Genomic DNA, 144,179 nt, shown 5'->3' on the forward strand with positions numbered 1-144,179 from the left:
ACCGACTGCAGGTGTGAGTGAAATCATGTAAATGCAGCTCCTTATTTGCTCCTCATGCTCCTCTGTTGTTTCATTCATTATGTGTGTGTGTCCTTTGTTCATTTTTTAATTTAATTTATTATTTTCAGATTAAACATGACTGGGCCCAAACGAACTTGGCAGCAAGTCAAGATCAAATACAAGAACATCCTGCAGAACGGTAAGTGCCCTGACAAATATTATGCATGTACATACTTTGTACCCAGAGGGTGCCTGCTCACATATTGTCTGTACTTGTAGCAATTAAAAAAAAAACACCCACAAGCAAGGCACGGGTGGTGGGTCACCACTAGCTGACCTAACCCCAGCAAAGGACATTCACAACATTCGTTGTTCACATGCATTCCAACCCAGGATGCTGTGGAAACAGTGAGACAGCAGTTGTTACAAGACAACACTTTGCAGAACTTTGCCCCTTAACCCGGAGCAAATATGCCATTTACTGGAACTCTGCCTAAAAACCACCTATTTTCAATTTAGGGGAAGGTTTTACAGGCAAAAACATGGCGTGCGATGGGCTCACCAGTATCCCCCATTGTGGCTAATCTGTACATGGAGAACATGGAAAGAACGGCTCTGAACTCTTTCAAAGGAACAACACCAAGTCATTGGTACAGATATGTGGATGACACTTGGGTAAAAATCCAAAGCCAAGAAGTGCAAGCCTTCACCGAGCACATTAACTCAGTGGACAAGAACATCAAATTCACTCAAGAGGATGTCAAGGACATGAGTTTGCCTTTTTTGGACTGTGATGTCCACATTGGAGAGAACAGGCGCCTCCATATTGGGGTTTACAGAAAACCCACTCACACAGACCAGTACCTCCTTTTTGACTCACATCACCCACTGGAACACAAACTAGGTGTTATCAGAACTGTCCAACACAGAGCTGATACTGTTCCTACCAGCCAACAGGCCAGAGACAAGGAACACAAACACCTGAGGGGGGCCCTCAAAACCTGTGGTTACCCCAGCTGGTCTTTTGTGAAAAGTTCAGCTGCTTCCAGAAAGAACACGGTGACGGAGGAGGAAAAGAGGGACAGACGGCATAACATCGTCATTCCATATGTGTCTGGTGTATCAGAGAAAAATCAGGCGAATCTTCAACAAACACAACATCCCGGTACATTTCAAACCTGGGAACACTCTCAGACAAAGGCTGGTGCACCCCAAAGACCGAACACCTCACACTCAGAAAAACAATCTGGTGTATGCAGTCCAGTGCAGTGAGGAATGCACAGACTTGTATATTGGGGAAACCAAACAGCCACTGAGCAGACGCATGGCACAACACAGAAGGGCAAACTCTTCAGGGCTGGACTCAGCTGTTTACCTACATCTCAAGGAGGAAGCACACTCCTTTGAGGATAAAAATGTGCATATTCTGGACAGAGAAGACAGATGGTTTGAAAGAGGAGTAAGAGAAGCCATCTATGTCAAGGTTGAAAAACCATCTCTGAACAGAGGTGGGGGGGGGGTGTCTGAGACACCACCTATCTCCCACATATAATGCTGTCCATTCATCTATCCCAAAGAGATTCAAAGATTTAGCCTCTGAAAATAAACAACAAAGCCATTCACACATGGCTCGAGGAGGCTCCAAAGACAAGAATGGGACACTAACGAGGCAGACGACTGTCGTTGACACCCAAGGGTTGCACCCTACCCCGCCTTAATGGGGGATTGTTGCACCCTACCCCGCCTTAATGGGGGATCGTTTGCCTCACAATAGAGTGATACCATCCTTGGTTTTGGGGGTTGGCCTCACTCAGAGGATAATTACTTGAACCTAACACCATTGCATTGGACTAGAGCTGTCCTATCTAGTCTGGTGTGCATGAACTGATGAAGCCTGCTCGGATGAGAGGCGAAACGTCTTCTAAGACAAACTGACGAGGTCCAGTTGCGAACGATTGAATGCCCCAAAGCTCTCATTCTGTAATTATTATTTCATCACTTCACTTATTGTTCAGTCTTCTGTTTTATTGTGTTTTTGTCCTCGTTGAGCTGTGTGTCTTTTTTCTATGCAAGTACATTGAGTGTAATGTTTAAACAGCAGTCAGATTGCTTGTACATACACAAATACTTGACCAGCATAGCGGATTCTGATTCAGATGCTTCCAGATGTGTTGGTGTTGGGGTGGTAGCTGAGAGACACTTCAATGGGTCAGTTTTAGTCTAAATAATAATACTCGACTGTTCAGTTTGGTTAGAGTATTCTGGAGTAAGGTAGGATTATTATCTATATCTATGCTCTTCTTCACTGCATTGAAACACAGCATCAACACAAAATAGTTTTGCACTATTTTTGCAGATAGTATAAGAACATAGCACAGCACTGATGATCTAATAATCAGGAATCATTTATTGTCATTACACAAGTTTCCAAGTGCAACGAAATTCCGTTCAGTTACACCGTCCCAGAGGACACAATGGCACAAAAGACAGTACAAATAATTGACATGGGAAGACAGGGACAGGAGAACCACGATGCAGCCAGCAGGGCGGCGCCTCGCTTACTTAGATGAAAAACAAATGAAAACAGGAGGGGAGGGAGAGAAAAAAAAAAAAGCTAATCTCAGACTGTGCCCATTGGGGGGGGGGGGCACAGTGTGGGCTTGGTAAAAAAAAAACACCTCAGCACAAGCAACATTTAAGACATCATAACAAGACTGTAACACCTGCACATGTGGGTGGGGGAAGGAAGTTCGGGGGGGGGGGGGGGGTCACAGCACAGTCGCCCGGGGGAGGGCTACAGCTCCTACAGGGCGCCGTCCTCAACCCTTGGCCTACTATGCCGCGCGGGGGAAGGAGGGGGGTGAGGAGCCAAAGAAGGCGTTGAATTGAGGGTAAGGGTGAATGTCCCAGAAGGAGGTGGGGGGTCGGAGCATCTTGTCTGCAGAAACATCCAGGAGAGTGGAGAGATAAGCGTCCTTGAGAAGGCTGTTTATGTCTGGGAGCCAATGGAGATAACAATTGTTTTAGGACGGGCCGACCTGGAATTTTTCTGTCTGCCCTTGAGTCTCTCTGGTCTCACGGTGGCTTGCTCCAAAATGTCCGAATCAGTGGCCAGATTCAGCCGAGCCGAGCCGACAGCTTCTCCGAGTTGTTATCCGACCGGCGAAGGAGCTCAGGAATCGCATCCAGTTTGCGATTGAGCTCACAAATCGCTTGAGTCTGAGTGCAGGCAGCCCTGCACATTCCCTCGATCAAGACAAGCAGCTTGCCAATTTCCACCAGCGTCTTCCTTATTATGCAGTAGATCAGGTATCCGCCAAAGCCAAACAGCAGAAAGCCTAAGATCATAAATCCAATTGTGTATGCATCTTCAACATCCTCAACGGAAAGAACCGACAGACACACGATCCTCCACTTCTCCCAGGAGTCCAACGTGTAGCCGGCTGCGAACGTTCCGTCAGGGCAGGCGGGTTCTCCTTTACCCAACTTCATTGTGGAGAAAATATGGTCAATTGCATTGAGAGACCAGCTGACCAGATCCATCATTTTTTGGATTTGGAGGAGAATGCAGAGAGAGGCTCCGAGATAGTTAGACAGAGACAGAGACAGCACAGGACAAAGAGCAGTAGCAGGGTAGATAAGGGCAGGGACGGAGCAAAAGAAAAAGCGTCCGCCTTCTTCGAGAGCCAGGGAAGACAATGTTAGCATAGCTAATAACAATAAAAGTTGCAGTGGATGTCTGGCAGGTGAGCTCAGTAGTCCAGGCTCAGCCGCTCTCCATTCAGACCCACAAGACGAGAAAGCACAAAGACTCCGGGGGAGAAGCCAAGTTAGTAACATGCTTGATAGGACAGGAACGCATACAGATGGAGAGGGAGGGAAGAACAGAGGTTTGGGTGTCATTGGAAGTCCCTCGGTAGCCGAATCCTATTGCAGCATAACTAGGGGCTGGTCCAAGGCAAGCCTGAGCCAGCCCTAAAACACAGGCAGACACTTTCTGGCTGCAGAGACTTGAGAGCTGCAGCAGACAGATAATCCATCACATCTGTCACAGTTACAGTTTAGTTTTGTGTGAAATCAGAGGACAATTAGTCCGAGAGACAACGAGGGCATGTTTACTGACAAATTAAATGCAGGTTTCAGGTGTCTTCATGCTCATTTACATGTTAATGAGCTTAAACTATTGGCTGCACAGAAGGAAGGAACAGTTCATTGAGAAATGGGTTTGTTTAAATGTTGGCAGGAAGTGTCAGTGCTCTATGATGACAGTTTTAATACAAGTTCAGTTACAACACATGAAGAAGAATAAATCAAACTTTATTCATTAAGCACTTTTCAAAACCTGTGTTACAAAGTAAATCAAGCAACTACTGAACTTTTTCATCATCAATTAATCTGCAGATTATTTTCTCAGTAAGTTGTTTGCTCTATTAAATGTTAGAAAATAGTTACAAAATTATTAAAATCACGACTTCCTTCAGACCAACAGTCCAAAACCTAAAGATTTCCATTATGACCAAAAGTCCATATAAAAACAACAAAAATACACTCAGTGGCCACTTTATTAGGAACACATGAACAGTCTGAAGCAATCCAGTACAGCTGTTGTGTCATTAAGTTAAGTCATTAAGACACCGTCACAGGTTTTCATTTAAATATGAGTTTTTAGCTCCGAGGTCACAGTTAGTGGTGCTGTTGTACTGGACTGCATCACATCCAGATGTGTGTCTTATATTCCAGTGTTTTTTAACCGCTGTCGCGAGATATTGTAAGGTGTGCCGTGGGAAATTATCAATTTGTGTGCCTGGGCGGTCTAGCGCCTGGCAGAGTAATCATGTAGTAGCAACCTACTCTTCCATACCAGTAGGTGGCAGCAGCAGGTAGCTAATTGCCTTGTCCTTGGACAAGACAAGCGAATTAGTGACGCATGGATGCAGCGGCAGGTGGCGTTGACGGTGGTATTGTGGATAGCAGGACGACGGTGAAAGTGATGGATAAGTTTTTGAAGAGGAAAAATGCTGACTCTGAACTGGACCCTGGACAAAATCCAGACCCAGATGAAGGCCCTAGTATGAGTGGAGGTCAAAAGAAAGCAAAGACGGTGACGTCCAGCAAAGTTTCTGGCGTGAGGCAATACAACGAAAGCTATCTTTCATTTGGATTTACTTGCAACGGCACCAACTCCGTTGTGCTTGGTATGTGGTGAAAAGCTCTCCAATAGTGCTATGGTCCCAAGTAAGCTTAAACGCCATCTCCAAACGAAACACCCTTCACTTCAAAACAAAAATGTGGAGTATTTTGTTCGCCTGCGTGAACACACGGAGAAACAGGCAACTGTCATGAGAAAAACTGCAAAGGTAAACGAGAGAGCCCTTAAAGCTTACTACCATGTCGCTGAACTTGTGGCTAAATCAAAAAAGTCCCACACTGTGGCAGAGCAATTAAAATGAGATGCTCGGACCCGAAGCGGGTCCAGGTTTCACACTGAGTGAGTATAAATATGAAAGATTATAAAATACTTTTTTCTTTGTGTTTGATTCCTATTTTTAATTCAAGATGTTATAATATAACGTCATTCTTCAATATTAAACAAAAAGCTAATATTAACAACATAACACTTATATTGTTTATATAAGCTTTTTTTCACATTTTCAGCTGGTGGTGTGCCGTGGGATTTTTTCAATGAAAGAAACGTGCCATGGCTCAAAAAAGGTTGAAAAACACTGTTATATTCTGCCCCCTCATGTTTGGGAATAGGGAGGACAAAATATTAGAAACACCTCTCAATATAATGGGAATAATTTTCAACAATGTGACCAAAAACTGAACACATACATGTCAGCATCTTGAACAAAGACTTTATTTCAGAGCAGGACTGGACTGCAAGAGACTGCAAAGGTACCTAATAAAGTGGCCACTAAGTGCACAGTACAGTATGTGTTGAAATAGGGTCTGAAATCAGTTTTGTTTCAGGAGTCTCATGAATTACTGACAACAGCAGCATTTTGACTCAGAATTGTGCAATGATGTGATTTGTTGACGCACTAAAAAACCAACCGAGACCTGCTCGTCTGGGAGGAACCGTTCCTGCAGCGCTCAGTTCACTTGTGCTTCCTGCGTTTGGGGACTTATCAGGTAGTTTGTTTGTTCCGGTCAGCAGACTTTGTCTCCAGAAAAGGATTTGAATGATACTGGTGGCCTTTGTTGCTCCCATAGCGCCCCCATCAGGTCAACACATTTTATTGCAAAACAAAAAAATCAGTTGTCCTGATTAAAGCACAGATTGAGAAAACAGAAGCTCTGATTACTGATCAACTATCTGAAATATTACTCTTTGCCAGATGTTTTACCTGTGAATAAATGTATGTTTCTAACATCTTGTCTGGGATCAGCTGTGAGGTTTGTGCACCTCCACGTCAACATGATCACAGTCTGAGATCCAAACTGTCTGAGCAGGAAAACAATTCACAGATCTGAAAACTCTCGAGTTCACTCACTGAAACACCTGAAAACTCCTGCTGACGTTTACATAAAACAAATCTCCTCATAAAATCGAGCAGGTTGATGTGTCGGCTTCTGTCGAAAGCTCCTGAATCAACTCATTCATTTGTTTTTCATGTTTTTGCTGCAGATTCTTCTCTTCCTCTTCAGTTTTCACCTGCTTCATTTCTTCTTCATGTTTCGTCAGTAAGTCGTTGAGTTTTGTCAGATTTTCTTTCTTTTTGGTCACACATTTCACTAAGTCACATATTTCTCTTTGATGTTTTTTCTTTGTTTCTTCTTCTGTGTGGGCTGAAAGTGCCTTTAAGATGTCATATTGTTTCTCTTTGTCTTTTATTTCTGTCTCATGTTTTTCTTTCTGAGCTGAAAGTTTCTCTTTGAATTCATTACACTCTTCAGCTTTCTTTCTGGCTTCTTCTTCATGTGTCTTCTGCAGATTCTCTATTTTTTTCTTATATTTCTCCTCGATGTCTTTTTTCTCTTTTTCCTCTTGTTGTCTTCTGATTCTGTCCTCTTCTTTTCTTTTCTTTTCATCATTTTCTCTTTCTCGCTCGTACTCTTCTTGCAGCTTTTCAAGTCTTTTTCGTTCCTCCTCTCGTCTCTTTTCCTCTTCTTGGTATCGTCTCTTCCACTCTTCTTTTTGTTTATTCTCCCACTCCTCTCGTTCTTTTATCATCTCTTCTCTGCTTTCCTGCAGCTTTCTTTCTTCAACTTTTTGTTTCCACTCCTCTCTTTCACTTTCTTCCTGTTGTTTTCTCTTCCTGTTCTCTTCTTTTCTCATTTTCCGTTCTTTCTTTCTCTCCTCACGTTCTTTCCTAATGTTTTCCTTCATTTCCTGAAGTTGTTTCTCTCTCTGTTTTCTCTCCTTTTCCATTTCTGCTCTCTGTTCTTTTATTCTTCTGTTCATTTCTTCCATTTCTTCCTCATGTTTTCTTTGAAGCTCCTCTCTCTCTCTCCTCATCTCTTCTTCCTTCTCCTTCAGGATCTTCTCCACTTCTTTCTTTATTGCTGCTTCGGCCTCTTGCAGCATCTCATTAGTGAAGCAGCTTCCTCCATTTTTCTTCACCATGGTGTTAATCTTGGTCATCAGCTCACTCACTTGTGTGCGGTCGTGTTCATCACGGTTGTTAAACACATGGTATCTTCCTCCACAGTCAGCGATCAGCTTCTTGAATGAAGCATCACATTTCTCTTTAATGTAATCTTCAACAGATATCCCATCATGCTGCAGTGAATCTCCTCCAGTTAAAAGAATGATGGTGAACTTTTCAGCGTTCTTTCCAAAACCTTCCTTGATGAGTTTCAGTGCTTCCTTCTCCTCATCTGTTAATCTGCCGATGTGTAACACCAACAGGAAGACGTGAGGTCCTGGAGCCAGAAGACTGATGCATTTCACCATCTCCTCATGAACCTCTTCATGGGACAAAGTTGTATCAAACAGACCAGGAGTGTCGACCACAACGACCTGACGACCGTCCACTTCAGTCTGTGCTTTCTGACATTGTTTGGTGACTGATGTTTGGCTCGATTCAGCTTTAAACTGTTTTCTTCCTAGAATGGTGTTTCCTGAAGAGCTCTTTCCACAGCCAGTCTTTCCTATCAGCACCACCCTGAGACACTGTGGGCTCAGTTCACCATCATCACCTGTGAAATACAAAGACCAGAAGTTACTTCAGGACAGAGAAAAAAGATGGTTTCTCTTTATCATTTACAATACTTACAGCTGACGAAGCCTTTTGTTTCCCTCAGTTCAGCTTGTAGTGTGGTGATCTTTTCTATTTGAGCAGATGCAAATGTTTCTGTTGTGTAGCTGCATTTGTCTTTGCAGGGTCTCATCTTTTCCAAACTATCCAGCAGCTCTGGGATCTGCTCTTTGTCCTTGATGTTGAGAACAACATATCTTCCTCCACAGCTCCGACAGACATCCTGAATGTCTTTGTTTCCTCTGACAAAGTTAACAACATCTGGAGCTGTAGGATCTGACTCCACAGTGAACAGAATCATGGTGAAGTCATTGACTCGAGAGCTGAAAGTGTTCTGGATGATCTTCAACTCTCCCTTGTCTTCATCAGTGAGGGGACCCACAGGTAGGACCAGGATGAAGGCATGGATGCCCTCAGGTTCACAGAGGGAGACACACCTGAATGCTTCCTCCATCACTGCCTCCTGAGGTTTTCCAGACAAGGCAGGCAGCTCCAGCAGGGAAAGCCGACGTCCACACACCTCTCCCTGATGTTTAACACACTCTGATGAGTCGCAGACTGAATGAAACGCTGTCCGACCTAAAATGGCCTCGGCTGCTGAAGTCTTCCCTGCTCCTGTCCTCCCACACAGAACCAGGTTTAAAGCTGGTCTGGTGGTCTCTTCTTTGAAGGTGAGGAAGCTTCCTTTGTTTTCATACACAATGTTCTCAATCTTCTCCATTAACAGTGTGTGGTTGTTGTCTTCAGCCATGTTGTAGCATCTTCCTCCACAGTCTTTAAGGAGTCGTCTAACAGCTGCTTCATTCCTCTCATCTGTCTCGACGACCATCGAGTGTTTAAAAGCATCTCGATCAAACAGACTCAGGATGAACTTCAGTGTTTGTCTGTTCTTCTCTGTGACCTTAGTGAACTTAGAAGGTTTCACTAACAGCAGAAGAACATTTGGTCCAGGAGGACAAAGAGCCACACAGCTCTTCATCTCTTCTCTGACTGCCTCCTCAGACAGACTGAAGATGTTTGGACTTTTCACCACTGTGACAGGATTTCCTCTCCACTCTCCACTGGCAGCCACACAATATCTGGTTGGGGAAGTTTTCTGGTGATGAAAAGCTTTGTTCCTGATGATGAAGTTACCAAGTTTTGTCTGTTTGTCCTCACTTTTTCCCAGCAGCACAATCCTGATTCCAGATGCTGTAGAAAGATAAAACGACATAAACTGTGAGTCTGAAATCTCTGCACTGCTGACATGAAGAGATCTTCACTCATCTCCACACTTGGCCAATGTTCTGGTTCAATTCATTGTGTCAACAGATTTAAAATGTAATTTATCATCATCATATCATTCACAATTAACTAAATGATGTTCATATTCAGCTGTTTCACATCATAAAAGACATTTCAGAGAAGAAGTTTTGACAGTCAGAAACATGAAGTTGAAATGACTGCATGGCAGCGATCAGTGTCATCACACATCACAAGAAATGAAGCTGTGGTGAACGTTCACTTAGGAAGACTGTTCTTCTGTAGGATCAGGGCTGGACTTTATCTTTCATTCCATCCTTAGTTCATCCTCCAGGACAGTCAACACCCTACAGTCAACACCCTGATCACCACCATACTGTCTCTGGCTAACTCCATCAAGCTGTCCTCGCAGGCCTTTAATCCTGCAGCATCATCAGCTTCTCTCATCGCTGCCATCTTCACGTGCTTGTTCCATAAATGGTGGGCATAACTCCAAACAATGAACTTCAATACAACACAGCAACACAGGGCGCCAGCGAGCCGCAATGGAGTGAGACGCGCTTTTGTGAGCTCCTGCAGAATCTCCATTATTATCATATATTACAAGACATCTGCGCTCAAAACCATAAATTAAATGTGATAACTGTGTAATTAAAACTATCCGGCGACGTCAGTGGGCTGCAGAACCGACGTGGATGGCAGCAAATCTCCGAAAATACAAATACGAAGGTCGGTCCAACACAAGGCCTAAAACCTCATCGGCTAACAGTCCAGACAAATCCGACCTGACCTCACTTGCACCTGAAGTAAGTACAGGCATGGACACCGCAACGATCAAAGCTGACATTCTTTCTTCACTGAGAAAAGATATAGCGACTGTTATCAGAGAAGAATTGAAGAGTGCGCTAGCAGAGGATTTTGAATCGTTGAAGAAGGAAATAAAAGACTTAAAAACTGAGATAGCTAACAACACAACCGCTATGCGTACAGAAGTGGAGCATGTAAAAGCTAATGTGAAGGCTGTTGAGCTCGGGCTATCAGAGTGGTCTGATGAAGTTGTATCGATGCAAACCACTGTAACAGACCTCAGGAAGCAAGTTGAAGGACTAAAAGAAAAGTGTGAGGACATGGAGGGCAGGATGAGGAGAGGAAACATCCGGATCACTGGTGTAGCTGAAGAGCCGGGTTCGAGCTCTCCAACCGCGGTCTCTAAACTCCTCAAAGAAGTGCTACACCTGGACAGAGAGATATTAATCCAACGGTCACACAGCCTGACACAAAGAAGACCCGTAGACAAGCCGGGTGTAATTATTGCGAAGCTACACAATGAGGGAGATGCCATGGATATTCTGAGGAAAGCCAGAGACCGGGGCGGCCAACTCCACTACAACGGAAACCAGATCGCTATCTTCCCGGACTACACTGCCAAGGTCGCCAGAGACAGGGCGGTGTTTACGCCCGCCAGAAAGATGCTTCGTGGGAAACCGGGCGTCCGCTACGGTTTGCTGTATCCGGCCAGGCTCCGCATCACCAACAACAACGATGAGCGGGAGTTTGTGGATGTTACCAAGGCAATGGACTATATAAAGAAACACATCCTCCTAGCTGATGGACCGGAGTACTGAGCGACAGCATCCTTAATAGGTATTAGTTCTGAATTTGAAAAAGGGGAAAACAAAAAACAAACCCTTTTGCATGCTATGTCTATGAGCCGGAGTTCACCGCCTAGCCTCCTGGAGGTGTAGTGGGACTAAGTAGGCGAAACACTGTTGAAGGGAGGTTTCCACCTGATGACCCCCAGAGACGTGTTAGGAATCACTGCTCTTTGGCACGTAAAGAGGCAGATTAGGGCTCCAAGGTTCTTCACTGAGAATGAATCCTCTTTTTGAGCACAAGTATCTTGTGTTTAAATTAACTCACAACTAGCTTGGCTAGTGACTGTTGTGAATAGAGCAGCTGACAACAAGGGAAAGACCATGTGACTGCTTGGAAAGACAGCTGACAGGAGGGAAAAGACCCCACAGGTGCTGGTATGGGCTAGCAACCCATTCAAGATTCAAGATTCAAGATTCAAGAGTCTTTATTGTCATTGCACATGTCAATGAAATTTTCATTGCAACCCCCATGTTAGATGGTAAGAAAGATAAGACTAGAAAGACTGAATAAAATTAAGATAACTACAATAAAATAAAATAAACCAACATGCAATAAAAAAAAAATATTCGTGAAGCAATTAAAAATATAACAGAATGAAAAAATACTTAATAATATAATAGCAATATATAGCAATAAAATATACTAAACAATAAACAATAAAATATGGAAGTGAAATGTGCAAACAGAATAAAATATACAAGCAGAATAAAATATAAAATATACACAGCGAAATGTACCGACAGAATAAAATATGCCAATGAAACTGAAATGTGCTGATATACTAAAATGTATATAATTATAGTATATGTGTGTACACAAAAGTCAAGTACACAGAAGGTGCAGGTGGAGGTAGAGGTGTAGGTGTAGGTGTAAAGTGCGGTGTGCAGTGTTCACAGTTCACACAGTCTCTCACTGCAGTGAGGGGCTGCTGGGGGTGATAGCTCTAACAGCTCTGGGGAAGAAGCTGTCCCTCAGTCTGTTAGTGGTGGTGCGGATGTTCCTGTACCGCTTTCCTGATGGAAGCGGTACAAACGGTCTGTGGCCCGGGTGGCTGGGGTCCGTGGCGATGGATCTCGCCCTCTTTCTGACCCGACCTTCATATATAGAGTCTAGGTCAGGGAGGGGGCAGCCCACGATGCCCTGTGCAGTTTTAACCACCCGTGCCAGTTGTTTCCTCTCCTGTGCCGTGCAGCTGCCATACAACACTGTCACACTGAGGCAGAGGATGCTTTCAATTGTGGCCCTGTAGAAGTTAACGAGCAACCGAGAGGAGAGTCCAGCCCGTTTCAGCTTCCTGAGGAAGAAGAGCCTTTGTTGTGCCTTCTTCACCAGGCGGGAGGTGTTCATGGACCAGAAGAGGTCAGATGTGATGTGGAGGCCCAGGAACCTGATGTTGTCCACACGCTCCACCACTTCTCCGTCCATTAGGAGGGGGGCGTGATCCGTCTTCCTGGACCTCCTGAAGTCCACAATGACCTCCTTGGTTTTCCCTGAGTTCAGCACCAGGTTGTTGGCTGAATACCACTGGGTGAGCTGGTGTATCTCCTCTCTGTAGTGGGTCTCGTTGTTATCTGAGATGAGACCCACTACTGTAGTGTCGTCCGCAAACTTCACGACTGTGTTGGTGGGGTGGATGGCAGCACAGTCGTGAGTAATCAGGGTGAAGAGGGCTGGGCTGAGCACACAACCCTGTGGCGTGCCCATGCTGAGGACCAGAGGGGATGATGTGATGTTCCCTATTCTCACCACCTGAGGCCTGTTGGTGAGAAAGTCTCTGATCCAGTGGCACAGAGATGCAGGCAGACCCACCGTGTGTAGCTTCAGCGCCAGCTTGTCTGGGATGACGGTGTTAAAAGCTGAGCTAAAGTCTACAAATAGCATCCTGACGTAGGTGTTGGGCTGCTGCAGGTGGGTCAGGGCTGTGTGCAGGGTGATGGAGACAGCATCCTCTGTGGACCGATTCCCTCTGTAAGCAAACTGAAGGCTGTCTAGGTCCGAGGGGATGAAGTCTCTGATGTACCTGAGAATAATCCGCTCAAAGCACTTCATGATTACCGGGGTCAGTGCAACAGGCCGGTAGTCATTCAGGCAGGTGATGGATGTCTTCTTCGGTACCGGAATGATGGTGGAGGACTTGAGGCACTCAGGAACCGTGGACAGCTGCAGGGACAGGTTGAAAATGTCCAGGAACACTCCTGCTAGCTGGTCAGCGCATGTCCTCAAAGTCTTGCCTGACACCTTATCCGGTCCTGCAGCTCTGCGGGTGTTGATCCTCCTCAGGGTGGATGACACCTGGTGCTGCTGCAGGACGAGGGGCTGGTGCTGCTCCTCCAGCCGGGGTAGGTGTGTGACTTCTCTGCTGCCTGATGTGTCGAAGCGGGCAAAGAAGCTGTTCAAGGTGTCAGGCAGGGCGGGGTCGTGGCTGGTGAGCTGAGTGTTCGGCTTGTAGTCCGTTATGGTTCTGATGCCTCTCCACATGTTCTGTTGGTTGTTGTTCTTGAAGTGATCTTCAATTTTGTTTTTGTACTGGAGCTTGGCCTGCTTGATTCCTTTCTTCAGCTCTGCTCGAGCCCTGCTATAAGCCAGCCTGTCTCCAGATCTGTAGGCAGTATCCCGGGCTTTCAGCAGGGACCGCACTGTGCTGTCCAGCCATGGTTTCTGGTTGGGAAACACTGTGATGGTCTTAACAGGGAGGACAGCATCAGTGCAGAACTGAACATAAGACAATACAGATGATGTGTACTCCTCAAGGTCTGCCTCTTCTCTGAACACAGTCCAGTCTGTCAGTTCGAAGCAGTCCTGAAGTGCAGAGGAGGCCTCCTCAGTCCATATCTGTACTGTCCTGGTGGTCGGCTTTGTTCTGCAGGCCAGAGGCTTGTAGGCAGGAATGAGTTTCACGGAGATGTGGTCTGACATGCCCAGGTGTGGAGCTGCTACAGCCTTGTAAGCATGGCATGTAACCCATGGCAGCAGTGGCAAGACTTAGACTTGCTACAACCAGACTTAGCTACAACCAATATAAGGAAAATACCCCAAGAGTCAGCAAGAGCAGGGGTGGAAGATGACTCACAGGTGGATTGCATGGTAACGAACAGGATAACGGATATGACTATGCCTTGGATACATGACTCAGTGAGGGATGGGGGCACGGACCCATCTCTTAGGGCCAGAGGTAGCAGTACTCAGGTGACAGTGAAGGCAACTAAGGAGAGCAAAAGTTGTGCAGCAGAGGATAGGAAGCTTCAAGTTTGCCCATGTGGCTGGCAGAAAATAACATCAATCCCAGGCCTTAGAACTCATCAGGGAAGGAGGAAGTGTATAGTGGTGGAAGGGCAGAGTGGCCGCATCGACCAGTGTTTCTTGAGAAGTCAGTCGAATCAGTCGGATGAAGTCCAGCGACAGGTAGAAAACCACAGTTCAGTAACACTATCCCTGGAGAGGAGGAGGTACGGAGAGGGGATGCAGTTGGTGTTGAGGTCAACAGGCCAGCCAAGGAGAGAAGCATGGAGCAGAAAGCTAGAGTTAGGTGGCCGAGGGCTAATGATAGCAAAGAGTGGGAGGCAGTTGATAGAGATTTATCAGTCATATTAAGCAGGCTTAGAGGTGATGTAGTGGAGAAATTGGATAAAATTGAAGATGTGATCTACTCCAATGGTCTAGAGAGATTTGGGGTGCTTGCCAAAAGGAAAGGCGAGAGGGTGCAGGTCGGCAAGTCTAGGCGGCAAAGAGAAATAGAGAAGTTAGTAAAGGAAAGGAGGCAGTTAAGAAAGCAGTGGAGGAAGGCGTCAGAAGAAGAAAGGGAGGGAATTAAGGTGTTGCAGGAGGAACTGAGAAGGAGGTTAGCAGTACTCAGAAGGGCAGAACACCTTAGGGAGAAGAGAAAGAAGAAGGAACGTGCAAGGTCAGCATTTTTTAGGAACCCCTTTAATTTTGTGAAAGGCTTGTTTAATCAAGAAAAAGGAGGGCAACTTAAGGCAACGAAATCAGAGATTGAACAGTATTTGAAGTCAACGTATTCAGATTCAAAGGAGAATAGGAACATAGGTCTTCCACCTAACATGCCACTATTAGGGGAAGTGGAGCAGGAGATGGATGTGAGCCCACCTAGGTGGAGAGAAGTTGTGGAGGTGGTTAGGCGTGCAAAGGCTTCTTCGGCCCCAGGGCCTAATGGAACTCCCTACCGTGTCTATAAGAGTGCACCTGGCATCTTAAGGACACTATGGAGATACCTGAGAATAGTTTGGGAGAAACAAAGTATTCCAAGAGCATGGCGCAGGGCAGGAGGTGTCTTCATCCCTAAGGAGAAGGAGTCATCGGACCTTAGCCAGTTTCGGATTATTTCTCTCCTAAATGTTGAGGGAAAGATTTTCTTTAGTATCGTAGCACAGACGCTGGCTAATTACTTAGAAAGGAATGGTATGATAGATACGACAGTGCAAAAAGCAGGGATACCAGGATTTGCGGGATGCTTAGAGCATACTAGCATGATTTGGCATCAGATTCAGACAGCTAAGAGGGAGAAAAGAGACTTGAATGTTGTATTTTTAGATCTGGCTAATGCGTTTGGGTCAGTACCAAATAGCCTTATTTGGAGTTCCTTTGACTACTTTAAAGTGCCGGAGATAGTTGTTAACTTGGTGAAAGCATATTTCCAAGACATCAGACTGTGTGCAAGTATCGCAGAGCTCACAACAGGCTGGCAAAGATTGGAGGCTGGTATTATGGCAGGATGTACAGTTTCCCCGCTAGCTTTCACAATGGCTATGGAGGTAATTATTAGGGCTTCCAAGTGGGTCGTAGGTGGGTAGAGACGGCAGAATGGAATGCGTCTTCCACCAATTAGGACTTACATGGATGATATGACACTGCTAACTTTCAATATACAGAGGGAAAGTGATAGGAAGTTTGCTATAGATGGTGAGGAAGTCCCAACAATTAGGGAGAAATCAGTCAAGAGTCTAGGACGGTGGTTTAATGTGGACCTGAATGATGTTGAACAGGTTGTGCAATTTAGAAAGGATGTTGCAGAAGGGCTGGAGAGAATAGATAAATCAGGGCTCCCAGGAAAACTGAGGTTGTGGTGCTTGCAGTTTGGCTTGTATCCTAGGTTAATGTGGCCAATGTCAGTATATGAAGTCCCATTATCTGTAGCAGAGAGAATGGAAAGGCTAGTTAGCTCTTATATTAGAAAATGGTTGGGTGCTCCCAGGTGCTTAAGCAATGTAGCTTTGTATGGGAAAGGAATGCTTCAGCTGCCAGTATCCAGTCTAACAGAGGAGTTTAAATGCACGAAGGTTAGGACAGAACTTTTATTATCTGGGACTAAGGACATGTTAGTTAGCAATGTGGTTCCGAATCCTTCTGGGGGGAGGAAATGGAACCCAAGGGCTGCAGTGCAGGAGGCAGAGGCAGCTCTTAGGCATGCAGAAATAGTAGGAAATGTTCAATTTGGCCGGGGAGGCTTGGGGCTTGGCCCAGGCAAACCAGTGTGGAATAAAGCAGGTCTAAAGGAGAAAAGAAAGCTTGTAGTGGAACAGGTGCGTAGGCAGGAGGAGTTGTAAAAGTGGGCAAAAGCAGTTGGTCAAGCCAAACAGGGACAATGGTTGACTTGGGAAGGTGTTGAGAAGAGGAAACTTAGTTGGAGGGACCTGTGGAATATGGAGGAAGGCCGTATTAAATTTCTGATAGGGGCGACATACGATGTGTTGCCAACCCCGCAGAACCTAAGTCTCTGGGTACAGGGCGACCAATCGTGCCCACTCTGCTCAGGTACAGCAAGTTTAAAGCACATTTTGTCAGGTTGTAGAATTAGCTTATCACAAGGCCGGTATACATGGCGGCATAATCAGGTGCTGAGAAGCTTAGCCGCAGGCATTGAAGAGAGAAGGAAGCAGGTGAATTCTGGAAGTTCTAGAAAGGAGAGGTTAGGTGTGCAGTTTGTTCGAGAGGGGGAAAAAAATAGAGCTGCTAAGTCAGGGAGAAGGCAGGTAGGTGGCTGCCTGGTAGGGGCTGATGATTGGCAAATGCAGGTCGACTTGGGAGAAAAGCTAGTTGTGCCCCAGGAAATAGTTTATAGTAATCTGAGGCCGGACATTGTCTTATGGTCCATGAGTAAAAAGACTGTGTATTTTATTGAGCTAACAGTCCCTTGGGAAAATTCAGTTTAGGCAGCTTATGAAAGGAAGAAGACTAGTTATGCAAATTTAAAGACAGAATCTGAGCAGAGGGGATAGAAGACCAGGGTTTGTGCGGTTGAAGTGGGGTGTAGAGGTTTTGTTGCAGGGTCAGCTGTTTCACTGTTGAGGGAGCTGGGAGTGCATGGGCGAAATTTAAGGAAGACAGTGAGGGAGATGTCAGATGAGGCTGCTAGGTCTAGTCAGTGGTCTGAACAAGACACCTCTTCTCTGCTCTGCTTTCCCCGCCCCATCTTCTCGCTCTCCCAATAGGAAGAGAACCAGGAAGAGGAAGTTTAGATAAGGTCCCCTACCTTATCTAAAGGTGTGGCCAACTAGAGTCTCTCTTTGGGACCATGCGGCCTGTTCAGGTGAGTTTGCGTTGTAAGATACAGAGTTGGCTTGTTTTTTGATCTTTTTGGTTGTTTTCCTGTTTTGTTTGCTTCTTGAAGGAAATGTTAGAAGAGGCTGTTAAATCTAGTCTGTGGCTTAGGCCTCCACCTTCAGCACCCTCTAAATTTTTCTACCCCCTACCCGAAAAAGGGTCTGTATCTAATCCCTACTTTCATCTTTGACTCTACCTCTTTACTTTCTACCCCCTACCCGAACCAGGGTTTGTATTCCCACCCCGCTTCTATTGGTGCAGTTGGTGAGAGGCAGGGGTAGATGATGGTAGTGTGGCAATCGGCAGTTACATGTGGCATCTAGGCCTGTGGTAGCATTGTAGCAGCTAACAATAGCTAAAGCGGTGGTAGTATGATAGTATCTTAGCAGTTAGTACTGGTAGCTAGCAGTTAACAGTATAGGTGAATCTAGCTGTATTGTCTTCTTCTGTTCCTCTTAGCAGGTAGCGGTTAGCACTTAACATTAGCTAAATGGTAGCATCGGAACTGTGTTGTCTTCTTCTGTTCTTCTTAGGGGTTAGCATTAGCATTAGCAATAGTTAAATGGTAGCATCGGTAATGGCCACTACCTGGAGCATCTCTGGGTCAGTTGAACGTGGCAGTGCTGTTTGGATTGTGTAGGAGCAGTGTGAACTGGCACTGGGGGGGGGGGGGGGGGGGGGGGTGACTCTGGGACGCCGGAGTTCACCGCCTAGCCTCCTGGAGGTGTCGTGGGACTAAGTAGGCGAAACACTGTTGAAGGGAGGTATCCACCTGATGACCCCCAGAGACGTGTTAGGAATCACTGCTCTTTGGCAGGTATAGAGGCAGATAGAGCTCCAAGGTTCTTCACTGAGAATGAATCCTCTGTTTGGCTTCTGTCCAAACCAAAGCGAACTTGGTTCTTTAAGGACTGTTCGCACAGCTGCATGTTGGAGATGCAGCCTGGAACTGTGCCCCACAGGACCAACCAGAAACTTGGCTATGGTAGTTCTATGTTCAGTTCTGTTTGGGACGATCCCCTTGTTCCCCAGGGATCTAGCAAGAATAAGAGCAATAGTTAAAGTTTTTATTTCCATAATCTTTCAGGATACGAAACCTTTGTTAAAACCAAAAGACTATAAAGCATATGCTGCTGTTTACTTCCTAATTCTTAGTTATTCTACATGTACCATACAGTCTTTATATATACACCTACCGTATTGTTTGCCTTATTTCATTTTCCCCAACTTTTTAATCTGCTTATTTCATATTATTTTGCGTCTTCTCTCTTGTCCATCAAATCTGACACTGCTTTTAAGATATGGGAGCAATTAAGCTGATAAGTTATAATGTCAGGGGTCTTCATAGTCCAATCAAGAGAAAGAAAATTTTTAATCAGTTAAAAAGAAACGGCTGCCAGATCGCATTTTTGCAAGAAACTCACCTCTCAGATATAGAACATGAGAAATTAAAGAAGTCCTGGGCAGACAAAGGACTCATCACATCCATCGGGCAGGAAAAGAGGTGTCTCTATTTTGATACATAGACAGGTCAATTTTACATTAACCAAAATTCATAAAGACTCTGCAGGGAGATTTATAATGGTGAATGGATTGATTTAGTGGAAGTTTGCCTTATGAATATATATGCTCCAAATGAGGATGAGCCTAGCTTTATTCGTACGGTCTCCTCCATAATACTACAGCATAGTTCTGGTATTTTATTGCTAGGAGGAGACTTCAATTGTGTCATGTCCCCATCATGCATTTCAATCTGGAACCATGGCCCCCTCATGGAGAGACGCTATAATAGTGGTTATCCACAAGGAGGGCAAAGATCCCACCAAATGTCAGTCATATAGGCCGATCTCGCTACTGAATACAGATGTACGGATCTTAACAGCTATCCTCGCGAGACGTGTCAATAAAATTATTACGGAAATTATTCATCCCGATCAGACAGGATTCATAAAGGGAAGATACTATGGGGACAATGTGAGAAGGTTGATAAATTTAATGACACATCCTAAAGTTAAAGAAGAGGAGTCAATGATACTATCCTTAGACGCTATGAAAGCATTTGATCGAGTATTCTGGCGATACTTAATTCAAACTCTGAAACGATTCCAATTTGGCCCAAACTTCAATAAATGGATACAAACTTTATATTTGGACCCACAATCCGCAGCTAAGGTGAACGGGTTTCTCTCAGATTGCTTCACCTTCACCTTCACCCCAAGAACGTGGATGTAGACAAGGCTGTTCACTATCTCCCTTATTATTTGATATCAGTATTGAACCACTAGCACAGTTGATTAGGGATGATTATAATGTAAAGGGGATTACGATAAATGGAGAAAAACATAAAATATCAATGTATGCAGATCATGTACTGTTGTATCTTACAAAACCTATAACAACAATAACATATTTAAAGGATCTTATTTTCACATATGGATGCTTCTCGGGCTATAAATTAAATGTGGATAAAACAATGGCCATGGATATTGGTGGCAACATTTCAGATGCAACCAAAGTGCATAGTGGGTTTATATGGCCAGCAGATGGAATTAAATATCTATAACAATATAACAACATAACAATTGCACGATCTCAATTACAAAAGTCACATCCAAAACATCAGTAAGGACTTGGATCGATGGTCAATATTGCCTCTGTCTCTATTGAGAGTGTCCGTATGAATGTACTGCCTAAATTACTGTATCTGTTTCAAATGTTACCTATTGACATTCCCAACACAACAACACAGAGTGTTACCCCTCCTGGCACAGTGGTCAAAAACTATTTTGCTCCTCCGTCCAGCAACACCTGTCACCTGGATGAAGGTTCCTACTAATGTAGCACATTAACCCCCCAGCATAGTGACCCCTACTGGCCCAATTAGTGTCTTACATTTGCTTTTCTTGGAATGGCTCCTACAATAATAAACACTGCATTTGGAATAGTGAATCATGCTTTTCACTGATTGGCCACAGGAAGTGAAAATGTCATTTTGGTTATTTTGGACTTCAGGTCAGAGTCGTTAAGATCAACCTCCTTCTTTGCAACCAAAGAACATTTTCTTTCTCGCTGTCCTCAATGATTGATTGATCTGTTATTTCTGCTCAAGGTGACCTCTGCATTACAATCTGGTATCCTGATCATTAACTTTACTCAGATCTTGTCAACAACATACACACTTTGATCACTGCAGGCTACACACATTCTCTAATGGCATATTATGCTGCTGGTAATTATTACATTTCATTGCATCTGTCTGTTGCTCCTGCACTCTGCCAATTGATTTGTTGTTTTTGTATTTCTGTAGTGAAGAACTGTGAGATGAGTTTGGGTTCGTTCTGGAGACACATGATGAACACTGTGAAGAATTTACTTACTGTCAGTTTGAGGGTTTTTCTCTGAGCGTGAGAATATCGCAGTGAGTGTTTTAACTCCATGACACCCTGTAAAAAGATGACATCATTAATTTGCAGCTTCATGCTCTACTCTCATCAAAGAGGATTTGTTTGAACAGTTTTCGTTGTCAGGACTGTTTCTGCACTTACCAGCAGCTTGAACAGCAGCCACGAGAGAAGTCCATGTTTCTGCTTGTTGTGGGCTTTGATGATCAGCTGCTAAAGTAGATGCTGTGTCTGCAAATGCTTCATAGCTGACATGTTCTCCATTGTTCTCCTTTATGATTTGACCCAAACGTGTTAACAGCTCTGGAAGGTCAACATTCTTCTGCCACAGAAACCTGAAGCGACACTGTCTAATCATGTCCTTTAATGGAGGATGTTGCTGATACTTTTCCATCAAACCTGGACTCTCCTCTCTGGGTGTTGATATCAGCACCAGTGATTGATCAAATGATTGATCACTGAAGAGTTGAAGGAAGCTGCAGAGCCTCTGTTTGTGTTGCTCTGTGAAGTCTTCAGGCTGCAGAACCAGCAGGAACACATGAGGTCCAGGATCAGAGAGTCTCACACAGTTTTCTATCAGCTCTGTCAGTTTGTGTTGAGAGATGTTTGGATGCAGCAGATCAGGTGTGTTGATGAGAACTATTTCTTTGTCCTTTAACTGTCCTCTGACTCTCAGACAGCGGTCTGGTTCTCCCTCAGTGTTGAACACAGTCTGTCCCAGTATGAAGTTCCCCACTGAACTCCTCTGAGACCAGCTGTTCCCCAGCAGAACAACCCTCAGCTCAGACACTGTGAAAGACAAAGATTTAGAAAAGGCAACTAAACACTGACTTGCATTGATTCATTTATAGTTTCATTGCTGTTTGACTTCAGGTTTAGTTGCTTACTGACAGACTGAACCTACAAAATACTGTAAACTCAGATATTCTGAAATAGCAGGATAACACAGTTCAGTTTGACTCACTGTCAGGTGGCAGGAAAGGAAAGCTGCTGCTGCGCTTCAGTGGAGGCCGATCTGTGAATGTAAGAACACATCATTCATTTAATTATTTATATGATCACATGTAATCTACAGTAGATCTTCTTATGACAGGAACACTGTTGTCTAGAACTCTGGACCAGATCTGAAACAAACACATGGAGAACCTGCCAGAACCAAACATCCACCAGAAAGAGACCCAATCTGAAAGTGACAGTCACACCCGGTCCTGGATAAGTAGACCCAGTCCAGGATGTGGTGGACCTGAACAGACCCAAACAGAGAGACGACACCAACACTGGCAGCAGCGTGACGATCCACCAACAAGCAGCCGAGATGGAAACGAGCAGCAACACGTCAGATTCAAAAACACATCCTGCAGCCACGATGATGATGATGATGACACACCGTGTGATGAGAGTGAGTCCACTTGGATCCACTAAGGTATCTGACATATTGACACACAGTCCTGAGACCTGCTGCAGTACAACCAGACTGAATCCAGCTCGACTCAAGTCACGTTGGTCGGACATATAATCAGGTGATCTGAACTGGTCTCCTTCTCCTTTCTGTACTTTTTCATGTCATCATAATGTTTCAGGGCGGTTATTATCACAGTTATAATCACACATCACACACTTTAGTTTTAGTGTAACACTGCAGGTGACACACCTGCTCATGACAAAAACCACTGAGTCATTCACCTCAGGTGTTCACAGAAAGAGAGTTAATGGTGGAGAAAAGTTCAGCAGCAGATAATTCAAACAACACAGCAGCTCGAGTTGTGAATCCACCAAACTTTTAGGTTTTGTCAAGACAACGAGACAGATCAATTAAACAACAATGAGAACAATTACAATCAATAATATTAACAATTAAAGCTCAGAATCATCTCGGCTGTATTTATGAGGTGATTTGAAAATTTTAAAGAGAAATCCAAGTATGTGAGACACAATAAGAGAAAGCAGATCTTCTTCAGTCTGTCTGAATGTTCGGCCCCTGCAGGCTGAACCATGGCTGAGTGGGCTACCAACACTCCAAGACAGAAGGCTGTTTGAACTAAAAACCATTCATGGATCAATAATAATGCTAAACCCAAAGCATGATTCTGAATGTGACAAACATACTGTCCAATAAAATAGCAATGTGACGTAAAGCTGATGGAGCTGTGACTGTAGTCCAGCTGTGAGCTGATCTCTGCTCAGTCTGTCTGAGTGTTTCAGAGTTTAATTCAGGCTTCACAGACCGGACTGAAGGTCTGAGGACAAAGTGCTTTTCTTACATGCATCACATGTGGACACAGAAAGAGGACAGTCCTTTATGAGTGGACTCACCTGATGCTGCAGTCGCCATAATGTCACAGTGCTGGAACCGTCAGACAACTGAAGAGCATCTGCTGCATGAAGAGCCTGGAGGAGGAAGAGCAGAATGTAAATGATCTTCACTCACACAACAAAATTACATTAGATTAGACTAATGTAAGACTTTATTGTTCTCACAATGGAGAAATTCACTCTTACAGAAGCTCTGCAGAACACACAAGGGCAGGCGGGGGGGTGCAAACAGCAAATGGAGGTGCAAGTAAGAACAATAGGAACAATAAGGCGCAAAATAAGAACAATAAGGGTGATAATAAGAACAATAGGAAGAACAAGAACAAGGTGAAAATAAGAACAAACGGAGCAAAAAAAATTACAACTGTAGAACAGTAAAGGTGCAAATAAATATAAAAATAAAAATGCTTATTTCAGAGCAAACTGGAGAGTCGACGTCACTTCAATGACCCCAGCTGGGATTCAAACTGACAACCGACCCTCTGCTTATGGTCGAGAGCACGAAGGCCTGCGAGAACATTTCCTGAAACTTAGGATTTATTTTGTAACTTGGAAATCTGTAGAATTCTATCATTTGTAATTTGCCTCATTTGTTCCTGGATCTCACAGAGGAGATCTACAGATTCCTGAATAAATAAAGATGATCTAACTGATCTAACTGATCACTGACATGTGTTACCTCTAAAGAGAATAAACGGGCCGTCAGTCTGACGCTGATGTTTGTGGTTTTGTAGCTTCTCTTCCTCTTTTCTCTTCAGCTCTGACTCTAAAATGGCGTCGTGTGAAGTCGATGTTAAAGTGATAAACTGAACCTTTCTGAGCCGCAAACACAGACACAACTTATTCCAGAGAAATTCCTCTAATGAAACACAAATGTCTGGACTTGAGAAGGAAATCTCGATGTCAGCAGTTTCCGTCTCCAGCATGTGAAGGCGTGCATTTACCTGAAGTCCGTGATGTGTGTCACACTGTTGTTAGTCAAGTTAATTTAATAATAGAAAGCTATGAAGCGGGAACACACCTGACTGCTTACTGTGATGTCCACCTTCAGCTGAGAAATAATCACTTGTATTGATCTACAGTACTGGTAGATTATTGCACTTTATTTATTTGGTGTTATTTACCTTCAGTTTAGCTGAAGTCGGTCTGGATCTGCCGCGCTGTGAAAGACGACAGAAGTGAAAGTAAAGCTGTTTCAGGAAACTCTCTGAGGTCTTCAGTCACCTCCTCCTCATTTCCCCTCAGTTCAAACTGTGAGTCGCTTTACGGTCTGAAGGGGGCGTCGTAGTGTGGGAGCGCTGACACTTCATTTCATTTCATGTGATACCTTTTCAATGTTACAATCCAGATAAGATTAAATATGCAGCAGATTAAATAATAAAGATTCCATTGGAGGACCCACCTGTCAATCAGCGTCTGTCACCTGTAGCTCTCAAAGGTTCCAAACGAACCGGACTGTCCACCTGTCTGACAGGTTTCCAGCAGGACAGACAGCAGCAGCCACTGTGTTTGCTGCTACACGTAATGTGTATTGATCACTACGAGTCAGCTGCATTTCCATTGCCCCTAGAAATGCGCAAATCCTAAATATCACAATAAAAAAACGGTAATGGAAACACCTAAATTTCGAAAATCCTATTAAATATCGCAAAAACATTTTTACACTCTCATGAGGTGGTTTTTCAGACGTGTCGATATTTAGATTCAATTCAAGATTCAAGATTCAAGAGTCTTTATTGTCATTGCACATGTCAATGAAATTTTCATTGCAACGCCCATGTTAGATGGTAAGAAAGATAAGACTAGAAAGAGTGAATAAAATTAAGATAACTACAATAAAGTAAAATAAACCAACATGCAATAAAAAAAATATTCGTGAAGCAATTAAAAATATAACAGAATGAAAATATACTTAGGCAATAAAATATACTAAACAATAAACAATAAAATATGGAAGTGAAATGTGCAAACAGAATAAAATATACAAGCAGAATAAAATATAAAATAAATTAGGTTTATCGCAAAAGTGTAATGGAAACACTTTTTTCGCATTTACACGTCTCCGAGGTCAGCGGACTCCCCGTTTCGGGCCGGCCGCATGCAGTCAGATATAACGTCTTGTTATTTTTGTATTGTATGAATTATAATTGTTTAATTATTGTTTTCTGGATCTCAATAAGTAGCAGACAAAAACTCTACAGCTGTTCCAGCTGTTAAAGACAATCTGACAGCTGTGATCTCGTCCTGTGTCACTTTGTAAAATCTAATCATTCCGTTTTCATTAACAGTGAGATGAACTTTAAAGACACACGTGCGCACAGATGTACAGCACGGTGTGTAGCAAACCCACTTTGTGTTTTGTGCTTGTTGTTTCTCGTTTTGTCCACCAGAGGGCAGCTTGCACTGTTTATAAATTCATTTGAGAGAAACAAATTGTATTTTGACATGATTCCTTTCTAAATATATTTCATGATTAGAGTTTTGCTAAAAAAATGTAATTTCATCTATATGTATGTGTGTATTTTGCTCATTTAAGAGCTAAAAGGGTTCATCTTAAGAGTGCAAGATTTTATTTTGAAGGCGCTATGTCGTACTTCCGGTTTAATAGTGTCACCGGGAAAATTCAGCCATGAACAAGGTATGAACGATTTGACGATAAAATTATAAAGTTGGCTGTAAAGTAAACAAGGGTAAACACACGTGAAGCAGCAAAACAGAAACGTGACGGAAACAACGTATATTTTAGCAACCCCCCGAAGAGGCACAAGGTTGGTGTGTGATTGTAATTATATTTTTTGACAATGTGTATGTGTAGGAAATTTACGCTAGCTTGTTGCTCATATGTTTAGCGATCTTACGTTATGTTGCTGAGTATTCAGTTATGCTTGCACTGTGATTGTTTACCAGTTATTATATAGGAAACGGTATTAGAGATGTGATTTGTTGTTTTCTTTGTTTTCTTACAAGTTCTCACGTTGGTTTATTGTGGAATTTGAAGAAAGAATAAACTAAAAACCATCAGTCGAGTCTCTTACCATCTTTCGGAGGGTATGCTACAGTGAGAACTTCACCCAGCGAGGGACCAGTGACAACTTGTATGCAACATCAGCTGTCTGTGAGCTATACAATCGTCAAGACACCTAGCAGCGCTGCAGCATCGTCATGGGACGGTAAAGAAGACAACTACAGTCAAAATGGATGCCTTAAAGGAACGGATAAATAAACTAAAGGCAGAAATTGAGGAAAATAGAGGATTATTAAATCAAGGAGATGAAGAAGGCTTGTTGTCAAGGCAGGAATTAAAGGCGCTAACTGAGACTAAAAGAAAACAATTAGTTGAGCTGGAACATGAAATGGAGGACACTGAGGAATTAAAGACATTACGTCATTCATCACGCAAAAGTGTACCTACAGAGAAATTCCTTGCCTACCAAAACGAAGAACAGAGTAAAAAGAGAAAGAGGCTGCTTAGTCTTTATGAACAATGGAAACTTCAAATCAGATCAACCAAAGAAAGTTTAAAGAAAACCACGTCAGATATGGAACTGGCTAAAATGGCAGACAACATTGAAAATGGAAAGGATAACATAATGAGAGTTTACCACGAAATAAGACAAGACACAACACCATCTACGGATCTAAGACGCAAAATAGATGCTTGTGATGCTGTCACCAGAGACATTATGAAAATAATAAATGAACGCTTATCTGGAATAGATGATGACTATGATGCAGAGCGTGAAAGGCAGAAACTCCGTGAGCTACAGGCTCATGACTATGCCCATTCCATATATGGCACTGCTTCTCAGTCAACTAGCAGTCATTCTTCTGAATCAGTCATGGCTGCAAAAAGAGCTGAAGCAGCCGCAGAGCTTGCTGCAAAGGAGACTCAATGTAAACTAATGGAGGAAGAAAGAAAGCAGAAAGAAAAAATAAGGATGATGGAGTTTGAGTTAGAACGTTTACAAGCAGAAAGAGACATACAGGTGGCACGTGTCAGACTAGAGAGCTACGACAGAAAAATCAATCAGGAAGTCAACAGTCAGCCCTTACAACGACTAGACAGTCAACACATCAGACAAGACCCTGTTATTCCCTCTGTGCATGACCAAAGCCCTTTCATTGCCCCACCAAATCCTTCCAATGACATCTCCTCTCTAGCCCAAGCGATACAAGACAGCATAACCATCAACAGACTCCCCATGCTAATGCCCACTGTGTTTAGTGGCGACCCTATCCACTACATTGAATGGAGAGCTTCATTCATGTCATTGATAGACAGGAAAGGTATTTCGCCAGCTGACAAACTTTATTATCTAAAGAAATATGTCAGCGGCCCTGCCCACAAATGTATTGAAGGCACCTTTTACCAAGACGATGATGAAGCATACAAAGATGCATGGAATAAGCTCAACCAGCGCTTCGGGCAGCCATTCGTCATCCAAAGGGCCTTCCGAGACAAGCTGTCAAAATGGCCAAAGGTGCAAAACAAAGACGCTGAAGGATTAAGGGCTTTCTCTGATTTCCTAAATGCCTGTCTCCAAGCCATGCCTCACGTAAAAGGTTTGGAAATCTTGAATGATTGTGAAGAGAACCAAAAGCTGACACAGAAAGTCCCAGATTGGCTAGCAGCACGCTGGAACGCCAGGTCTCAATAGCCCTCATGGAAGGTGAAGACTTTCCCACTTTCGAAGTTTTTGCCACATTTGTGTCAGTTGAAGCGGAGATAGCATGTAACCCAATCACGTCCCTGCATGCTCTGCACTCATCTAACTCATCCCATGTCAAAAGAAGCACAAGTGAAACTAAGGGAAACAGAGTAAGTGTCTTCAGCACTCAAACAAACGCAAATACTGAAAATTCGAGGTCAAATGCTGGAAAAGAAAGGCCTCCCTGCATGTGGTGCAAAGACGACAAGCATCAACTACCCAAGTGTACAAGTTTCAAGGAAAATTCCCTCAATGAACGACGAGAGTTCATAAAAGACAATAAGCTGTGTTATGGATGTGTCAAACCTGGTCACAGTGCCAAAGAATGTCGTCACCGTCACACTTGTGAGCTGTGTAAAGGAAGGCATCCCACCTGTCTACATGATGAAAACTACAAAAGATATGAGGAAAAGGACAGACCTGTAGTCATGGACAGAAAGAAATCTACAGCTAATGTGATTGCAGCTTCAAACTGTGCAAATGAAATCGTGACTGCTAGCCCACTCTGTGTCACTAAAGAAGATCAGCCATGCAACACATCCATGATCGTACCTGTGTGGGTCTCCTCTGCTATGCAGCCATCCAAGGAGCAGCTAGTCTATGCACTGCTAGACACCCAAAGTGACAGCACCTTCATTGAGAGAGAAGTAAGTGATGAATTGCAACCAGTCACTTTTCCTGTACAACTGAGGCTTACTACTATGTTGGGAAAGAGCACGATTATGAAAAGTGAGAGAGTAGAGGGACTCCGCGTCAGAGGCTATAGTTCAAGTGTTTACATCGACCTTCCTCCTTCTTACACAAAAGACTGCATTCCCCTGAATCGTGATCACATACCTACCCATCAAACAGCGAAACAATGGCCTCACCTAGCAGCAATCGCAGATCAGATGCCACCTCTCCTCAGCTGTGATGTGGGACTCCTCATCGGGTACAACTGTCCCAGAGCAATAAAACCCAGACAAATGATTGATGGAATGGACAACGAGCCCTATGCCGTCCTCACAGACTTGGGGTGGAGTATTGTGGGCTGCTCCACACCTGGCCTCAATGAAAGTCAATCCAGTCTATGTCACAGAGTTGCACTAAAAGAACTCCCTCCAGTAACGCCAATGGATGTGATAAGTGTACTGGAGTCAGACTTCAAGGACACTAAAGGAGATGACAAAATTGTCTCACAAGAGGATCTCATGTTCTTGAGCAAACTCAAAGATGGAATAAAGAAAAATGCCTTGGGTCACTACGAAATGCCTCTTCCTTTTAAAGAACGGCCATCTTTACCTGACAACAAAAGGCTCGCTGAAATCAGGCTCAACCATTCACAGCGAAAGTTCAGCAAAGATGAGAAATACAAAAGAGATTACACAACGTACATGAAGGAAATCATACAGAGAGGTGACGTAGAAGAGGTGCCGACAGATGGAGCTGAAGGTGAGCGGTGGTATATTCCACATCACGGCATATATCACCCTCAGAAGCCTGACAGACTGCGTGTTGTGTTCGACTGCTCTGCAAAATACTGTGGCACTAGCCTAAACGAACATCTACTCCCAGGGCCAGACATGATTAATAACCTGACAGGCATCCTCATACGGTTCAGACAGCATCCCATCGCTTTTCTATGTGATATAGAGAAAATGTTTCACCAGTTTCACGTCCAAGAGGAAGACCGCAACTACCTCCGGTTCCTCTGGTGGAAAGATGGAGATACCACCACACAACCTCAAGAGTACCGCATGAAAGTACGTCTTTTCGGGGCGGTGTCATCGCCTGGGTGTGCGAACTATGGACTCCAATATTTAGCAAAAGAGCACAGCCACTCACACCCAGCAGGTGCACAGTTTTTTGCAAAAGACTTTTATGTGGACGACGGGGTAACAAGTACCGACACTGTGGAAAAGGCCATTCAGTTGGCAAAGGAAGCAAGGGAGATATGCATTAAAGGGGGTCTCCGTCTCCACAAATTTGTGTCAAATAACCATGCTGTGTTGCAGAGTCTTCCCCCATCAGAATGTGCAGCAGAGGCAAAGACAAGGGATTTGACATTCAGGACACACTGGAGCGAGCTTTAGGAATCCAATGGAGTGTAAAGGAGGACTGCTTCAGATTCAACAGCACCTTAAAGGACCAACCAGCCACACGTAGAGGCATATTATCAACTGTTGCTTCCATATATGATCCTCTCGGTTTTCTCGCACCATATGTCCTCAACGGGAAGAGAATCCTTCAAGAAATGTGCAACCAAGGCACTGGCTGGGATGAACCCCTGCCAGAAAGACTCAGACCACGGTGGGAGAGTTGGAAACATGACTTCATCAACTTGCAAAAGGTAAAAATAGCGCGCTGTTACTTACCTGCCAACTTTGGGGAGGTTGTTGAAACTGAGTTACACCACTTCTCAGATGCGAGCACCAGCGGATACGGCCAATGTTCTTATCTGAGAGTCAAGAACAAGAAAGGAGAGATTCACTGCTCACTGGTGATAGGAAAGGCTCGTGTTTCCCCCACGAAAGTGACTACAATACCACGGCTCGAATTAACTGCAGCAGTGATTTCCGTCTCCATCAGCAACATGCTCAGAGAAGAATTGAGAATTGTTGATGTGAAAGAATACTTTTGGACTGATTCAAAGGTGGTGTTAGGCTACATAAATAATGATGCTCGGAGATTTCACACCTTTGTAGCCAACCGAGTCCAGAAAATCCGCCACTCCACTAATCCCCAGCAGTGGTGCTACGTTCCTACGGATGAAAATCCAGCAGATGGAGCATCTCGAGGTAAAACTGTGAATGACCTACTTGCATCCAACTGGTTCACCGGCCCCATGTTCCTCTGGCAAAGGGAGATACCCAGAGTAAATGATGCAGTACCAGACCTCTCCATCAGGGATCCAGAAGTCAAAAGGGCACAAACCCTGCAAACAAAGACCACAGAAATAAAGAGTCTTGTCGACCGTCTGTCCAAGTTCTCATCATGGTCCCGAGCTACCAGAGCTGTAGCTCGTCTGCTTCGGAGAGCAAAAGGGGTGACATCACAGACCCTTTCCACAGTGAGCGAAAGAGAAAGTGCCGAGCATGTCATCATCAGAGATCTGCAAAGACAAACGTATGAAGAGGAAATCAAGTTGTTGAGCAAATGTAATCAACTACAGCATCACAACAAATTACACCACCTTGATGTTTTTCTCGACGCAGATGGTCTCGTTAAGGTGGGAGGACGACTCTGCCACTCGTCACTCACTGACTCTTTCAAGCATCCAATTGTCATTCCTAAAGAGCACCATGTGACAAAGTTAATAATCGCTCACAACCATGAAAGGACAAAACATCAGGGAAAAGGATTCACAATCAATGAAATCAGAGGCAGCGGATATTGGATTCCAGGAATGAATAGAGCAGTGGCATCATACATCCATCAGTGTGTAACTTGTCGTAAACTCAGAAGAGCTGCAGAGTGTCAAAGAATGAGTGACTTACCTGTTGAACGTGTCGAGCCCTCCCCTCCTTTCACATACTGTGGAATGGACTGCTTTGGCCCTTTCACGACTACACAGGGAAGGAAGCAGCATAGGCGATACGGTCTGCTCTTTACTTGCTTTTGCTCACGAGCCATTCACATCGAGATGTTAGAAGATATGTCCACTGACACCTTCATCAACGCCCTGCGATGCTTTATTGCTCTTCGAGGTGCAGTTCGACAAATTCATTGTGACCAGGGCACTAATTTTGTCGGTGCTAAGAATGAATTCAAAACAGCATTGCAAGAGCTTGACACACAGAGACTGAACACATTCCTGTCACAAAAACAGTGTGACTTCATCATGAATGCAGTGCCAGTCACACTGGAGGCGTGTGGGAGCGCCAGATTAAGACTGTCAGAAGTGTCCTGAGCTCTACTCTGTCTCTTTCTCAAGGCAGGCTTAGTGATGCTTCATTAAGGACTGTATTGTACGAAGCTATGGCTATAGTCAACAGTCGACCCCTCACTGTTGATAACTTGAACTGCCCTGACAGCCTTGAGCCACTCACCCCGAATCACCTGATTAACATGAAGTCCAGTGCAGCACTCCCTCCACCAGGCACATTCTCTAAAGAGGACTTATATGGAGCAAAAAGATGGCGTTGTGTGCAGTTTCTTGCAGACCAGTTCTGGAGCAGGTGGAAACAAGAATACCTGCACAATATCGCCACCAGACAGCGGTGGCACACGCCAAAGAGAAATTTAATGGTGGGTGATTTAGTGATGGACAAAGATGAACTGTTACCCAGAAGTGAATGGAGACTCGCAAGAGTCATAGAGACTGTCAGTGGTAAGGATGGACTTGTGAGGAGGGTGAAAATCTCTGTAGGAGATAAGAGTCTGAACAAGAAAGGTGAGCGTTTTGCCAAACCTTCTATTTTAGAACGCCCAGTGCAGAACTTAGTTCTGCTGTTTGAAGCTTCTTAAACTGTGGCTACATAAAGACAATGACACTCTTACTGAGAAAATTATTCTTTGTTCACATCATTTAATGTGAAGCACTCATAATTTTGGTGGGAGTGTAGCAAGCCCACTTTGTGTTTTGTGCTTGTTGTTTCTCGTTTTGTCCACCAGAGGGCAGCTTGCACTGTTTATAAATTCATTTGAGAGAAACAAATTGTATTTTGACATGATTCCTTTCTAAATATATTTCATGATTAGAGTTTTGCTAAAAAATGTAATTTCATCTATATGTATGTGTGTATTTTGCTCATTTAAGAGCTAAAAGGGTTCATCTTAAGAGTGCAAGATTTTATTTTGAAGGCGCTATGTCGTACTTCCGGTTTAATAGTGTCGCCGGGAAAATTCAGCCATGAACAAGGTATGAACGATTTGACGATAAAATTATAAAGTTGGCTGTAAAGTAAACAAGGGTAAACACACGTGAAGCAGCAAAACAGAAACGTGACGGAAACAACGTATATTTTAGCAACCCCCCGAAGAGGCACAAGGTTGGTGTGTGATTGTAATTATATTTTTTGACAATGTGTATGTGTAGGAAATTTACGCTAGCTTGTTGTTAGTTATGCTTGCACTGTGATTGTTTACCAGTTATTATATAGGAAATGGTATTAGAGATGTGATTTGTTGTTTTCTTTGTTTTCTTACAAGTTCTCACGTTGGTTTATTGTGGAATTTGAAGAAAGAATAAACACTAAAAACCATCAGTCGAGTCTCTTACCATCTTTCGGAGGGTATGCTACACGGTGTTTGCCATTGTGATGAGTGTGTGCACCTCAGCTATGTGGGAGACATTAACTTTAATATTTACACATTGCTGATAGAAAATATGTTGAAAGGACACTTCAGTAATTCACAGTCCTGTATTCTGCGAGCTGACGCTGTCAGAGCGAGCCTCTAGTAATAACAAAGTGATAAATAATAGGCCATTAAAATCAGTGATCACTCTTAAGTCAACAGATCATTTCTTTATTTCATCTTCAGCATTTGTGCATTAGAGTATGCCCAATCCTACAAGCCCAGGAGCATGCATGTGCTTTTTAATCATAAGGCTTTGTGTTTTACCGACGCACAGCACGCACACACATCTCGCGGGACGTCCGAGAATTTACGAGAATTTCGGCTGGTTCGCAAAACACAATGGAAACACCTGCAAGTCGCATTAGAATTTTGCCGAAATTTCAGAAATATCGCTGTTATTTTGCGAACAACTGCAGTGTCTTGGCTCGTCGTCTCGGCTGCTATTCCCCCAAACACTGCACAGGAGTCGACTCCTTGGAGCAGTCAGGATTTATCTGAGACAACAGAAAATAATTACAGCCACAGCTCAGCAGGGAGTTGTTCAGCTTTCCATTCAACCGCTTTGTGGGATTGTCATTCTGATAAATAGTGATTGTATAGTGAGATTGTTTTTACAGAAAAAGGTGCAACAAAAATATAAATAAATAAAATGTTGTATGTAATAATTAATTGCCACAAACAATAATTTCAGTCCCTCACATTACATTTCCATTAACATTTTTCACAACTCTAAAGCTCAATTTTATTAGTATGACACAGTAACTTTTCTTCTAGTGGTACTAGTTCTTTTATACAGTAAAAATTTCATTTTGCTTGTATAATATGTACATATATATATATAGTCTACTTTTTATTTTGTATTTCTTTTTTGAAATCTCTGTTGCTATTTTTCTTCCATCTGCTACTACATGGTGCTGTAATGCCCAAATTAGTTTTATCTTATCTCTTCTCTCTCTTATCTTAACATAGGTTTTACTGCCACACTGTGGCGAGAACTAGATACAGCACTGGCAACACAATCAACATTATCTGTCATATTTAACTAGCGACTACATAGTTTACAACACTCAACAATTAAACATATGAACATACCTGAGACAACAGGAAATAAATAGAGCCACAGCTCAGCAGGGAGTTGGTCAACTTTCCATTCAACGACAAAGCAAAGTTCTGGATTAGTACTTCCGGTTACTTATCAACTAGCTAAAATGCTTCCCGCTTCCACACATACAGTAAAAGATTGATGTAACCACGCATTCTATTATTCTATTTTTTCGCGTAAGTATCAACGATTAATTTCCGATTATTTTTACACATTACATAAGAATTAAGTTACTTTTATTCATTAACTTACTTATGAATGGACCAGAGACCAACTTTCCCGCTTTGTGGGATTGTCCTTCTCATAGACGTAAATACGTTTATCTGTCCGTTCTGATATGGATCCCCCACAATGCACCCGTTATAACATTTCCGGTTAGATTTGACCTTACCAAAATAAAATACACAGACTTCACATTAGGAAAATAAAATACACAGTAGAGCTATGGCTGGCAGTCCCAAGTTTAACATGAATTTAACTTAGCTATTTATTTCACTATGTTACAACTGCACAAACATTCAACACAGCGTTTGTTTCTTTCAAACTGAATGAAAATCAGAGTTTTTATCAACATACAGCACGTGTCTGAGTACATGTTTATCATCATATCTTTAGCTCTTAAATACTCGAAATCTAAAATTCAGCTGTGTTTATTTTTGGATAGAAGAGCGGCTGCTCAGGTATTCCTACCAGTCAGAGACTAAAGGGGCGCTGAACACAGAAATCAGCTGCTGCGGGACTTTTATCCATCAGTTCAAAATAATAGAAACCAAACTCTGTCTCCAGCTACGTCTCTCTCAGGTCTGGGATATCCCGTCACTTCTCCACATTTGGCATGATTTCTCTGAATAACTGTAAAGAAATAAGTTTTCCTGCCTGCCGGCCTGAGCACAGTGAGAGGCGGTTGCTAGGCAACGTACGTGTTTACGCTCAGAGCGGCTGCGCAGTGAGAGCGGCGACAGACGAGAGTGGGCTCATTTTAAATCAATAAAATAATCAATAAAATATGTTTTAATCACTATTTTGTGTCACATTGTTGAATGCTTTAGTAGTAAGCCGTGTTCTAAGCAGGATAATGTACAGTGAACAGGTTCCTATGGTCTGTGCTCACTATACATAAAACCTTACATACACTAACAGTGAACTTTGTGGAGGAAAATGAAAACATGCTCTGCAGTGAAAGAGTGAAATGACAGCTGAGCTCAGAATGGTCACCTCACAAAAGTGACATGAAGTAAAGACGAGAAAACATCTTCGAAAATGTGTCAAAGTCTGCAAATAAATGTTTAAAGATACATCAGCAAACGTTCCAAAGCTCTGTCCTGCTGTATCCAATCAGCAGTCTGCTCATAGTCTGACAGGCCAATACACTCAGTGGCCACTTTATTAGGAACACATGAACAGTCTGAATCCAGTACAGCTGTTGTGTCATTAAGTGTCATGATGCTCATCATGTCACAGGTTTTCATTTAAATATGAGTTTTTAGCTCGAAGGTCACAGTTAGTGGTACTGTTGTACTGGACTGCATCACATCCAGATGTGTGTCTAATATTCTGCCCCCTCATGTTTGGGAATAGGGAGGACAAAATATTAGAAACACCTCTCAATATAATGGGAACAGCACAGTAATAAACATATAACTGAAATTACAGATTTTCAACTTCAACTTTCAAAACTGTGTGTGTCAGTGTCAGTCAGGTACTTCTTTAAAGGAGCGTGGGGGTGTCAGAAGCATGAAAACACTCTCATTCTGTCATTATTATTTCATCACCACTTCATTTACTGTTCAGTCTTCTGTTTTATTGTCTTTTTGTCCTCGTTGAGCTGTGTGTCTATTTTTCTATGCAAGTACATTGAGTGTAATGTTTAAACTGCAGTCAGATTGCTTGTATGTGCACAAATACTTGACCAGCAAAGCGGATTCTGATTCAGATGTTTCCAGATGTGTTGGTGTCGGGGTGGTAGCTGAGAGACACTTCAATGGGTCAGTTTTGGTCTGTAGTTTTTGGAATTTACTCATTACATCGTCCTAAAAAGACTGAGAGGCTACAGTCCTGCTAGCAGCTCTGTGAGGTTATCGACACAGCAGTGCTTCGAGCTAAATGCTAACGGCTAAAAACTTGATGTCTAACAATGCAGGCCTGCTTTGTCTGTGAATGACAAATCGAACAATTGCAGTGATTCAGTTTCTCAATCAACATTTCTTGAGTTTAGATCCAGTTTCTTGATAAATGTTGTCGAGAAGTCCTTCCGGCAGGTCACATGCATCATTTCAGTTCGTTATTACGTTGTGTTCACATAAATCACAGTCTTTTGCTATTTTATAGTGTTACCACCTGGCTCAGGGGTGACAATAATAAGGGGAGCAACACACAGTCAATACCAGTTCTGATCACTATTTATTTAACAAAAGTGTCCATCAAAATGGTATAAATATGGAGTGTGTAAAATGGAGCATAATCAGTTGTGTCAGCGGTGTGTGGATGGGTGAGAATGTGTGTGGCAAATGTTGAATTCTGCAGCAAACCAAACAGAGATGGCTACACAGGCTGGTGCAGGCCTCGCAGTGGGTGAGTGAGAGAGTGGGCAATCAGAAAGGCAGGCTTTTATGCTTTCTGAAAGGCCACACCCAGATTAAAGCAGGTGACACTCCTCAGCTCCACCCCTGAACAGCTCTCAGAGGCTGCAAACAAAAAGAGAGTGAGGCACAAACAAAGGAGTGGGAGGAGTTGTCACAATAGTATATACATCTGTGTGAGTTTATGAATATTTAATTGGTATATTTGTTGTTAGTATTTGGATAGGATGCAAGAAGCTGGTTGTCTAAGCACTATGTGACATCTACATCTCCATGACAACCAATCTGTTGAGGAAGATCATGTGGTTCAATCTAAGGATCCAGGACAGACGCTAAATCGACCTTGTGAGTAGATTACTTTGCCTTCTTCTGTTTTCAGCGTCAGTAATGGAATCTGAATCTCAGCCATGTGACTGTGTGTGTTTGTGTGAGGTGTCAGTCAGTACACAGGACTCAGGGATTCCTGTCAGTGTATTTTTTCAGAAAGGCTGCAAGTGGGACACATATGCTGTAGCTTTACAGACAAGTAATCTGGTATTTCTGGGTGCAGCGTGTGTGTGTGTGTGTGTGCATACAGATATACTATAGAAATATGTAACTTACATTATAAATACACAGTTTTGTGCAAAAGAACCCATACTAACTTATCCTGAAATAATGATTAACAGATACTGGTACTAGAAGGAATTTTATAAATGATGTTAAGAGGAATAGGAATCATGATGTATGTTCTCACTGCAGTGAGGAGCAGTCGTCCAGCTGCAGCTCATTGAACAGGAATCACCTGTCAGCAAGAACAAACCTACTCATAGAGACAGGGCGCCCTCTGGTGGTCGAATAACAATAGACTCTAAATATTTTGATATATGATATATTGATCATATTGAAATTACTTACAGTCGATATGACACGGAGACAAAGCAAGCATTCTTAAAGCTTTCAGTTCAAATATCTGTTCGTGATGAATGTGTTCAACAGACTGCTGAATGATGCTAAATGATCCATCTGCTAACACGATAACGATCAGGAGTTCAGATGATGATACACTTGTTTTCGTATTTTCTTTTCAGCTCTTCTACTTGTTGTTCATGCTTTTTCTTCAACTCCCCCATTTGTTTTTTCAGCTCTTTTTCTTTGTGACTTGAGAGGTTTTGTAACAGATTGTACTCGTTGACATGCTTCCCCTCTGCGTCTTTTATTTGTGTCTCATGCTTTTGCTTCAGTTCCTGTATTTCCTCCATGTGTTTCTCTACCAATGCTTCAAAGTCCTCCGTGTATTTCTTTTTAAAATCATTGAATTCTTCGGCTTGTTTTCTGGCCTCCTCTTCGTAGCTCTTCTTCATTTCCTCTATTTCTTTCTTATACTTTTCCTCTAATTCTTTTCTCTCCTTTTCCACCTCTTCTATTCTGATTTGATCTTCTTTTCTTTTGTTTTCATGTTTTTCTTTTTCCTGCTCATATTCTTCTTGGAGCTTTTTAAGTCTTGTTTGCTCCTTCTGACGTTTCTGTTCGTCCTCTTGATATCGTTTCTCCCACCACTCTTGTCTTTCCTTCTCCCATTCTTCTCGTTTCTTTCTCATCTCTTCTCTACTCTGCTCCAGCTGTCTGTCAATAGTTTCCTTTTCCTTCGACTCTGACTTTATTTTTTCCTCCAGAACTTTATGTTTTTGTTCCCACTCTTGTTGCTGAAGTTCTTCCTGCCTCTTCCTTTCCTTGTCTTCCTCCTTTCTCTTCTCCTGTTCTTTCCTTCTCTGGTCACGCTCCTTCTCCATGTTTTCCTCCAGTTCTTGAAGATGTTTTGCTTTCAGTTTTCTCTCCTGTTCTATTTCAGCTTTCTGTTGATCCATTCGTCTCTTCACTGCTTCGATTTCCTCCTCATGTTTTCTTTGAAGCTCCTCCTTCTGTCTCTGCATTTCTTCCTCTTTCTCCTTCAGGATCCTGTCCACTTCCTTCTGTATCGCTGCCTCGGCCTCTTGGAACATCTCTGAGGTGTAGCAGCTGACGCCATTTTCCTCCATCATTCTGTTGATCTTGGTCAGCAGCTCTCTAACTTGTGTGCGGTTTGTGAGGTCTTTGTTATTGAAGACCTGGTATCTTCCTCCACAGTCATTCACCAGTTTTTTTAAAAAGTCATCACAGTCTTCTAGGTAACTCTCAAATGACTGACCGTCCAGTTCATCTCCTCTTGTGAATATGACGATGATGAAATGTTGTGAATTCTTGCCAAAATATTTCTTGATCAGTTCTACAGCTTCCTTCTCCTCCTGTGTGCAGCGACCGATCTGCATCACGAGTAAGAACACATGAGGTCCAGGAGACAACAAGCTGATGCATTTCACAAGTTCCTGTTGAATGTTCTCATTGGACAGAGTCGTGTCAAACAGGCCAGGGGTGTCGACCACAGCAACAGGCCGACCTTCAATCTCTCCTGTTGCTTTCTCACAAAACTTGGTCACAGACTTTGAGCTGACACTAGATTCAAAACGCTTTTTGCCCAAAATTGTGTTTCCAGTTGCACTCTTCCCACTGCCAGTCTTCCCGATCAGCACCATCCTGAGACGCTCTCTGCTCTGACCTTCATCATCACCTCTCATCACAGTCCTCCGTTTCACATCCTGCAGTTCAGCTTTAAGTCTTGCATTAGTGTTCTCCTGATCTACAACCTTCTCCATCTGAGCCTTGGTGAACGTGTCCTTTGTGAAGCATTTGGATCCTTCAGCTGTCATCTTTTCCACAGCTTCCAGCAGCTCTGGGATCTGCTGCTTGATGTTGAGAACAACATATCTTCCTCCACAGCTCCGACAGAGATCCTGAATGTCTTTGTTTCCTCTGACAAAGTTCACAACATCTGGAGCTGTAGGATCTGACTCCACAGTGAACAGAATCATGGTGAAGTCATTGACTCGAGAGCTGAAAGTGTTCTGGATGATCTTCAACTCTCCCTTGTCTTCATCAGTGAGGGGACCCACAGGTAGGACCAGGATGAAGGCATGGACGCCCTCAGGTTCACAGAGGGAGACACACCTGAATGCTTCCTCCATCACTGCCTCCTGAGGTTTTCCAGACAAGGCAGGCAGCTCCAGCAGGGAAAGCCGACGTCCACACACCTCTCCCTGATGTTTAACACACTCTGATGAGTCGCAGACTGAATGAAACGCTGTCCGACCTAAAATGGCCTCGGCTGCTGAAGTCTTCCCTGCTCCTGTCCTCCCACACAGAACCAGGTTTAAAGCTGGTCTGGTGGTCTCTTCAGTGAAGGTGAGGAAGCTTCCTTTGTTTTCATACACAATGTTCTCAATCTTCTCCATTAACAGTGTGTGGTTGTTGTCTTCAGCCATGTTGTAGCGTCTTCCTCCACAGTCTTTAAGGAGTCGTCTAACAGCTGCTTCATTCCCCTCATCTGTCTCGACGACCATCGAGTGTTTAAAAGCATCTCGATCAAACAGACTCAGGATGAACTTCAGTGTTTGTCTGTTCTTCTCTGTGAAATCAGAAGGTTTCACTAACAGCAGAAGAACATTTGGTCCAGGAGGACAAAGAGTCACACAGCTCTTCATATCTTCTCTGACTGCCTCCACAGACAGACTGAAGATATCTGCAGTTTTCACCACTGTGACAGGATTTCCTCTCCACTCTTCACTGGCAGACACACATTGTCTGGTTGGGAAAATTCTCTGGCGATGAAAAGCTTCGCTCCCGATGATGAAGTTACCAAGTTTTGTCTGTTTGTCCTCACTTTTTCCCAGCAGCACAATCCTGATTCCAGATGCTGTAGAAAGATAAAACGACATAAACTGTGAGTCTGAAATGTCTGCACTGCTGACATGAAGAGATCTTCACTCATCTCCACACTTGGCCAATGTTTTGGTTCAATTCATGGTGTCAACAGATTTAAAATGTATCATCATATTATTCACAATTAATCAAACTGTATATGCGTGTTGAGAGCCAATCATCCTGCTGCTGTCTTTTTAAAACTGATTCTCTCTGCCTTAGTTCATCCTCCAGGACAGTCCACTACAGTCAACACCCTGATCACCACCATACAGTCTCTGGCTAACTCCATCAAGCTGTCCTCGCAGGCTTCAGTCCTGCAGCATCACCAGCTTCCCTCATCGCTGCCGAGCCTCGTGGCAGCCTGCCTTCATGTTCAACTGTGTTTTACATCTAAGCTGCTCATCACTCTCTGGCCTCCAGGCTACAGACTCTCACAGGTGGAAAGCAACAATATCCACTCATCAGGTCAAAGAATCTTCCATGGGGAGATTCGTTTAGGACAACCCTGAGTTGTAGATGGTTTCTCTACGCTACTATATTTATGTACCTTTTTGCTGTTGTTTGGTGATTAACTTTAGAAGTTTTTAGCTGGAAGCCTGTTTGCTGTTTCGTAGCAAAGCATTCAAAGATGATTGGGGCTGAGAGAAAACATGATAATTGTAGCAGCTAAGTCTAAACGTAAAGCCACTGAGGGGCTGCATGAACGGCTAATGCATATAAAAAAAAAGATATTAAAAAGAGACAAAAACGTCACAAACAACCATGGAAAAATGCTGAAATTTGTCAGCTAAAAAGAAACTGTCGGAAAGCTGAGAGACGATGGAGGAACAGCAAACTATGCTAACTTAGAGATTTTTTAAAATCAAGTTTTAATCTACAACAATGCAGTCAGGAAAGAGAGACAAGCCCATTTCTCAAAAAATATTTCAGAGAACCAAAACAATCCCAAAGTTCTTTTTTCTGTAATTGACTCTCTTTTAAATCCATCATCTGGCCTCCGTCTTCACAACAACAACACAGCTCAAAGATGTGAAGAATTTGCTTCCTTTTTTAAAGAAAAAATCATTTCTATCAGAGCTAACATTACAAACCCCACATCACTTTTTTCCCATCTGTGAGCCAATATCTATAATGTCTTCTTTTAACACCGTGTCTGATGAAGACGTCCAAAAAGTAATTGACAGTATGAAATCTACCACCTGCATTTTAGACCCTATCCCAACCACTCTTTTTAAATCTTGTCATCATAGCCTCTTCTCGGACACTATATTTATTATTAACTCCTCACTTAAGTCAGACATCATCCCCAAACACTTTTAAAACTTCCTTGGTAAAACCCCTTCTTAAGAAATTCAACCTAGATCACTCAGAGCTGAATAATTACAGACCCATTTCAAAGCTTCCTTTCCTCAGTAAACTATTGGAGAAAATTGTACTCAACCAATTACTCTGACTAATAACATTTTAGAAAAATTCCAATCTGGTTATCGAGCCAACAGCACAGAAACAGCCTTACTGAAAGTCGTAAATGACTTGAGAGTTACAGTGGACTCAAACAATGTGGCTGTACTTACCTTAGCACAGCGTTTGGCACAGTTGACCATAAAATTTTAATTGACAGACTTGGGAATTGGGTGGGTCTCTCCAATTGTGTTTTAGCTTGGTTTCAATCTTATTTAAGTGATAGACAGTTTTTTGTCAGCCTGGGTGATCATCTATCAGAGACTCACAGCACTCAACATGGTATTCCTCAAGGTAGCATTCTTGGCCCAAGTCTGTTTCCATTATACATGCTCCCACTAGGAAATATAATCAATCACCACCAGGTCAACTACCATTTTTATGCTGATGATGCTCAATTGTATATCTCTATCTCACCGACTGACCCCACAGCACTGCATCGTCTCACTGCCTGTCTCTCTGACATCAATGTGTGGATGAGCAAAAACTTTTAAAAACTAAGTGAAGAAAAAAATGACATTCTTTTAATAGGACCCATAGCAGCAAGAGAAAAATTGCACTCAATGCTTGGTGGTTTTAGCAGTCATATCAAAACTCAAGTTATAAATTTAGGAGTGATTTTAGACTCAGATTTAAATTTTCATTTTCATTTTAACAAGGTCATTAAAACATCTTTTTTCACCTTAGAAATATTGCAAAAGTCAGACCTTTTTTAACTCAGAAAGATGCAGAAATGCTTATTCATGCTTTTATCACTAGCCGTTTGGATTACTGTAACTCTCTTTTTACTGGTTTGCCAATTAAGTCCACAAGAAAACTACAGTTAGTCCAGAACGCTGCAGCCAGAGTCCTGACAAAAGAATCATATCACCCCACTCCTTAAAACACTACACTGGCTCCCTGTTTCCTTCAGAATAGATTTCTGAATAGAAGTTCTTTTATTTGTTTACAAAGCTTTAAATAACCTCGCTCCTCCGTACATAACAGATTCTCTGTCATGTTATGTACCAGCCAGAACACTGAGGTCCTCTTTTGAAAGTTCCTCATATGCTCCACAAAAGTACAGGTGAAGCTGCCTTCTGATTTTATGGCCCTAAACTGTGGAACACATTACCTTTTGACATCAGAATGGCGAGCTCTCTCTGTATTTTTAAAAGGAAATTGAAGACCTATCTTTTTAATCTGACTTTTAATTTGGAATAATGTTATAACCCAGGCTGACAAAACACTGTTGTTTGTTTGCCCTAGTCTATTTCAACTTTTTTTCTAACTGTTTTATTCTTGTATTGTTTTATTACCATTTTATCATTTTGCTTTTATTGCCATTTTATTGTTTTATTGCCATTTTATTGTTTTGTTTCTTTCTTGATGTCTTTTGAAGCACTTTGGGCTGCATGATTGCATGAAAGGTGCTATATAAATAAAAGTTGAGTTGAGTTGAGTTAATGACGATAGTTGATGCGCTTGCTGTAATGCTGCTCTGCTGAAAATAGAAGTTGGACCAATAAGCATATTAAACCAGGACTACAAACTTTTTACTTCAATTATTTCCAAGAGATTAGAAACTATTCTCCCAGATATCATTAACCTGGATCAGACAGGCTTTATTAGACAGAGACAGACGAGAGACAATATTAGATCATATAAAACAAAACAATATAGAGGCTGTAGTATTAGGATTAGATGCCGAAAAGGCCTTCGACTCGGTAGACTGGTCTTTTTTGTACAAGCTCTTCCATGGATACAACTTCCATGAAAAATGTGTTAAAACATTGTAGCATAAACTTATTATCGGCTTATTATCAGTTACCCATAAGCCTCAGGTATTAACTTTTAACTACATGCCAAGTCAGACTATTCAAGAGACATTTAAGATAAAATGGCACTCAGAGGTGATAAGATATCTTGGTGTGAATATTCCACAAAACACTGATAAAATTTTGCCTTTGAACTATGATCCTTTAATCAATTTTTCCATCCATTTTCTTCTGCTTATCCAGGGCCAGGTCGCGGGGGCAGCAGTCTAAGCAGGGAAGCCCAGACTTCCCTCTCCCCAGACACATCCTCCAGCTCTTCCGGGGGGACCCCGAGGCGTTCCCAGGCCAGCCGAACCACATAGTCCCTTCAGCGTGTCCTGGGTCTTCCCCAGGGCCTCTTCCCGGTGGGACATGCCCAGAACACCCTCCCAGGAAGGCGTCCAGGAAGCATCCGGTAAAGATGCCCAAGCCACCTCAGCTGGCTCCTCTTGACGTGGAGGAGCACGGGCTCTACTCTGAGCTCCTCCCGGGTGACAGAGCTCCTCACCCTATCTCTAAGGGAGTGCCCCACCACCCTACGGAGGAAACTCTCAGCCGCTTGTATCCGAGATCTTGTTCTTTCGGTCATGACCCAAAGTTCATGACCAAAGGTGAGGGCAGGAACGTAGATTGACTGGTAAATCGAGAGCTTTGCCTTTCGGCTCAGCTCCTTCTTCACCACGACGGACCAATACAACGACTGCATAACTGCTGCCGCCGCACCGATCCGCCTGTCAATCTCATGCTCCATCCTTCCCTCACTCATGAACAAGACCCCAAGATACTTGAACTCCTCCACTTGAGGCAGGAGCTTTCTTCCAACCCAGAGGGGACAAGCCACCCTTTTCCGGTCGAGAACCATGGCCTTGGACTTGAAGGTGCTGATTCTCATACCAGCCGCTTCGCACTCTGCTGCAAACCGCCCCAACACATGCTGGAGGTCCTGTTCGAAGAAGCCAACAGGACAACATCATCTGCAAAAAGCAGAGATGAGATCCTGTGGTCCCCAAACCAGACTCCCTCCGGCCCTTGGCTGCACCTAGAAATTCTGTCCATAAAAATAATGAACAGAACCGGGGACAAAGGGCAGCACTGCCAGAGTCCAACATGCACTGGGAACAAGCCTGACTTACTGCCGGCAATGCAAACCAAGCTCCTGCTCCGGTCTTACAGAGACCGGACAGCCCGTAGCAAATGGCCCGGACTCCATACTCCCGAAGCACCTCCCACAGAATGCCACGAGGGACACGGTTGAATGCCTTCTCCAAGTCCACAAAACACATGTGGACTGGTTAGGCAAACTCCCACGAACCCTCGAGCACCCTGCGGAGGGTGTAGAGCTGGTCCAGTGTTCCACGACCAGGACAAAAACCGCATTGTTCCTCCTGAATCCGAGGTTCGACTATCGGCCGAATTCTCCTCTCCAGTACCCTGGAATAGACTTTACCAGGGGGGCTGAGAAGTGTGATCCCCCTGTAGTTGGAGCACACCCTCCGGTCCCCCTTCTTGAATAGAGGGACCACCACCCCGGTCTGCCAGTCCAGGGGCACTGTCCTCAACTGCCACGCGATGTTGCAGAGGCGTGTCAATGGGATTGAGAAGATCCTCAAAGTACTCTTTCCACCTCCCGACAATATCCCCAGTCGAAGTCAACAGCTCTCCACCTCCACTGTAAACAGTGTTGGCAGGGTACTGCTTCCCCCTTCTGAGGCGCCGGACGGTTTGCCAGAATATCCTTGTGGCTGACCGATAATCCTCCTCCATGGCCTCCCCGAACTTTTCCGATACCCGAGTTTTTGCTTCAACAACTGCCCGTGCCATAGCTTGGCCTGCCGGTACCGGTCAGCTGCCTCAGGAGTCCCACGAACCAACCACGCTCAATAGGACTCCTTCTTCAGCTTGACGGCATCCCTTACTTCCGGTGTCCACCACCAGGGTTGGGGATTGCCGCCACAACAGGCACCAGAGACCTTACGGCCACAGCACCGAACAGCTGCGTCAACAATGGAGGTGGAGAACATGGTCCATTTGGACTCAATGTCTCCAACCTCCCTCGGGATTTGGTCAAAGCTCTCCCAGAGGTGCGAGTTGAAAACCCCTCTGACAGAGGGTTCCCGCCAGACGTTCCCAACAGACCCTCACTACCCGTTTGGGCCTGTCAAGTCTGTCCAGCTTTTTCCTCTGACCTCTGGCCTAGAGTGTCCTGGTGCCACGCGCACTGATGGACACTCTTATGCTTGAACATGGTGTTCGTTATGGACAAACTGTGACTAGCACAGAAGTCCAATAACAGAACACCGCTTGGGTTCAGATCGGGGAGGCCGTTCCTCCCAATCACGCCCCTCCAGGTTACACTGTCGCTACCCACGTGAGCGTTGAAGTCCCCCAGTAGAACGACAGAGCCCCCAGTCGAAGCACTTTCCAGCACCCCTCCCACAGACTCCAAGAAGAGTGGGTACTCTACACTGTTGTTCGGCCTGTAGGCACCTGTCCCAAACCCGAAGTCGGAGGGCAGCAACCCTCTCGTTCACAGAGGAAAACTCCAACAAATGGCGGCTAAGGTGGGGAGCTATAAGCAAGCCCACACCAGCCCGCCGCCTCTCACCGCGGGCAACTCCAGAGTAGAAGAGAGTCCAGCCTCTCTCAAGGAGTTGGGTTCTAGAACCCAGACTGTGCGTGGAGGTGAGCCCGACTATCTCTAGCCGGTACCGCTCAACCTCCAGCACTAGCTCGGGCTCCTTCCCCCCCAGCGAGGTGACATTCCATGTCCCCATTGCCAGATTCTGAGTCCAGGGATTGGGCAGTCACCCACGACTGCTACCCAAATCCCCCCGCATCGGCCCCTTCTGATCCCTCCTGCAGGTGATGGGCCTACTCGAGGGCGGGCCCACGTCGCTCCTTCGGGCTTTGCCCGGCCGGGCCCCGTGGGCGAAGGCCCGGCCACCAGGTACGCCAATAACGCCAATCCGGGCGACGTACTGGTCCTTGTTCTCTTTTCTTTCATAGGGGCTGTGGAACCGCTCTTAGTCTGACCCATCATCTAGGACCTGTTTACCTCGGGAGACCCTACCAGGGGCAATAAGCCCCAGACAACATAGCTCCTAGGATCATTTGAGTACTCAAACCCCTCCACCACAATAAGGTGGCGGTTCAAGGAGGGGGATCCTTTAATCTCAAAAATTAAATAAGATCTATCTAGATGGAGTCTGCTACCTTATTTAACGATAGCACAAAAAGTAGAGGCCATCAAAATTAATATATTGCCAAGGCTTTTATACCTATTTCAGACCTTACCAACAGAAATTTCAGCCAGACAATTCCAAGAAGTAGGCAAAATAGTCTCAAGATTTATATGGCAGGGAGGGAAACCTCGAATAAGATTTAAGACTCTCCAGTTATCAAAGGACAAAGGTGGACTTTCCCTCCCAAATTTGAGAAACTACTATAGAGCTGCGCAGATAAAAACCCTGGTGGATATACGTAACCCATCTTACATTGCAAAATGGAAAGAGATAGAATAATAATAATAATAATAACAAATATCCAGTGATATTCCATTACAAGCTATAATAGGAGACAGCTCATTAGACAAACAGGTAAAAGAACGTAATCCTTGGATAAAAACATCATTAAAAATTTGGTTTCAGATGACCAGAGAACATCATTTCAATTATTAACATGGATATTTTATGAATCAAACTTCTTACCTAATAAAATGCACACAACTTTTAAAAGATGGTCAGAATAAAACTACTATAAACTAATAAAACTGAATGAACAACAACGGAAGGGTACCTCAGCCCTATCCTGGAGGGAATTTGGGTTTAAAACCCCGGCACAAAATACATTCTTAAATAAATAACACTGCATGTTGGAGGTCTTGTGGGGAAGAAAAGCAAATCACTATGATGTCTTTTGGCATTGCCCGTTGCTTCTGAACTACTGGACAGAAATTAAAAATAATATGGAGAAGGTGCTTAAAGTGCAAATTCCCTTTAACTTTGTAACACTATTCCTAGACTCTGTTCTGGGTTTCCCAAATAAATATATGTTCAGTATCTTGTCGATTGCCAGTAAGAAAGCCCTCACAAGAAAATGGATGTCAACAGATGTACCCACGATTAAGGATTGGATAGCAGTAATTCATAGCATTTTCGTCATGGAAAAGCTTACTTTTGCTCTACGGTTAGAACAAGAGAGGTTTAATAATTGCTGGACATCCTGGAGAAAACATGTAATCACAGTTACATCTGACTTTACATGGTCATAAGGTTAGAACTGCCCCTCCCCCCTCTGTAACTATGGAGCTACTCAGTTGTTATTTGTACACAGTTCATTTGTAAGAGTTTCATTTATTTGCCTTGAGAGCACATATTTGCAGCTGGATCCCTCTCTTAACCTCTCTGTACTTGTAATTTTCACTTATATTATATTTTCAATTTACAAAAAGAGAAGAAAAAAAACTAACAAAAAAAAAACAAAACAAAACAACAACACTGTTGTTAAAATACAGTATGCACTGAGAGAACATAATTAATCTGACTTAAAAAGTGGTATTTAAGACCAGCATTTTGTTCTTATTTCTTTATGACTTATTCAGTTATTTATTGGTACTTATTTCTTTAGTAGGTAATAGAGCTCTTAGTGTGTAGAGATACCTGCGAACCTCTGCATACCAGGGAATGTGAATCTGAAGGTCTGTAAATAAATATGTAAACAGGTAATTACGCAAATATATGGGCATGTTAATGTGCTTAGGTAGGCAGACATGGGCCATTCCTCATACTATTTTCTTTTCTTTTTATTTTTTTCCCCTCTCTCTCATTAATTATTTATTTATTTAAGAAGTGTTTCAATTAACTTAAATACAACACAACAAACACAGCGTTACCCCTCCTGGCACTATTTTGCTCCTCCGTCCTGCAACACCTGTTACCTGGATGAAGGTTCCCACCTATATAGCACAATAATAAGATAATAAGATTAGCATGGCCCCTGCGCAAGGATGACACGCAAATTTGTGAAGCGTTCCTCTTTTTTTTTGGGGGGGGGGGGGGGGGGGGGGCGTGGCCTAGAGGTTGGAGAAGCGGCTTGTGATCAGAAGGTCGCCAGAAAAATTTGGGTGTGGTAGAGTATTCCCTCCCCCTCCATTAGCTGGCTGATGTGCCCTTGAGCAAGGCACCTAACCCCCCAATATGCTGCCTGGGCACTGGAATGCAGCCCACTGCTCCTGTGTGTTTCACTGCATGTTACATGGTGCATGTGTGTGTTTCTTGAACAGTGATGAGTGAAATGCAGAGAGTAATTTCCCAGTCTTGGGATTAGTAAAGTAAATAAATTAAAAAAAATTACCCCCCAGCAAAGTGACCCCTACTGGCCCAGTTAGTGTCTTACATTTGCTTTTCTTGGAATGGCTCCTACAATAATAAACACTGCATTAAGAATAGTGAATCGTGCTTTTCACTGATTGGCCACAGGATGTGAAAATGTCATTTTGGTTATTTTGGACTTCAGGTCAGAGTCGTTAAGATCAACCTCCTTCTTTGCAACCAAAGAACATTTTCTTTCTCGCTGTCCTCTTTGATTGATTGATCTGTTATTTCTGCTCAAGGTGACCTCTGCATTACAATCTGGTATCCTGATCATTAACTTTAATCAGATCTTGTCAACAACATACACACTTTGATCACTGCGGGCTACACACATTCTCTAATGGCATGTTATGCTGCTGATAATTATTACATTTCATTGTCTGTCTCAATTGATCTGGTTTTGGGTTTTTTTTCTGTAATTGTGAGATGAGTTTGGGTTCATTCTGGAGATACTTGATGAACACTGATGAATTTACTTACTGTCAGTTTGAGGGTTTCTCCCTGAGAGTGAGACTTTCTCAGTGAGTGTTTTAACTCCGTGACACCCTGTAAAAAGATGACATCATTAATTTGCAGCTTCATGCTCTAATCTCATCAAAGAGGATTTGTTTGAACAGAGTTTTCCTTGTCAGGACTGTTTCTGCACTTACCAGCAGCTTTAACAGCAGCCACGAGAGAAGTCTGTCTTTCTGCTTGTTGTGGGCTTTGATGATCAGCTGCTAAAGTAGATGCTGTGTCTGCAAATGCTTCATAGCTGACGTGTTCACAATTGTTCTCCTTTACGATTTGACCCAAACGTGTTAACAGCTCTGGAAGGTCAACATTCTTCTGCCACAGAAACCTGTAGCCACACTGTCTGATCATGTCCTTTAATGGAGGATGCTGCTGATACTTTTCCATCAAACCTGGACTCTCCTCTCTGGGTGTTGATATCAGCACCAGTGATTGATCAAGTGATTGATCACTGAAGAGTTGAAGGAAGCTGCAGAGCCTCTGTTTGTGTTGCTCAGTGAAGTCTTCAGGCTGCAGAACCAGCAGGAACACATGAGGTCCAGGATCAGAGAGTCTCACACAGTTTTCTATCAGCTCTGTCAGTTTGTGTTGAGAGATGTTTGGATGCAGCAGATCAGGTGTGTTGATGAGAACTATTTTTTTGTCCTTTAACTGTCCTCCAACTCTCAGACAGCGGTCTGGTTCTCCCTCAGTGTCGAACACAGTCTCTTCCAGTATGAAGTTCCCCACTGAACTCCTCTGAGACCAGCTGTTCCCCAGCAGAACAACCCTCAGCTCAGACACTGTGAAAGACAAAGATTTAGAAAAAGGCAACTAAACACTGACTTGCATTGATTCATTTATAGTTTCATTGCTGTTTGACTTCAGGTTTAGTTGCTTACTGACAGACTGAACCTACAAAATACTGTAAACTCAGATATTCTGAAATAGCAGGATAACACAGTTCAGTTTGACTCACTGTCAGGTGGCAGGAAAGGAAAGCTGCTGCTGCGCTTCAGTGGAGGCCGATCTGTGAATGTAAGAACACAGCATTCATTTACTTATTTATATGACCTGCTGCAGTACAACCAGACTGAATGCAACTGTGATCCAGCTCGACTCGAGTCACGTTGGTCGGACATATAATCAGGTGGTCTGAACTGGTCTCCTTCTCCTTTCTGTACTTTTTCATGTCATCATAATGTTTCAGGGCGGTTATTATCACAGTTATAATCACACATCACACACTTTAGTTTTAGTGTAACACTGCAGGTGACACACCTGCTCATGACAAAAACCACTGAGTCATTCACCTCAGGTGTTCACAGAAAGAGAGCTAATGGTGGAGAAAAGTTCAGCAGCAGATAATTCAAACAACACAGCAGCTCCAGTTGTGACTCCACCAAACTTTTAGGTTTTGTCGCCACCAAGTGGATTTCTGTTGGCCCTGCAGCCTTTGGCAAAAAACATTCATTCATTTTTCTCTGTATTTGATTTAAATGGCCAGAAACACATTGAACCATCATTTAAAACAGCGCCGAGGTCAAACTATGAGAGCAGAAAACAACTAAAATCATCAAAGGAAGCTAGAAGGTAGAAATAAAGGAAGAAAACATGACTGAAACAAGGAGAAATGAACAATGTTTAAAGGTAAAGGTGCAGGAAGAGACAACGAGACAGATCAATTAAACAACAATGAGAACAATTACAATCAATAAAATTAACAATTAAAGCTCAGAATCGTCTCGGCTGTATTAATGAGGTGATTTGAAAATTTTAAAGAGAAATCCAAATATGTGAGACATAATAAGAGAAAGCAGATCTTCTTCAGTCTGTCTGAATGTTTGGCCCCTGCAGGCTGAACCATGGCTGAGTGGGCTACCAACACTCCAAGACAGCACGCTGACAGATGGGTAAAAACCTTCAGAAATACATAGAAAACTACATCATAACTAAAAATCTGCCAGTTAGTGAAGGAAAGGAGAGAGAACATACAGGATATTGATCAGCTGTTTCATTTTAGAATGAAACAAGTCTTAGTGTTACTTCAAAGGCAGGATTTCTGTTTGAACTAAAAACCATTCATGGATCAATAATAATGCTAAACCCAAAGCATGATTCTGTATGTGACAAACATAATGTCCAATAAAATAGCAATGTGACGTAAAGCTGATGGAGCAGTGACTGTAGTCCAGCTGTGAGCTGATCTCTGCTCAGTCTGTCTGATCGGTCTCTGAACTACAGCTGATTGTGGTTCTCCTGTTCAGTGTTTAAGTGTTTCAGAGTTTAATTCAGGCTTCACAGACCGGACTGAAGGTCTGAGGACAAAGTGCTTTTCTTACATGCATCACATGTGGACACAGAAAGAGGACAGTCCTTTATGAGTGGACTCACCTGATGCTGCAGTCGCCATAATGTCACAGTGCTGGAACCGTCAGACAACTGAAGAGCATCTGCTGCATGAAGAGCCTGGAGGAGGAAGAGCAGAATGTAAATGATCTTCACTCACACAACAAAATTACATTAGATTAGATTAGACTAATGTAAGACTTTATTGATCTCACAATGGAGAAATTCACTCTTACAGAAGCTCTGCAGAACACACAAGGGCGGGGGGGGGGGGGTGTGCAAACAGCAAATGGAGGTGCAAGTAAGAACAATAGGAACAATAAGGCGCAAAATAAGAACAATAAGGGTGATAATAAGAACAATAGGAAGAACAAGAACAAGGTGAAAATAAGAACAAACGGAGCAAAAAAAATTACAACTGTAGAACAATAAAGGTGCAAATAAATATAAAAATAAAAATGCTTATTTCAGAGCAAACTGGAGAGTCGACGTCACTTCAACGTCTCAGCGGGGATTCAAACTGACAACCGACCCTCTGCTTATGGTCGAGAGCACGAAGGCCTGCGAGAACATTTCCTGAAATTTAGGATTTATTTTGTAACTTCGAAATCTGTAGAACTCTATCATTTGTAATTTGCCTCATTTGTTCCTGGATCTCACAGAGGAGATCTACAGATTCCTGAATAAATAAAGATGATCTAATTGATCTAACTGATCACTGACATGTGTTACCTCTAAAGAGAATAAACGGGCCGTCAGTCTGACGCTGATGTTTGTGGTTTTGCAGCTTCTCTTCCTCTTTTCTCTTCAGCTCTGACTCTAAAATGGCATCGTGTGAAGTCGATGTTAAAGTGATAAACTGAACCTTTCTGAGCCGCAAACACAGACACAACTTATTCCAGAGAAATTCCTCTAATGAAACACAAATGTCTGGACTTGAGAAGGAAATCTCGATGTCAGCAGTTTCCGTCTCCAACATGTGAAGGCGTGCATTTATCTGAAGTCCGTGATGTGCGTCACACTGTTGTTAGTCAAGTTAATTTAATAATAGAAAGCTATGAAGCGGGAACACACCTGACTGCTTACTGTGATGTCCACCTTCAGCTGAGAAATAATCACTTGTATTGATCTACAGTACTGATAGATTATTGCACTTTATTTATTTGGTGTTATTTACCTTCAGTTTAGCTGAAGTCGGTCTGGATCTGCCGCGCTGTGAAAGACGACAGAAGTGAAAGTAAATCTGTTTCAGGAAACTCTCTGAGGTCTTCAGTCACCTCCTCCTCATTTCCCCTCAGTTCAAACTGTGAGTCGCTTTACGGTCTGATGGGGGCGTCGTAGTGTGGGAGCGCTGACACTTCATTTCATTTCATGTGATACCTTTTCAATGTTACAATCCAGATTAGATTAAATATGCAGCAGATGAAATAATAAAGATTCCATTGGAGGACCCACCTGTCAATCAGCGTCTGTCACCTGTAGCTCTCAAAGGTTCCAAACGAACCGGACCGTCCACCTGTCTGACAGGTTTCCAGCAGGACAGACAGCAGCAGCCACTGTGTTTGCTGCTACACGTAATGTGTATTGATCACTACGAGTCAGCTGCGTTTCCATTGCCCCTAGAAATGCGCAAATCCTAAATATCACAATAAAAAACGGTAATGGAAACACCTAAATTTCGAAAATCCTCTTAAATATCGCAAAAACATTTTTACGCTCTCATGAGGTGGTTTTTCAGACGTGTCGATATTTAGGTGTATCGCAAAAGTGTAATGGAAACACTTTTTTCGCATTTACACGTCTCCGAGGTCAGCGGACTCCCCGTTTCGGGCCGGCCGCATGCAGTCAGATATAACGTCTTGTTATTTTTGTATTGTATGAATTATAATTGTTTAATTATTGTTTTCTGGATCTCAATAAGTAGCAAACAAAAACTCTACAGCTGTTCCAGCTGTCATGCTGGCTGATCTGTTAAAGACAATCTGACAGCTGTGATCTCGTCCTGTGTCACTTTGTAAAATCTAATCATTCCGTTTTCATTAACAGTGAGATGAACTTTAAAGACACACGTGCGCACAGATGTACAGCACGGTGTGTAGCAAACCCACTTTGTGTTTTGTGCTTGTTGTTTCTCGTTTTGTCCACCAGAGGGCAGCTTGCACTGTTTATAAATTCATTTGAGAGAAACAAATTGTATTTTGACGATTCCTTTCTAAATATATTTCATGATTAGAGTTTTGCTAAAAAATGTAATTTCATCTATATGTATGTGTGTATTTTGCTCATTTAAGAGCTAAAAGGGTTCATCTTAAGAGTGCAAGATTTTATTTTGAAGGCGCTATGTCGTACTTCCGGTTTAATAGTGTCGCCGGGAAAATTCAGCCATGAACAAGGTATGAACGATTTGACGATAAAATTATAAAGTTGGCTGTAAAGTAAACAAGGGTAAACACACGTGAAGCAGCAAAACAGAAACGTGACGGAAACAACGTATATTTTAGCAACCCCCCGAAGAGGCACAAGGTTGGTGTGTGATTGTAATTATATTTTTTGACAATGTGTATGTGTAGGAAATTTACGCTAGCTTGTTGCTCATATGTTTAGCGATCTTACGTTATGTTGCTGAGTATTCAGTTATGCTTGCACTGTGATTGTTTACCAGTTATTATATAGGAAATGGTATTAGAGATGTGATTTGTTGTTTTCTTTGTTTTCTTACAAGTTCTCACGTTGGTTTATTGTGGAATTTGAAGAAAGAATAAACACTAAAAACCATCAGTCGAGTCTCTTACCATCTTTCGGAGGGTATGCTACAGTGAGAACTTCACCCAGCGAGGGACCAGTGACAACTTGTATGTAACATCAGCTGTCTGTGAGCTATACAATCGTCAAGACACAGCGCTGCAGCATCGTCATGGGACGGTAAAGAAGACAACTACAGTCAAAATGGATGCCTTAAAGGAACGGATAAATAAACTAAAGGCAGAAATTGAGGAAAATAGAGGATTATTAAATCAAGGAGATGAAGAAGGCTTGTTGTCAAGGCAGGAATTAAAGGCGCTAACTGAGACTAAAAGAAAACAATTAGTTGAGCTGGAACATGAAATGGAGGACACTGAGGAATTAAAGACATTACGTCATTCATCACGCAAAAGTGTACCTACAGAGAAATTCCTTGCCTACCAAAACGAAGAACAGAGTAAAAAGAGAAAGAGGCTGCTTAGTCTTTATGAACAATGGAAACTTCAAATCAGATCAACCAAAGAAAGTTTAAAGAAAACCACGTCAGATATGGAACTGGCTAAAATGGCAGACAACATTGAAAATGGAAAGGATAACATAATGAGAGTTTACCACGAAATAAGACAAGACACAACACCATCTACGGATCTAAGACGCAAAATAGATGCTTGTGATGCTGTCACCAGAGACATTATGAAAATAATAAATGAACGCTTATCTGGAATAGATGATGACTATGATGCAGAGCGTGAAAGGCAGAAACTCCGTGAGCTACAGGCTCATGACTATGCCCATTCCATATATGGCACTGCTTCTCAGTCAACTAGCAGTCATTCTTCTGAATCAGTCATGGCTGCAAAAAGAGCTGAAGCAGCCGCAGAGCTTGCTGCAAAGGAGACTCAATGTAAACTAATGGAGGAAGAAAGAAAGCAGAAAGAAAAAATAAGGATGATGGAGTTTGAGTTAGAACGTTTACAAGCAGAAAGAGACATACAGGTGGCACGTGTCAGACTAGAGAGCTACGACAGAAAAATTAATCAGGAAGTCGACAGTCAGCCCTTACAGCGACTATACAGTCAACACATCAGACAAGACCCTGTTATTCCGTCTGTGCATGACCAAAGCCCTTTCATTGCCCCACCAAATCCTTCCAATGACATCTCCTCTCTAGCCCAAGCATAACCATTAACAGACTCCCCATGCCAATGCCCACTGTGTTTAGTGGCGACCCTATCCACTACATTGAATGGAGAGCTTCATTCATGTCATTGATAGACAGGAAAGGTATTTCGCCAGCTGACAAACTTTATTATCTAAAGAAATATGTCAGCGGCCCTGCCCACAAATGTATTGAAGGCACCTTTTACCGAGACGATGATGAAGCATACAAAGATGCATGGAATAAGCTCAACCAGCGCTTCGGGCAGCCATTCGTCATCCAAAGGGCCTTCCGAGACAAGCTGTCAAAATGGCCAAAGGTGCAAAACAAAGACGCTGAAGGATTAAGGGCTTTCTCTGATTTCCTAAATGCCTGTCTCCAAGCCATGCCTCACGTAAAAGGTTTGGAAATCTTGAATGATTGTGAAGAGAACCAAAAGCTGACACAGAAAGTCCCAGATTGGCTAGCAGCACGCTGGAACCACCAGGTCTCAATAGCCCTCATGGAAGGTGAAGACTTTCCCACTTTCGAAGTTTTTGCCACATTTGTGTCAGTTGAAGCGGAGATAGCATGTAACCCAATCACGTCCCTGCATGCTCTGCACTCATCTAACTCATCCCATGTCAAAAGAAGCACAAGTGAAACTAAGGGAAACAGAGTAAGTGTCTTCAGCACTCAAACAAACGCAAATACTGAAAATTCGAGGTCAAATGCTGGAAAAGAAAGGCCTCCCTGCATGTGGTGCAAAGACGACAAGCATCAACTACCCAAGTGTACAAGTTTCAAGGAAAATTCCCTCAATGAACGACGAGAGTTCATAAAAGACAATAAGCTGTGTTATGGATGTGTCAAACCTGGTCACAGTGCCAAAGAATGTCGTCACCGTCACACTTGTGAGCTGTGTAAAGGAAGGCATCCGACCTGTCTACATGATGAAAACTACAAAAGATATGAGGAAAAGGACAGACCTGTAGTCATGGACAGAAAGAAATCTACAGCTAATGTGATTGCAGCTTCAAACTGTGCAAATGAAATCGTGACTGCTAGCCCACTCTGTGTCACTAAAGAAGATCAGCCATGCAACACATCCATGATCGTACCTGTGTGGGTCTCCTCTGCTATGCAGCCATCCAAGGAGCAGCTAGTCTATGCACTGCTAGACACCCAAAGTGACAGCATCTTCATTGAGAGAGAAGTAAGTGATGAATTGCAACCAGTCACTTTTCCTGTACAACTGAGGCTTACTACTATGTTGGGAAAGAGCACGATTATGAAAAGTGAGAGAGTAGAGGGACTCCGCGTCAGAGGCTATAGTTCAAGTGTTTACATCGACCTTCCTCCTTCTTACACAAAAGACTGCATTCCCCTGAATCGTGATCACATACCTACCCATCAAACAGCGAAACAATGGCCTCACCTAGCAGCAATCGCAGATCAGATGCCACCTCTCCTCAGCTGTGATGTGGGACTCCTCATCGGGTACAACTGTCCCAGAGCAATAAAACCCAGACAAATGATTGATGGAATGGACAATGAGCCCTACGCCGTCCTCACAGACTTGGGGTGGAGTATTGTGGGCTGCTCCACACCTGGCCTCAATGAAAGTCAATCCAGTCTATGTCACAGAGTTGCACTAAAAGAACTCCCTCCAGTAACGCCAATGGATGTGATAAGTGTACTGGAGTCAGACTTCAAGGACACTAAAGGAGATGACAAAATTGTCTCACAAGAGGATCTCATGTTCTTGAGCAAACTCAAAGATGGAATAAAGAAAAATGCCTTGGGTCACTACGAAATGCCTCTTCCTTTTAAAGAACGGCCATCTTTACCTGACAACAAAAGGCTCGCTGAAATCAGGCCCAACCATTTACAGCGAAAGTTCAGCAAAGATGAGAAATACAAAAGAGATTACACAACGTACATGAAGGAAATCATACAGAGAGGTGACGTAGAAGAGGTGATGGAGCTGAAGGTGAGCGGTGGTATATTCCACATCACGGCATATATCACCCTCAGAAGCCTGACAGACTGCGTGTTGTGTTCGACTGCTCTGCAAAATACTGTGGCACTAGCCTAAACGAACATCTACTCCCAGGGCCAGACATGATTAATAACCTGACAGGCATCCTCATACGGTTCAGACAGCATCCCATTGCTTTTCTATGTGATATAGAGAAAATGTTTCACCAGTTTCACGTCCAAGAGGAAGACCGCAACTACCTCCGGTTCCTCTGGTGGAAAGATGGAGATACCACCACACAACCTCAAGAGTACCGCATGAAAGTACATCTTTTCGGGGCGGTGTCATCGCCTGGTTGTGCGAACTATGGACTCCAATATTTAGCAAAAGAGCACAGCCACTCACACCCAGCAGGTGCCCAGTTTGTTGCAAAAGACTTTTATGTGGACGACGGGGTAACAAGTACCGACACTGTGGAAAAGGCCATTCAGTTGGCAAAGGAAGCAAGGGAGATATGCATTAAAGGGGGTCTCCGTCTCCACAAATTTGTGTCAAATAACCATGCTGTGTTATAGAGTCTTCCCCCATCAGAATGTGCAGCAGAGGCAAAGACAAGGGATTTGACATTCAGCGACACACTGGAGCGAGCTTTAGGAATCCAATGGAGTGTAAAGGAGGACTGCTTCAGATTCAACAGCACCTTAAAGGACCAACCAGCCACACGTAGAGGCATATTATCAACTGTTGCTTCCATATATGATCCTCTCGGTTTTCTCGCACCATATGTCCTCAACGGGAAGAGACTCCTTCAAGAAATGTACAACCAAGGCACTGGCTGGGATGAACCCCTGCCAGAAAGACTCAGACCACGGTGGGAGAGTTGGAAACATGACTTCATCAACTTGCAAAAGGTAAAAATAGCGCGCTGTTACTTACCTGCCAACTTTGGGGAGGTTGTTGAAACTGAGTTACACCACTTCTCAGATGCGAGCACCAGCGGATACGGCCAATGTTCTTATCTGAGAGTCAAGAACAAGAAAGGAGAGATTCACTGCTCACTGGTGATAGGAAAGGCTCGTGTTTCCCCCACGAAAGTGACTACAATACCACGGCTCGAATTAACTGCAGCAGTGATTTCCGTCTCCATCAGCAACATGCTCAGAGAAGAATTAAGAATTGTTGATGTGAAAGAATACTTTTGGACTGATTCAAAGGTGGTGTTAGGCTACATAAATAATGATGCTCGGAGATTTCACACCTTTGTAGCCAACCGAGTCCAGAAAATCCGCCACTCCACTAATCCCCAGCAGTGGTGCTACGTTCCTACGGATGAAAATCCAGCAGATGGAGCATCTCGAGGTAAAACTGTGAATGACCTACTTGCATCCAACTGGTTCACCGGCCCCATGTTCCTCTGGCAAAGGGAGATACCCAGAGTAAATGATGCAGTACCAGACCTCTCCATCAGGGATCCAGAAGTCAAAAGGGCACAAACCCTGCAAACAAAGACCACAGAAATAAAGAGTCTTGTCGACCGTCTGTCCAAGTTCTCATCATGGTCCCAAGCTACCAGAGCTGTAGCTCGTCTGCTTCGGAGAGCAAAAGGGGTGACATCACAGACCCTTTCCACAGTGAGCGAAAGAGAAAGTGCCGAGCATGTCATCATCAGAGATCTGCAAAGACAAACGTATGAAGAGGAAATCAAGCTGTTGAGCAAATGTAATCAACTACAGCGTCACAACAAATTACACCACCTTGATGTTTTTCTCGACGCAGATGGTCTCGTTAAGGTGGGAGGACGACTCTGCCACTCGTCACTCACTGACTCTTTCAAGCATCCAATTGTCATTCCTAAAGAGCACCATGTGACAAAGTTAATAATCGCTCACAACCATGAAAGGACAAAACATCAGGGAAAAGGAATCACAATCAATGAAATCAGAGGCAGCGGATATTGGATTCCAGGAATGAATAGAGCAGTGGCATCATACATCCATCAGTGTGTAACTTGTCGTAAACTCAGAAGAGCTGCAGAGTGTCAAAGAATGAGTGACTTACCTGTTGAACGTGTCGAGCCCTCCCCTCCTTTCACATACTGTGGAATGGACTGCTTTGGCCCTTTCACGACTACACAGGGAAGGAAGCAGCATAAGCGATACGGTCTGCTCTTTACTTGCTTTTGCTCACGAGCCATTCACATCGAGATGTTAGAAGATATGTCCACTGACACCTTCATCAACGCCCTGCGATGCTTTATTGCTCTTCGAGGTGCAGTTCGACAAATTCATTGTGACCAGGGCACTAATTATGTCGGTGCTAAGAATGAATTCAAAACAGCATTGCAAGAGCTTGACACACAGAGACTGAACACATTCCTGTCACAAAAACAGTGTGACTTCATCATGAATGCACCCCATGCCAGTCACACTGGAGGCGTGTGGGAGCGCCAGATTAAGACTGTCAGAAGTGTCCTGAGCTCTACTCTGTCTCTTTCTCAAGGCAGGCTTAGTGATGCTTCATTAAGGACTGTATTGTACGAAGCTATGGCTATAGTCAACAGTCGACCCCTCACTGTTGATAACTTGAACTGCCCTGACAGCCTTGAACCACTCACCCCGAATCACCTGATTAACATGAAGTCCAGTGCAGCACTCCCTCCACCAGGCACATTCCCTAAAGAGGACTTATATGGAGCAAAAAGATGGCGTCGTGTGCAGTTTCTTGCAGACCAGTTCTGGAGCAGGTGGAAACGAGAATACCTGCACAATATCGCCACCAGACAGCGGTGGCACACGCCAAAGAGAAATTTAATGGTAGGTGATATAGTGATGGACAAAGATGAACTGTTACCCAGAAGTGAATGGAGACTCGCAAGAGTCATAGAGACTGTCAGTGGTAAGGATGGACTTGTGAGGAGGGTGAAAATCTCTGTAGGAGATAAGAGTCTGAACAAGAAAGGTGAGCGTCTTGCCAAACCTTCTATTTTAGAACGCCCAGTGCAGAAGTTAGTTCTGCTGTTTGAAGCTTCTTAAACTGTGGCTACATAAAGACAATGACACTCTTACTGAGAAAATTATTCTTTGTTCACATCATTTAATGTGAAGCACTCATAATTTTGGTGGGAGTGTAGCAAACCCACTTTGTGTTTTGTGCTTGTTGTTTCTCGTTTTGTCCACCAGAGGGCAGCTTGCACTGTTTATAAATTCATTTGAGAGAAACAAATTGTATTTTGACGATTCCTTTCTAAATATATTTCATGATTAGAGTTGTGCTAAAAAATGTAATTTCATCTATATGTATGTGTATATTTTGCTCATTTAAGAGCTAAAAGGGTTCATCTTAAGAGTGCAAGATTTTATTTTGAAGGCGCTATGTCGTACTTCCGGTTTAATAGTGTCGCCGGGAAAATTCAGCCATGAACAAGGTATGAACGATTTGACGATAAAATTATAAAGTTGGCTGTAAGGTAAACAAGGGTAAACACACGTGAAGCAGCAAAACAAAAACGTGACGGAAACAACGTATATTTTAGCAACCCCCCGAAGAGGCACAAGGTTGGTGTGTGATTGTAATTATATTTTTTGACAATGTGTATGTGTAGGAAATTTACGCTAGCTTGTTGCTCATATGTTTAGCGATCTTACGATATGTTGCTGAGTATTCAGTTATGCTTGCACTGTGATTGTTTACCAGTTATTATATAGGAAATGGTATTAGAGATGTGATTTGTTGTTTTCTTTGTTTTCTTACAAGTTCTCACGTTGGTTTATTGTGGAATTTGAAGAAAGAATAAACACTAAAAACCATCAGTCGAGTCTCTTACCATCTTTCGGAGGGTATGCTACACGGTGTTTGCCATTGTGATGAGTGTGTGCACCTCAGCTATGTGGGAGACATTAACTTTAATATTTACACATTGCTGATAGAAAATATGTTGAAAGGACACTTCAGTAATTCACAGTCCTGTATTCTGCGAGCTGACGCTGTCAGAGCGAGCCTCTAGTAATAACAAAGTGATAAATAATAGGCCCTTTAAAATCAGTGATCACTCTAAGTCAACAGATCATTTCTTTATTTCATCTTCAGCATTTGTGCATTAGAGTATGCCCAATCCTACAAGCCCAGGAGCACGCATGTGCTTTTTAATGATAAGGCTTTGTGTTTTACCGACGCACAGCACGCACACACATCTCGCGGGACGTCCGAGAATTTACGAGAATTTCGGCTGGTTCGCAAAACACAATGGAAACACCTGCAAGTCGCATTAGAACTTGCCGAAATTTCAGAAATATCGCTGTTATTTTGCGAACAACTGCAGTGTCTTGGCTCGTCGTCTCGGCTGCTATTCCCCCAAACACTGCACAGGAGTCGACTCCTTGGAGCAGTCAGGATTTATCTGAGACAACAGAACATAATTACAGCCACAGCTGAGCAGGGAGTTGTTCAGCTTTCCATTCAACCGCTTTGTGGGATTGTCATTCTGATAAATAGTGATTGTATAGTGAGATTGTTTTTACAGAAAAAGGTGGAAAAATATATATATATAAATAAAATGTTGTATGTAATAATTAATTGCCACAAACAATAATTTCAGTCCCTCGCATTACATTTCCATTAACATTTTTCACAACTCTAAAGCTCAATTTTATTAGTATGACACAGTAACTTTTCTTCTAGTCGTACTAGTTCTTTTATACAGTAAAAATTTCATTTTGCTTGTATAATATGTACATATATATATATAGTCTACTTTTTATTTTGTATTTCTTTTTTGAAATCTCTGTTGCTATTTTTCTTCCATCTGCTACTACATGGTGCTGTAATGCCCAAATTAGTTTTATCTTATCTCTTCTCTCTCTTATCTTAACATAGGTTTTACTGCCACACTGTGGCGAGAACTAGATACAGCACTGGCAACACAATCAACATTATCTGTCATATTTAACAAGCGACTACATAGTTTACAACACTCAACAGTTAAACATATGAACATACCTGAGACAACAGGAAATAAATACAGCCACAGCTCAGCAGGGAGTTGGTCAACTTTCCATTCAACGACAAAGCAAAGTTCTGGATTAGTACTTCCGGTTACTTATCAACTAGCTAAAATGCTTCCCGCTTCCACACATACAGTAAAAGATTGATGTAACCACGCATTCTATTATTCTATTTTTTCGCGTAAGTATCAACGATTAATTTCCGATTATTTTTACACATTACATAAGAATTAAGTTACTTTTATTCATTACCTTACTTATGAATGGACCAGAGACCAACTTTCCCGCTTTGTGGGATCGTCCTTCTCATAGACGTAAATACGTTTATCTGTCCGTTCTGATATGGATCCCCCACAATGCACCCGTTATAACATTTCCGGTTAGATTTTACCTTACCAAAATAAAATACACAGACTTCACATTAAGAAAATAAAATACACAGTAGAGCTATGGCTGGCAGTCCCAAGTTTAACATGAATTTAACTTAGCTATTTATTTCACTATGTTACAACTGCACAAACATTCAACACAGCATTTGTTTCAGCGGAGAAGCTGACTGACAGCATTAATTCATCATTAAAAAATCACTACCTCCTTCAGACCAACAGTCCAAAATCTAAAGAGGTTCTCTTTATTATCACAACAAAGAACAGAGAAAAGCAAAGCAAAGCAAACCAATTTACATGTAATGTTCTTCAAACTCAATGAGTTTTTATCAACATACAGCACATCTCTGAGTACATGTTTATCATCATATCTTTAGCTCTTAAATACTCGAAATCTAAAATTCAGCTGTGTTTATTTTTGGATAGAAGAGCGGCTGCTCAGGTATTCCTACCAGTCAGAGACTAAAGGGGCGCTGAACACAGAAATCAGCTGCTGTGGGACTTTTATCCATCAGTACAAAATAATAGAAACCAAACTCTGTCTCCAGCTACGTCTCTCTCAGGTCTGGGATATCCCGTCACTTCTCCACATTTGACATGATTTCTCTAAATAACTGTAAAGAAAGTTTTCCTGCCTGCCGGCCTGAGCACAGTGAGAGGCGGTTGCTAGGCAACGTACGTGTTTACGTTCAGAGCGGCTGCGCAGTGAGAGCGGCGACAGACGAGAGTGGGCTCATTTTAAATCAATAAAATATGTTTTAATCACTATTTTGTGTCACATTGTTGAATGCTTTAGTAGTAAGCCGTGTTCTAAGCGGGATAATGTACAGTGAACAGGTTCCTATGGTCCCTGCTCACTATACATAAAACCTTACATACAATAACAGTGAACTTTGTGGAGGAAAATGAAAACATGCTCTGCAGTGAAAGAGTGAAATGACAGCTGAGCTCAGAATGGTCACCTCACAAAAGTGACATGAAGTAAAGACGAGAAATCATCTTCGAAAATGTGTCAAAGTCTGCAAATAAATGTTTAAAGATGCATCAGCAAACGTTCCAAAGCTCTGTCCTGCTGTATCCAATCAGCAGTCTGCTCATAGTCTGACAGGCCAATACACTCAGTGGCCACTTTATTAGGAACACATGAACAGTCTGAATCCAGTACAGCTGTTGTGTCATTAAGTGTCATGATGCTCATCATGTCACAGGTTTTCATTTAAATATGAGTTTTTAGCTCGAAGGTCACAGTTAGTGGTGCTGTTGTACTGGACTGCATCACATCCAGATGTGTGTCTAATATTCTGCCCCTTCATGTTTGGGAATAGGGAGGACAAAATATTAGAAACACCTCTCAATATAATGGGAACAGCACAGTAATAAACATATAACTGAAATTACAGTTTTTCAACAATGTGACCAAAAACTGTGTCTACAGTCAGGTACTTCTTTAAAGGAGTGTAAGGGTGTAAGAAGCATGAAAACACTCTCATTCTGTCATTATTATTTCATCACCACTTCATTTACTGTTCAGTCTTCTGTTTTATTGTCTTTTTGTCCTCGTTGAGCTGTGTGTCTTTTTTTCTATGCAAGTACATTGAGTGTAATGTTTAAACTGCAGTCAGATTGCTTGTATGTGCACAAATACTTGACCAGCAAAGCGGATTCTGATTCAGATGTTTCCAGATGTGTTGGTGTAGGGGTGGTAGCTGAGAGACACTTCAATGGGTCAGTTTTGGTCTGTAGTTTTTGGAATTTACTCATTACATCGTCCTAAAAAGACTGAGAGGCTACAGTCCTGCTAGCAGCTCTGTGAGGTTATCGACACAGCAGTGCTTCGAGCTAAATGCTAACGGCTAAAAACTTGATGTCTAACAATGCAGGCTTGCTTTGTCTGTGAATGACAAATCGAACAATTGCAGTGATTCAGTTTCTCAATCAACATTTCTTGAGTTTAGATCCAGTTTCTTGATAAATGTTGTCCTTCCGGCAGGTCACATGCATCATTTCAGTTCGTTATTACGTTGTGTTCATATAAATCACAGTCTTTTGCTATTTTATAGTGTTACCACCTGGCTCAGGGGTGACAACAATAAGGGGAGCAACACACAGTCAATACCAGTTCTGATCACTATTTATTTAACAAAAGTGTCCATCAAAATGGTATAAATATGGAGTGTGTAAAATGGAGCATAATCAGTTGTGTCAGCGGTGTGTGGATGGGTGAGAATGTGTGTGGCAAATGTTGAATTCTGCAGCAAACCAAACAGAGATGGCTACACAGGCTGGTGCAGGCCTCGCAGTGGGTGAGTGAGAGAGTGGGCAATCAGAAAGGCAGGCTTTTATGCTTTCTGAAAGGCCACACCCAGATTAAAGCAGGTGACACTCCTCAGCTCCACCCCTGAACAGCTCTCAGAGGCTGCAAACAAAAAGAGAGTGAGGCACAAACAAAGGAGTGGGAGGAGTTGTCACAATAGTATATACATCTGTGTGAGTTTATGAATATTTAATTGGTATATTTGTTGTTAGTATTTGGATAGGATGCAAGAAGCTGGTTGTCTAAGCACTATGTGACATCTACATCTCCATGACAACCAATCTGTTGAGGAAGATCATGTGGTTCAATCTAAGGATCCAGGACAGACGCTAAATCGACCTTGTGAGGAGATCACTTTGCCTTCTTCTGTTTTCAGCATCAATAATGGAATCTGAATCTCAGCCATGTGACTGTGTGTGTTTGTGTGAGGTGTCAGTCAGTACACAGGACTCAGGGATTCCTGTCAGTGTATTTATTCAGAAAGGCTGCAAGTGGGACACATATGCTGTAGCTTTACAGACAAGTAATCTGGTATTTCTGGGTGCAGCGTGTGTGTGTGTGTGTGTGCATACAGATATACTATAGAAATATGTAACTTACATTATAAATACACAGTTTTGTGCAAAAGAACCCATACTAACTTATCCTGAAAGAATGATTAACAGATACTGGTACTAGAAGGAATTTTATAAATGATGTTAAGAGGAATAGGAATCATGATGTATGTTCTCACTGCAGTGAGGAGCAGTCGTCCAGCTGCAGCTCATTGAACAGGAATCACCTGTCAGCAAGAACAAACCTACTCATAGAGACAGGGCGCCCTCTGGTGGTGGAATAACAATAGACTCTAAATATTTTGATATATGATATATTGATCATATTGAAATTACCTACAGTCGATATGACACGGAGACAAAGCAAGCATTCTTAAAGCTTTCAGTTCAAATATCTGCTCGTGATGAATGTGTTCAACAGACTGCTGAATGATGCTAAATGATCCATCTGCTAACACGATAACGATCAGGAGTTCAGATGATGATACACTGGTTTTCGTATTTTCTTCTCAGCTCTTCTACTTGTTGTTCATGCTTTTCCTTCAACTCCCCCATTTGTTTTTTCAGCTCTTTTTCTTTGTGACTTGAGAGGTTTTGTAACAGATTGTACTCGTTGACATGCTTCCCCTCTGCGTCTTTTATTTGTGTCTCATGCTTTTGCTTCAGTTCCTGTATTTCCTCCATGTGTTTCTCTACCAATGCTTCAAAGTCCTCCGTGTATTTCTTTTTAAAATCATTGAATTCTTCAGCTTGTTTTCTGGCCTCCTCTTCGTAGCTCTTCTTCATTTCCTCTATTTCTTTCTTATACTTTTCCTCTAATTCTTTTCTCTCCTTTTCCACCTCTTCTATTCTGATTTGATCTTCTTTTCTTTTGTTTTCATGTTTTTCTTTTTCCTGCTCATATTCTTCTTGGAGCTTTTTAAGTCTTGTTTGCTCCTTCTGACGTTTCTGTTCGTCCTCTTGATATCGTTTCTCCCACCACTCTTGTCTTTCCTTCTCCCATTCTTCTCGTTTCTTTCTCATCTCTTCTCTACTCTGCTCCAGCTGTCTGTCAATAGTTTCCTTTTCCTTCGACTCTGACTTTATTTTTTCCTCCAGAACTTTATGTTTTTGTTCCCACTCTTGTTGCTGAAGTTCTTCCTGCCTCTTCCTTTCCTTGTCTTCCTCCTTTCTCTTCTCCTGTTCTTTCCTTCTCTGGTCACGCTCCTTCTCCATGTTTTCCTCCAGTTCTTGAAGATGTTTTGCTTTCAGTTTTCCCTCCTGTTCTATTTCAGCTTTCTGTTGTTCTATTCGTCTCTTCACTGCTTCGATTTCCTCCTCATGTTTTCTTTGAAGCTCCTCCTTCTGTCTCTGCATTTCTTCCTCGTTCTCCTTCAGGATCCTGTCCACTTCCTTTTGTATCTCTGCCTCGGCCTCTTGGAACATCTCTGAGGTGTAGCAGCTGACGCCATTTTCCTTCATCATTCTGTTGATCTTGGTCAGCAGCTCTCTGACTTGTGTGCGGTTTGTGAGGTCTTTGTTATTGAAGACCTGGTATCTTCCTCCACAGTCATTCACCAGTTTTTTTAAAAAGTCACAGCCTTCTAGGTAACTCTCAAATGACTGACCGTCCAGTTCATCTCCTCTTGTGAATATGACGATGATGAAATGTTGTGAATTCTTGCCAAAATATTTCTTGATCAGTTCTACAGCTTCCTTCTCCTCCTGTGTGCAGCGACCGATCTGCATCACGAGTAAGAACACATGAGGTCCAGGAGACAACAAGCTGATGCATTTCACAAGTTCCTGTTGAATGTTATCATTGGACAGAGTCGTGTCAAACAGGCCAGGGGTGTCGACCACAGCAACAGGCCGACCTTCAATCTCTCCTGTTGCTTTCTCACAAAACTTGGTCACAGACTCTGGGCTGAGAGTAGATTTAAAACGCTTTTTGCCCAAAATTGTGTTTCCAGTTGCACTCTTCCCGCTGCCAGTCTTCCCAACCAGCACTACCCTGAGACGCTCTCTGCTCTGACCTTCATCATCACCTCTCATCACACTCCTCTGTTTCACATCCTGCAGTTTAGCTTTAAGTCTTGCATTAGTGTTCTCCTGCTCTACAACCTTCTCCATCTGAGCCTTGGTGAACGTGTCCTTTGTGAAGCATTTGGATCCTTCAGCTGTCATCTTTTCCACAGCTTCCAGCAGCTCTGGGATCTGTTGCTTGTCCTTGATGTTGAGAACAACATGTCTTCCTCCACAGCTCCGACAGAGATCCTGAATGTCTTTGTTTCCTCTGACAAAGTTAACAACAGCTGGAGCTGTAGGATCTGACTCCACAGTGAACAGAATCATGGTGAAGTCATTGACTCGACAGCTGAAAGTGTTCTGGATGATCTCTAACTCTCCCTTGTCTTCATCAGTGAGGGGACCCACAGGTAGGACCAGGATGAAGGCATGGACGCCCTCAGGTTCACAGAGGGAGACACACCTGAATGCTTCCTCCATCACTGCCTCCTGAGGTTTTCCAGACAAGGCAGGCAGCTCCAGCAGGGAAAGCCGACGTCCACACACCTCTCCCTGATGTTTAACACACTCTGATGAGTCGCAGACTGAATGAAACGCTGTCCGACCTAAAATGGCCTCGGCTGCTGAAGTCTTCCCTGCTCCTGTCCTCCCACACAGAACCAGGTTTAAAGCTGGTCTGGTAGTCTCTTCAGTGAAGGTGAGGAAGCTTCCTTTGTTTTCATGCACAATGTTCTCAATCTTCTCCATTAACAGTGTGCGGTTGTTGTCTTCAGTCATGTTGTAGCGTCTTCCTCCACAGTCTTTAAGGAGTCGACTAACAGCTGCTTCATCCCTCTCATGTGTCTCGACGACCATCGAGTGTTTAAAAGCATCTCGATCAAACAGACTCAGGATGAACTTCAGTGTTTGTCTGTTCTTCTCTGTGAAATCAGAAGGTTTCACTAACAGCAGAAGAACATTTGGTCCAGGAGGACAAAGAGTCACACAGCTCTTCATCTCTTCTATGACTGCCTCCACAGACAGACTGAAGATATCTGCAGTTTTCACCACTGTGACAGGATTTCCTCTCCACTCTCCACTGGCAGACACACATTGTCTGGTTGGGAAAGTCTTGATGTGATGAAAAGCTTCGTTCCTGATGATGAAGTTACCAAGTTTTGTCTGTTTGTCCTCACTTTTTCCCAGCAGCACAATCCTGATTCCAGATGCTGTAGAAAGACAAAACGACATAAACTGTGAGTCTGAAATCTCTGCACTGCTGACATGAAGAGATCTTCACTCATCTCCACACTTGGCCAGTGTTCTGGTTCAATTCATGGTGTCAACAGATTTAAAATGTAATTTATCATCATATCATTCATAATTAACCAAACTGTATATGCGTGTTGAGAGCCAATCATCCTGCTGCTGTCTTTTTAAATCTGATTCTCTCTGCCTTAGTTCATCCTCCAGGACAGTCCACTACAGTCAACACCCTGATCACCACCATACAGTCTCTGGCTAACTCCATCAAGCTGTCCTCGCAGGCCTTCAGTCCTGCAGCATCATCAGCTTCCCTCATCGCTGCCGAGCCTCGTGGCAGCCTGCCTTCATGTTCAACAGTGTTTTACATCGATGCTGCTCATCACTCTCTGGCCTCCAGACTACAGAGTCTCACAGGTGGAAAGCAACAATATCCACTCATCAGGTCAAAGAATCTTCCATGGGGAGATTCGTTTAGGACAACCCTGAGTTGTAGATGGATTCACTACGCTACTATATTTATGTACCATTTTGCTGTTGTTTGGTGATTAACTTTAGAAGTTTTTAGCTAGGAGCCTGTTTGCTGTTTTGTAGCAAAGCATTCAAAGATGATTGGGGCTGAGAGAAAACATGATAATTGTAGCAGCAAAGCTTAAACGTAAAAGCCCTGAGGGGCTGCATGAACGGCTAATGACGATGGTTGACGCGCTTGCTGTAATGCTGCTGTGTTGAAAATAAAAGTTGGACTTCTGTTTCTTTGCTTTGATTCTGTTGCTCACCCTTATGTTTCATTTCAATCTTCACGTGCTTGTTCCATAACTGGTGGACAAAACTCCAAACAATGAACTTAAATACAACACAACAACACAGAGTGTTACCCCTCCTGGCACAGCGGTCAAAAATTATTTTGCTCCTCCGTTCAGCAACACCTGTCACCTGGATGAAGGTTCCCACCAATATAGCACAATAACCCCCCAGCATAGTGACCCCTACTGGCCCAATTCATGTCTTACATTTGCTGATCTTGGAATGGCTCCTACAATAATAAACACTGCATTAAGAATAAAAGATGTAAGATGACATCATTAATTTGCAGCTTCATGCTCTAATCTCATCAAAGAGGATTTGTTTGAACAGAGCTTTCTTTGTCAGGACTGTTTCTGCACTTACCAGCAGCCATGATAGGAGTCTGTGTTTCTGCTTGTTGTGGGCTTTGATGATCAGCTGCTAAAGTAGATGTTGTGTCTGCAAATGCTTCACAGCTGACATGTTCTCCATTGTTCTCCTTTACGATTTGACCCAAACGTGTTAACAGCTCTGGAAGGTCAACATTCTTCAGCCACAGAAACCTGTAGCCACACTGTCTGATCATGTCCTTTAATGGAGGATGCTGCTGATACTTTTCCATCAAACCTGGACTGTCCTCTCTGGGTGTTGATATCAGCACCAGTGATTGATCAAATGATTGATCACTGAAGAGTTGAAGGAAGCTGCAGAGCCTCTGTTTGTGTTGCTCAGTGAAGTCTTCAGGCTGCAGAACCAGCAGGAACACATGAGGTCCAGGATCAGAGAGTCCCACACAGTTTTCTGTCAGCTCTGTCAGTTTGTGTTCAGAGATGTTTGGATGCAGCAGATCAGGTGTGTTGATGAGAACTATTTCTTTGTCTTTTAACTGTCCTCTGACTCTCAGACAGCGGTCTGGTTCTGCCTCAGTGTTGAACACAGTCTGTCCCAGTATGAAGTTCCCCACTGAACTCCTCTGAGACCAGCTGTTCCCCAGCAGAACAACCCTCAGCTCAGACACTGTGAAAGACAAAGATTTAGAAAAAGGCAACTAAACACTGACTTGCATTGATTCATTTATAGTTTTATTGCTGTTTGACTTCAGGTTTAGTTGCTTACTGACAGACTGAACCTACAAAATACTGTAAACTCAGATATTCTGAAATAGCAGGATAACACAGTTCAGTTTGACTCACTGTTGGGTGGCAGGAAAGGAAAGCTTCTCCTGCGCTTCAGTGGAGGCAGATCTGTGAATGTAAGAACACATCATTCATTTAGTTATTTATATGATCACATGTAATCTACAGTAGATCTTCTTATAACAGGAACACTGTCGTCTAGAACTCTGGACCAGATCTGAAACAAACACATGAAAAACCTGCCAGAACCAAACATCCACCAGGAAGAGACGCAATCTGAAAGTGACAGACAGACCCAGTCCTGAGCAGACCCATAAGTAGACCCAGTCCAGGATGTGGTGGACCTGAACAGACCCAAACAGAGAGACGACACCAACACTGGCAGCAGCGTGACGATCCACCGACAAGCAGCCGAGATGGAAACGAGCAGCAACACGTCTGATTCAAAAACACATCCTGCAGCCACGATGATGATGATGATGACACACCGTGTGATGAGAGTGAGTCCACTTGGATCCACTAAGGTATCTGACATATTGACACACAGACCTGAGACCTGCTGCAGTACAACCAGACTGAATGCAACTGTGATCCAGCTCGACTCGAGTCACGTTGGTCGGACATATAATCAGGTGGTCTGAACTGGTCTCCTTCTCCTTTCTGTACTTTTTCATGTCATCATAATGTTTCAGGGCGGTCATTATCACAGTTATAATCACACATCACACACTTTAGTTTTAGTGTAACACTGCAGGTGACACACCTGCTCATGACAAAAACCACTGAGTCATTCACATCAGGTGTTCACAGAAAGAGAGTTAATGGTGGAGAAAAGTTCAGCAGCAGATAATTCAAACAACTCAGCAGCTCCAGTTGTGACTTTTAGGTTTTGTCGCCACCAAGTGGATTTCTGTTGGCTCTGCAGCCTTTGACAAAAAACATTGATTCATTTTTCTCTGTATTTGATTTAAATGTCCAGAAACACATTAAACCATCATTTAAAACAGCGCCGAGGTCAAACTATGAGAGCAGAAAACAACTAAAATCATCAAAGGAAGCTAGAAGGTAGAAATAAAGGAAGAAAACATGACTGAAACGAGGAGAAATGAACAATGTTTAAAGGTAAAGGTGCAGGAAGAGACAACGAGACAGATCAATTAAACAACAATGAGAACAATTACAATCAATAAAATTAACAATTAAAGCTCAGAATCGTCTCGGCTGTATTAATGAGGTGATTTGAAAATTTTAAAGAGAAATCCAAGTATGTGAGACATAATAAGAGAAAGCAGATCTTCTTCAGTCTGTCTGAATGTTCGGCCCCTGCAGGCTGAACCATGGCTGAGTGGGCTACCAACACTCCAAGACAGCACGCTGACAGATGGGTAAAAACCTTCAGAAATGCATAGAAAACTACATCATAACTAAAAATCTGCCAGTTAGTGAAGGAAAGGAGAGAGGACATACAGGATATTGATCAGCTGTTTCATTTTAGAATGAAACAAGTCTCAGTGTTACTTCAAAGGCAGGATTTCTGTTTGAACTAAAAACCATTCATGGATCAATAATAATGCTAAACCCAAAGCATGATTCTGTTCAAGTATGTGACAAACATACTGTCCAATAAATATATAGATAATTTAATGTCACAGTTCCAGTTAAGAAAGGGCATTTTTCTCATGGCCATCAACAAAGACATGAATGGATTTGAAGGTGATGGCTGACACACAACTCACACACACTCACGCACCTCCGGGAGAGCTTTGACCAGATCCCGAGGGAGGTTGGAAACATTGAGTCCGAATGGACCATGTTCTCCACCTCCATTGTTGACGCAGCTGTTTGGATCTGTGGCCGTAAGGTCTCTGGTGCCTGTCGTGGCGGCAATCCCCGAACCCAGTGACCTCTGCATTACCATCTGGTATCCTGATCATTACCTTTACTCAGATCTTGTCAACAACATACACACTTTGATCACTGCAGGCTACACACATTCTCTAATGGCATGTTATGCTGCTGGTAATTATTACATTTCATTGCATCTGTCTGTTGCTCCTGCACTGTAGAGGCCAGCTCTTTGTGGCCGCTATAGCCGCGGTAATTTATTGTTATTATTGTATTGTCACATCGGAGTGGTGGTGGTACGTCAGCATCAGAGGTGGTACAGTCAGCTGTTAACCTGGTATTGGGGTTTTTGAACTGAGAGGGGGTGAACGGGAAGTGCTACTTTTTGCTGACCGCTTGATTTTGCCATTGATAGAATTCCTACTTTCTGATGTAAGTGCTGTTTTAATCACTAATAAATGCACGAAGCAGTATACTTGGAGCAGATTATTCATTCAACACAAACTTCAGCCAGCGCGTCGGGCATGGTATGTTTTTTTTCCTAGTTCAGCCTCTCGGCGGCTACGTGGATCAGGATAGTCGCCTATATTTGTCAGCAAAAAAGCAAGACAAAAACGACGGATTGGAGCCTCAGGATCACACAAGTTCAGGATCGCTTTGGGACGCACCTCATGGAGCAAGTGGATAGTTGGATTCATTGATCCCATCGCACCCGGGGCCACGTCTGAGAACACAACAGGCGGACATCCTTCGCTGTGTCCGGCGGTATGTAACCCGCTCTGTTTGGCTGTGATGTTGGCTTGTTGGAACAGTTTGAACGAGTTATTGCCGTGTGGAAATCAGCGTTGTGGATGAGGTGTGTTGGCGCGCGACGCTGAATTGGCTTGTGTGATGTAGTGCTGTTTCGCTGGAAGGCTGCGGCTTGGTGTGGCTTTTGATGTCGCTGGTTTGGCGTGGATTTTCTCAGTTTTCAAGAATTTACAAATGGAAAGAAGGATTTGTTCAGGATGTGGAAGCCTGGTTTAAACTGAACACTGGATGCCCAAGCAAAGCTCTGTCAGAGACCCAGGTAGCTGGACCACTCCAGCAGGAGGATGCCTTGGAAAAGGAAACACAGCTGGATATGGAAGTTGGAGGAGAGCATCAACTTAACCAAAACCTGAATCCTCAAATTGACGATCAAGAGGAAATGGCTTCTCTGCAGCAAAATTGCCAAAATGATGAAATGATACAGCTTCACCAACATCCTCAAACTGATTACCAGGATACAGTAGCACCCACGGACAGCATATCAAATCTGAGCAGCAAGTTGAGTAGTTCAAGATCTAAGGTTTCATCTGCTGCTTCTGCGCGTCTCAAAGCTGAGGCCGAAATGGCTGCCTTGTTGGCTCGGCAAAGGTTGCTCAAAGAAAAGCATGCTCTTGAAGAACAGGAAGAGCAATTAAGAAAGCGGAAAGAGCAACTTGAGCTGGAGGCTGAGATAGCAGCATCAATGGCAAAAGTTAAGGTTTTCGAATCCTCTAGCTCAAGCGTTCACAGTCGTAGGGATCGGAAAAAGGATGGCATGGAGTCATATTTTAAAAAAGGTCTCAAAATTTCTGCAGAGCCCTTTGTGTCGAATAAGGGTGGACAGTATGGACAGATGCTGCCTGTAACTGTGAAGCTAAGTCCACACTTTGGAGGTGCAAGGCCAAAGTCACCTGTCAGAAACAGCGTTAGTTATCTCCACCAGGGGCCCCCAGTGCTCCTAAAACCAGACACTGCAGTCCCTAATGCTGCAGCGCCCCCTGTGTCTCAACATGAAGATGTGCATGGCCATTTTTCCAGCCACAGCAGTGAACACAATATTATGTCTATATTGGAAAACCAGAACAAAATGACATCAATATTAGTGCATCAGCAAACTCTTGCCTCACTGCCAAAGAGGGATATTCAAATTTTTGATGGCAATCCTTTGCAGTACTATGCTTTTTTGCAGGCCTTTGAACACACCATAGAGGCAAAGACTAAGGATCCTGTGGACCGCCTGTTTTATCTAGAGCAATACACCAGTGGGCAGCCACAACAACTTGTTAGAAGCTGTCAACACCTAATTGATGGTACAGGATATGCCACAGCGAAGGCTTTGCTACATGAACATTTTGGAAATGAGCATCATATAGCATCTGCTTACATGAATAAGATATTTTCATGGCCACAAATTAAGTCAGAGGATACAAAGGCTCTACAAGGCTCTATATAGTTTGTTCCTGTGTGGATGTCGTACTGCCATGAAGGATGTATATAATCTGTGTGACTTGAACACACCAGCTAATATGCTTGTTGTCATCAAGAAACTGCCCTACAAGTTGAGGGACAAGTGGCGAACAGTGGCATATGATATTCAGGAGAAGTACAGCAGAAGGGCCATGTTTTCTGATATTGCAATCTTTGTTGAACGGCAAGTGAAGGTGGCCATCGACCCCATATTTGGAGATATGCAAGATGCTCCGACAGTTGGTGCAAGTAAAGACAGTGGCAAAGTAAAACCTGTTCATCGACCAAAGTCTAGAGGGAGTAGTTTTGCCACGACTGTCACGACACTTGAAAAAGGGCCTCATTCAGAGAGGAGCAGGGTCAAAGATGGAACTGAGAAGACTTGTCTCTACTGTAAGAACAGTAAACACACACTGGATTCGTGCACTCTATTGGAGAGAAAAGCGCATAGTGAGAAGATGGAGTTCCTGAAAACTAATGGAGTTTGCTTTGGCTGGGCTGCATTGGGCACGTCAGTAAAGAGTGCAGGAAACGTCTCTCATGTAAATTATGTGGCTCACGACATCACAGCATGCTGCACATCCATCGGGAGGAAAGAGAAGCAGAGGCAGAGAAAGACAAGACCGAATCAGCAAGTGCTGAGGACAGTGTTCTTGTGAAAGTGAACACCGGTGGTCTCACTGGGGCCGGTGATCGGGACTGCAAGCTTGCCATCGTGCCAGTCAAAGAAGTGAAGTCAAGCAAAGGTCAAAAGGTCGTGGAAACCTATGTCTTTTTAGACCCAGGAAGTTCAGCCTCTTTCTGCACAGTGGGTCTGATGGAGAAGCTGGATCTCTCTGGGAGGAAAACGAAGATTCTTTTGCGCACTATGGGCCAAGAGAAAGTTGTGGAGAGTTGCGTTGCATCTGCCTTGGAAGTTGCTGGATTGGACAGTGACACATATTGTGAAATGCCAAAGATTTTCACACAACGAGAAATGCCTGTTAACAGAGGCATGAATGTGCCCAGAGCATTGGAGCCCCTGGAGGTCATCAGGAGTGTGGATGGAGGGCCATATGCTGTGAAGACCATGCTTGGCTGGACTGTAAATGGACCACTTGGCGACTGTGGTGATACTCTAACGTGTCAGCCTGGAGTTTTCGTCAACAGAATTGCTGTTGTCACACTAGATGAGCTCTGGAACCAACAGTTTAAGACAGACATTCCTGAAAGTGGTCAGGAGGAGCAAGCAGGGCTGTCAAGGGAGGACCACAGGTTTCTGGAAATGGCTGGAAAAACTGTGAAGCTGGTGGATGGCCATTATAGTGTCGCCTTACCTTTGAGGGACAGGAAGGTCAGCATGCCCAACAATCGCAAAATTGCTGAGCAACGCACCACCAGCCTGAAAAGGAGATTCATCAGGGATGCATCATTCCACAAAGACTACACTGCATTCATGAATAACCTGATCAAAAATGGATATGCTGAGAGAGTGCCACACTCAGCTCTGGACCGCAGTGACAGCAAGGTGTGGTATATCCCTCATCATGGGGTATACCATCCCCAGAAAAGGAAGATCCGTGTTGTTTTTAATTGTGGGGCATCATACAAAGATGTGTTGCTTAATGTGCATCTTTTGCAAGGACCTGACCTTACAAGCACGCTGATTGGTGTCTTGACCTGGTTTAGGAAGGAGCCCATTGCTCTGATGTCTGACATTGAGGCTATGTTCCATCAGGTTCGTGTGTCAGAGGAAGATGTGGACTTGTTGCGCTTCCTTTGGTGGCCCAATGGAGACTTCCAAAGAGATATGGCAAAATACAGGATGGTCGTCCATTTGTTTGGCGCTACATCATCCCCGAGCTGTGCTAATTTTGCTCTACGGAGGTGCGCCAAAGATAACAAGGAGCTTTTTAGCCAGCAGGTGTTTGAAACCATCATGCACAGTTTTTATGTTGACGATCTCCTGACCTCGGTAGCTTCAGAACAGGAAGCTATGTCTCTGTATCACGACTTGAGAACCATCTGTGCCAGGGGAGGTTTTCATTTGACTAAATGGAGCAGCAATAGTCGTGGTGTGCTGACAGCAATATCAGAGGAGGAAAGAGCAAAGGAGGTTAAGGACCTGGACCTAGATCAGGACGTCTTACCAGTGGAGAGGGCCCTGCGGGTGAGATGGTGTGTACAGTCTGATATCTTTAAGTTCAGTGTAACCATCAGAGACAGACCGTTGACCGAAGAGGAATTCTGTCAACCGTCAGCTCTTTCTATGAGCCTCTGTGATTTTCACCGCTAAGAAAATCCTTCAAGACCTGTGCCGGAAAGGGCTAGGCTGGGATGACCCCATACCAGTATCTGCGACCCAAGCATGGACAGACTGGGTTAAAGAACTGCAATTGCTGGGAGATTTCGGCATCAGACGATGTTTGAAGCCCCCCAATTTTGGGGAAGCAACTCACATCACTTTGCAGACGCAAGTGAGGAGGGCTATGGCACTGTCACTTACCTGCGGTTGAATAACCAGCAAGGCCAGACACACACTGCCTTCATCATGGGAAAGTCCAGGGTGGCACCTCTTAAGCCTTTGACGATTCCACGTATGGAGCTGACAGCAGCGGTGATGGCAGCACGCATGGATAAGTTGTGGAGGAGGGAGTTGAGGCTGCAACTGCAAGACTCAGTTTTTTGGTCGGACAGTACTGCTGTTTTGAAATATATAGAGACCTCAAGACCTCAACCTCAAGATTTCGAGTCTTCGTTGCAAACAGAGTCTCAGAAACCCTCAAGATGTCTGATCCATCGCAATGGCGTTATGTGTCTACTATATGTAATCCAGCAGACCTTGCCTCTAGGGGTTTAAGGACAAAGCTGTTCCTGGAAAATGAGGTGTGGGTATCTGGTCCCTCATTTCTTGTACAGCCAGAGGAAATGTGGCCTGTCAATCCAGAGCGATTGAAAGCGCTTCCATCCGAAGACCCAGAAGTTAAGGCATCAGGTGCCATTGTTTCCATGGAACAAGAGGAGGATGATGCTGTGATACATTTGATAAATCGCAGCTCATCATGGACCCGTCTCACACGAGTGATGGCCTGGATTCTGAAGACTTTACTTCTGAACGTCAGGAAGAAATTGAAAATTGTCGCACATCTGTCTCCATCTTCGCCTGATTCAGCGCAAGTGGATGCTCTCAACAAGGAGGTGCATGACGACAAATCCGGTCATGGTTGCCTTTCAGTGGAAGAGATCAGAGATGCCGAACTGGAACTAATGAAGTTTTGTCAAGGAAGCAGGTTCCCAGATGAATTAGCGTGTCTGCGAAAGAGAGAGTGTGTGAAAGGAAATAGCCACCTATACAAGCTCAGTCCCATATTGGAGGATGGGATATTGAGAGTTGGAGGACGACTTAGTATAGCTGCCATGCCCGAGGAGTCTAAACACCCAGCTATAATCGCTAAAGACCTTCACATCTCAGACCTCATCATACGGCATATCCATCAGGAGGTTGGCCATGGTGGCAGGAACCACGTGCTGTCAAGGCTGCGGCAGCGCTTTTGGATTCCTTCGGCTAGTGTTGCCATAAGGAAAGTTCTGGCTAAGTGTGTCATTAGTCGCCGGCTACATGGAGCTGCGGGACAACAGCAAATGGCAGATTTGCCTGTTGACAGAGTTTCAGCCGATGAACCTCCCTTCAGTTATGTTGTAGTTGACTACTTTGGACCTTTTGACATCAAGTGTGGGAGGAGTCTGGTGAAAAGATATGGAGTCATCTTCACATGTTTGGCAGTAAGAGCAGTGCACATTGAAGTTGCTTCATCTCTGAACACAGATTCATTCATCAATGCCTTACAACGCTTTATTGCCAGAAGAGGGCAGGTCAAAGAGCTGCATTACGACAATGGCACTAATTTTGTTAGTGCAGATCGTGAATTGAAACAAGCCATTGAGGGATTTAAGCTGGAGCAAATCAATGATGCACTTCTCTCGAGAGGAATCAAGTGGACTTTTAATCCTCCTACTGGATCGCATCATGGCGGAGCATGGGAGAGGTTAATTCGCTCCATCAGGAAGATTCTCAATTCCACGCTGAGAATTCAAAATTTGGATGAGGAGGGACTACACACAGTACTCTGTGAGGTGGAATCAATTCTGAACAGCAGACCGCTTACCAAAGAATCCACAGATCCAAACAACTTGGAAGCGTTAACACCCAACCACCTTCTTCTTCTCAAATCTAAGCCCAGTCTTCCACCCGGTTTGTTTCACAAGGATGACAGTTATGCACGCCGGAGATGGAAACAGGTACAATACATTTCTGACCTGTTTTGGAAAAGGTGGCCAAAGGAAAATTTGCAACAGCTACAGGAGCGACAGAAATGGGCAACAGTCAAGTGTAACTTCATCCCTGGGGACATAGTGCTTATAGTGGATGATTCTGCACCTCGGAATTCCTGGATCATTGGAAGGATTACAGAGGTAGTGCCAGATCGAAAAGGATTTGTACGGCAGGTACGCATCAAGACCCGGGCCAGCACTCTCTGCAGGCCTGTGACCAAGATTTGCCTTCTTCAGGAGGCCGCATTGTGAAGTCTGTTTTTTGGTTTTTTTTGGCTTCACCTTAGTTTGTTTTTGCTTGTTTGACTTGACTTGAGTGGTTATTCGCTCTGAAGAAAGGACAAGTGCTAGTAACCTCTGTCCTGACATGACTTTTCTTGACTTAAAGGAGAAATGAATCAAAGAACTCACATAATTGATGATGGACAATTTGGATTCAGAAGAAAATCATCTTGTGTTGAAAAGAGCAAATATTGCAAGAAAGAGGGAATTGCATTGTACTGTTTAGTATTTTGTATATTATATGAATTTTGATATGGTTAACATTCTGTAATTATTACTCATTGCTATGTATTGATGGTAATAATTAGGGGCCGGAATGTAGAGGCCAGCTCTTTGTGGCCGCTATAGCCGCGGTAATTTATTGTCATTATTGTATTGTCACATCGGAGTGGGCGGGTCACGTGGTGGTGGTACGTCAGCATCAGAGGTGGTATAGTCAGCTGTTCACCTGGTATTGGGGTTTTTGAACTGAGAGGGGGTGAACGGGAAGTGCCACTTTTTGCTGACCGCTTGATTTTGCCATTGATAGAATTCCTACTTTCTGATGTAAGTGCTGTTTTAATCACTAATAAATGCACGAAGCAGTATACTTGGAGCAGATTATTCATTCAACACAAACTTCAGCCAGCGCGTTGGGCATGGTATGTTTTTTTTCCTAGTTCAGCCTCTCGGCGGCTACGTGGATCAGGATAGTCGCCTATATGCACTCTGCTAATTGATCTGTTTGTATTTTGTTTTTTTTGTATTTCTGTAGTGAAGAACTGTGAGATGAGTTTGGGTTCATTCTGGAGGAAATCTATCAGCAGATACTTGATGAACACTCTGATGAATTTACTTACTGTGAATTTGAGGGTTTCTCCCTGAGATTGAGACTTTCTCAGTGAGTGATTTAACTCGATGCCACCCTGTAAAAAGATGACATCATTAATTTGCAGCTTCATGCTCTAATCTCATCAAAGAGGATTTGTTTGAACAGAGTTTTCTTTGTCAGGACTGTTTCTGCACTTACCAGCAGCTTTAACAGCAGCCATGATAGAAGTCTGTCTTTCTGCTTGTTGTGGGCTTTGATGATCAGCTGCTAAAGTAGATGTTGTGTCTGCAAATGCTTCACAGCTGACATGTTCTCCATTGTTCTCCTCTACGACTTGACCCAAACGTGTTAACAGCTCTGGAAGGTCAACATTCTTCTGCCACAGAAACCTGTAGCGACACTGTCTGATCATGTCCTTTAATGGAGGATGTTGCTGATACTTTTCCATCAAACCTGGACTCTCCTCTCTGGGTGTTGATATCAGCACCAGTGATTGATCAAATGATTGATCACTGAAGAGTTGAAGGAAGCTGCAGAGCCTCTGTTTGTGTTGCTCAGTGAAGTCTTCAGGCTGCAGAACCAGCAGGAACACATGAGGTCCAGGATCAGAGAGTCTCACACAGTTTTCTATCAGCTCTGTCAGTTTGTGTTGAGAGATGTTTGGATCCAGCAGATCAGGTGTGTTGATGAGAACTATTTCTTTGTCTTTTAACTGTCCTCTGACTCTCAGACAGCGGTCTGGTTCTGCCTCAGTGTTGAACACAGTCTGTCCCAGTATGAAGTTCCCCACTGAACTCCTCTGAGACCAGCTGTTCCCCAGCAGAACAACCCTCAGCTCAGACACTGTGAAAGACAAAGATTTAGAAAAAGGCAACTAAACACTGACTTGCATTGATTCATTTATAGTTTCATTGCTGTTTGACTTCAGGTTTAGTTGCTTACTGACAGACTGAACCTACAAAATACTGTAAACTCAGATATTCTGAAATAGCAGGATAACACAGTTCAGTTTGACTCACTGTTGGGTGGCAGGAAAGGAAAGCTTCTCCTGCGCTTCAGTGGAGGCAGATCTGTGAATGTAAGAACACAGCATTCATTTAGTTATTTATATGATCACATGTAATCTACAGTAGATCTTCTTATAACAGGAACACTGTCGTCTAGAACTCTGGACCAGATCTGAAACAAACACATGAAAAACCTGCCAGAACCAAACATCCACCAGGAAGAGACGCAATCTGAAAGTGACAGACAGACCCAGTCCTGAGCAGACCCATAAGTAGACCCAGTCCAGGATGTGGTGGACCTGAACAGACCCAAACAGAGAGACGACACCAACACTGGCAGCAGCGTGACGATCCACCGACAAGCAGCCGAGATGGAAACGAGCAGCAACACGTCTGATTCAAAAACACATCCTGCAGCCACGATGATGATGATGATGATGATGATGATGACACACCGTGTGATGAGAGTGAGTCCACTTGGATCCACTAAGGTATCTGACATATTGACACACAGACCTGAGACCTGCTGCAGTACAACCAGACTGAATGCAACTGTGATCCAGCTCGACTCGAGTCACGTTGGTCGGACATATAATCAGGTGGTCTGAACTGGTCTCCTTCTCCTTTCTGTACTTTTTCATGTCATCATAATGTTTCAGGGCGGTCATTATCACAGTTATAATCACACATCACACACTTTAGTTTTAGTGTAACACTGCAGGTGACACACCTGCTCATGACAAAAACCACTGAGTCATTCACATCAGGTGTTCACAGAAAGAGAGTTAATGGTGGAGAAAAGTTCAGCAGCAGATAATTCAAACAACTCAGCAGCTCCAGTTGTGACTCCACCAAACTTTTAGGTTTTGTCGCCACCAAGTGGATTTCTGTTGGCTCTGCAGCCTTTGACAAAAAACATTCATTCATTTTTCTCTGTATTTGATTTAAATGTCCAGAAACACATTAAACCATCATTTAAAACAGCGCCGCGGTCAAACTATGAGAGCAGAAAACAACTAAAATCATCAAAGGAAGCTAGAAGGTAGAAATAAAGGAAGAAAACATGACTGAAACGAGGAGAAATGAACAATGTTTAAAGGTAAAGGTGCAGGAAGAGACAACGAGACAGATCAATTAAACAACAATGAGAACAATTACAATCAATAAAATGAACAATTAAAGCTCAGAATCGTCTCGGCTGTATTTATGAGGTGATTTGAAAATTTTAAAGAGAAATCCCAATATGTGAGACACAATAAGAGAAAGCAGATCTTCAGTCTGTCTGAATGTTTGGCCCCTGCAGGCTGAACCATGGCTGAGTGGGCTACCAACACTCCAAGACAGCACGCTGACAGATGGGTAAAAACCTTCAGAAATGCATAGAAAACTACATCATAACTAAAAGTCTGCCAGTTAGTGAAGGAAAGGAGACAGGACATACAGGATATTGATCAGCTGTTTCATTTTAGAATGAAACAAGTCTCAGTGTTACTTCAAAGGCAGGATTTCTGTTTGAACTAAAAAACAGTCATGGATCAATAATAATGCTAAACCCAAAGCATGATTCTGTATGTGACAAACATACTGTCCAATAAAATAGCAATGTGACGTAAAGCTGATGGAGCTGTGACTGTAGTCCAGCTGTGAGCTGATCTCTGCTCAGTCTGTCTGAGTGTTTCAGAGTTTAATTCAGGCTTCACAGACCGGACTGAAGGTCTGAGGACAAAGTGCTTTTCTTACATGCATCACATGTGGACACAGAAAGAGGACAGTCCTTTATGAGTGGACTCACCTGATGCTGCAGTCGCCATAATGTCACAGTGCTGGAACCGTCAGACAACTGAAGAGCATCTGCTGCATGAAGAGCCTGGAGGAGGAAGAGCAGAATGTAAATGATCTTCACTCACACAACAAAATTACATTAGATTAGACTAATGTAAGACTTTATTGTTCTCACAATGGAGAAATTCACTCTTACAGAAGCTCTGCAGAACACACAAGGGCAGGCGGGGGGGGCAAACAGCAAATGGAGGTGCAAGTAAGAACAATAGGAACAATAAGGCGCAAAATAAGAACAATAATGGTGATGATAAGAACAATACGAAGAACAACAAGGTGAAAATAAGAACAAAAGCAGCAAAAAAAAAATTACAACTGTAGAACAATAAAGGTGCAAATAAATATAAAAATAAAACTGCTTATTTCAGAGCACACTGGAGGGTCGACGTCACCTCAACGTCTCAGCGGGGATTCAAACTGACAACCGACCCTCTGCTTATGGTGGAGAGCACGAAGGCCTGCGAGAACATTTCCTGAAACTTAGGATTTATTTTGTAACTTCGAAATCTGTAAAATTCTATCATTTGTAATTTGCCTCATTTGTTCCTGGATCTCACAGAGGAGATCTACAGATTCCTGAATAAATAAAGATGATCTAACTGATCACTGACATGTGTTACCTCTAAAGAGAATAAACGGGCCGTCAGTCTGACGCTGATGTTTGTGGTTTTGTAGTTTCTCTTCAGCTCTGACTCTAAAATGGCGTCGTGTGAAGTCGATGTTAAAGTGATAAACTGAACCTTTCTGAGCCGCAAACACAGACACAACTTATTCCAGAGAAATTCCTCTAATGAAACACAAATGTCTGGACTTGAGAAGGAAATCTCGATGTCAGCCGTTTTCATCTCCAGCATGTGAAGGCGTGCATTTATCTGAAGTCCGTGATGTGCGTCACACTGTTGTTAGTCAAGTTACTTTAATAATAGAAAGCTATGAAGCGGGAACACACCTGACTGCTTACTGTGATGTCCGCCTTCAGCTGAGAAATAATCACTTGTATTGATCTACAGTACTGATAGATTATTGCACTTTATTTATTTGGTGTTATTTACCTTCAGTTTAGCTGAAGTCGGTCTGGATCTGCCGCGCTGTGAAAGACGACAGAAGTGAAAGTAAAGCTGTTTCAGGAAACTCTCTGACGTCTTCAGTCACCTCCTCCTCATTTCCCCTCAGTTCAAACTGTGAGTCGCTTTACGGTCTGAAGGGGGCGTCGTAGTGTGGGAGCGCTGACACTTCATTTCATTTCACGTGATACCTTTTCAATGTTACAATCCAGATAAGATTAAATATGCAGCAGATGAAATAATAAAGATTCCATTGGAGGACCCACCTGTCAATCAGCGTCTGTCACCTGTAGCTCTCAAAGGTTCCAAACGAACCGGACCGTCCACCTGTCTGACAGGTTTCCAGCAGGACAGACAGCAGCAGCCACTGTGTTTGCTGCTACACGTAATGTGTATTGATCACTACGAGTCAGCTGCATTTCCATTGCCCCTAGAAATGCGCAAATCCTAAATATCACAATAAAAAAACGGTAATGGAAACACGTAAATTTCGAGAATCCTCTCAAATATCGCAAAAACATGTTTACGCTCTCAGGTGGCTTTTCAGACGTGTCGATATTTAGGTGTATCGCAAAAGTGCAATGGAAACACTTTTTTCGCATTTACACATCTCCGAGGTCAGCGGGCTCCCCGTTTGGGGCCGACCGCATGCAGTCAGATATAACGTCTTGTTATTTTTGTATTGTATGAATTATAATTGTTTAATTATTGTTTTCTGGATCTCAATAAGTAGCAGACAAAAACTCTACAGCTGTTCCAGCTGTTAAAGACAATCTGACAGCTGTGATCTCGTCCTGTGTCACTTTGTAAAATCTAATCATTCCGTTTTCATTAACAGTGAGATGAACTTTAAAGACACACGTGCGCACAGATCAACAGCACGGTGTTTGCGATCGTGATGAGTGTGTGCACCTCAGCTATGTGGGAGACATTAACTTTAATATTTACACATAATTGCTGATAGAAAATATGTTGAAAGGACACTTCAGTAATTCACAGTCCTGTATTCTGCTGCTGCTCCGCCGGCGCGAGCTGACGCTGTCAGAGCGAGCTGATGCTGTCAGAGCGAGCAACTGCAGCGTCTTGGCTCGTCGTCTCGGCTGCTATTCCCCCAAACACTGCACAGGAGTCGACTCCTTGGAGCAGTCAGGATTTATTCTGAGACAACAGAAAATAATTACAGCCACAGCTGAGCAGGGAGTTGTTCAGCTTCCCATTCAGCCCTTTGTGGGATCGTCATTCTGATAAATAGTGATTGTATAGTGAGATTGTTTTTACAGAAAAAGGTGCAACAAAAATATATATAAATAAAATGTTGTATGTAATAATTAATTGCCACAAACAATAATTTCAGTCCCTCACATTACATTTCCATTAACATTTTTCACAACTCTAAAGCTCAATTTTATTAGTATGACACAGTAACTTTTCTTCTAGTGGTACTAGTTCTTTTATACAGTAAAAATTTCATTTTGCTTGTATAATATGTACATATATATTATATATATATATATATATATATTATTCTGTATTTCGTTTTTTAATCTCTGTTGCTATTTTTCTTCCATCTGCTACTACATGGTGCTGTAATGCCCAAATTAGTTCTTATCTCTTCTCTCTCTTATCTTAACATAGGTTTTACTGCCACACTGTGGCGAGAACTAGATACAGCACTGGCAACACAATCAACATTATCTGTCATATTTAACTAGCGACTACATAGTTTACAAACTCAACAGTTAAACATATGAACATACCTGAGACAACAGGAAATTAATACAGCCACAGCTCAGCAGGGAGTTGGTCAACTTTCCATTCAACGACAAAGCAAAGTTCTGGACTGGTACTTCCGGTTACTTAGCAACTAGCTAAAATGCTTCCCGCTTCCACACTGTATTTTTACGATCGCTTTTACAGTAAAAGATTGATGTAACCACGCATTCTATTATTCTGTTTTTTCGAGTAAGTATCAACGATTAATTTCCGATTATTTTTACACATTACATAAGAATTAAGTTACTTTTATTCATTAACTTACTTATGAATGGACCAGAGACCAACTTTCCCGCTTTGTGGGATTGTCCTTCTCATAGACATAAATACGTTTATCTGGCCGTTCTGATATGGATCCCCCACAATGCACCCGTTATAACATTTCCGGTTAGATTTTACCTTACCAAAATAAAATACACAGACTTCACATTAAGAAAATAAAATACACAGTAGAGCTGTGGCTGGCAGTCCCAAGTTTAACATGAATTTAACTTAGCTATTTATTTCACTACGTTACAACTGCACAAACATTCAACACAATCTGAAGACAGCCGATGGAGGACCCACTAACCCCAACTGGAAGAAGCTCGATTTAACGACAGAGCTAATCTGATGGTCAAGCTTGAGATCCATGTCCATTTTGAATCCAAGGTTTGTGACGGTGGGCTTAATATACTGGGACATGGAACCAAGATTTACAAATGGGGGCCCACTGGTGCCACCAAAAACCATCACCTCTGTCTTTTTTTCATTAAAATTTAAAAAGTTCATAGCCATCCAGGACTTTATGTCATCAAGACATCTAAGTAGTCGTCAACAGAGTGTTCATTCCTCTTTTTGAGAGGGACATAAATCTGACTGTCATCTGCGTAACAGTGGAAGGAAATCCCATGCTTCCTAAGTATGGAGCCCAGTGGGAGCAAGTAGAGAGAGAAAAGAAGGGGACCTAAGACTGAGCCCTGTGGGACCCCACATGTGAGACGAGCAGAGGAGGACACAGAGTCACTAAGGCTGACACAGAAAGTTCGATCAGCTAGGTATGACCTGAACCACTTGAGTGCTGTGCCCCTGATACCCACCCACTGTTTTAAACGAGAGATTAAAAGTTCATGGTCCACTGTGTCAAATGCAGCAGTCAAATCTAAAAGCACAAGAATAACACCAGAGTCAGTGGCTAAAAAGATATCATTAAAAACTCTGAGAAGAGCGGATTCAGTGCTGCGCAGGGTTTTAAAACCGGATTGGAAGACCTAAAGAATTTTGTGCTCTTCCAGAAATGCCATTAGTTGTCTGCAAACTATCTTCTCAAGGATTTTTGAGAGAAAAGGCAATTTAGAAATAGGCCTATAATTTGCAAGAACAGCAGTGTCTAGTCCTGGTTTTTTAATCATAGGCTGCACGACTGCATGTTTGAAATTTTCAGGGACCACACCTGAGGACAAACTGTTGTTGATGAGTGACAGAACAGAGGACCCTAGAGTGGGGAGAACCTCTTTAAATAGTCGGGGAGGGACCACATCATCCGGGGAATCTGAGGGCTTCAACTGACCAACAGTGTTCTGTAACGACAACAGAGTTACAGGCTCAAACCTGTCAAAGACAGCAGAGCAGGGCACACAGACTGAAGAGTCATATGCAGGGGATGAGATTAAAGCCCTAGTGGAGGCAACCTTGTCAATGAAAAAGTGAAGAAAAGGATAACCAACATTACTCCCTTATCCTGGTTTTGTGCAACAGGCTCCTGCTCTGTCCTGCCGTATCCAATCAGCAGTCTGCTCATAGTCTGAGCAGACTGCTGATAGTCTACACTCAGTGGCCACTTTATTAGGAACACATGAACAATCTGATGCAATCCAGTACAGCTGTTGTGTCATTAAGTTTCATGATGCTCATCATGTCTTTGTTGACACTGTCACAGGTTTTCATTTAAATGTGAGTTTTTAGCTCGAAGGTCACAGTTAGTGGTGCTGTTGTACTGGACTGCATCTCATCCAGATGTGTGTCTAATATTCTGCCCCCTCATGTTTGGGAATAAGGAGGACAAAATATTAGAAACACCTCTCAGTATAATGGGAACAGCACAGTAATAAATATATAACTGAAATTACACATTTTCAACAATGTGACCAAAAACCGTGTCTACAGTCAGCTACTTCTTTAAAGGAGTGTAAGGGTGTAAGAAGCATGAAAACACTCTCATTCTCACTCTTCTAACCTCACCTATGAGGAAAGAAAAGCCGTGACATCACTGAGCAAGGATGAAAACATCACAATCTTGCCAGCAGACAAAGGGAGATGCACGGTAATTCTAAACACTAACGATTACCATGACAAGATTCTTTCACTACTCAGTGACAGGAACACATATGAAGGCCTGAAACGAGACCCAACCAGCGGGTACAAGAGAACAATCATAGAATATCTGCAAAGTTTGCAGAAAGATGGAGCCATTGACCGTTTGCAATATCACCAGTTATACCCACAAGAGTCCATCCCGGGCATCTATGGTCTCCCGAAAATGAAGGAAAAAGAAGGAGCGCCTCTCAGACCTATTGTCAGCAGCATCAACTCTGTGACATACAACATTGCTAAGTTTGTGGCCAACATCTTAGCACCACTGGTTGGCAAAACGCCACACCACATCCAGAACTCAATGGACTTTGTAAGTAAGGTCCGGGACTTAAAACTAGACCCATCAGAAACAATGGTTTCCTTCGATGTCACATCGTTGTTCACATGCATTCCAGCCCAGGATGCTGTGGAAACAGTGAACAGCAGTTGTTACAAGACAACGCTTTGCAGAACTTTGCCCCTTAACCCGGAGCAAATATGCCATTTACTGGAACTCTGCCTAAAAACCACCTATTTTCAATTTAGGGGAAGGTTTCACAGGCAAAAACATGAGTGTGCGATGGGCTCACCAGTATCCCCCATTGTGGCTAATCTGTACATGGAGAACGGCTCTGAACTCTTTCAAAGGAACAACAACACCAAGTCACTGGTACAGATATGTGGATGACACGTGGGTAAAAATCCAAAGCCAAGAAGTGCAAGCCTTCACCGAGCACATCAACTCAGTGGACAAGAACATCAAATTCACTCGAGAGGATGTCAAGGACATGAGTTTGCCTTTTTTGGACTGTGATGTCCACATTGGAGAGAAAAGGCGCCTCCATATTGGGATTTACAGAAAACCCACTCACACAGACCAGTACCTCCTTTTTGAAGTCGACGTATTCAGATTCAAAGGAGAATAGGAACATAGGTCTTCCACCTGACATGCCACCATTAGGGGAATTGGAGCAGGAGATGGATGTGAGCCCACCTAGGTGGAGAGAAGTTGTGGAGGTGGTTAGGCGTGCAAAGGCTTCTTCGAGCCCAAGGGCCTAATGGAGTCCCCTACCGTGTCTACAAGAGTGCACCTGGCATCTTAAGGACACTATGGAGATACCTGAGAATAGTTTGGGAGAAACAAAGTATTCCAAGAGCATGGCGCAGGGCAGGAGGTGTCTTCATCCCTAAGGAGAAAGAGTCATCGGACCTTAGCCAGTTTCGGATGATTTCCCTCCTAAATGTTGAGGGAAAGATTTTCTTTAGTATCGTAGCACAGAGGCTGGCTAATTACTTAGAAAGGAATGGTATGATAGATACGACAGTGCAAAAAGCAGGGGTACCAAGATTTGCGGGATGCTTAGAGCATACTTGCATGATTTGGCATCAGATTCAGACAGCTAAGAGGGAGAAAAGAGACTTGAATGTTGTATTTTTAGATCTGGCTAATACGTTTGGGTCAGTGCCACATAGCCTTATTTGGAGTTCCTTTGACTACTTTAAAGTGCCGGAGATAGTTGTTAACTTGGTGAAAGCATATTTCCAAGACATCAGACTGTGTGCAGAGCTCACAACAGGCTGGCAAAGATTGGAGGTTGGTATTATGGCAGGATGTACAGTTTCCCCGCTAGCTTTCACAATGGCTATGGAGGTAATTATTAGGGCTTCCAAGTGGGTCGTAGGTGGGGAGAGACGGCAGAATGGAATGCGTCTTCCACCAATTAGGGCTTATATGGATGATATGACACTGCTAACTTCAACAGTGCCATGTACAAGGAGGTTGTTAGATAAAGTCAATCAGAATCTCAAGTGGGCTAGTATGAAGATTAAGCCTAGCAAGTCAAGGAGTATTTCAATATACAGAGGGAAAGTAAGTGATAGAAAGTTTGCTATAGATGGTGAGGAAATCCCAACAATTAGGGAGAAATCAGTCAAGAGTCTAGGACGGTGGTATAATGTGGACCTGAATGATGTTGAACAGGTTGTGCAATTTAGAAAGGATGTTGCAGAAGGACTGGAGAGAATAGATAAATCAGGGCTCCCAGGAAAACTGAGGTTGTGGTGCTTGCAGTTTGGCTTGTATCCTAGGTTAATGTGGCCAATGTCAGTATATGAAGTCCCATTATCTGTAGCAGAGAGAATGGAAAGGCTAGTTAGCTCTTATATTAGAAAATGGTTGGGTGCTCCCAGGTGCTTAAGCAATGTAGCTTTGTATGGGAAAGGAATGCTTCAGCTGCCAGTATCCAGTCTAACAGAGGTGTTTAAATGCACTAAGGTTAGGACAGAACTTTTATTATCTGGGAGTAAGGACACGTTAGTTAGCAATGTGGTTCCGAATCCTTCTGGCGGGAGGAAATGGAACCCAAGGGCAGCAGTGCAGGAGGCAGAGGCAGCTCTTCGGCATGCAGAAATAGTAGGAAATGTTCAATTTGGCCGAGGAGGCTTGGGGCTTGGCCTAGGCAAACCAGTGTGGAATAAAGCAGGTCTAAAGGAGAAAAGAAAGCTTGTAGTGGAACAGGTGCGTAGGCAGGAGGAGTTGTTAAGGGGGGCAAAAGCAGTTGGTCAAGCCAAACAGGGACAATGGTTGAATTGGGAAGGTGTTGAGAAGAGGAAACTTAGTTGGAGGGACCTGTGGAATATGGAGGAAGGCCGTATTAAATTTCTGATAGGGGCGACATACGATGTGTTGCCAACCCCGTAGAACCTAAGTCTCTGGGTACAGGGCGATCAATCGTGCCCACTCTGCTCAGGTACAGCAAGTTTAAAGCACATTTTGTCAGGTTGTAGAATTAGCTTATCACAAGGCCGGTATACATGGCGGCATAATCAGGTGCTGAGAAGCTTAGCCGCAGGCATTGAAGAGAGAAGGAAGCAGGTGAATTCTGGAAGTTCTAGAAAGGAGAGGTTAGATGTGCAGTTTGTTCGAGAGGGGGAGAAAAATAGAGCTGCTAAGTCAGGGAGAAGACAGGTAGGTGGCTGCCTGGTAGGGGCTGATGATTGGCAAATGCAGGTCGACTTGGGAGGAAAGCCAGTTGTGCCCGAGGAAATACTTTGTAGTAATCTGAGGCCGGACATTGTCTTATGGTCCATGAGTAAAAAGACTGTGTATTTTATTTGAGTTAACAGTCCCTTGGGAAAATTCAGTGGAGGCAGCTTATGAAAGGAAGAAGACTAAGTATGCAGATTTAAAGACAGAGCAGAGGGGATGGGCAGAGGACATGCATGCCTAACCTGGAGGGAGGAGAGGTTAAAGTCTGAACAAGACACCTCTCCTCTGCTCTGCTTTCCCCGCCCCATCTTCTCGCTCTCCCAATAGGAAGAGAACCAGGAAGAGGAAGTTTAGATAAGGTGGGGGTGTGGCCAGCTAGAGTCTCTCTTTGGGACCATGCGGCCTGTTCAGGTGAGTTTGCGTTGTAAGATACAGAGTTGGCTTGTTTTTTGATCTTTTTGGTTGTTTTCCTGTTTTGTTTGCTTCTTGAAGGAAATGTTAGAAGAGGCTGTTAAATCTAGTCTGTGGCTTAGGCCTCCAGCTTCAGCACCCTCTAAATTTTTCTACCCCCTACCCGAACAAGGGTCAGTTGAACGTGGCAGTGCTGTTTGGATTGTGTAGGAGCAGTGTGAACTGGCACTAGGGGGGGTGACTCTGGGACGCCGGAGCTCACCGCCTAGCCTCCTGGAGGTGTAGTGGGACTAAGTAGGCGAAACACTGTTGAAGGGAGGTTTCCACCTGATGACCCCCAGAGACGTGTTAGGAATCACTGCTCTTTGGCAGGTATAGAGGCAGATTAGGGCTCCAAGGTTCTTCACTGAGAATGAATCCTCTTTTTGAGCACAAGTATCTTGTGTTTAAATTAACTTGACTCACATCACCCACTGGAACACAAACTAGGTGTTATCAGAACTCTCCAACACAGAGCTGATAATGTTCCTACCAGCTGACGGGCCAGAGACACGGAACACAAACACCTGAGGGGGGCCCTCAAAACCTGTGGTTATCCCAGCTGGTCTTTTGTGAAAAGTTCAGCTGCTTCCAGAAAGAACAGGGTGACAGAGGAAGAAAAGAGGGACAGATGGCATAACATCGTCATTCCATATGTATCTGGTGTATCAGAGAAGCTCAGGCGTATCTTCAACAAACACAACATCCCGGTACATTTCAAACCTGGGAACACTCTCAGACAAAGGCTGGTGCACCCCAAAGACCGAACACCTCACACTCAGAAAAACAATCTGGTGTATGCAGTCCAGTGCAGTGAGGAATGCACAGACTTGTATATTGGGGAAACCAAACAGCCACTGAGCAGACGCATGGCACAACACAGAAGGGCTAACTCTTCAGAGCTGGACTCAGCTGTTTACCTGCATCTCAAGGAGAAAGCACACTCCTTTGAGGATAAAAATGTGCATATTCTGGACAGAGAAGACAGATGGTTTGAAAGAGGAGTGAGAGAAGCCATCTATGTCAAGGTTGAAAAACCATCTCTGAACAGAGGGGGAGGTCTGAGACACGACCTATCTCCCACATACAATGCTGTCCTTTCATCTCTCCCAAAGAGATTCAAAGATTTAGCCTCTGAAAATAAACAACAAAGCCATTCACACATGGCTCAAGAAGCCTCCCAATGACAAGAATGGGACACTAACGAGGCTAACGACTGTCGTTGACACCCAAGGGTTGCACCCTACCCCGCCTTAATGGGGGATTGTTGCACCCTACCCCGCCTTAATGGGGGATTGTTGCACCCTACCCCGCCTTAATGGGGGATCGTTTGCCTCACAATAGAGTGATACCATCCTTGGTTTTGGGGGTTGGCCTCACTCAGGGGATAAACACTTGAACCTAACACCATTTCATTGGACTAGAGCTGTCCTATCTAGTCTGGTGTGCATGAACTGATGAAGCCTGCTGGGATGAGAGGCGAAACGTCTTCTAAGACAAACTGACGAGGTCCAGTTGAGAATGAGTGAATGCCCCAAAGCTCTCATTCTGTAATTATTATTTCATCACTTCACTTATTGTTCAGTCTTCTGTTTTATTGTGTTTTTGTCCTCGTTGAGCTGTGTGTCTTTTTCTCTAAGCAAGTGCATTTAGTGCAATGTTAAAACAGCAGTCAGATTCCTTGTACGTGCACAAATACTTGACCAGAATAGCGGATTCTGATTCAGATGCTTCCAGATGTGTTGGTGTCGGGGTGGTAACTGAGAGACACTTCAATTGGTCAGTTTTAGTCTAAATAATAATTCTCGACTGTTCAGTTTGGTTAGAGTTTTCTGGAGTAAGGTAGGATAATTATCTATAGCTCTTCTTCGCTGCATTGAAACACAGCATCAACAGAAACTAGTTTTGCACTGTAAGAACATAGCACAGCACTGATGATCTAATAACAATGTTAGCATAGCTAATAACAATAAAGGTTGCAGTGGATGTCCGACAGGTGTAATCAGTAGTCCAGGCTCAGCTGCTCTCCATTCAGACCTGCGAGACGAGAAAGCACAAAGACTCCGGGGAAGAAGCCAAGTCAGGAACATGTCTTGATAGGACAGGAACGCATACAGATGGAGAGGGAGGGAAGAACAGAGGTTTGGGTGTCATTGGAAGTCCCTCGGCAGCCTAATCCTATAGCAGCATAACTAGGGGCTGGTCCAAGGCAAGCCTGAGCCAGCCCTAAAACACAGGAGACACTTCCTGGCTGCAGAGACTTGAGAGCTGCAGCAGACAGATAATCCATCACATCTGTCACAGTTACAGTTTAGTTTTGTGTGAAATCAGAGGACAGTCAGTCCGAGAGACAACGAGGGCATGTTTACTGACAGATTAAATGCAGGTTTCAGGTGTCTTCATGCTCATTTACACGTTAATGAACTTAGAACTATTGGCTGCACAGAAGGAAGGAACAGTTCATTGAGAAATGGGTTTGTTTAATGGTTGGTAGGAAGTCTCAGTGCTCTATGATGACAGTTTTAATACAGGTTCAGTTACAACAGATGAAGGAGAATAAATCAAACTTTATTCATTAAGCACTTTTCAAAACCTGTGTTACAAAGTAAATCAAGCAACTACTGAACTTTTTCATCAATTAATCTGCAGATTATTTTCTCATTAAGTTGTTTGCTATATTAAATGTTAGAAAATAGTTACAAAATCATTAAAATCACGACTTCCTTCAGACCAACAGTCCAAAACCTAAAGATTCTTTTTTTCATTATGACCAAGACAGAGAATAAAGAAAAACCAAAGGAAAAATATATATCCAAAAACAACGGAATGTTTAACTTGAAAAAATGACTTAAACTTTTACAAATTTAAAAAATCACATAAAAGTCCATATAAAGACAACAAAAATACTCTCAGTGGCCACTTTATTAGGAACACATGAACAGACAACACATGAGCTGTTGTGTCATTAAGTTTCCTGATGCTCATCATGTCTTTGTTGACACTGTCACAGGTTTTCATTTAATAATAATAAACGTATGTTTGTAACATCTTGTCTGGGATCAGCTGTGAGGTTTGTGCACCTCCACGTCAACATGATCACAGTCTGGGATCGAAACTGTCTGAGCAGGAAAACAATTCACAGATCTGAAAACTCTGGTATTCACTCACTGAAACACCTGAAAACTCCTGCTGACGTTTACATAAAACAAATCTCCTCATAAAACCGTGCAGGTTGATGTGTCGGCTTCTGACGAAAGCTCCTGAATCAACTCATTCATTTGTTTTTCATGTTTTTGCTGCAGATTCTTTTCTTCCTCTTCAGTTTTCACCTGCTTCATTTCTTTCTCGTGTTTCGTTAGTAAGTTGTTGATTTTTTTCAGATTTTCTTTCTTTTTGGTCACACATTTCACTAAGTCACATATTTCTCTTTGATGTTTTTTCTTCATTTCTTCTTCTGTGTGGGCTGAAAGTGCCTTTAAGATGTCATATTGTTTCTCTTTGTCTTTCATTTCTGCCTCATGTTTTTCTTTCTGAGCTAAAAATTCCTTCTTGTGTTTCTCTTTGAATTCATTAAACTCTTCAGCTTTCTTTCTGGCTTCTTCTTCATGTGTCTTCTGCAGATTCTCTATTTTCTTCTTATATTTCTCCTCGATGTCTTTTTTCTCTTTTTCCTCTTCTTCTCTTCTGATTCTGTCCTCCTCTTTTCTTTTCTTTTCATCATTTTCTCTTTCTCGCTCGTACTCTTCTTCCAGCTTTCTAAGTCTTTTTTGTTCCTCCTCTCGTCTCTTTTCATCTTCTTGGTATCGTCTCTTCCACCATTCTGTTCGTTTATTCTCCCACTCCTCTCGTTCTTTTATCATCTCTTCTCTCATCTCCTTCAGCTTTCTGTCAATTGTTTCCTTTGATTCTGATTCTGATCTTATTTTTTTCTCCAAAGCTTCGACTTTTTGTTTCCACTCCTCTCGCTCAGTTTCTTCCTGTTGTTTTCTCTTCCTGTTCTCTTCTTCTCTCATTTCATGTTCTTTCTTTCTCTCTTCTTGCTCCTTCTTCATGTTTTCCTTCATTTCCTCAAGTTGTTTTGCTCTCAGTTTTCTCTCATTTTCAATTTCTGCTCTCTGTTCTTCCTCAATGTCTTTTTTCTCTTTTTCCTCTTCTTCTCTTCTGATTCTGTCCTCTTCTTTTCTTTTCTTTTCATCATTTTCTCTTTCTCGCTCGTACTCTTCTTGCAGCTTTCGAATTCTTTTTTGTTCCTCCACTCGTCTCTTTTCATCTTCTTGGTATCGCCTCTTCCACCATTCTGTTTGTTTATTCTCCCACTCCTCTTGTTGTTTTCTCATCTCTTCTTTGCTCGCTCCCAGCTTTCTGTCAATTGTTTCCTTTGATTCTGATTCTGATCTTATTTTTTTCTCCAAAGCTTCGACTTTTTGTTTCCACTCCTCTCGCTCACTTTCTTCCTGTTGTTTTCTCTTCCTGTTCTCTTCTTCTCTTATTTCCTGTTCTTTCTTTCTCTCCTCACGTTCTTTCCTGATGTTTTCCTCCTTTTCCTGAAGTTGTTTCTCTCTCTGTTTTCTCTCCTCTTCCATTTCTGCTCTCTGTTCTTTTATTCTTCTGTTCATTTCTTCCATTTCTTCCTCATGTTTTCTTTGAAGCTCCTCTCTCTCTCTCCTCATCTCTTCTTCCTTCTCCTTCAGGATCTTCTCCACCTCTTTCTTTATTGCAGCTTCGGCCTCTTGCAGCATCTCATTAGTGTAGCAGCTTCCTCCATTTTTCTTCACCATGGTGTTAATCTTGGTCATCAGCTCACTCACTTGTGTTCGGTCGTGTTCATCACGGTTGTCAAACACATGGTATCTTCCTCCACAGTCAGCGATCAGCTTCTTAAATGAAGCATCACATTTCTCTTTAATGTAATCTTCAACAGATATCCCATCATGCTCCAGTGAATCTCCTCCAGTTAAAAGAATGATGGTGAACTTTTCAGCGTTCTTTCCAAAACCTTCCTTGATGTGTTTCAGTGCTTCCTTCTCCTCTGATGTTAATCTGCCGATGTGTAACACCAACAGGAAGACGTGAGGTCCTGGAGCCAGAAGACTGATGCATTTCACCATCTCCTCATGAACCTCTTCATGGGACAAAGTTGTATCAAACAGACCAGGAGTGTCGACCACAACGACCTGACGACCGTCCACTTCAGTCTGTGCTTTCTGACAATGTTTGGTGACTGATGTTTGGCTCGATTCAGCTTTAAACTCTTTTCTTCCTAGAATGGTGTTTCCTGAAGAGCTCTTTCCACAGCCAGTCTTTCCTATCAGCACCACCTTGAGACACTGTGGGCTCAGTTCACCATCATCACCTGTGAAATACAAAGACCAGGAGTCACTTCAGGACACAGAAAAAAGATGGTTTCTCTTTATCATTTACAATACTTACAGCTGACGAAGCCTTTTGTTTCCCTCAGTTCAGCTTGTAGTGTGGTGATCTTTTCTATTTGAGCAGATGCAAATGTTTCTGTTGTGTAGCTGCATTTGTCTTTGCAGGGTCTCATTTTTTCCACAGCATCCAGCAGCTCTGGGATCTGCTGCTTGTCCTTGATGTTGAGAACAACATGTCTTCCTCCACAGCTCTGATAGAGATCCTGAATGTCTTTGTTTCCTCTGACAAAGTTAACAACATCTGGAGCTGTAGGATCTGACTCCACAGGGAACAGAATCATGGTGAAGTCTTTGACTCGAGAGCTGAAAGTGTTCTGGATGATCTTCAACTCTCTCTTGTCTTCATCAGTGAGGGGACCCACAGGTAGGACCAGGATGAAGGCATGGACACCCTCAGGTTCACAGAGGGAGACACACTTCAATGCTTCCTCCATCACTGCCTCCTGAGGTTTTCCAGACAAGGCAGGCAGCTCCAGCAGGGAAAGCCGACGTCCACACACCTCTCCCTGATGTTTAACACACTCTGACGAGTCGCAGACTGAATGAAACGCTGTCCGACCTAAAATGGCCTCGGCTGCTGAAGTCTTCCCTGCTCCTGTCCTCCCACACAGAACCAGGTTTAAAGCTGGTCTGGTGGTCTCTTCAGTGAAGGTGAGGAAGCTTCCTTTGTTTTCATGCACAATCTTCTCAATCTTCTCCATTAACAGTGTGCGGTTGTTGTCTTCAGCCATGTTGTAGCGTCTTCCTCCACAGTCTTTAAGGAGTCGACTAACAGCTGCTTCATTTCTCTCATGTGTCTCGACGACCATCGAGTGTTTAAAAGCATCTCGATCAAACAGACTCAGGATGAACTTCAGTGTTTGTCTTTTCTTCTCTGTGAACTTAGAAGGTTTCACTAACAGCAGAAGAACATTTGGTCCAGGAGGACAAAAAGTCACACAGCTCTTCATCTCTTCTCTGACTGCCTCCTCAGACAGACTGAAGATGTTTGGACTTTTCACCACTGTGACAGGATTTCCTCTCCACTCTCCACTGGCAGACACACATTGTCTGGTTGGGAAAGTTTTCTGGTGATGAAAAGCTTTGTTCCTGATGATGAAGTTACCAAGTTTTGTCTGTTTGTACTCACTTTTTCCCAGCAACACAATCCTGATTCCAGATGCTGTGGAAAGATAAAACGACATAAACTGTGAGTCTGAAATCTCTGCACTGCTGACATGAAGAGATCTTCACTCATCTCCACACTTGGCCAATGTTCTGGTTCGATTCATTGTGTCAACAGATTTAAAATGTAATGTATCATCATATCATTCACAATTAATCAAACTGTATATGTGTAACTGTGTTGAGAGCCAATCATCCTGCTGCTGTCTTTTTAAAACTGATTCTCTCTGCCTTAGTTCATCCTCCAGGACAGTCCACTACAGTCAACACCCTTGTCAGGACCCGTGCCTTGCACGCTGGTTTTTGTTTAGTGTTCTCTTGTTGATCTTTTGCCTCATTCAGTTAGTAAATGTTGTCTCTGCCATGCCTTGTTTCTTGTAAGTGTATCCCTAATGTCTTCATAGTCATGCCGTTTTATGTAAGTGTTGTTGTATTGTCTTAGTCTCAACCCTTGCCCCATCGTGTTTGTGTTTTTGTTAAGTTTCCCATTGCGTGTTGTCTTTGTTACATCCTGTTTTATTTTGAAGGTTCATGTTATGTGTCTTTGTGTTGCTTTACTTCCTGAGTTTTCCCTCCCGTGTGATTGTCTGATTGTTTCCACCTGTGCGTCATTAGTGTTCCTGCCTTGTGTATTTAAGTCCGTGTCTTTCCCCCAGTCTTTGTCGGGTTGTTGTCTGTGTCACCTAGATGTCTGCACTACCTTGTCTTTGATTCCTTGTCCCATGTTACCCTGCCACAGTCATAGCCATAGCCTTAGTGCTGTAAGTGAGTGTTCTTTGTTGCGTTTTCTTAGTTCATGTCTGTGTCATGTTTCATGTGTATGTCTCCTTGGTTTGTCTTTGTCTTTTGTTTGCTACAGTCCCTGTAAGTTTGTTTCTTGTCTTTGTTCTTGTCCATGCCTTGTTTCATGTTAGTGTTCCACCGTCTTTTATGTTTGCCATAGTCCCTCAGTGAGTGTTATTTTGTTATCTTTGTTGATGTCCGAGTCTCTGTTAATGTCTGTGTTAACCCTCGGTTTGTCTGCGTTCATGTCCATGCCGTGTTCTCTGTGAGTTTTCCTTTTCTTATTTGTAGTCAAGCTTTGTTTTGTTTTCACTAATTATAGCCGAATTTCAGTTTTGTTTGTTCCTTGGTTTTGTTTTATTTAATAGTAGTGTTATTTCCCTCCGAGTTCTCAAGAAGTGATTTTGTTTGTTTTGTTAAGCTTTCATAGTTTGCCGATTTGTTCTCCTTGTTAAAGAGTGAATTTTCTGTTTGATTACTTTTGTTACTTGGATTCTTGTTCCTCTGTTTTTAGGAGTGTATTTTGAGTTGTTAGTTTTTCTTATCTAGTTCTTTCAGTTGGTCAGTTCTGTTTCATAGCCCTTTGTGATTTCCTCCTTCGGGAGTGTTTTCTGTATTTTTTTATTCATTGATAGTTTTCCATAGTCTTGTCCCGAGCTCTGTTGTGTCTTGTGTTCATGTGTGTTCTTTCCCTGTGTTGTTTCATTGTTGTGTGACTCCTTTTCCCATAGTGTGTTAGTCATAGTTCCCCGAGTTTTAGTTTTCGTTTTGTCTTCTTGTTAATTGGCTTATTTTTGAATCTACGTCCCCGTTGTGTCTGCATCTGGGTTTCACCCCATAGTTTCCCTGAAAATCCAACCTTCCTGACAACCCTGATCGCCACCATGCAGTCTCTGGCTAACTCCATCAAGCTGTCCTCGCAGGCCTTCAGTTGTGCAGCATCATCAGCTTTCCTCATCACTGCTCAGCCTCGTGGCAGCCTGCCTTCATGTTCAACAGTGTTTTACATCGAAGCTGCTCATCACTCTCTGGCCTCCAGGCTACAGACTCTCACAGGTAATCTGCTCATCAGGTCAAAGAATGTTCCATGGAAAGATTTAAAAAATCAGTGAGCCTCATCATAACCCCGAGTGCAACAAAAAGATCACCAGCAGGGAAACACCAGAGGTCATATACAGATTACCAGTTAGTAGGATTCATACCTGTCAACATTGGCATTTGAAAAAACAGGAATTTTCCGGTACCGTGTCCCAGGTCGTCCCACCTCCCTGACCACTGTCCACATACCCTTTATATTTACACAAAGGTAAACAAAAGTCACCGCTAGGTAACACTTGCTTTAAAATATCACAGCAACAAGGATTTAGTTAGCTAATTCCAACATGAAGTGACGACATTCAGGTGCAGATACCTGGTTGAAAGTGAAATGCTGTGAACATCCTGCATTTTATGAATGAAAACACAAAGGGCAGATAAATGTGAGACAGTTGATGGCAGAGGGTGTATCTGAAAATGGATGGCAGAGATAGTATAAATACAGTCACTGGTGGAGCATGTTTCTGTAACTGTTGGGTGAACTTATATTTGACAGATTTGTCTCTTTCCCTCCATGTGATCCACTAAAATCTGCGAGTCATATTTTCAAAAAGCAGGACTTTGACCGATGTTGCTCTTCATTCAGTTCAGGTCTGTCTCCTCCCATCTGTGAGATACCTGCACAAACTTTTAGCCTTTTGGCAGGTACTCCATCCCTCTTCTTCCTCTTCTTGTTTTATTGGCAGGCACCCTTTGAGCAAATGACTTATCAGTAGATGTTACAGCTAACGTAATACTGCCACCTGCTGTACCGGAGGGGAATGTATAGGTGGTTATACCTCCTATCAATGTTACAGCCAACATTTTTTCTCCAGATAGGTTAAAAACACAGAAGATTGGACAGCTGGAGAGGAGGGTAAAATACAGGAGAACTGCAGGAAGACTAGGAGGGCAAACAGGTTTGGAGGGATTATCAGCGGGGAGTTCCTGGTCACTTTCAGCATCTACCGTGAACAGCACGAGAACTCATGCATTAAAAGACTGAGGAACATATCTGTTCACCACCAAATGTTTGCAACTAATTATTCAGTGATTTTATTAACATCGCCAGCAGTGGGTTACACCAGCTGTACGAAAGGTCAATAAGTAAGTAATTAAGTGACGAGAGACAACATGATAAACACTGCACTAAGAATAGTGCTTTTCACCGGTCACGGACTGACACAACTTTAGCATCAAGCTAGCTAGTTTAACGCATTGTTTTTATTGTGGACTTTGCAGCCTAACTGAAGAACTTTTGCAGAGCAGGTGCTACAGACCACTGACCTATTTTTCTTTTATTGTTTTTTTACCTCAGTTCAAGGGATGAGGAACATTACTGTACATGCTGTAATAGTGGCTGGGTATTGATTGATTCTACTACAGCAGTAACAGGCATTTATTTGAAGGTACATATATTAGAGACAGGCCTGTATTTCTAAATTCTTGTCCAATAAGTGTATTTGCTCTTAGTTGGCATAAAACCATTTGTCTTTGTAACTTCTTGTCACATGATGTAATAAAAAATCTGCACTTCTGTATCAGTTCATGCTAAATTGATTTGGTCTACAGAATTTAGATGAGGAATCCACACCTACCAAGTGTTGAGTAGCATTTGAACGTATTGATTATACGATCAAAGTACTTTGTCCAGATCGGATGTATATTTAGGACTTGCAGCAGTTTGTTGATTTTATTCACTTAACCTGGAATCTTTCTGTGTAATGCTCTTTTTTTTTTGTATTTCTGTAATTGTGGAATGAGTTTGGGTTCATTCTGGAGAAAATCTATCAGCAGATACATGATGAACACTCTGATGAATTTACTTACTGTCACTTTGAGGGTTTTTCTCTGAGAGTGAGACTTTCTCAGTGGATGTTTTAACTCCATGCCACCCTGTAAAAAGATGACATCATTAATTTGCAGCTTCATGCTCTAATCTCATCAAAGAGGATTTGTTTGAACAGAGTTTTCCTTGTCAGGACTGTTTCTGCACTTACCAGCAGCTTTAACACCCATGATAGAAGTCTGTGTTTCTGCTTGTTGTGGGCTTTGATGATCAGCTGCTAAAGTAGATGTTGTGTCTGCAAATGCTTCACAGCTGACGTGTTCACAATTGTTCTCCTTTACGATTTGACCCAAACGTGTTAACAGCTCTGGAAGGTCAACATTCTTCTGCCACAGAAACCTGTGGTGACACTGTCTGATCATGTCCTTTAATGGAGGATGTTGCTGATACTTTTCCATCAAACCTGGACTCTCCTCTCTGGGTGTTGATATCAGCACCAGTGATTGATCAAATGATTGATCACTGAAGAGTTGAAGGAAGCTGCAGAGCCTCTGTTTGTGTTGCTCAGTGAAGTTTTCAGGCTGCAGAACCAGCAGGAACACATGAGGTCCAGGATCAGAGAGTCTCACACAGTTTTCTATCAACTCTGTCAGTTTGTGTTGAGAGATGTTTGGATGCAGCAGATCAGGTGTGTTGATAAGAACTATATCTTTGCCTTTTAACTGTCCTTTGACTCTCAGACAGCGGTCTGGTTCTTCCCCAGCATTGAACTTAGTCTCTCCCAGTATGAAGTTCACCACTGAACTCCTCTGAGACCAGCTGTTCCCCAGCAGAACAACCCTCAGCTCAGACACTGTGAAAGACAAAGATTTAGAAAAGGCAACTAAACACTGACTTGCATTGATTCATTTATAGTTTCATTGCTGTTTGACTTCAGGTTTAGTTGCTTACTGACAGACTGAACCTACAAAATACTGTAAACTCAGATATTCTGAAATAGCAGGATAACACAGTTCAGTTTGACTCACTGCTGGGTGGCAGGAGATGAAAGCTTCTCCTGTGCTTCAGTGGAGGCAGATCTGTGAATGTAAGAACACATCATTCATTTAGTTATTTATATGATCACATGTAATCTACAGTAGATCTTATGACAGGAACACTGTCGTCTAGAACTCTGGACCAGATCTGAAACAAACACATGGTGATTGAAAGTGGAATCCTGTGAACATCCTGCATTTTATGAATGAAAGCACAAAGGGCAGGTAAATGTGAGATAGTTGATAGCAGAGGGTGTTCATGAAAATGGATGGCAGATATCGTCTAAATACAGTCACTGGTGGAGCATGTTTCTGCGCTTCTTGGGTGAACTTATCTTTTACAGATTTGTCTCTTTTTCCTCTGTGATCCACTAAAATCTGTGTGTCATATTTAACAAAAAGCAAGACTTTGACCGATGTTGCTCTTAAGTTCAGGTCTGCCTCCTCCCATCTGTGAGATACCTGCACAAACTTTTAGCCTTTTGGCAGGTACTCCATCCCTCTTCTTCTTCTTCTTCTCCTTGTTTTATTGGCAGGCACCCTTTGAGCAAATGACTCCTCGTCAATTGATGCTACAGCTAATGTAATACTGCCACCTGCTGTACCGGAGGGGAATGTAGCAAACATCAAATCGGCAGATATGCCTCCAGTCAATGTTACAGCCAACATTTTTTTTCTAGAACCCGGAGACCGGGAATGGGCAAATGAGCTGAACCTGTTTAACAGGTTTGATTCAACCCCTGTTCCCTCCCCAAACCCCAGTGCATCCACTGAAACTGGACTCTCAATTACAACAGGTCAGGTGAAGGAGCTCAAAAGGATGAAGATGAGGAAGGCTACTGAAGCTCCAGACTGCTCAGGGACTGTGCAGATCAGCTCTATGGGGTCGTTCAGCACATCTCTAATATGAGCCTCAACCTGGAGAGAGTTCCTGCCCTGTGGAAAACTTCCTGCATGGTTCCAGTGCCAAAGACTGTGCATCCCAGGGAGCCCAACCACTTCAGGCTTGTAGCCTTAACATACCACCTGATGAAGACTCTGGAAAGGATTATCCTGAATCACCTCTCCTGCTGAGCAGAGAGCTGGACCCCCTACAGTTCACATATCGTCCAGGCATTGGTGTGGAAGACACCATCATCTACCTGCTCCATCGCAAACTTTCCCACCTGGAGAGTACTGGTAGCACAGTGACGATCATGTTTTTTGACTTCTCCAGTGCTTTCAACACGATCCAGCCATCACTGCTGAAGGGGAAGCTGGAAGGAGCCGGAGTAGACTGTCACCAGACTGCATGGACCTTCGACTACCTCACCAACATACCACAGTATGTGAGGCTTCGCGACTGTGTGTCGGATGTTGCAGTTTGCAGCACCAGGGCTCTGCAGGGTACTGTACTCTCTCCTGTCCTATTCACCCATAGGTTATTAGGTCTGTAGAATTTAGATGAGTAATCCACACCGACCAAGTGTTGAGTAGCATTTAAGATAAGATATTAGATAAAAACTTTATCCAAAGCTGGGGAAATTTGGGTATTACAGCAGCATGTAATAGCAGTTGGAAAGAAAAATAGTAAGAGATAGAGATATTCAAAAAACAAAATAAAAAGTTGACTATATATATGCATTTTTTTGACCATATAAAAGAAAAAAAATGCATTGCAGCTGTAACTGTGAAAAAAATGTAAGATGCCTTCAGATTAATAATAATAAATAGTGTTTATACTATTTCACAGAAGAATAAAATATACAAAACAGTCAAAAAATATGCAATATTGCTCAAAACATAAAGGATATGAGCGTATGTTGGCATGAATGACAAGAAACAGATTATTTGGCAAACAACATCAGCACAGCTGTAGGAATGAAGGACCTGCGGTAGCGTTCCTTCTTGCACACTGGATGCAGCAGTCTGTTACTAAAGGAGCTGCTGAGGGCCCCCACTGTGTCATGCAGGGGGTGGGAGGGGTTGTCCATGATTGATGTCAGCTTGGCTAACAACCTCCTTTCACCAACATCCTCAGTGTTGTCCAGAGGGCAGTCAAGGACAGAATCAGTCCTCCTGACCAGTTTGTTTAGTCTTTTCCTGTCCCTCTGAGAACTTCCACAGCCCCAGCAGACCACTGCGTAAAAGACTGCAGATGCAACCATAGAGTCATAGAAAGTCCTCAGTAATGCCCTACATACTCAAAAGGACCTCAGACTTCTCAGGAGATGGAGACGACTTTGGCCCTTCCTATACACGGCATCAGTGTTCGTGGACCAGTCCAGTTTATTGTTTAGGTGCACACCCAGGTATTTGTACTCCTCCACAATCTCAATGTCAAAACCCTGGATGTACACTGGTGTAGTCAGTGGTGCCTTCCTGCAGAAGTCAATCACCATCTCCTTAGTCTTGCCAGCATTGATGTGCAGGTGGTTTAGTCGACACCAGTCGACAAAGTTAGTGATGACTTCCCTGTATTCCAAATCGTTCCCCTGCAATACACATCCAACAATGCCTGTATCGTCAGAGAACATCTGGAGGTGGCAGCTGGATGTGTTGTGTCTGAAGTCTGATGTGTAGAGGGTGAAGAGGAAAGGAGAGCGTACAGTACCCTGCGGAGCACCGGTGCTGCAAACTGCCACATCCCACACAGTCCTGAAGCCTCACATACTGTGGTCTGTTGGTGAGGTAGTCGATGGTCCATGCAGCTAGGTGACAGTCTACTCTGGACTTTCCAGCTCCCCCCTCAGATGGCTGGATTGTGTTGAAAGCACTGGAGAAGTCAAAAAACACGATCCTCACTGTGCTAGCAGTCCTCTCCAGGTGGGAAAGAGAGTGATGGAGCAGGTAGATGATAGTGTCTTCCACACCAATGCCTGGTTGGTATGCGAACTGTAGGGGGTCCAGCTCGCTGCTTACCAGGTGATGAAGATGGTTAAATATAATCCTCTCCAGTGTCTTCATCAGGTGGGAAGTTAAGGCTACCAGCCTGAAGTTGTTGGGCTCCCTGGGGTGCACAGTCTTTGGCACTGGAACCACACAGGAAGTTTTCCACAGGGCAGGAACTCTCTCCAGACTGAGGCTCATGTTGTAGATGTGCTGAACGACTCCACAGAGCTGATCTGCACAGTCCCTGAGCAGTCTGGAGCTTCAGTACCCTTCCTCATCTTCATCCTTTTGAGCTCCTTCACCTGATCTGTTGTAATTGAGAGTCCAGATGGGGAGCTGGGGGGTGGCTCCTGTTTGTGACGTGGGGAGCTGGGTCAGTGGTCTGTGAAGTGGATTAGAGGGGGGTGAAGTGGTGTGAGGTTGGAGCTGCCAGTTTCAGGGATGCACTGGGGTTTGGGGAGGCAACAGGGGTAGAATCATACCTGTTAAAAAACAGGTTCAGCTCATTTGCCCATTCCCGGTCTCCAAATTCTGGGCCCCTGCCATTGTCGCTGCTGTGTCCTGAGATGGTTTTCAGGCTCCGCCAAACCTCTCTGACATTGTTCCCCTGCAGGCGATCCTCCAGCTTCCTCTTGTAGCTCTCCTTGCCTTTCCTGATCTCTCTTTTCAGCTCCCTCTGCACCCTCTTCAAGTCAGTTCTATCCCCAGACTTAAAAACCCTTTTCTTCTCGTTCAGTAGGGTTTTCAGTTCAGAGGACATCCAGGGTTTGTTATTTGGGAAACACCGTACTTTCCTGGTCGGCACAGTGTTGTCCACACAAAAGTTAATGTAGTTTGTGATGCATGTAGTCAAACTGTCAATGTCCTCACCATGAGGACCGCACAACACTTCCCAGTCGGTGGTGTCAAAACAGTCCCTCAGTGCCACACTGGACTCATCTGACCATGTCTTCACATACCTGATGGTTGGCTGTTGTTTACTCACCCAAGGGTATGTAAGTGGGGGGAGGGGTGAAGAGCTGTAAGCATCCTTGGTGTTGGCATACAGTAAGTCTTGCATGCTGCTGCCGCGTCGGCAGGGGGGGGGTGTACACAGTCATCGCAATGACATGCGAGAACTCCCTTGGGAGGTCATCCAGCCGAATGCTAACAGCTGGCAGCTCGATGTCTCTTGTGCAGCGCTGCTCCTTTACACTAATATGTGCTGGATTACACCATCTGGGTCCATTTTAGTATATTTCAGCTGCTGTCAGTACATTTCACTGTGTATATTTTATTCTGTTGATACATTCCACTGGTATATTTTATTGTTTAGTATATTTTTATTGTCTTAGTATATTTTCATTCTGGTATATTTTTAATTGCATTTACAAATATTTTTATTGCATGTTGGTTTATTTTATTGTAGTTATCTTAATTTTATTCGTTCTAATCTTTCTTATTATCTTGTTTCTAACATGGGGGTTGCAATGCAAATTTCATTGACATGTCATGCTCAATGACAATGAAGAATCTTGAATCTTATGAACAATGACAACACTAGAAAGACACTAATAAAAAACGTGGCTTGACAATGACAACTCTTGATTAACACTTACATAGACTGTGGCATGACAAGAACACACTTACATGGGCTGTGGAATGACAAGAGACAAAGGCAAAACTAGAAACAAACTTACATGGACGGTGGGAAGGCTAGTAAACATGGACAATACAAAAGATGCAGGACAAACATTTGCAAGAATGCAGGAAAAGCAAGAACAAAGACAAACCAAGAGGCACGGACAAGAACAAAGATAATACAACAAAAAACACTCACTAGTGACATAGGGCTATGGCATGGACTCTCAGGCAGCAAGGGTAACACAGACAACACTGACGCTGGACAAACACAAGATTCTTGGCATGGGAACAAAGACAAATCTAGAAAACACTTTCATGAGCATGGCATCGCTAAGGAACATAGACAACACTTAGATGACACTGGACAACACTTACTCAAAGAACAAAGACAAGACTAGGGAAAATACTCACAAGATAGCTGACATGACATAGGGAGGTAACGCATACAACACTAACTGATGCTGAACAAAAACTTACATGAAGCATGGACTGGACATGAACAAAGACAACACAAAGGAATACACTTACTAATGGGCATTGGCAAAGACAAGGGTTTTTCAGGCAATGGCGGGTAACGTAGACAACGACCTGACAAAGACTGGGGGGAAGACACGGACTTAAATACACAAGAGAGGACAACTAATGACACACAGGTGAAACAGATTAGACAATCACACGGGCGGGAAAACACAGGAAGTAAATCAACCAAAGAAACATAACTTGAACCTTCAAAATAAAACAAGACGTGACAAAAACAGACTATGATAACACAAAGGAAGAATCATCAACATAAAACAGGCGTGACAAACATGGATCATGATAGAACAAAAGAAAACCAACATAAAATGGACGTGGCAAGCACAGATCATGACAGATACATGATGAACACTCTGATGAATTTACTTACTGTGAGTCAAAGGGTTTCTCCCTGGGAGTGAGAATATCGCTGTGAGTGTTTTAACTCCATGCCACCCTGTAAAAAGATGACATCATTAATTTGCAGCTTCATGCTCTAATCTCATCAAAGAGGATTTGTTTGAACAAAGTTTTCCTTGTCAGGACTGTTTCTGCACTTACCAGCAGCTTTAACACCCATGATAGAAGACTGTCTTTCTGTTTGCTTTGGCGTTTGATGATCAGCTGCTAAAGTAGATGTTGTGTCTGCAAATGCTTCACAGCTGACATGTTCTCCATTGTTCTCCTTTACGACTTGACCCAAACGTGTTAACAGCTCTGGAAGGTCAACATTCTTCTGCCACAGAAACCTGTAGCGACACTGTCTGATCATGTCCTTTAATGGAGGATGTTGCTGATACTTTTCCATCAAACCTGGACTCTCCTCTCTGGGTGTTGATATCAGCACCAGTGATTGATCAAATGATTGATCACTGAAGAGTTGAAGGAAGCTGCAGAGCCTCTGTTTGTGTTGCTCAGTGAAGTCTTCAGGCTGCAGAACCAGCAGGAACACATGAGGTCCAGGATCAGAGAGTCTCACACAGTTTTCTATCAACTCTGTCAGTTTGTGTTCAGAGATGTTTGGATGCAGCAGATCAGGTGTGTTGATGAGAACTATTTCTTTGTCCTTTAACTGTCCTCTGACTCTCAGACCGCGGTCTGGTTCTCCCTCAGTGTTGAACACAGTCTGTCCCAGTATGAAGTTCCCCACTGAACTCCTCTGAGACCAGCTGTTCCCCAGCAGAACAACCCTCAGCTCAGACACTGTGAAAGACAAAGATTTAGAAAAGGCAACAAAACACTGACTTGCATTGATTCATTTATAGTTTCATTGCTGTTTGACTTCAGGTTTAGTTGCTTACTGACAGACTGAACCTACAAAATACTGTAAACTCAGATATTCTGAAATAGCAGGATAACACAGTTCAGTTTGACTCACTGTCGGGTATCAGGAAAGGAAAGCTTCTCCCGCGCTTCAGTGGAGGCCGATCTGTGAATGTAAGAACACAGCATTCAATTAGTTATTTATATGATCACATGTAATCTACAGTAGATCTTCTTATGACAGGAACACTGTCATCTAGAACTCTGGACCAGATCTGAAACAAACACATGGAAAACCTGCCAGAACCAAACATCCACCAGGAAGAGACGCAATCTGAAAGTCCAGGATGTGGTGGACCTGAACAGACCCAAACAGAGAGACGACACCAACACTGGCAGCAGCGTGACGATCCACCGACAAGCAGCCGAGATGGAAACGAGCAGCAACACGTCTGATTCAAAAACACATCCTGCAGCCACGATGATGATGAAGATGATGATAATGATGACGACGATGACACACCGTGTGATGAGAGTGAGTCCACTTTGATCCACTAAGGTATCTGACATATTGACACACAGACCTGAGACCTGCTGCAATACAACCAGACTGAATGCAACTGTGATCCAGCTCGACTCGAGTCACTTGGTTGGACATCAGGTAATCTGAACTGATCTCCTTCTCCTTTCTGTACTTTTTCATGTCATCATAATGTTTCAGGACGGTTATTATCACAGTTATAGAACACAGAACTCTTAAATACTCAATTCTGATTGGTCAATCGCCAAAATTCAGCTGTGTTTATTTCTCAATAAACGAGCGGCTGCTCAGGAATTCCTAACAGTCATAGACTAAAGGGGGCAAACCCTTAATGTACCAAGCTCAATAACAAATCACCAGCTGATTTGAGAGGCAAAATATGGACCATTTTCCGGACTTTACTTTTAATTTGTTTGGAGAGGACAAAACACTTGATGTTTGGCTGGAGAATGACATGTCCCCAGCAAAAAAGACAAGAAAAGAACAACGCTGGACCAACAGGAGAAGCGATATTAAGGCACAAGAGACTTGAGGACACAGAGATTGACTCAATGAAAAAAAAAAACAGCATGGGCGAACAATGTGCTAAAAGACTGGTAAGTGAAGACAAAACTGGAGACAGATGTTTTAATGTATGACGCTGAACGCCAAAATCAGCTGCTGCGGGACTTTTATCCATCAGAACAAAATAATAGAAACCAAACTCTGTCTCCAGCTACGTCTCTCTCAGGTCTGGGATGTCCCGTCACTTCTCCACGTTTGACATGATTTCTCTGAATATCTGTAAAGAAATAAGTTTTCCTGCCTGCCAGCCTGAGCACAGTGAAAGGCGGTTGCTAGGCAACGTACGTGTTTTACTTTCAGAGCCACTGTGCAGTGAGAGCGGTGACAGACGAGAGTAGGCTCATTTTATATCAATAAAATGTCATGTCACGATCTCTGTCTGTTATTTAGTGCTCACATCTGTCTCTCTCTCTCTCTGCCTACAATACATGAGTAGGGGCGGAGCTTATCTCCTCAGGAGAGAAACCGATTACACACACCTGACACTAATCAGCCCATCAGCGCTTGCTTCTTAAGCCCGGACCAAACACTCCTCCAGTGCCAGATTATTCCCTCATGTTTCCCACACATTGTTTTGCTCCTGAGGAGAATCTAGCCACGCTTCCTGAACATTGTTGTTTCAAGAGTTTATCTTTCTGAGTTTCTGTCTAGGTTTTGGTTACTACTTTGTAAGTACTTTTTTCCCCTTTTGGGTGTTTTTATGTTTTCGCAAGCTCTTTAAGTTGTTACTTTTTCCGTTTAGTGTTCTTAGTTGCACTTTGTTATTGTTAAATATTTTTGTTTCTCACTCTGCATCTGGGTCCTGGTTCTCATTGCTCAAGCCATAACAGAATAATCTGGCCAGCAATGGACCCAGCAGAGATGGCAGAACTGAGACAAACACTCAACGATCAAGCAGCCATGATTTCCCACCACAAGTCCTCCCTCTGCCAGACGAGGGTTCAACTCCAGCAGCTCTCCAACGGCATAACGCGACTGAGCACTCAGCTGACAGCTCTGCACACCCAACTTTCCCGAGCACCACCTCAGCCCCACTGGCCAGAGAACCATACATCCCGATCCCAGCCAGGTATTCAGGGGATTTAGGGACCTGCTCACAGTTCTTACACCACTGCTCCTTAGTTTTTAGCCAGCAGCCAGCTACAAATGCCACCTCACAGTCCAGGGTAGCCTTCGTCATGAGTTTACTCACCGGCCAGGCAGCAGCCTGGGCCCTAGCCATCTCCAACCAGTCAGTTAAACGATTACCACCACAGAGGCCATGAAGAGGGTTTTCAATCATCCTGTTAAGGGCAGACAGGCGGCCGGACAGTTACTCGACCTCATCCAAGGTAACTAGCCAGTCTCCCCAGCCGAACGGCAGAGGAGGATGTGTGAGAAGCTCTGCCTATACTGTGGTCAACAGGGACACTTCCTCAACCGCTGCCCAGAAAAGCCAAAAGACCAGGCTCACCAGTAGGCAGGGGGACTCTGGGGAGCCGCATCTCTGCTACCTCCTCGTTGCTCATCCACCTATCAGGTACAATCCACAAACACTCACACTTGTTCCCAGTCCAGGTGTTGGTGGACTTGGGAGCAGATGATAATTTCATCGACTCAGCTGTTGTAGAGAAACATCATCTCCCGGTCTATAAATTGGTTACCCCTAAAGAGATTCATGCCGCAGACGGCAAACTGCTGGAGCTAGTCACCCATATATCTGAGCCTCTCAAACTGGTTGTGTCGAAAAATCATCATGAGCACCTCAAGTTTTTTGTTATCCCACCTCTCACCCCTCTCATTCTGGGTAATCCATGGCTCAAGACACACAACCCTCTGGGGGGACTGGGGGATGGCCACCATCCGCAACTGGAGCCAGCATTGCCATGCCCACTGCCTCCAGTCAGCGGTGTTGACCAGGACCTGTGGCCCCACCCAGAGGTCTCCAGAGGTAATCGATTTATCGAACATTCCCCCAGAGTATCATGACCTACAGGAAGTCTTCAGTAAATCCTCTGCCAGCACCTTGCCACCCCATAGATCATACAACTGTGCCATGGACCTGCTCCCTGGATCCCTGGATGAAGCGATTGTATAACCTCTCTAAACCCTAGCGGGAGGCCATGGCAAAATACAGTAATGACTCTTAAGCGGCTGGCCTTATCCGGCCATCCTCCTCTCAGGTAGGGGCCAGATTCTTTTTTGTAGGGAAGAAAGATAAGACTCTCCGTCCATGACTACACCGGTTTGAATGAAATCACCATAAAAAACAAGTACCCTCTCCCCTTCTGAGACTCCGCCTTTAGCACACTGCACGAAGCCTGCATTTTTTTCTAAACTGGACCTCCACAACGCATACCACCTCGACGAGTTGAAAACTGCCGTCAATACACAACGGGGAAACTTCGAATATTTAGTCATGCCTTTAGGCCTCACCAATGCCCCAGCTGTTTTTCAGGCTTTAATTAATGATGTACTTTGAGACCTGCTGAATCATGTGATGTTTGTGTATCTAGACGATATTTTGATTTTCTCCCGCTCACTACAGGAACACATTGGTCATGTCAGAGATGGTTTAAGGCGTCTCTGGCAAAACAAACTGTTTGTTATAGCAGAAAAAAGTGTGAATTTCACGTTTGCTCTGTGAGTGTCCTGGGGTTTGTGGTGGAGAAGGGGAAGCTCCAGCCAACCCATCCAAAGTAAAGGGGGTCAAGGAGTAGCCTGTCCCATCCACTCGCAAACAACTACAACGTTTCTTAGGCTTTGCAAATTTTTACAGGAGGTTTATCAGGGATTATAGCTGCCTGGCGTCCCCTCCTCTCAGCTTACCTCAACCAAGGTCAGTTTTGTTTGGTCACCAGAAGCACAAACACCCTTTGAGAAGATGAAAAATATGTTTACTAACGCTCCTGTCCTCATCCACCCAGATCCTGAGCAGCAGTTTGTGGTCGAGGTTGATGCCTCGGACACCGGGGTAGGGGCTATTCTCTCCCAGCGCCTCCCTGCGGAAAACTCCACCCTTGTGCCTTCTTCTCATGTCGCCTCTCCCCGGCTGAACGTAACTAAGATGTGGGGAATCAGGAGCTCCTGGTGGTGGTGTTGGCTCATTAAGAGTGGAGACAGCTCAGCCAGTCATCGTGTCGACCGATCACCGAAACCTCTCCTACCTCTGCTCGGCCCGTCGTGCAAACTCCCGGCTGGCCTGCTGGGCGTTTTTCCTGGGCTGTTTCTGGTTCACCCTCACCTACAGACCGGGCTCCAGAAACATCAAGCCAGATGCCCTTTCCCAGTAGTTTCCCCTTGAGGGGAGGGATGGTGCCAGCAAGACCATCCTGGGTCATGGCTGTGTGGTGGAGGCGATCCATTGGAGGGTGGAGCAGGATGTTCGTGACGCCCTACAGGTGCCAGATGGATGCCCTCCTGACCACTTGTTCGTCCCTCTGGCAGCCAGGTCTTCAGTCCTCACATGGGGACACGGCTCTCGGATAGCCTGCAACCCCGGGGTACATCGCACACTCCAATTGATTAGACAGAGGTTCTGGTGGCCCTCCATGGCAGCCGACGTTCGGACCTTCATCGCTGCATGCACCGAGTGCGCCCACAACAAGGCCTCACATGAACCCCCAGCGGGTCTCCTTCATCCCTTGCCTGTTCCTCCACATCCCTGGTCCCTCCCCTCCTCCTGGTCCACCCACCTCCCCTGGGTCGAGTATGCCCACAACACCCTAGTGAGCTCGGCCACGGGGCTGTCTCCATTCATGGTTAACCACGGCTTCCAACCACCCCTGTTCCCCAGTCAAGAGTCCAGCACAGTAGTTCCCTCAGTCACGTCAAAATACAAAATAAAAAGTAGACTACATGTACATATTATACAAGCGAAACGGACTTGACTGTATAAAAGAAAAATAAATAAATGCTACGTAATATTGCACAAAATGTAAAAGGAAATATGTAATATTTCACAAAAGTATGGATATTAGCGTAATTTGTCAAACAACATCAACACAATCTTATGTTAAGTGATGCTGGAGTTGAATAATCTGACAGCTGATGGAATGAAGGACCTGTGGTAACGTTCCTTCTTCCACACTGGATGTGACAGTCTGTTACTAAAGGAGCTGCTGAGGGCCCCCACTGTGTCATGCAGGGGGTGGGAGGGGTTGTCCATGATCGATGTCAGCTTGGCTAACATCCTCCTCTCACCTACATCCTCAGTGGTCAGTCCAGGACAGAACCAGCTCTCCTAACCAGTTTATTAAGTCTCTTTCTGTCCCTCTCAGAACTTCCACAGCCCCAGCAGACCACTGCGTAAAAGACTGCAGATGCAACCACAGAGTCATAGAAAGTCACCAGTAATGCCCTACATACTCCAAAGGACCTCAGTCTTCTCAGGAGATGGAGACCACTTTGGCCCTTCCTATACACGGCATCAGTGTTAATGGACCAGTCCAGTTTATTGTTTAGGTGCACACCCAGGTATTTGTACTCCTCCACGATCTCAATGTCAAAACCCTGGATGTACACCGGTGTAGTCAGTGGTGCCTTCCTGCAGAAGTCAATCACCATCTCCTTAGTCTTGCCGGCATAGAATCAAACCTGTTAAAGAACAGTTTCAGCTCATTTGCCCATTCCCAGTCTCCAGATTCTGGGCCCCTGCCGTTGTCACTGATGTGGCCTGAGATGGTTTTCCAAACCTCTCTGGCATTCTTCCCCTGCAGGCGCTCCTCCAGTTTCCTCCTATATCTCTCCTTGCCTTTCTTGATCTCTCTTTTTCAGCTCCCTCTGCACCCTCTTCAAGTCAGTTCTATCCCCAGACTTAAAAACCCTTTTCTTCTCGTTCAGTAGGGTTTTCAGTTCAGAGGACATCCAGGGTTTGTTATTTGGTTTAGCATAATACAGACATGCAGCTAAACAAAGTGGTACAATCTATACTTAAACACTGTACTTATTATTAATAAAAAATATTTGTAATATTATTTTATTAACGAATTTATGATAACAAAAAAGAAAACAGTCATATCCCCCCCCCCCCCCCCCAATAAAACAAACAAACAAAAAAAACAAGCAAACAAATAAAACCAACACCGTCACCTATACACGCACGCACTTCTGACTGATGGAGAGGGGTGCAGATTAACAACAACAAAAAAAAAAGTCATGATGACACTTGCCAAAGGGCACAAAAAGTGTACCTTAAGCCTTCCATGATAATCCTTAAACTGGAAAAAGTTATTGTAGTCTGACATGCATGTTGTCAAACTGTCAATGTCCTCCCCGTGAGGACTGCACAACACTTCCCAGTCGGTGGTGTCAAAACAGTCCCTCAGTGCCATACTGAACTCATCTGATCATGTCTTCACATACCCTAATGGTTGGCCGTTGTTTACTCACCAAGGGTATGTAAGTAGGTTGCAGATGAACCAGGTTGTGATCAGATCTGACCAGTGGGGGGAGGGGTGAAGAGCTGTAAGCATCCTTGGTGTTTGCATACAGCAAATCCAGTGTTTTATTGACCCTGGTGTGGCATTTGACATACTGGGTGAAAGTGGGGGGAGTTGAGGACAGGGAAGCATGATTGAAAACTCCAGAGATGAGGAGGAAGACCTGGGGCCCTTCTAGGTCTCCGTGAATCCGCAGGGATCCCCGGTCTTTCCGCTGGGAGTACGCTGGTGTTGCACAGCACTAACAGCTGGTCCCGAGTGTAAACAATGGAGCCGTGGCACAATGGGTCACCCAATGTCGTTTTTAAAAGCCCACAAAAGAGTAAAAAGCAAATCACTAGTCTCACCAGTTGTACATCCGTAAGAAGGCACAATTGACCGAGACTATTGACAGAAAAAAGACATGAAACACACAAGAAAACACTTAAACAGAGAAGAACTGTCGGAGCTGCTGTAACAGGCTGCCACTCGTGCGGCACCATCTTGGATCCATTGGGAGACCCGAGCAGCCCTGGGCAGGACAGCCGAGCGGAACCAGCGACTCAGGGATCGATGTTGCTTCCGGGCCCCAAGCTACAAGGTGGGCCAACAGGTTTGGCTCTCGTCACGAGATCTTCCCCTACAGACAGAGTCATGGCAACTGGCCCTGGGGTGGGGTACTGTCATGTCACGATCTCTGTCTGTTATTTAGTACTCACTGCTGTCTCTCTCTCCCTCTGCCTACAGATACATGCGTAGGGGCGGAGCTTATCTCCTCAGGAGTGAAACCGATTACACACACTTGACACTAATCAGCCCATCAGTGCTGGCTTCTTAAGCCCGGACTGAGGAGAATCTAGCCACACTTCCTGAACATTGTTGTTTCGAGAATTTACCTGAGTTTATCTTTCCAAGTTTCTGTCTAGGTTTTGGTTGCTACTTTGTAAGTACTTTTTCCCCTTTTGGGTGTTTTGTGTTTTCGCAAGCTCTGTAAGTTGTTACTTTGATTTTTTGATATCTTTTCCCATTTTGCATTCTTAGTTGCACTTTGTTTTTGTTAAATAAATACTTTTGCTTTTCACTCTGCATCTGGGTCCTGGTTCTCATTGCTCGAGCCATAACAAAAATATGTTTTAATCACTATTTGTGTCACATTATTGAATGATGTAGCAGTAAGTTCTAAGCGGAATAATGTATAGTGAGCAGGTTTCCATGGAGAAATAAACCGGACAGGATGACAGACTTTGCATTGGGCTTCTATGTCATCTGTCGGGGTTTATCTCTCCATAGGAACCCGCTCACAAAACATTATCCCTTACATAATCACACATCAGACACTCATGTATTTAAAGTCCCTTTAGAATTCTAAGTTTTATGGAGTCATTCAGATCAGGTGTTCACAGAAAGAGAGTTATTGGTGGAAACAGTGAATCAGTGGGAGAGAAAAGCAGCAGATAATTCAAACAACACAGCAGCTCATATTGTGAATCCACCAAACTTTTAGGTTTTGTCGCCAACAAGTGGATTTCTGTTGGCTCTGCAGCTTTTGACAAAAAACATTCATTCATTTTTCTCTGTATTTGATTTAAATGGCCAGAAACATCATTTGAACCATCATTTAAAACAGTGCCGAGGTCAAACTATAAGAGCAGAAAACAACTAAATATACCTTCAGAAATACATAGAAAACTACAGTAAAAACTAAAAATGTGCCAGTTAGTGAAGGAAAGGAAATCGTTTGAGAGGACACACAGGATATTGATCAGCTGTTTCATTTTAGAATGAAACAAGTCTCAGTGTTACTTAAAAGGCAGGATTTCTGGTTATGAATTAAAAAACATTCATGGATCAATAATAATGCTAAATCCAAAAGCATGATTCTGTTCAAGTATGTGACAAACATACTGTACAGTAAATATATATAATTTAATGTCACAGTTCAAGTTAAGAAAGGGCATTTTTATGTCATGGCCATCCACAAAGACATGAATGGATTTGAAGGTGATGGCTGACACACAGACCTGTCAATCACAGAACTGAATAATAACGAGCAACTTCGAGTAGATGAAATATCCATTACTTTATTTCTGCTTTTCTGAATAACATATTCAGTACATCCATATTAATGAGTGTGTGTGTGCGTGCTTGTGTATATATGTATTATTATTCTATTTTTTATTCTGTATATTTTTTTATCTGCATTTTATCTTTCTATGACTCGCTTTTTTTTCTTGCTGTCTGTAACAGTTTAGTTGTGGGGATTAATAAAGTTTATCTTATGTGTCAGTGCATGCACATGTGTAGGCTTTTGTAAAAACAGCTGTTTGCATAGTTTTTATTGAAACTTTCCATATTTCAGGTTTTCTTTGAACAGGTTATCTTATGATAAACTATCTGCCTCAGCACTTACTATTGTTACGACTTGTTACATGAACCATTTGATGTGGTTGTGAGCTCCAGAACAAGCTGGTAACTGGACCTTGAGGAAAGTTTATATTCTTTTCTGTTCTAGATAAGATTCTAAATAATGCAGTCAGATGTGATGTACTTAAAGACACTGAAGGTATTGAAGTGTTTAGATAATAGAACCAAAAAGATGCTTCCTATCAAAATAAAGCTCATTAACACTGATTATGAACAGAAAAACGTCTACTGGAGATTTCTCATCATGGCATGATACAACATTTATTTACAGGTTCTACTCGTCACACACCTGTTCTGCCAGGTAGAAACACTGGGGACAGTTTGCATGTTGTCGTCTCTGCATGAATAAATCTTTTCATCTGAGTGATGTCCTGCTGATGTTTCTGTGTCTGTTCAGCAGTCTGGAAGGTGTCTGAAATCATTCTGTTGATGGAGGACAGTTTGACTGGCTGCTCACAATGTTTGATTAGTTACAGTGATCCCTCGCTATAACGCGGTTTATTTATCATGGTTTCGCTACTTCACGGATTTGCATTGTGCATTGTGTTCTGCATTCTGATTGGCTAAAAAGTCACTCCGCTTCTTCTCTACCTGTGCGTCAATAACGTTGCAGTTTAATATGTACACGTACGTAAAACAGCTCGCCAAATTTACATTACGTACGTGCAAATTCTCTTGCAATTTCTAGTTTCTCTAAAACCCATAATGTCGACAAAACGCTCTGGACCGACAAAAGCACCTGCGGCAGGGCCCAAAAGGCAGCGTTTCTAAAGTACTTTTATTTGTGAAACAAATGCTTGAGCCTGTAAAATGGTTTGTTCTTTCTTTTCAATGTATAATAGAGTATTTAATTGTATAATAATTGTAAAAAAAAAAAAAAAAAGGTTTCTACTTCACAGATTTTGCCTATCACGGGTTCTTTTTGGAACGTAACCCCCGCGAAAAACAAGGGTATACTGAGCTTCAAGAAGTTCATTCATTAAAAACCTGATGTCAACACAGCATGAGAGAGGATCCATGAGATCAATTTAATTCATTCTGACCATCTAATTTACTTCACATTATTAATCCACGTTAACATGACATTTACCGGTACATAAATTTGTTTGGAAATTATTTGACGACCAAATTATCATTTATTGTAATTGTCTTATTTATTTTTCTCAAAATAATAAATAATATAATCATATATTATCTTATTTATCTCATCATTTGTGATGTCATGTTATACAGTTTGCCACAACACAATTTGTTTCATAGATATACTTTGTGTAAACAGTGGATATTGATGAATGCTTTAATATAGAAATAACTTAGTTTGTGTAATCCATCAGAGCACACAACAAGTCCACAGGTTAATATAATAATGAATAATAATCCAAAAGAACATTTTTCAGCAGAGTGGATCAAAGCAGGTGGTGAGAGAACACAGTGTGTTATCAGAGGAACAAAGTGGGACTGAACTCACCTGTCGCTGCAGTCGCCATGTTGTCACTCTGCTGGTATCAGACACCAATTCAGCTGCAGGGTTTCACAACCTGAAGACACCAAGATCAAATGTTCAGTTCTCTTCACTTTGTTCCACCTCATCTGCTGCACACACTCACGTACGTATACATCACACACACACACACACACACACACACACGCATGCACACACACACACACACACACACACACTTATCGGGATCCATTAGGATTGTGATCAATTGGATGTTTGTTTCTTATTTAATTGGCAAGAAACACATGAAAACACACCACATGCATGATTTGCCACTTGGTCACCTGGAGATTTGAAGCCTACACCTTTGAAACACCTGAGAAGGTGACTTACTGTCCGCACCGCTGGGAAAATCTGGTTTCTACACTCCCATGACATCACACGTGGGGCTTTTTTGTTTTAACTTCAAATGTTTACAACAGTTTACCAGTGTTGTTTCTACAAATGATTTTCAGCTTTCTGTCCATGTTTTAACTGAATATCTTATGTCCGTTTTATATTCCTAAACATCTGTATGTAAGTGCATTAAAAGACACTGGTAACCAGAGTCAAACTCCTTGTGTGTCCAAACATATTTCACCAATAAAACTGATTCGGATTCTTAATAAGACGGACAGACAGTGAACACCAGTAAATGTTCCACTTACTGATAACAGTCTACAGTCCATGTATGAGAACTGTTTTCAGATTTTATTGGTGAAAAAGGCAGAATTAGGAGAATTTTAATGGTTAAAGGATAACTTTCGTTTTTTACAACCTGGACCTTATTTGTAGCATTAAATACGACCATTTACTCCCCCAGACAACTTTGGTGGCATTTGGAGTCGTTTTGAAGAAATTAGCCTCAGAGGAGCGGCGCGTATATCCATATAATGCGAGTAATCGGGGCATCCGTGCGCAGCCTCTATATAACACATAATCTGCAGAAACTCGTTCATATTCCAATATTTTGTTGTGATATGCTGGTGCTATTCCCCTCTGAGCCCGTGGTGGCATGTTATCAATATACAGCGTCTCGAGGAAACTACTTCTGACGTGGATGATGTCATTTTCGAGCGACCAGCCACAACACGGCTAACTCTGCGGCGGTCGGCTAGTTTAGCTGTAGTTTGCGACTGTTATTTTTCACAAAGTGGATGAATATTTTTCCGACTCTGAGGTGGTGGACGATGACTTTGTTTATGATGGACGTCCTGACCGTTTTGAGGCAGAGTACATGGACGAGGAGCTCGTTGAAAGGAGGATGAGGAGGCAGAGAGAGGAACAGCTGGCCAAACAACAACAAACGCGTATCTCCTGGCCGCAAGTCCCACTCTGAGCAACAGAGGCATTCCTCCTCTGTTGTCATCGATGAACATTGTCCACAAGAACACCACCAGTTACCGTCTACTCGTGGACGCGCAGCCGTTTGTTGTTGTTTGACTCAGACTGATGAGTAAAAACTGGCATTTGGAGTCGTGCTTCAAAACGACTCCAAATGCCACCAAAGTTGTCGGGGTGTCTAAATGGTCGTAATTAATGCTACAAATAAGGTCCAGGCTGTAAAAAAACGAAAGTTATCCTTTAAATAACACTGTGGAAAATGGATGGATATGATATATATAATGTTTAAAAGCTGAAGCTACCGTCTGACTATATGTAAATAACCACTGATGTTTTGTCATAGAAATAAGGTCTGCACAAAGTTTTACAAATTCTAAATCTCATCTTTCAGATTTTCTTTAGTTCAAAATATGAATAGAATTTACTTACTTACAGAATTTCAGTGCACTCACAAACATTATGTTGATCTCAGACAAAGACAAATGGTTTAATTCTGCAGAACCGACAGTTTCTGTTCTTTTTCACAGCAGCAGTAATAAAGATGGGGGTGGAACAAAGTCAGTTTGTTATCAGTGCTGGTAAATCTTTGTTTTATATCTGCTCTTATCAGAAGATGATTAAACTTCCTTGTTCACCTTCAGTCTGAACTTCAGACTCTGGTAAAATCAGTTTTATCTGCTCAGACTAATAACGGCATCAATACGTTTCTCAGTATCAGTAAACTTTATGGCATCAGGTTTGATTTTTGATTCTTGATTCACGTAAATGTCAGAACAGTTTATTCAAACAGTTCGTGTCCATCATCACTCACCTGACGTGGCTGATGCTGTTATCTTGTGTTGTCAGTCTTCCATCATGGATTTTAATTATACTGCAGGAATATTTTCCATTCAGCCCAGTTCATGGAGTCACTTTGTCAAACACACACAGTGATTCTGGTCCAGCTGATCTCAAGTCCTGAACAGTCAGCAAACACCTGAGGACGAACAGCGATCAGTTTTTACTCATCAGTCTGAGTCTTTCCAACAGTTTGACACATACGTTTGTCTCAGTTTGTTCGTTTGAATTCATATTTCAGGTGTGTCTACTCACCAGGTGCGATCCTGTTACCTGCCAAGCGCATTGTTGTTTTCTAAACTTTGCTCTGAGGTCAGACTCACCTGGGACAACCTTTCCTTTCAGAGTGGGCAGGACCCTGCAGACATGATGTCAGTTACACTGATCAGTTAATGTTTAACATTAACTGAAGTGATGCAGCAGGACCTGGGATACATATACAGCTCAGCACTTTGTGCTCTTACCCAACATTCAGTTCATTATTTGACCTCCATGGTGCAAACCTCTATCATAGAGTATAGATCTACTGAATGTGTCGGTCAGTGTCTGCTGTCAGTTCAGACCTGAAAACAGCAAAGTCCAGCTTATCTTTGTAAAACAACCAAACAATAAAGAAATCATCTGGAAAGCTCGCACTGCTCGACATGATTAAAATGCAATATAAACCAGTCGAGGTGGAGTAAAACGTCAATGCTGGAGCAGCCCTGAAACCAGAATCTAATCTGTTCAGGCGGGTTGAGGACGGATGATTAATGCACAGTTTACATGCAGATTTTGATGAAGCCGAGCTGATCCTCACCTCACCACTGCACACACAGCTCAGCTGGAACAACCAACCACTCTGCACGGCAGCGTCTGATTGGCTCTCACCTGATTACCAATTAAGGGGGCTGCAGCACAGACGTACAACTTTGTCACACATGTCGTTCAACCATGTTGGAAAGCAAAAGTGTTTGTAGTTACTCCTAACAGCGACAGTGGAACTCACTACCTCACCATCACATACAGGGATGAGATGAAGACACTGAGTCAGGTACGTCCAGTGCAGGCTGAGGTTAGAAACCAGTCTGTGTGATGGAAAGTTAAATAACTCTGCATTAATACAAAAAGCAGAGTCGCAGCTTTCTGTTTTCATATCAGTTTGACACAAACATCAAATCCAAATAGCAAACAAAGCCTGACCAAAACATCCAACACTCCACAGATTAACACTCAAACTGAAAGCACCACTGCCACGACTGAGTGATAGAGTACCCTCTAAAAGTCTGCTTGAAGATGTGAATGCAACACTACGAACTCCAGCCAGCTTTCAGGGCGTTATCACTACTGGGACCATTACAGAGACCAATCAGCTGATCTGCACCACATCAACAGTGATTCTAGAGATGTTTGACTATAAGATGAAGAGCATGAACAGCCACAAGGAGCATTACCCCCCATGAGAAAGGAGGTTAGAGGCCAAGATAAGGGCTACACGGAGAGAAGCTAGTCAAATCTCAGAGCTCCAGAAAGGTGTGGGAAAGAAAGGGAATTACTAGAGAAGCAGAAGCCAGGAGAATAAATAGGATGTTCTCCACCGAACCATCCAAAGTGTACTCTCAGTGCACTCAGAGAGTAGATCCACCTGAGCTGAGACTGAAAGGTACTGGAAGAGCATATAGGGAAAAAAAGCATGACATAACAATGATGCCCAGTGGCTAGTGGATCTAAGAGCAGACCACAGCTATCTCCCAGAACAAGAACCGGTAACCATCACAATGCCATCCAAGACAGAGTGTCAGGTATGAAGAGCTGGACAGCACCTTGCTCGTGATCAACACCTGCTGGCTGAAGAAGTTAACTGCACTCCCTGAATGCCTGGCAGTACAAATGTACAAATGAACCAACTACTTGTGGCAAAGGGTTAGATTTATTTATTTCTGTTAATAAGTGTCCGACAATGCCACCTAGGGGAATTTCACCCCCAGGAAATATATCAGAGGGGAAACGCCTCTCTAATACTGTAAACAAGGTCACACAGGTGACAAGACACCAGAGACTGACGGATTCAGAAATAAAATAAAAAGAGAGAGTTTATTAACAATATTCCAAAGTTTAAAATAATAATAATAATAATTGTTAATAGTTGGTTAAGTTTGCCAAAAGAAGTGCATGTGCTAGGCACAGGGCTGAGGCTCACCAGGCGGAGATGACTGAGGGGGAGGGGAAGGGTCCTGATGAGGCACACCACACGTGAAGAAAAAAAAGAAGCCACACACCATCGACTGACACCCAGGTGCACTACTGTACAGGGAGTGAGGGGACCGCCACCACAGGGATCAGTCAGTTGCTCGCCACACCAGCCCAACAGCTCCTGTACAACAAAAGAGACAGATATTAGTCATGGCAAAGGGCAAAAAAAAAAAACAAAACCAAATCAGAAACTGCCCCAACACCACATAATGCTGGGCCCAGAAGGCCTCCACCAAGGTTGATCGTGCTTTTTGCTATAACAAACAAATAATGAACAAAAAAAAAGAGGAAACCAAAACCTATGCAAAAAAAACTGGATGACTAAACACAAGAAAATCTACAGAAAACAATGGTCACAAAATCCACCAATAATCGAAATAATTATCAAATTACAATGCAAAGAAACAATAATCAACGAAAAACTTAATAAATTGCTGATGTGGATCAGTCCTCTTGGTAACCAATAAACTGGACTGGTCCACTAACGCTGATGCCCTATATAGGAAGGGCCAAAGTCGTCTCCATCTGCTGAGAAGACTGAGGTCCTTTGGAGTATGTAGGACATTACTGAGGACTTTCTATGACTCTGTGGTTGCATCTGCAGTATTTTACTCAGTGGTCTGCTGGGGCTGCGGAAGCTCTGAGAGGGACAGAAAGAGACTGAACAAACTGGTCAGGAGAGCTGGTTCTGTCCTGGACTGCCCTCTGGACACCACTGAGGAGGTGAGAGGAGGATGTTAGCCAAGCTGACATCCATCATAGACAACCCCTCCTACCCCCTGCATGACACAGTGGGGGCTCCTTCAGTAACAGACTGCTGCATCCACCCTGTAAGAAGGAACGCTACCACAGGTCCTTCATACCATCAGCTGTCAGAGTTCAACTCCAGTGTTGCTTAACTTAGCACTGGTTTCCATACTCGGACTGTTCTTTGTAGTGATGTATGATCAATCATACACCTAGTACCTTGAAACACTGCTCTTTCCATGCTCGCTGTATACTGTACATATTAATACATAATAGTATTCTACTGTAACATTCATATTTATTTCTGTGCAGTATCATTAATGCTGTAGTCACTTTATCCACTATGTGTAATCTGTGTAAGGTCTGTGAAATTCAACAGAATTCTTGTCAGTATATTTTTATGGAAATTTTTCTTACAGTTCTTTACAGCAATATATATTTTTTATGTGTATATTTTTTTTTTGCATAGACATAGGCAGACGTAGTGTACAGGAACACCTGTCCTGAGTATGGGCTGGAAACCCCAAAGTCAAAATGGAAGACACCTCCTCAGGTGGTGGAGACTGAGCTAAGATCCTGTGGGACTTCCAGATCCAGACTGACAAGATGGTGTTTGCTAACCAACCAGACATCATGTTGATAGACAAACAACAGAAGAAGGTAGTAGTGACGGATGTAGCGATCCCGAGCGACAGCAACATCAAGAAGAAGGAACACGAGAAGCTGTGTGGTGTGGGGTGTAAAGGCAACAGTGGTACCGGCGGTAATCTGAGCACTGGGGGCAGTGACCCACAGACTGGGAGAGTGGCTTCATCAGATTCCAGGAACAACATCTGAGGTCAACAGCTAAGATACTGCACAAAAGTCCCAGACCTCTAGTATGATCACCAAGAACTGAACATGAAGTTCTCATGTTTACATCTGCAGTCTGAACTCGACATGGGTCATTAAATCAAAACGATCAAACATTTTAACCTGCGTGTCAGTTAAAAAGCTCTCGTCAGTTATGTAAGATCATAATGACGTTGGCTCCTGCTGCTGAGCTGCTGCAGTGGACTCTGGTATTTATGAGCCTGAGGGGGCCACCTGGACTTCTTCAAAAAGCTGCTGGTGCATGTTTGGACATTTTCTGAATTTTTGTAGTGGTGGGTCCTGAGCAGTAATTATCAGCTAATATTACTCATTGGCTTTGGCTTCTTTAAAAATTGGAGTAAAGATATTTGTTTTGTTATTATGGTCAATATGGTCAATGCCAAACCCCCAATCTGTCAATCAAGTGTTAAAGTAGATTCCAGTTGGTTCCAATTGTGAAAGTTTTCATTTTCTGTCAGTTTTGAATTTTTCTGAAATTAATTAATCAAATCAAACAAGTGTCGTTGTCAGTCACAGTGTGCAGAAATACAAATCCCATGAATCGTTTGTTGTGTTGTCATTTGTCCCATACATGTAATCCAGGTGTTCACCAAATAAAAAGATCGAAATTTAAATTAAAATTAATTATTTTAAGTATATTCTACTGTGAACTTTATACAAACCACCATGTGAGTGTAGTAATAATAAACAATAATCAGAGTGACTTGTCATTTTATTGGTTATTAATCAGCCTGACATCATTTTCATGTCAGCTGTTTTCTGTGTGGTTTGTTATTATCCAGGAGAGCTGAAAACAATAGTTGATCATTGGAAAATTAACTGGAAACTCTATTGATCATCGCTGTTAATCGTAGAACATTTAATCAGCAGATTATAAAACTTTATCTGCAGCTCTAATCCAGCAACGTCATTTTGAACAGGTTATTATCAGAAGGTCACAGTTTTCACCAAGATCAAAGAAAAATGATGATTTGCAGAGCTCTGATTGGCTCTGATTGACTCTGATTGGCTCTGATTGGCTCAGTTGTTTTCAAACTGGGGATCCAGATCCGTTCTTTTTGAGCTGCTCATTAACAGTCTGTGAGGATTTTGAGAGCGGGGGTCAGTGTTTGTGTGCTGTGGAAATATCACTGAGTCTGGTTTTAAGGTGTCACACAGATTAAAGGGTCCCGTATGGACCTTGTATATGAACTGCAGCAATAGGACCTTCAGAACATGCTCATTTTGTAAATTTGGGCCTGTTAGCCAGCACAGATGCACCTCTAGTTAACAGATCCAGATGTTTTTCCTTTAAGCTTTGAGCTTCTTAATGAGGGTTGTGGAGGAGAACGAGGTGGATGTAAAGCGTTAAAGGTCCTGAAACCTGTGGATTTATAGATCTCTCTCCCGCAGCTCTACACGGTTTTACAGGATCAGCACATCTGGGTCAGGAGGCCCTGTGCGCCTGTGGCGGCGGGACAGGCGTCTGCATGTCTGCTGTCAGGACAGACACATAAATACCTGCACGTCCTCATGCTGCATTCACTGTCAGACTGTCTACAGGTGGAGGACAGAAGAGGCTGAGAGACGGCATCATGGTCCCACTGAGGCTGGTTGCCTTTGGCTGTGAGTATCCTCCCTGCGTCAGTCAGAAACTCAGTGTCTCCAAACTCTGTTTGTTTTTCTGCTTTTTAGTTGTGGCATTTTTTCTCTGGGTGTCCAACAAGCTTTTGTCTCAAATACAAACGACAGCGTAGAGTTTTAGCTGTGTTTTGAATCTGTGTTGATTTGTGTCCTTGTAAAAGGAGTCGGACCACTGTGAGTCACAAGAGAGATTTATCCCTGGAAACTGTTTCACCAGAGTGTGACACGTGAACAAGACATTTAGACAATAGTTTAACAATCTGTCTCAAGGTGGTTCAGGAAAAAATAACAAAACCTCGTGAAAACAAATGATTATTCTTCATAAGTTCGTGTCAGTTTAATTTGCTGCTGATGGAGCATTCAGCCAAAGTCTGTCAGTAATTAAGTTAGTTAATCATTATTAATTTTTACTGAAACATTTGATTTTTATTTTCTGTAGTTGAAGCATGTTGACATTTACAGTAAACATGTATGTGTGGAGCTGAAGGTGATCCGAGCCCAGATTCTGATTTTCTAAAAATCACTTCAGATCTTCATAACACGTTTACATCGATTCTGATTAAAACGGCTTTTGTCGTTTAATGCTCAGTATTTAGAAATGATGGTTTTGTTCTCACCTGTTTGGACTTTTTCAGTGAAGAAATCCAAAACCGCCTTTTATTCACCTCCGTGCCGGCTCTCGTCTTGTCACAACAAAACGTCACAAATGCAGAAATGTTTGATTGTCAGTTCATGTGTGAATGAGAGCAGCTTGAAGTTGTAACTCAGACGACCTTGTGTTGTGTTTTCAGTGCTGGCTGCAGCGTGGCGCTTCATTCCTGCGGCTGGTGAGTTTTTAACTGGACTGAAGGACTTTCAGTCTGCTCGCTCTGCTGGAAACCACAAGTACAGAATTTCTAGTTATGGTTGTGTTCACAGCATTTGTAAAAAACATGATTTAATTCACTACTAAAATTTGTCTTTGACTTCTGGTGTTCTTATTTGAATTGATGTCCTTTAATAACAAATGTTTTTATCACACTTGTAAAATCCAAACAATATATTTACAGAAATCATTCCTGGAGAATATACACCTATATAATAATTAGGAGCTTTATTTACAGGAAAAGATCAAACAAACACATTGAACAATGGGGAATAAATTAAGTTTAAACATATAAAAGCAAGAGTGGGATGAAAAAATGCAGAAACATATAAAACAATCATGGATTCTTTCCTGTTGAAGAAAGGTTTTAATGACACTGATGATGTGGCGAGCAGCCGGCTTCAGGTTTCAGGGGGTCGAGCGCTCTGTGAATGTTTTGAGCCGAAGATTCAGATTTCAGATTTATGATCTTTAGATTTCAGAAAGTTCTCGGACATCCAACATTCAACATGAACATTTAGTCTTTGTGTTTGACTCTGAAGACAAAACAAGGACAAAAACTAAGTGTGCAAGACTGAAGGAAACACTGACCAGTGATGATGATGATGATGATGATGATGATGGTGATGATGGAGTTTGACCTGTGTGTGTTTTCACAGAGGGAGAGGTCATCTACGCCTGTCACAATGGTACTGCGGTGATTTCTTGTGGTAAGAAAACACACACTTGTTCCAGTCTAAACTAAAATTTTCAGTTGAACCGGTGGAGACCTGATGTCCCCACAGTGCAGGTGGGTGATCAGGTTCAGGTCCTCGCTGGCCTTAGCTTCATGTTTACTGTCCAGATCTTCACAGTCAGCTCTGAACCTGAGACCTGATGTGACTAAATCACAAACCACGGTTATAGCAACATTTCTGAAATGTGGTCTTCATTCTGTGACACTTGCCCCCCCCCCTCCTCCTCCTCCAGATGCTGGCAGCAAGATAAAGCTGGAACACATCCTGTATAAGGTTGGTGTGGGGACGAGGTGTGGGGAGGGGAAACGCTACCCAGACGACGGACCAGACACCTACTGCTCCTTCCCCTGGGCTGAGATGGTGGTGGAGGACCTGTAAGAAAACGTCTCATCTTTGTACATTAATTTGTCCATTTTTGTCCAGTTGGGGGGCAGAGAAATCCTGTAATAACATGGTTAATAACATGGTTATTAACATGCTTATTAACATGGTTATTACTTGGCAAACATATGTCGAAGTCAAGAGAAACCAGAAACATGAATCTGATGCAGCAACACGTTTCACACACGTTGAGACAGGAGCAGCTAAAGACTGGGAAAGATGTGGAACGCTCCAAAAACACCTGTTTGGATCATTCCACAGGTAAACAGGCTGATTGGTAACAGGTATCATGATTGAATGAAACTCGTGAAGCTTTTTTGGAAAGTCCAGCCTTTAGGCAGAACCGTTCTTTTACTTCACATGCTTCGATAAAAATAAAATCTAATATAGTTTTTCATTGAATTTCTCAGTGTTTTGCTGCCTTTTACAAACATCATTTCCCATCATCCCTTGCATTTAGTTCAGACAGGACAGAGAGGACTGAGGGGTTTTTAGACAGCAGAGATTACACGGAGAAAATGATTTGTGAAGCAGTGCGATCGTGGAGCAGGGTTGTCGTAGAGGCCAGACAGGAAGTGATGTCATGACTTCCATGAATTAAAAGTGCTTCAAATACATGATGACATGACTCCACCATGTACATAAAAACCAACTGGTATGTTAATGGTGGCACCACAGGCCTCCTGGACTGGTCATGGTGGTGTGTCATTGACCTGATACTCCTGATGGATTAGCAGTACTACCTCTGAAGACGTGTGCAGGTCTGCAGGGGACCGGAGGCTGCCAGCCCTGGAACTACAGCGGACTCTCAGGACTTCCAGATGTGCCGTCCACCTCTGGTTCTCACCATATTTCCTCTGTGTGTGTCTCCAGCTGTGGTAACAGGAGGTCCTGTGAGGTCCCCGTCACCGACTGGGTGTTTGGTGAATATCCCTGCAAGGAGCAGACCAGGTACCTGGAGGTGTCCTACACCTGTGCCACACCACCTCCTCCACCTCCACCACCACCACCTCCAACCAAACCTGACTGTACGTACACACACACACACACACACACACACACACACACACACACACACGTGTGACACAAGTGAAAACACACAATAAACTGTAGTACTTTAACACAGTGCTGTCGTGTGTACATAAAAACTGGGGGGGGGTTACTGCTAAACACAGCTCATTCTTCAGTGTTTACAGATCAGTATAACATCTGTTTTGAGGACACTTATCGGTGCTTTGTAAAGACATTTTTTAAGAATGAACTGTCTGAGAGTGTGTGGTTCATTTAGCACTGAATGGTTTAACTCTAAACTGAAGCATCCAGACCGCCCAAATGGTCTGGGATCAGGTCTGCTTGCTGCCCCCAGAGTCCAAACCAAACCTGGAGAAGCAGGATCAGTTTTTATGCTCGAAGCTTAAAACTCTTCAGTTTGCATTTCATGAAGCTAAATTTGGGACTGTTCCTTCACATGTTACTCAAACTGTGCTGTGATTGTTTTTACTGTTTGATTTATTTTATTCTGTTTTATCTTATTTTAATCTCACTTTTATTTTGTTTTAATCCTTTTTAAATTAACTTTTCATGTCTTGTCTTAATACCTGCCTGTGCTGACCGAGTTCCTTTAGACTAAAATCTAACATACAAATAAATGTGCCTTTCCTTCCTCTTTGAACTGAACTGTGTGGCCGCAGCGCCCCCTGGTGGAAAGTTCAGATTTTCACACGCAGCACAAATCATTCTAATGTGAGTTTGATGTTTTTGTTCTTTCTCGTCTTTGCTTTTTGCTCATTGCTGGTTGTGTTTCTCTGCAGGTGAAGACAAATCAGCCGGGGAAGCCTGATGTTTTTAAAACTTTATTGTTAATCTCTGTTGACAACAACAGTAAGAAGACACATCAGACTGATCAGAGTTCAGATCACAGTGAAAAGCTCCTGTCACGTCTGTTTGTTCTTTACCGTCAAACTACTTTGGATTTTAGATCTTTTCTAGTCTCTGAGTGTTTGGCCTCTGTTTGAACTGTATTGTATCTAAATGTTTTAAACATATTTGAACTCAAGAAGGATTGAAAATCAATAAAATCACTCATTTTGTGAAATAAGTAGTTTCTAACAGTTTAATTCTCTCAATCTTCAGACTTCAGTCGTGGATGTTGAAGTTTGCATATTTCAGTCTGATGACATTCTGGACTTTTAATCGATGTTATTTGTTGCATGAATTTATTTTTTATGTATCTGTGAAGTCATCATTAACAGCAGAAGAGCTGAAACCAGCAAAAATCACCTGATCGTTTGTTGATTGCAAGGAAAAAGGAGCATAAAACAAATCGTAGGTTAGAGAGGAGGCAGCCCAGATCGAACATTTTTTCATTAGCCAGAATATTTAGACAGAATTTATTTTTAAAATGTCATTAATTTCAAAAAAGGCAAATTACTTTCTGCTTTTATAAATTCAACAGATTGTTCACTTGGTGGCGCTGTTGGTCTGTCCAGCAGGCTTCATTATTAACACTGTTTGAGGAGAGGACACTTCAGACTGAGTTATAAAAAGTACATTTTAAATACATTAAAAATCATTTATTCAATTACTTGAATCTGCAAATAAAAGTATTAATAGACACATTTTGACCATTTGTGCCAGAAGTGACCTGCAGATCTGATCCACCACAGTGCTCTGGATCCAGTGTTCAGTGGAGTTTGTTTCATCGTTTAACTGCAGATGTTAAAATGATCATTTTATTTCTCATCCATGTTTTCATTTTCATCATTTATTGTATTGTTGACTTTATATTTTAGATTTGAAATGAATCAGTGAGGTAATCAGTTGTAATTAAATGATAATTATTCCAGTTCTTTGTGTAGATGTTTTTTAACACAATTATTTCAGTTTTTTGTTAATTAATTCATTTAATTATTATTATTTAATTACGAGGTTTCAGTTGTCTCTACTTAATGATCAGGATCAGACACTCTGAAGCCTCCTCAGGCTTCAGTGACTCAGCTGCTTTCAACTCGGTTTCATTTTCCTGCCATTTCAAGACGAAACGAAAGTGAAAGCAGCTGAAGCGGAGGACGCGCCGCCGCCTCCGCCGCCAGTCCGCCGCTGTGTTCGTACCGCGCGGCAGCATGGACGAGACCGAGTGTCCGCCGGTGATCGTGGAGGGGGACTGGAGTCCGGTTCACACCAAAACCCTGAAGAACAAACTGCAGCTCTACTTTCAGAGCAAGAAGAAGTCCAGCGGGGGAGACTGCCGGGTGGAGGCGGAGGACGGAGCCCCGAGAGCCGCCGTTTACTTCCGCTCAGAGGAGGGTGAGTCCGTGTGGCGACGGTCAAAAAACTGCTGTTTACGGATTAAAAGTGAGTTTAATCAGGTCTGGATGAGAGAACAGAAGTAAACAGGCGAGCAGAGTTTAATGCAAACTTTCTGAGAAACTGAAGAAATGAAGCTTCAGTCTGAAACTGAGCTCAGAGAGAAACTCAGATCACTTCCCAGCATGCACTTCACCTCTGCAGCCTCCTGCTGCTCAGATGGTGGGTCGCCATGAGATGTTTGATCATAGGTCCAAAAAGATGCTTCTAGATGTGAGATTGAGACACGTCCACCGACGGACAGCCTGCAGCGTCGCTCTGACCCAACCAATCAGAATACAGTATGAGGACGTTTGCACCCGCTGACATTCAACTGTTTTCTTTTTTCAGTCTGAAAACTAGGAAATGCTCCGTATGTTCAAGCACGACTGAAGTTTAGAATCTTACAATTTACTCCACATAGAAACCACAGTTTCTAGTCTTTATGCTAAGCTAAGCTAACCAGCTGCTGGCTGTAGCTTTAAATTAGACTGACAGACCTGAGAGTGGGATCAATCTGAACATAACTTACTAACACAGTGATAAAACACACGGGAATAAAAGCTCCTTCGTGTTTCGTTGTGCTCAGTCGAAGCTGAACGAAGGTGAGCTCTGAGCGGCGGAACGGGAAGCGGAGACGTCTCAACCTGTCCATCATTCCGGTTTCAATACAAGCGAACGGGAGTATTTGCAGGAAGTGGACGTGTAACACGACCGTTCACTTTAAAGACAGGGAGCATGTGAGCGTTCAGGGACTGTGTTGAATCTGCTGAACCTGATTGTGACGCCAGCGTTTCATGTGATTCCAGTTAGAGAGCGAGTCCTCGCCAGAGAAAACCACCAACTCATCCTGGAGAGTCAGACTGTCAAGCTGCGTCTCATTTCTGCCTCAGTAAGTAGAGACATGTTAAAGATTCACAGGCCATCATCTCATCTTTAATTTTACTAATTAACCTTAACTCAACGTCCACTTGCTGTCATTCTCCGGACCTTTCAGCTACGCTTCACAGTCTTCAACGTTGGTTGGAGTCCAACCAGTTGTCATGGAGTCGTGTCAGTTAGTTCAGTCACTGAACTTCTGCACTTACATTGGTCACATGATGACAGCAAAGCCATCTCCATGATGACTGAGCAAACCCCACCCACTGATGAAGACTGAGACGTGGCTGAAAGCCAGATAAAGCTAGTAAGTCGACCTTGAGTTAAGATAAGCAAAGGCTCTGGTAATAGAAGCCCCTGCTAGCAAATGTTAGCACACAGTCCGTGTCTGTTTGGCTGGTTTAAAGTCAGTAGAGGTTTCTTCTTCTGTGATCTGCCTGGATATGTGACGGCAGCAGGAAGTTGGACTTTAACTCTCGGTTCTTCTTCTGTTGTTGACTCTGTTGACTCTGGGTGTGTTTCATTAACAACCAGATCGACTGGCGCAGCAGGCTGCTGCAACCAGATGAGTGATGATCTAATGATGATAATGTTTCATTCAGTGGTTTAAGACGGTAAAAATTATGGAAAAAGAAAAATATTGTTAAAAATCAGTGGACTTTCTGAAACAGGGCTGAACCTGAAGCTAAAAACACTCGTCATGAAACTGCGAGTTTTACAGAGTGAAGTTAAATATTTACACGCAGCAGCTGTAAAACCGTCCTGCGTCGGGTTCGGCTCTTATGTTTCAGACATGCTGGCAGTTTATTGGCTGTCAGATATCAGACGCTCACACTTGTTCTTCTTGTTCAGTGCAGATAAAACCTGATGTTCATTCATGTTTCCATGTTTTATCCAACAGAAACACATTTTTACTTTGCATGTGGACTAAATTCAAATGGACGGATGGAAAAAGTTGAATTTAAAGGGGCATTCCTGTTTTGGTATATTTTAAGATAATCGTTGAGGGTTTCATTGTTTCACGTTCGAGGGTCATCATACGACAGAGTACACAGAACATTTACATGAGAAATAAAGATGTTTGTTATACAAGTGAGACAGAAACATTTCTGTTTCATGTAAAGCAGAGTTTTAGACGTTTGTTTCCTCCACCATCATTTCGTTCTGTGTGATTCAAACTGTGGTTTTTGTTTTCAGAGTCCGGTGAACAGTGATGACGCCTCAGGTAAAGCTGCTTCTCCTCAGTTTATGCTTTTATTTTGAACGTCTTGTCTGTGGCTCTCAGCTCCAAGCCCATTGGTTCCTACTGAACAGCTAAATCTTTAGAAACACCCCACAGATTTATAGTTTCATGTCGTTTCCTTAAACAGCTGTTCATCGTAGGTTTTACCAAACAAACAGGAGGAAATAGCACATCTGGACTATTTTCAGCGGCGGATGAATCCACACTTGGTGCTGAGTGACGGTGTGTGTGTGAGGAAGAAGATCCATCAGTGTGTAATACACTCACAGTATCTGTTAGCAGTTAGCAGTTAGCATTCACTACTGGTTTGAAACAGAGAATTAGTGCGTTGTTCCCAGCAGGAATTGATTTGTGCAGTCATGATTTATTGAACATGTTGGCCGAGCTCATCATAAATGTGTGATTTTATGTTTTTTGTCTAAGTGTTTAAGTGTAAACATTCTTACACAAGGAAAAGTGTAAATCCTAAATCTGAACTGAACAAACCTGATTCTCTTGATTCTTAAATTCACTGACAGATTCAAAGCAGTCAGAAGCTGAACCTGCAGATGGAGCTTCTGCAGACAACAAAGAGGGTAAAAACAAAGAGATTTAACAGCAAAACCAAGTTCTTGTGTGAATGTTTTATTATGATTCCATCACTTGAATCTTTGTTTCCATGTCTGTATTTCCTGATAGTTACCTGTGAAGTAGACAAACAGTTACTTTAATATTTGATCTTATTGTAATCAGACCTTTTCTTATGATTAAAGTTCAGCTTTCTAAAGCTTTTTTGAGCTGCATTCTTGCTTGATTATTATTATTATTATTATTATTATTAAGAAAAAACAGCCACTTTTAAACCTTTAATGAAATTAGCTAATAACCGTCTGTGAACTATCGCTGTACTTACTCTCATGTGGTTCTTTCAGGAATCTTTCAAGAACATGTTTTGAATTTTTTAGGAAATATGAGACATGAAATAAACTATTTTTTTGTTATATCTTTAACTTTTTCATTATTTACTTTTTCTCAAATTTTTCATTTTTTTAACAACATAATAAATACAGATAAACCCCTCAGATGAGAAGAATGAGGTTGAGGAGGTAAAGCAGGTTTTTATTTGTCTCTTCAGAGTCAGAATCCAGTCAGAGCGTCGCTGTGGTCCTGGACAACGTGATGGACGACATGCCCAGAGAGCTGCTGTCCATGCTGGTGGAGAACATCTCGGGTTTGGACGAGAGCCGCTACAGTCTGGAGATCATATGGGAGACCAACAGAGCTGTGATCACCTTCAGCAGCCCTGCAGGTAGGACAGGACACCAGACTGCAGATCTGAGATCAGCTGCTGATCCATTTTACTCTGTGTGTGCAAACATACAGCAGTTTGCTTTGTTTTTGATCAGAATAATCACTCCACAGCATGTCTCAGAATGTGAAGCTCCAGCATTAGAGACCTCTGAAGTCTACGTTCTTCTGTTGTAAAGCCTGGAAATCCAGACTAATATGATGTTAAATGATTCTGTTAATTGTCAGAGCCGCTGAAATCCTCGTAAAGCAGATTAGATTTGCTCTGATAATAATAATTGACTTATTTTTTTTTTATTTTATTTTAACCCAAATTATCGGATTGTTTTATTCCAAGTGTTGATACTTTACACCAGGGGTGGGAACCTTTGTCCTATTTAGGGCCAGTTCAGATTCTATATGTATTTTTTTGTTCCTTTGAACACACATATCACACTAAGCTCTGCGGAGGCTGAAGCTGCTTCTCTTGGCAAGGCGTCTGATGTCAGATGGTAGTGATGATGATGAAGATGATGCTACGCTCAGATGGTCCAGGTCTGGGTGTGTCAGTCTTCAGTCAGTTTTGATCTGTTCACATCCAAAAAGTAGGACTCCAGGTCAGCAAAAGGCAGGTAGCAAAAACTGAGGGTACAACAAATCCAAGAACAAAAAAACACAAGAAATTAAGATAAGAACAAAGCAGATTAATCTGAGGAACTCAGGTGAGAATACTGACAACATAACAGATGACCTGACAACTGGAGGAGGGAAACACATGGACTAAATACACAACAGGGCAATTTACTGATGAAACACAGGTGATACAGAAAACAGGCGGGAAAACACACAAAAACAGAAAACTATTATTATTATTATTATTATTTCATCGTTACCTGATGAGCTGCTTCAGTCTTAAAGGAGTAACCTGGAGTATTTTGCAGATGTGGAGAAGTTCCTCACTGTGGGACAGTCCAGCCAGAAGCTGCAGAGACACAGACTGACGGCTCGACCACTGGAGGCGGCAAGGAGCGTCCGGGTGGAGAATCTTCCTCCGACCGTGATTAAAGGTACGAAACTGTTCATCACTGTCCACCACAAGCTAGTCTGGGTGTAGAGGAGATTCTGTGACGTTACACCTGTGTGACATTACACGTGTGTGTTGTTACACCTGTGTGTGTTACACCTGTGTGTTGTTACACCTGTGTGACGTTACACCTGTGTGACGTTACACCTGTGTGACGTAACACCTGTGTGTTGCTACACGTGTGTGTTGTTACACCTGTGTGTGTTATACCTGTGTGTTGTTACACCTGTGTGTGTTACACCTGTGTGTTGTTACACCTGTGTGTTGTTACACCTGTGTGTGTTATACCTGTGTGTTGTTACACCTGTGTGTTGTTACATCTGTGTGTTGTTACACCTGTCTGACGTTACACCTGTGTGTTGTTACACCTGTGTGTTGTTACACCTGTGTGATGCTACACCTGTGTGATGTTACACCTGTGTGTTGTTACACCTGTGTGTTGTTACACCTGTGTGTTGTTACATCTGTGTGTTGTTACACCTGTCTGACGTTACACCTGTGTGTTGTTACACCTGTGTGACGCTACACCTGTGTGATGTTACACCTGTATGTTGTTACACCCGTGTGTTGTTACACCTGTGTGTGTTATACCTGTGTGTTGTTACACCTGTGTGTTGTTACACCTGTGTGTTGTTACACCTGTGTGACGTTACACCAGGAGCTGCTAACATGATATTCAGAAATTAGCTTTCTGTTTCTCTGTATTGTGAGAGACTTGCTGTGTATTTGTTGGTGTTTCACTGCAGTTTTCTTGTTTCGTTCTTTATATTTCACATAATGTGGTTTTCAGATCTCACACTCACTCACTCACACACACACGCAGAATTTTTTCTGACAGGGAAACTGACACACATACACACTTCACTAATACAAGTGTAACACACACACATTACTGACTCTTCCACCATAAAAACATTGTTGAATCCACATCAGGAACAATTAGATTAATAAAAATACAGCAAAATATGTCTCCATCAATCCGTTATTCTGGTTAATCTCCAAACTGTCACCAATTTAAAATTCCTTTTCACTGAGTAAATAGTCCCGATGACACTTGCTGATAATGAGGTCTGTGGATTTTCCAGAAGCCCAAATGAAAAATATCTCAAGAATTGCAAAGGAGGCGTTTCTGTGTGAGATGAAATCTGACATTATCTTCACATTCAAGCTCTGAAGCTGTTTCATGTTGTTGTTGGTCTGTAGAGAAAATGTGATGAAGTGATCACATTCTGCCTTCGCATCCAGCCTCAGTGCAGCTTCTGGTTCCAATAATCCAGGTCTTGCACAGGATTAAAAGTGCTCACAACCTTTAACTCTTTTCTGTCTGCAGAAATTGTTAATTTCTGATTCCTTTCCAGACATGTTGGAGCTGTATTTTGAGAAGAACTGGGCTCTGCCGGACGGCATCACCATCATCCCAGATGAACAGGCTGCTACTGTCACATTCAGTGACCCCAGAGGTTTTTCATTTAGCTTTACTGCTGATGTTTTAACTGTTATTTGTGAAAGGGTATTCTGACTTTAAAACATAGAAGTCTAAAGAAACTGGATTGGACATCTTCAAAACCAAACAAAAAGAAATACACTGTTTGGTCAAAAGTATGTGGACATCTGAACATTTCACCCACATTTGATATTCTGGTCATTAATCTGTCGCTATAGCATCATCCACTGTTCTGGTTCGGGCTTTCCACTTGATTTTGCAACCTGACTGCAGGGATTTGCTCCCATTCAGCAAGTATTAGTATTAGTGAGGTCGGTCATTGATGTGGGGTGATCAGATCTGGCTCACAGTGTTCCAGTCCATCCCAAAGTTGTTGGATGCGTTAAGGTCAGGGCTCTTTGCTGGCCAGTCAAGTTCCTCCACAGCAAACTGAGAATTCTGTTGTTATAAATATGATTGCACTCTATAGCAGACAGGTTCAATTTCTTTGGAGTTACTCAGGAAAACCAGACCCAGACCAAAAGCAAATGTAAGAACAAGGGTATCCACATACTTTTGACCACACAGTATCCAGTGATGACTAATCCTTTTAGATTCAGTATTCCTTGTAGCTGCAAATAGAACAATCACTTACCAGAGCTTCTCTTTCTTATTCCCTGTATTGCTGCAGTTGTGGAAAACATTTGCATAAAACAAGACTATGTGATGCAGTCCATTCCTGTCATGGTGTATCCGTACTATGAGTCCATAGGCACTGCCTTGTATGGCAAAGAACGGCCATCATGGAAGATGCCCAAGCCCGTCACGGAGAGAGTTCACCCCATCGTCTGGAAATTCCTCCTGATCAAGAAACAGTTAAAAAACATCAACGATCAGATGCGTCCTTACTTCTGCAGTGTTGACTTGGATAACCCTGAGGTGAAACTCAGCCCTCACCCGAGTTTTTTGAGGCAGAAAGGCCTGACTGCAATAAAAGTAGATCAGTGGAGGAGTACCGCTCAAGAGGCCTTCCGTAAACAAATGTCCCAGTACATGGCTTTTGAATGTACAGTGAATGCACCTGCATGGAAAGCTGCAGAGAAAGACGTCCGTTTGGTTGTCAGGGAAGATGCCATCCTGGTGGTGGATGCATCCAGGGAGATTTTGACTGTGGCTGGCCGAGCTGACAATATAAAACAAATCAAGGCTCCCGTGGAGAATATCATCCTTAAAGCCATGAGTCAAATTAAACGGCAAACAGATGCTGTCTCTGAGGAAATGATTTTGTCCCATGCAATGTTCTACATCCTGAAGCAGGAAGGGTTACAGAAAGCTGCACAAGACATTTCCCCTGACATGAACCTGTCCTACAATGAAAGCACCCAGAAGCTAACTATTACAGGACTCCCTGCAGAGGTTTTCCAGAGTAAGGCATGGATCTTGGAGAGGAATGTGGGTATGAGTAAAAAATGGATGGATGTCCCTCCAGGTCTCATAGAATTTCTCAAGACAGTAGATCCCATGGACATGTCACGGGACTTGTTCACATCTCAAGGCATCAGTGCCATTTACAGCATTGAGAGCAAAGGGGTTTTGCTGTTGGGGAGTTCTGACAGTGTCCTTGCTGAGGCAGAGAGTAAGATGAGGACTGTTTTGTCTCTGCAGACTCTGGATGTCGAAGACAAGGAAGTTCTGAAACATCAGAACTGGATGGGCCTAAACCAAAAGTTGTTGGACGCCTACAACTCCTCGAAGAAGAAAACAGTTTCCATTCAGATCCATCCCGAGAGAAGAGACAAAATAATCGTTGCCGGCTTCCCGATCCCAGTGAAAGAGGTCAGCCGCAGTCTTAACGAATTTATTGTGAACTTCTCACGAGTCCAAGAAACCATTCGTGTCGAGTCCTGCGCTGTTGTTCAGTTTATTGACAAGAAGAAAACACAAGATTGGTCCAGTATTGCCAAAGCTAATGATGTGACAGTCCATTTTGATGAAGAGAGGCCAAAGATCATCATCGCAGGGGCTCGTCTTCATGTCCAAAAAGCCAAATCCTGCTTTCAGGAACTGACAAGTGCTCTCTCCACTGACAACTTTGTCGTGGACAAGCCTGGAGCTAAGAAGTACTTCCTGTTTCAAGGAAGAATGTTTCTATCCACAATAATGTCAGAGTTGAGCTGTGTGGTGGTGCTTCGTCCAGAGAATCAAGAGGAAGAGGAGGAAGACAACTATGAGGGCGAAAAAGACTTTTGTTATTGCAAAGTGCAGACCACCAGTGGAGTTCTGGTTTCAGTAAGCAAGGCAGATATCTGTCGCTTCAGTGTTGACGCAGTCGTCAATGCAGCTAATGAGGACTTACAGCACATTGGCGGGCTGGCTCTGGCGCTGCTCAAGGCTGCAGGACCAGCGCTGCAGAAAATCAGCAATGACTACATTGCCAGAAATGGGAAACTACGGCCAGGTGACGCCATCTTAACAGGTGCATGTAACCTGCCTTGCAAGCACGTCGTACATGCAGTTGGTCCACGGTTCTCTGATTACGACAAGAAGACATCAGTGTCACGTCTGAAGCTTGCTGTTCAAGAAAGTCTGAGACAAGCAGAGAAGGTCAACTGCTCCACCATTGCGCTGCCCGCAATCAGCTCAGGTGTGTTTGGTTTTCCTGTTGACCTCTGTGCTGACACCATAGCTCAGGCAGTGCGGGAGTACTGCGACAGTCCAGGAAGTCTGAGATCTTTGACTGAGATTCACCTGGTGGATAATAACGATAAGACAGTGAGAGTCCTGGCCACAGCAGTCAACAGAGAGTTCATTGACCTCGGACCCATCATGACAGTACCAGAGCAGGCAGGAGGAAAAGGCACTGGAGCTTCAAGGTAAACTGAAGAAACACTTTGTATTATAGTGAACTCTCAGTGCTGATTAGAACAAACTGTAACTGGATTTGCAGATGCGATAATATTTAATGGAACAGTTCAACATTATGTCCTTGTTTGGGCTTGTTGTTTTACAGTAAGTGTGGAGCTACATTTAGCGGCTGGTTAGCTTAGCATATAGCCTGGAAACATGGTGACGTAGCTTGCCTGGCTCTGTCCAAAGGTAAAAAATGTACAGTTGCAAGTACTGGCTGCTACCTGTGGTCTTATATAAGATGTGGGAAACATGGGAAATCTGGGGCGGCTCCACCATTTTTGGAGCATAGCACGCTAGCTGTCATTATCTGTCACTGTCACTGTTCATCTGTTATCTTTCATCATCAGAAATATTTAAAGTTCACATGAGAGACAAATGTCCACACAAAGAGAAGCTCTCGACAAAGGCAGAGGAGCAATAAATCACACAACTGAAGTTAGTTAATAATAGGATTAGGGTTAGCTAATGTTATGCTAACTGAATGCTAATCATGCATGAGTAATCTACCGCTATCTAGCACAATGAAACACATAGATTTAGCCTGCCTTTGTGTCTGACTGCGACATTTCATGTTTTGAAGTTTAACGGAGTTGAGACTACATAGTTAGATGGGTGGTGCTGGTGTGCAGGTGACGGTTGGTATCCTCACCTGGTAAAAATCAATAAACAGCTGGTGTTGGACGGTGTGTTTGTGTGTGTTTGCATCGTTCACTTCCCAGTGGACATCAGCGAGGTCGAGGTCGAGGTCAGAGCCAGGTGCCCGGAGGCCATCGGGTTGGTGAAAGAGGAAGACGAGGAGGAGGAGGAGGAGGAGGAGGAGGAAGAGGGGGAGCAGAGGGGACAGGAGATGCATCTCGGGGAGGTCGGCAAGGTAACAGAGGAGGTCAGAGTCCCAGGAGGCGCACCAGGCCTGGAGGGCACGGAGGGTAAGCTTCTCTTTTTTCTTGTGTCTTTGCTTGTGTCTTTTTAATTCGTATTTAAGACCACATTACTGGAGTCCAACATACTTCCACTACCAGGTCTGTCATAGGGTCAGGAACAATTCAAGGCCAGTGAGACCAAAGAGCCACATACCAGTACTGTGAGTTCAGAAATGATGTGAGGGAAAGCAAAAGCACTGAGACAATCATGGCCTAGGGAGTCAGGACTAGGTGCTTTTCGCTCATTTGTGTCTTTTTGAGTAAAAAAACCAAACAGAAACAAACTTTGAATGCTGTGATGATCAGTCCTGTTTTCTGATAGGCCGGGGAAGATGGAGCAGACCACAGCTGAGGGTCTGAAGATTATCCTGATGAAGGGGAACATTCAGGACCAGACTGTGAGTACTGACCCAGTGCTGCTTTTTAAAAGCATCATTTTAATGACATTTGCCATAAACTGCAGTATCGTATCATAGTGTCATTCCTCCTCCAAATCCACTCTTCGGAGGGCTACTTTTCATTTTTGGAGCTGTTTAGCCTTTGTAACGTGAGGGGCTCCTGTGTTTATATCCATCCATCCCTTTCTATCTCAGGAATGTCAGGAGGGAATTTCTTTAAGTTTGGCACAAATGTTCACTTGGACTCGAGGATGACCTGATAAGAATCAACACAACACAAACTGCTTTGATCATTTTAAAGCTTTATTCAGCATATCATTGCATTTATTTTAACTTGAGAAATGATGAAACGAATCATCAGTTGTCCTACATTAATGTTCTGTTGATCAGTCACTCCTGAAGTCCTGATCTTGTGTACGATGCTGTGATTTTGGTCCACAGACTGCCGTCATCGTCAACACCATCTCAGAGAACATGGACCTGGACCAGGGAGCTGTTTCCAAAGCGATCCTGCAGGCGGCCGGGCCCGGCCTGCAGGCAGCTGTCCGGTCTGAAGCCGGCGTGGCCACGCTGCAGT

General features: G+C 43.2%; 5 protein-coding genes, 1 non-coding gene and 1 pseudogene across 9 annotated transcripts in view; 2 read left to right on the forward strand and 5 right to left on the reverse strand.

The window, feature by feature from the left end:
* Positions 1-4,256: 4,256 nt before the first annotated feature.
* LOC121607010 lies at positions 4,257-24,563 on the reverse strand. Of its 2 annotated transcripts, none has more exons than XM_041937658.1 (7): positions 24,499-24,563; positions 23,375-23,449; positions 22,026-22,076; positions 21,206-21,850; positions 21,038-21,103; positions 8,223-9,395; positions 4,257-8,145 (listed from the first exon to the last, which is right to left on the reverse strand). In XM_041937658.1, the coding sequence occupies exons 2-7, from the start codon at positions 23,391-23,393 to the stop codon at positions 6,545-6,547; spliced, it is 3,555 nt and encodes a 1,184-aa protein (XP_041793592.1). In that variant the 5' UTR covers positions 23,394-23,449; positions 24,499-24,563; the 3' UTR covers positions 4,257-6,544. The 2 variants fall into 2 exon arrangements, with proteins under 2 accessions (XP_041793592.1, XP_041793593.1); XM_041937659.1 differs by having other exon boundaries at positions 24,396-24,513.
* A 12,283-nt stretch (positions 24,564-36,846) lies between these two features.
* LOC121607011 (GTPase IMAP family member 8-like) lies at positions 36,847-53,547 on the reverse strand. Of its 2 annotated transcripts, none has more exons than XM_041937661.1 (6): positions 53,469-53,547; positions 52,337-52,411; positions 50,922-50,972; positions 50,101-50,745; positions 49,931-49,996; positions 36,847-40,813 (listed from the first exon to the last, which is right to left on the reverse strand). In XM_041937661.1, the coding sequence occupies exons 2-6, from the start codon at positions 52,353-52,355 to the stop codon at positions 38,076-38,078; spliced, it is 3,519 nt and encodes a 1,172-aa protein (XP_041793595.1). In that variant the 5' UTR covers positions 52,356-52,411; positions 53,469-53,547; the 3' UTR covers positions 36,847-38,075. The 2 variants fall into 2 exon arrangements, with proteins under 2 accessions (XP_041793595.1, XP_041793596.1); XM_041937662.1 differs by lacking the exon at positions 53,469-53,547 and adding an exon at positions 53,366-53,384.
* Positions 49,017-49,118, forward strand: LOC121607322. Its single transcript, XR_006006874.1, has one exon. It is a non-coding gene; the product is annotated as a U6 spliceosomal RNA (small nuclear RNA).
* Positions 53,548-65,651: 12,104 nt separating the features above from the next.
* On the reverse strand, positions 65,652-85,045 carry LOC121606092 (GTPase IMAP family member 8-like). 2 transcript variants are annotated; one of them, XM_041936229.1, is made up of 8 exons: positions 84,981-85,045; positions 83,882-83,956; positions 82,102-82,152; positions 81,281-81,925; positions 81,111-81,176; positions 71,635-71,685; positions 70,826-71,458; positions 65,652-69,621 (listed from the first exon to the last, which is right to left on the reverse strand). In XM_041936229.1, the coding sequence occupies exons 2-8, from the start codon at positions 83,898-83,900 to the stop codon at positions 66,881-66,883; spliced, it is 4,206 nt and encodes a 1,401-aa protein (XP_041792163.1). In that variant the 5' UTR covers positions 83,901-83,956; positions 84,981-85,045; the 3' UTR covers positions 65,652-66,880. The 2 variants fall into 2 exon arrangements, with proteins under 2 accessions (XP_041792163.1, XP_041792164.1); XM_041936230.1 differs by lacking the exons at positions 70,826-71,458; positions 71,635-71,685; positions 81,111-81,176.
* An 11,886-nt stretch (positions 85,046-96,931) lies between these two features.
* Positions 96,932-99,051, reverse strand: LOC121606289 (annotated as a pseudogene).
* A 7,828-nt stretch (positions 99,052-106,879) lies between these two features.
* LOC121606290 (GTPase IMAP family member 5-like) lies at positions 106,880-112,414 on the reverse strand. The gene is made up of 5 exons (XM_041936505.1): positions 112,202-112,414; positions 110,385-110,445; positions 110,203-110,253; positions 109,386-110,027; positions 106,880-106,992 (listed from the first exon to the last, which is right to left on the reverse strand). The coding sequence occupies exons 1-5, from the start codon at positions 112,412-112,414 to the stop codon at positions 106,880-106,882; spliced, it is 1,080 nt and encodes a 359-aa protein (XP_041792439.1).
* Positions 112,415-133,188: 20,774 nt separating this feature from the next.
* LOC121606334 (protein mono-ADP-ribosyltransferase PARP14-like) overlaps positions 133,189-144,179 on the forward strand; it is a 19,023-nt gene continuing 8,032 nt past the window's right edge. The window contains exons 1-11 of the mRNA XM_041936578.1: positions 133,189-133,440; positions 134,289-134,371; positions 135,556-135,583; positions 136,120-136,176; positions 136,716-136,889; positions 137,809-137,934; positions 139,310-139,411; positions 140,066-142,247; positions 143,004-143,210; positions 143,527-143,602; positions 144,044-144,179. The exon at positions 144,044-144,179 is cut by the window's right edge and continues 101 nt beyond it. Coding sequence (XP_041792512.1) covers positions 133,257-133,440; positions 134,289-134,371; positions 135,556-135,583; positions 136,120-136,176; positions 136,716-136,889; positions 137,809-137,934; positions 139,310-139,411; positions 140,066-142,247; positions 143,004-143,210; positions 143,527-143,602; positions 144,044-144,179 — 3,355 coding nt within the window. The 5' untranslated portion in view covers positions 133,189-133,256. The remainder of the gene's footprint in view (positions 133,441-134,288; positions 134,372-135,555; positions 135,584-136,119; positions 136,177-136,715; positions 136,890-137,808; positions 137,935-139,309; positions 139,412-140,065; positions 142,248-143,003; positions 143,211-143,526; positions 143,603-144,043) is intronic.

Source organism: Chelmon rostratus, chromosome 5, assembly GCF_017976325.1.
Source record: "Chelmon rostratus isolate fCheRos1 chromosome 5, fCheRos1.pri, whole genome shotgun sequence".
NCBI classification, from domain to species: domain Eukaryota; kingdom Metazoa; phylum Chordata; class Actinopteri; order Chaetodontiformes; family Chaetodontidae; genus Chelmon; species Chelmon rostratus.

Excerpts from the sequence above, each read along its gene's own strand:
- LOC121607011 (XM_041937661.1), bottom strand. Across the intron at positions 50,746-50,921 it reads TCCTTTCCTGCCACCTGACA|TGTCTGAGCTGAGGGTTGTT; the intron begins GTGAGTCAAACT and ends TGTCTTTCACAG. Across the intron at positions 49,997-50,100 it reads GGCTGCTGTTAAAGCTGCTG|GGTGTCACGGAGTTAAAACA; the intron begins GTAAGTGCAGAA and ends ATCTTTTTACAG.
- LOC121607010 (XM_041937658.1), bottom strand. Across the intron at positions 21,851-22,025 it reads TCCTTTCCTGCCACCTGACA|TGTCTGAGCTGAGGGTTGTT; the intron begins GTGAGTCAAACT and ends TGTCTTTCACAG. Across the intron at positions 8,146-8,222 it reads AACAAAAGGCTTCGTCAGCT|GTGATGATGGTGAACTGAGC; the intron begins GTAAGTATTGTA and ends TGTATTTCACAG.
- LOC121606290 (XM_041936505.1), bottom strand. The coding sequence starts at position 112,414 with ATGGCTAGGGCCCAGGCTGCTGCCTGGCCGGTGAGTAAACTCATGACG. Across the intron at positions 110,446-112,201 it reads CTGAGGTGGTGCTCGGGAAA|GTCCACCACATCCTGGACTT; the intron begins GTTGGGTGTGCA and ends GGGTCTGTTCAG. Across the intron at positions 106,993-109,385 it reads CATGGGTGTTAAAGCTGCTG|ATCAGGTGAAGGAGCTCAAA; the intron begins GTAAGTGCAGAA and ends CAATTACAACAG.
- LOC121606092 (XM_041936229.1), bottom strand. Across the intron at positions 71,459-71,634 it reads TCCTTTCCTGCCACCCAACA|TGTCTGAGCTGAGGGTTGTT; the intron begins GTGAGTCAAACT and ends TGTCTTTCACAG. Across the intron at positions 69,622-70,825 it reads GACTCCTATCATGGCTGCTG|CATCTGGAATCAGGATTGTG; the intron begins GTAAGTGCAGAA and ends GTCTTTCTACAG.